We start from the raw sequence: 144,179 nt of genomic DNA on the forward strand, positions 1-144,179 counted from the left end.
TGCTAAGCTTCTCCCACAACTGAATCACAGTGGCACAAAAAATAAAATACTATAAAAGAGGTACTAGGAAACAATCACAAGGAACAGCTGCCTAGATTCACAGACTGGATTAAAGCAACATAGCTGAAGTTGGAACCTCTGGAGCTATGACTCAAAGGAGAAACAGACTGTGAGACTGTGGCTATTCAGGCTACTTCTCAGGCTTTGCCTGAAGTGTTACACACCAATACCCTGCCATCCTACTGCTCCAAACAATCATCTGCTGACTGTTGCATGTCCAGAAGTCCTTGAGAAGTGCCAAAGGCACATGTGCAAATCTGTTACACATACACAGTCTAATCCAGGGGACACGGAAAACTAAGCATCTCCAAGTTCTGAAAACTTTCTATCAAAAGTTCATTCCTGTTCAAAGAACAGGCAAAAAGTGAGCTTAAAACAATCCTACCAGAAATGTTAACACTCATCTGCTGGAGATATAAACATTTTCATTCATATGAGTGAAGAAAGCTGCAGAAGTTACGCATTAACTTTCTGCATACTCAAATCACCAATTTGTTACAATATTTGGTGGTGTTCTCAACCTTTGTTATCAATTATGGAGTCTGGTGTCTCCAGCTTACTTAATGACAAAGCAATCATTGCTACATCACCTCCATGCAGACAGCTTCCCTACCTCTATTTTATTCTGCCTCAAAGCCAAAGTAGTAATGATAATTTAAGTACTGGGACCTGAGAGACTTGGGCAGTTCAGAGCTACCCAGATAATCTGAGGTAGTGCATACAGAAAAAGGCCTGCAGAAAGACTGTCGAACAGGATTTTCAGTAGCAGGGTAAGCCACAATTTTTAAATGCTTCACTAAGAATACAAAACCTTTTCATTTGCTAAAACTTTTCCTTGAACAAAAAAAAAAAAAAAAAAACTGGAAAAAAAATAGAAGAACACAGGTAATGAAGTGGAAAGCCTGGAAGGGACAGAAATAGGGAACGATGCATTGTTCTGTAAATCCGTAATGTTTCTCTTGCCACAGGAGACCAATAGAAAATTAGGCCCCAGTTTTAAACCTATTTAATTTTTATTAATTATTAGCCTCTAACTATTATTCTAAAGGTGCAAATATATGCTGTCATCCACATTAACATTAAGATGTTCTTATAAATTTATAACTGCTGTATAAGTTTAAAACTGATTTAATTTCTCCACTTAATGTAGCTGAGTTTTGGCAGCAGATTATTTTAGATGTGCAACTGTGAACAAGGTGGAAGATGAAAACCACCAAGAAAAACCTTTTTTTCTAAGCATAATCCATAGTTTTTATATAAAGTTCTTCATCTCAACTACACCTGCTTCACTCTTCAGGTTTTCAGATTTCTTGAGGTAGTCTTGGTGATATGGGAGCAGTAGAATTACAAGTACAGAACAACAGCTCAGTTTCTTCTCTGTAAATCTGTGGTGAGCATGAAGATCCCCTCTGTCCAAATGAAAATTTTCAGATTGACTTCCTTGGTTGCTTGCTTCCAGCTGCTACAAAAAGATGTGGCTAGTCAATAGAAAGAAGACTAGTTTACAGTTTTCTCTTAACTTTTAAATTAATGACCCATTTCATTCAAAAAATGCTTTATTATGATCACCCCATGGCTGTTTTCCCCAGCTTTTCGCATCAAGTTTCTTTGTTGTAAATAATTCATAGAAATACAGAAAAATACGGCCTTCAGCCAAAATAATTTCCCACTCAAAAACGAGAACACTAAAGGTCAGTGAGAAGGTCATACAGTGACTCAGCAGGAAACATGTAGGACATAGACACAGAGTTTATTGACTGCTGTGCATCTCCCTGGGAGGGAGATGTCAAACAACAGGCTCTGAAACATCTAGCTCTCAAAACAGAAAATCTAAAATGAACAACAACCCTTCATTCATATGGCAATCTTGTGGATTTGAAAAGTGTTTTAGCATGTAAAATTCTCAAAAAATAAGGACAATATTAGAACTTAAGAACATAAGAACTGCCTTTCCAGCTACAAAAAGAGGTTAATTTGACACTTGATTAAAGGAAAAGAGAAGAAAAATATAAGTATGGAGAGATATTATTTTAATATATTTTCTTCATTTTCCACAATTTACAATCCAGTGACCACCATTACTGAGTTATGCAGAACACCTTTCACCCCTTTGACTTACCAAAAATACTCTTTTTTTCTGTATTCGTATAATGAGAGGTTGTATAAAGTCATTCTCTTACTCAACCTCTCAACCAAAACATAGTCAGAAAGTATGAAAATTAATTTCTGGAAATGCCTTTTCCCCTTTATATCACTAAATACAAATGAGTAAGTAAAGTTCAGAAGCTTCTCCCATATGTGGACATATTTTTCTTTCTTTTCTGCCGGTTTTTTTTTGGGGTTTTTTTTTTTTTTCTGTTTTATTTTTTTTCAATGAAGAGGCAATAAACTTACAATAAGAGGGGAAAAAATAAAAAAATATAGAACAAATCTTAAATGTTACTCTAATATATTCTAAGAGGAAAAGAAACAAGGAAAGAGTAGTTGTGAAAAAAAGACCCAAACCATTTAGTCCAACTCTTGCTGGGTTTGCAAAAAGACTCCAGCTGGAAACCTTAGCTAGACTATATTCCAAGCTGTGTGGTTTTAACATTTATCTGTCCAAAGGATATCTACAATATCTGCTATGAAAGCCACATGTTATTTGCACCATGCTAGGGGCATGGTGTGGCTGCAGAAAAGGAAAATCCATCAGTGACAAATCAGACATATAATGAGGGAATGACATAATCTGTTTTTTACTGATACATCTCACATCCTTTCATGCAATTCTGAGGTTTCTATTTGAGCGCTTGGGTAACTTTACAGAGGTTGCTCTTTTTCTCAAAGTGGGACTGATTGAAGAGTGGGATTTTTTCTAAAATCATAATAGGAAATATGAAACAATTATGTCTCACTGGATGCATTTGCAGCTGTTTTTTCTTTGGACAATTAGAAAAACTCTGAAGCAATATAATTAAGTGGTGAAGCTTACTAGTCAATTTACTTATGTATTTTATGGTTACACAAGAGAAACCTGGTGCTTAAGTGATGCTGGCCTGCTGATATCTGGAGAGAAGACTTCTGTCTTCTGTGAGAAGCTGCCCCCACAATGGACTGGGCCAGTTTCCACCCAGCTTCATGATGAATGCACCATTGGTCAAAGCTGAGCCCGTCAGACACACAGGTAATGTCTCTGTGATAACATATTTTTAAAAGGGTGAAAAATGCTACACAGCAGCATCTGTGAGAGAGGAGTGAGAAAATATGAGAGAAACAAGTCTACAGACACCAAGGACCCTGGAGAAGCTGAGGGAGGAGGCGGTCCAGGCACCAGAGCAAAGATTCCCCTGCAGCCTGTGACGCAGACCACGGTGAGCCAGGTTGTTCTGCTGAAGCCTTGAGGATCACAGTGGATCAGATATCCACCTGCAGCCCATGGTGGGCCCCATGCTGGAGCAGATGGATGTGCCCCAAACAAAGCTGCAGCCCATGGATATCCCACACAGCTCCTGGCAGGAGCTGCAGGAGGAGACCACACTGATGCAAGTCTTTCTGGGGGGATTTGGGAGCCCGTGAGGAACCCACACTGAAGCAGTTCATTCCTAAGGGACTCTTCTACCCTGTGGAAGGAGGAGCAAGTTTGTGAAGAAGCCCACGAGAAGGACTCTCATTGGAGAAGGTCATGAAGGACTGTAGCCTATGTTTAAGGATCCCACACTGGAACATGAGAACCAGGGAATAAGGAGTGGCAGAGACAATGTGATGAACTGATTCCCCATTCCTCAACCCCCTGTGCTGATGAGGGTAGGAGGAGATGGAGAAGTTGGTAGTGAAGCTGAGCCCAGGAAGAAGGGGGGGGTGGGAGGAAGGTATTTTAAGATTAATTCTTATTTCTCATTATTGTCAAATAATAAACTAAATTAAATTAATTTTGCCAAGTTGAGTCTGTTTTACCCATGATGGCAATTGAAAAGTGATCCTTCTCTCCTTACCCCACTTGCAAGCTTTTCATTGCATTTTCTTCCCTGTCCTTTTGATAAAGAGAGAGAGTGATAGAAAAGCTTGCTGAGCACCTTATGGCCCAGCAGGGCAGGAAGGCACTGGAAGGTGAGGGGTGTGCAGCATGTAAATTCTCACAGCTAGTGAATAAACCTAGTGAATGACCACTCTGTAATTCTCTGAAGTTCAGAGATACCCTAATACCTGGAAAAACTCTATTTGAGGCATTTCTATTTATTCCTTACTATGAATTCTTACTCATTTATTGTCATGAAACGTTATCTACTTTTTGATATATGGTAGAGTAAATGGTGCATTTGAAAGAGGTAGCTGTCTGAAATGATATACAAGGTAGTTATTGTAGAAGGCATTAGTTTCAGACAAAAATAGCAAAAAGCAATGCCAGAGACTTCTCCAGCTTACAGCTGGATCAACTTCAAAATCTGTTTTTTTGTCTCGCCATTCAGAATAGAAGAGTAAGGTTTTTTAATTAAGCCTGTTCATAGCATCTGCAGAACTGGAGAGTTGCTGTCTACATCAGAATAATGCTTGAGCTGCTTAAAAGACAAAGTTATGAAGTCAAGAGAAAGAACATCCAGTATTTATAACCCACATCATTAAATTTGTGGTAAAACTCATAATGAAAGAAAATAACAATTAACCAACTATATAAATTCTGAAGGATCCCAAAATTGCAATTAAGAATTACTTCCCAAATAACTGAAATACAGCAATACTTGAAAAATTACATTATACTGTTCAGAAGGCCTTTCGTAAAGACAAAAGAGCTACACAATTTTGATTCAAATTTCTAATTAAAAAATGTATCAGTATTTTTTTAATTGTCTGAGTAATACTGTGAGCTTAAAACCAGGATTGGCTTACTTATATGATGTAAGGTTTATAACATAAATGTAGAACCAGTGTCCAACACTTAGGCATGAAACAAAAATCTAAAGTAGATCAACAGAGACATGATTAGCAGAACAGTAAAGGAAAAAGGCTTGAATCAGTGTCAGACTTTGAAGATAAAATTTTGATGTCACCAGAGCTAGAGTGGAATTCAGTGACCTTAGAGATTTCCAGCATCATGGACAATCCAGAACACCTGGACAGAGCTGACAGCGATGTCAGAGGGTTCACAGGGAAAAATGTGGAGCCAAATTCCAGGAATGTACCTCTACCACTATATAGAGCATTAAGTTCACATGCATGGGAAACAAAATCATCTTCCCACCTATATCATCAATTGATCCAGTTTATCCTAAAAGAGACACTTACAGATGATCAGCTGAATAATCTTTTAAAAGTGTTGAGCTAAATTAATGCAACTGAATCCCACTGTGTTCCCCATACTGATGTCTTTATTATATCGGCATCTGAGGCACCTCACGTGAATGTGGAAACTTCTTTTGAGATGCAGAAGCTTAGGTGACTGTAGTCTGGGCATGACTCCCACCTTGGCTTCTTGAAGATACACATACTTGAATGATACCTCCATATATATATATATCAGAATTTAAACCAGAAATAGCATAGCCTGTCTGGAGTTCTTTAGTGATTACAAATGTATAGAAACAAATAGAAACAGATAGGATACCCTCAAGTATAAGTCCACTTTTCCACAGCTGTAGAATGACATATCCAAAGTAAGACACATCCTTTCCTTGCCTTCACCAGAAGCCATGATACACTTTATTTCCCATACCAAATGTGGTATTATTAATACAAAAAAACCAGTAGCACCAAAAAATAGCCCTTGGCACAGCAAGAGTTTAGACAATAACTAAAAGCAGCATTGATTTGAGAATGTGCAAATATGTGTGACCTGCAAAGTCAAAAAGTGTGTTGTTTCCAAGGCAGCAGTTTGTCCTGGGCATAGTATTAACACTTTCAGCAAAACAAACAAAACAAAAAAGACCTCAGATTGTGGAGGGACCTGGGTTAGTGAAAATGCACTATGCTTCTTTGAAAGCCATAGGTTTTAGGTTGGTCAGTCCCTTCTGTAGGCCTACCTTCCTACACCTTCTTCCAAGATTGAAATGAAATCCACAGACAAAAATTCCTTAAAATCATAAGGAGTAGCTGTTAGTTTTGATAAGACATTTATTTTTAGCACATAAACAGAATTTACAAGCCAGCTTTTAGGTAACATACGGAATAAATTGGCTGTGCTCATGTAAGAAAAGCCTAAAGACTTAAGATTTCAGCATCAGTTCAAAGTTTTGGATTTATTTGTCATTTACAGCATATATAAACACATAATAATACATGAAAGAAAGAAAATTAAAAGCCAAAACAAAAAGAAAGCAAATTCTCATGCAACAGTTTTCTGGATTCTCTAAACAAAAAGGAGATACAGTGATTCTGTCTGGAAAGCAACTAAAGGAAAATGGCTTAACAGACACTCTTAAAGGTCATAAAGATGAAAAGCAGAGGCTGCCAACAGCTGGAAATAAACATATATTCTCAAACAAAATTATGACCTGACATATAAGACAAAGTTACATCATAAGGATACTTGGCCTTCTCACCATGTGATTTTTTTCCATGCTCTGTCAGTTGAGCAATATTTAATCTGATTTTTTTTCAGAACTACTTATTCATAAGAAAGACTATTATTTATGATGAACACTACTTAAAATTGACTTAAAACAGAGGCATACTGAAAAATTTTAAATTTTCAGACACATAAAGATAATTGCAACACAATAGCATTCTTTCTAGGCTTGAGGGAAAAAAATGAAGGGCCCTGGTTCAGCTATTGCATTTATCAGTTATTAATTTTACTACAGTTAAAACTAGTATTAAATAGCTTAATCCAGACTTCCTGTAAAAGTCTCCCCTCAGAGGAGTTCCAACTGCCATTTCAGGCATTAACTGGAAGTATAGCTCAGGACGATCACCATTTGGTATCTGTTCAGTCTGTAGGGAAGCTCTGCAGCTGGCTGTTTCTGATACCAGAGCTCACCTGACATCTAGAATGCTGCTCCTGGGGCTTGTCAGAAGAAATGTGCTGCTGATAGCTCGGAAAACTCAATTTCATTGCACCTTTTCCACGCATAATAAAGCAAGTAAAATGTTCCTCCAGGCCCAGGCCTGTCACCTTAACAGCTCAATTCTTGAGATATGTCCAGAGTACATGAAGTGTACCAATCTCTCCACAAGGGGGATTGAAGTGTCCCTCTTTCCATCACTGCACAATGATTAGAGTGATTAGCAAAGATTTGTATGATTGCCATTTAAGTCCACTCTTTTCTTGGGGGATTAAAGATACTGTTGCTGCTGTCCCAGGGAATCCCATCCCCACAGCTCTAGGATATTCAGAAAAACGTATGTTTCTAGCAAAAGACAGCATGAGGGGAGAATGGAGAAAATGGGAGTTGTTTTCATTAGCTCCATTCAAACTGGGCCAATTTTCATTATTAAGAAAAGGTTCTTTGTCACCCTGTTTTTTAAAGTTCTTCTAAGCCTTCTGATGCTTACATTCTTGTAATGAACTTTCTCACAGACTTTATGTAAATAATTGGTTTGCATTCTTTTATGGAGGAGAAGAAATTTGATGGACTGTTAATTTGTCCAGTGTCATTGGAGAGGTGACACTGTCATCCTCCAATCCACTGTCACTTTTAGAAATCTATAAATGTTGAAGTTAGAAATTAAACTACCCTCCTTTTTACCTTGGAGATTCTAGTGTCCGTGTCATTTTATTTCATGTCCTAAAGCAACAGTTCTACAAACTAGATAGGGAGAAAGAACAAGAAAGACAGTGAGCAAAAACCCCAGAGAAAGGACTGATAAATGTGAGTCTAATCTTTGATAATCTTTTGAGAGCAAGGACTGATGTTGCCTTAATTTTGTTACTATGGCTTTATCTTCAAAGGAAAGCTGAGAAATGTTATGATTAACAACACTGCTGTTTACAACAATTTCAACACTGCAGTGTCTATGATTTCCCAATCAGCATGTTGGCACTCATGAAACATCCATAGGTACTTAGCTCTGCCTAACAAAATCACATTATGTTTCCACTACAAAAATGAGCATGCCAAAGCACTTACTTGCTCTGCCCCTTCAGCAAGCTGATATGGCATGGTGTTCATGCAGGCTGGTAAACTCACCACCTTCCAAAACAGTGATCTTGGGCCAGATGCCAGTTAGATGGCAGAAACTGGTGCATGGGATCCATCTCCCAGAGTTTTGAAGCGGCCCACACACCCCGCTGCATGTCCGATAGGACACACGCACTGAATAACATCAGACCCACAGATGCTCTCACGTGGGCAGTTGCTAAACCTTCTGTGTACATGCTGCCTCTGGATGCTCATACTCACAAAGCTCCAATTGCTTTGATTTTTTTTATTACTTTTATTCATATCAGACAGCTTTGCATGCTTTCTTAGGCTTGCCTTCTTGGCTGGAGACAAAATTATTGATCAGCAAAGGATCCATGACACACATAACCTACGCCTTGTCTTGGGACTCAAAGGAACAAAGAAAAGTGCCATCGAGGCCCACAGTTCCTTGCCAAGGCCAATTGCAATAAGGAGGGTCCAAGTCTGCTATGCATTACCTCTTAAGAGAGGAAAGGCCTCAAAAACTAAAACCCTTGACAAGACTACTACTATGCTATGAGTAGGATGACTAACAATGGACGAAGAATTTCCCCATACAGAGGGCCACCTTTGGAGTTCTCTGTGGAGAATTGGCCCTGGATATCCAACCTGAATCCATCATAAGCCACCAGCCCATCTCAGTGGAGAAAAAGATTGACATTTGTTACTCTTCACTTCATTACCCCAACTTTTGCCAAATACTGGATAACCAAATAAGTTTCAGAAAGCTTTTGACGTGCAGGAAGGTGTATGAGATTGCTGAGGCTATCAACTACACCATCTACACATGACTAGTACTTAGCAGCAATGCTTGATTATTATTTTTGGCATAAGTAGTAGGGCAGAGATGCAAGTAACTCTTCTTAAACTGAGTGTCCTATAAGACAGTATCATGGGAAAAGGAAAATGTGAGAGTCAAAAGGCTTAAACAACTGGGGCTTCAACACCACAGTTTGTTCATGCTGCGACATTGGGTGCCTCAGCCAGGCCTGGCAAAAAAAAAAAAACAAATTTAATTATCCTGGATTGTCAATGTGCTACAGCAAAAGTTTAATAAAGCTTACAGTAACAAATAATCACAACATATATCACCCTTCCTGCTGACAGAGATAGGTAAGTTTGTTCTGCACCATCTTACAATATTGTGAAAAATTTAGAAGAGTCCACATTGGTTTTCCTAATTTTGGTTCACTAAGTTGAAAACAAATCCCAGCACACAGCCAAAAGTACTTTCTTTGCTAGGGAGTATTAATAACCGTCCAAACCCATCACATGGCATTCTCCTGCAGATACTGATAGCAGACCTGCTCAGAAATATAACAACTTCCATTGTTCAAATTCAATCAAATTTTTTAAGTATGAGATCTCAAAAGAATAATTAAGCCAATTTTCATGGAAAGAATCTTAGTTCTTCTCAATAAAATCATAATTGCATGTGTGAAATTTTAAATTATTGACTTCTTCAAAAATTTAGGGAAGGAGGAGGTCTCACCCTTGAAAATAATAAAATAAAATGATAAAAATAAACGCTATCAGACCTTTCAAACATCTTGCTCTCAGTTTAATGTTCAGTCTTCTGGCTCTCCCACAGTCCCTACCATCTGTGGTTTTGCAGCTTCACTACTCCAGAGCCACACCTGGCAGATGTCACATGTCAACCTGATCTGGGATTTGTTGACTACTGGTCAGGCAACATGGCTACTGGGCTGGCAGAGTGCCAGCAGAGCCAGGAGCACAATCCCACTGTTTGTGGCCCTGTTGCAGCCACAGCCCTTCCCTGCAGCACCCCCAGCACTGGCCTGGAGCACACCTTCTCCACAGGCAGGCACACATCCCTCCTGCAAAGCCACGGGCACATCAAGGAGCTGGCCTTGCTGTTCTCACCCCCACCTGCAGGCACCCATCCATAGTGCAGGTAGACATGAAAATGAGAAATGCGTGCTGTGCGTTTAAACACACACTGGTCACTTGAGAGAGATGTCTCAGATATTTTAGATGCTGACCTCATAACAAACAATGGCAAAGAAATGAGCATCACTGCCATTCATCTGGATGAATATTAATTTGTCATCTCTTCAGGTTGCCTGTTCTTGTCACAAGATGGACTTGGTCTTGTCAGGCATACAGTCAACAGGTGAAAAAATAATGTTTTCTTTCTTACACCAGAACCAGTATGAAGCTCCTCATCTGCCTTCCCTTGGCTCTGTCATACACTGAAGTAGTAGGAGTTTTAAGCCTTTTTATAGGTTTTCCATGAGCCTTGTGGCTCTCCCTGCTTTAGCATGCATGGATTTTACAAAAGGAACACTACAAAAGAGCAGAATAAAGGATGAACAAAGTACAGATCATGTGCTGCATTTTAGTTACTCATAACAAGATTAAATCAGTTCCTATTATCAGCAAGTAAAGCACAGAAGTCCCAGAACTGTGTGTGAAATGTGATGTTGAAGACCTTGCCCCTGCTTTGGATTACTAACCATTAATATTGCAACCTCTTCCTTTAAAATGTTGCTGAGAAAGTTATGTGACTTGAATTACACTTGTTCTACAGAAATAAGAAAAATTCCTTATACCTGTCTCTGCTCCTCTTCAAGTAGATACTTAGATAACCAGTGTATAAGATGCAATCACAAAGCTGAAACTAAAACTGCAGTAGCAATTTAATAGAAATTTAGAGATATAATAATTAAAAAAACAGATTAGATATTTTTCTCACTGTTCTATAATTTTATAACTGTGGATCTGCCAAAGTAACCTACTTCAGCAGTAGTAAATACAATGGATTAATTAATATTAGCTGCATTATGTAACATATTCTAAATTTCCATAATTTAGAAGTCTCGCACATAACTCTCACTTCTGGCAACCTCTTAAGAGATTTCTCCCTCGGTGATTTTTAACCACTTACCTTAGCAGTACAGCCCTGACCTCTAGTGGATTCAGTGAAACAATATTGCAGGCAGGATAACATGCTAAGTTGGTTTCATAAACAATATCATTTAAACCTGGAAAATGTAGAAAGCAAAGCCATGCAATCAGCCAAGGAATAGCTGTTTTATTAAACAGATGAAAATTAATTGCAGGCTAACAGCAGTACTGGTTTTGCCTTAAGCCAAAATCCATCTGATTGATGAGGTGTTTTGATTCTCAGCAGATGACTGCTCATTCCCATTGGGAGCTCTGTATTCTGTAACTCTTAGTTATCTGCAAAGTTTGCTTGACTTATCTTTTTTTTTGCTAACTTACATCCAGACCAAAAGAAAGATACCTATGACTGGATTCAGAAAAACAAGAAAGGTTAGGGATAAGTACATTCCTATTTTTCTTTAATCTAAGAATTAGATTAAGACCTGATTGCTGCAAAGGTTTATGAACCTCTATTACATTCAATAAAAATTTAACACTTGCATGATACACTCCAGTTACCCAAAGACTGAGGATCTTAGGTTTCCTGTTATTTGTATCCCACTGTGAAAATTAAATCCAGAGCTCTGACAAGATTACTGAAATAATTTTCCAATTAAGTATGGGAGGCTTCCACATAAAGACAGCAGAAAATATGCAAGAGACAACATTAAAACATAAAAACAATTAAACTCAGCTGCCTTCATCTAGAAGGCCAACGAAAGACACAAAGCGATGGGAATGTGGTCTGCCTCTTTCAAATTCCTGACACAGGATAAATGATGCATGGACAGCCTTAACAGGATAGCCACAGATACTCTGCCATACTCCTTCCTACATGCCCTACAGTCTCCAGCACAGAAGTTTCGTGAAAGCACTTGTGAAAGCTGATTCTCTTTATGTCACATTATATACCTGCATTAATGAATATAATGTTGTTCTGGTTTGCTGTAAACTAAGCAATATATATATATAATAATAATAATAGGCGTTATTGTTATTGCTATTAAAAAAAAAAAAGATACCTCTTTCAAAGAGTGACAAATGCACTGCACTTTAACATCATCTGTAAAAGTTTAAAATGCAAATATGCAGATATGTTATCCAGATTCTGAGTTCTGCAAGAGAAGGTCAACAAATCTGTTACTTATGAAGTTTGGACTACTCAGTCAGAGCAGCCCATCCAAAAATTAATTATGTAGAAATAGTACATTTCTTTGCTTATTCATTAGAGAAAATGCTCAATAAAAGATGTGATTTTTAATCCTTTAAGGAGAAGAAAACATCCTATTTCTATCCTTATTACAGATTTATTAATTAAATATCTACATTAATTTTGTTCATAATCCAAACACATATATTAGACTTTGACAAATAAGAATAATTTGACAAAAATTTCTAGGGATCCTGAGGCTGCCCTTAACTTTGCTATGCTGCGATTGCACTCAGACATCATTGCCTTAATTAGAGGGCCTCGTCTTATTGTTCCACTATGGTTTGCCATGGCAACCTCACTGTTTAGTTCACTGCTTTGATTGGTCATATTGGATCAACTGGTGCTGGACAAAATTATCTTCCCAGAAATACTCTAAATATAATGGTTGCTTTATAAGCCTCCCTTTATGTGCTAGCAGGCTAGGTACGTTTGGCATCATAGACTCGAATTTTTTGGCTATGTCTGTATTGCCCTAAGTTCTCCTTGAAATGCCTTCAGTGCCAAACTCCTCCAACCACAGGTTCCTTGGCTCTTGGAAAGAATATGACACCTATACCAAATCCAAATACCAGACTGAGCTAGCATCATGAGACATTAATTACTATAAGCATGTTTTGGCATTCTCATAAGGGTTTCTATGTCAGCCCATGTCAAGAAAAGGACCAGCCAGAGCAGCCTTCCTATCTAAAGTACAGCCTGGACTGCATAACCTCCTCAGGCCCAAGCTAATGTTGCCTTGCCTGCCTCCAGACCATCAGGAAGCCAGTCTATTCTGACCACTGTACATGTCCTCAGTTTTTACTTTCTTCTCCCTGCCTTTCTCAAGAAAACAGAAAAAACTGTATCCAAAAATCAGTCCTAGTAACCTCAGCCTCTGGCTTACTCCCTGTGGCTCACAACGTTTCAGACTTACCACCTCTATTAAATCTCCTTGCTTTATTTGCTATCCTGAAAAGGATTGTTAGCTCCTGAATTAATTCTCTGATAGCCACATTTCTGTGTACAGAAATGCAAGCAAGCCTTTACCCACTTTATCTCCTACTGAACAGTTTTTGCTGTGCCTAATAGGAACTGTCAAGTTCAAACTGTCAAGTGGGGAGCAATAGGGAAAGAATGGAATTAGACATGCCTATGTCACAAAGTGTAAGTCAGAAAATTCAGAAAATCAAGGCTGTTTTTAAGGTGTCTCTACAAAGCATCTCAGAGCTGAGGTATGAACTTGCAGAAAGGCTCAGTTTGAGATGGAGACAGATAATTCTAGGTGTCTCTATGTGTTACTGCTCCCACAGTCGGAGGAAATCTTCAAGGCAGCCAAATCCCAAGGGAGTGACTTGTTTGACCAGCAGGAGGCTGACTAAGACAGGGGTAATGTCCCCAGCTGAAGAATACAGATCTCTCAAGCTTTGTGCCACACTTGCCAGACCTCTAAAATTCTATTTAAACAGTCATGTTAGAAATATCTGCCTACAAAAGAATGGATGGCTATACCTGACAAAGTGTATCTGACTTTAAAAGTAAATGGAAGCTGTGGGGTTTCTTCACGTCTGCAAATCATTTAAGTCCTGAATACAGATGTACATAATCAGGATAGGAAATGTTACCACGGGGATTTATAACTGCCCACACAGAAAGCCAGTGACATAACTGATTTAGAATTCAGGAGTTCATGGCTGTTTGCCCTAAGTTTCATCCCCATGCCTACAGTCTGTCTGACTTGAATGAAGCAATTTCTACTTACAGCATGCTGTCATTTCTTTTTAATGTTTATACTCAAGTAAGAGCGACCCTACTTGAATCACTGTCTCAGCCTCAGCATATAAATCTGATTCAGATTCATAGGCCTGTAATCCATTTAATTTTGAAAGAGCACAGTAAAATGAAGAACAGCTTTGCAATTTTGTACTGGGACGGGTCCATGAGTATGGCTGCAGAACTCTGGTACTCCCAGGCATACAGCACATAAATTCAGAAAAAATTAGGTGAAAGGATGGCACAACTGCGTCCTCAAAAGAGATTCAAAATTGGATGAAATGCAGTTGCTGAACTGTTGCACCATACGTCTATTTAGTATCTAGATGAGTCAAGGAAGAACTGCCACCTGTTCCTGCTCCAGGATAGGATTCCGGCCATCTTTTCTCTGTTGCTCAGGAACAACATGGGCTCCTAAAAAAATCAATAAACTAGCCTTCCTGTTGCTGAAAATATGTGTCCAACTAATTTATGCTCACAGCTGAAGTACAGTGATCTCATCAGATGTTTTTATTCTATGCACTGAGAACCTCTGAGATACTCTAGACACAGCCAGTAATTGATTCCCAACATTTTGGCTATGCTGTGAGACACAGAAGGGCTCCTAAGAATCCAGTTCTGAAAGCAAAAGTGTCAGCATCAAGACAGAGTACCTGGGTAGTCCTACAAGAAGCACTTCACTCTATCCAGAGCTACCTAGGGCTCCCAGTGTCTACATTTTCTTGAGTTTTCAAGTCCTCCCTAGCTAGGACATGTCAGCACGGCAAGGTTAATTTAACAAAGGCATTGAGGGGTGGTGTTAGGTGTGGTTTTTCCTATAGGACTGGCTGCTGGATCACAGGGTAGCACGTTCACTCATTGCTGTGAAAAAATAAATTATGGCTCAGCCAGAAGTGCTAGAAAGGTCTGGGAAAAACGTGCTACAAGTCATAAACGTGCTGTGCTCAGGGACATATGTACAATGTGTGGTGTAGATGTGCCTGGCAGAGCTTGAGTGTGGATGTTCCTGGGCTCCATCGGCCCATGAGCTCCGCAGGGAAGGGACTGAAGCACCAAGCTTGAGAAGTGTTTGGACACTGCTCTCACGCACACGGTGTGACTCTTGGGGACGGGCAGGGCCAAGAGATGGACACACCAAATATCCTTACAGCATCCCTGAGACACACAGCAGCCCATCCTGATCTTCACAACGGCATTAAAGCTGTGACTCGCAGTGCAGTCCAGGCTCTTTACTACCACTAAACCCCTCGAACTCCTCGGCGCCCATCCGGGACCCTCACCTACCCACACCCCCACCTCCATCGCGGCCCCGGCGGCGCTCCCCGCCCTCGCCCGCCCCTCGCGGTCTCCACGGCGACCCGCCCGCCCCTTCCGGCCGCGGCTCGGAAGCGGCGGGGCGGAAGCGGCCGGGGCGCCGCGGCGGGGGCGGATGCGCGGGCGGGCGGCGGGGCCGCTGTGCCGGGGGCTCCGCGGGAGAGGCCGCCAGGTACCGGCGGGCACGGGGCACCCACAGCCGGGGAGGGGGCGGCGGGCCGGGCCGGGCCGGGCGGGAAGGGAAGGGAAGCGGGGCCCGGCCTGCGCCCTTGGCTTGCGCCGGCCCGGCCCTTCCCGGCCGGCTGCTGCCGTCGGGGGCTGCGCCGCTCGATCTCCGCCCCGGCGGTGGCAGCAAATTTTTTTTGTTTCTTGATTGACAGCTTGCTGTGAGTCAGTTTTAAACCAAACAATGCTAGAAGACACCGCTAGTGGATGTGTTGGCTATGGTGTTGGCTAATAACACCTTCTTAAAAGCAAAACAAAAGAGCTGATCCGGTGTGCTAAACTCTCTGCTTTTCATTAAGTGTTTTAGCCTCCTGTGCATCTGAGGTTGTGACACCTAGCAAACTAGGTGGACTGCTATGATAGAGAAAAGTGTATGTACATTTACGTGCTTGTCGCTTTACTGTTGAATAAAACTAATGTAAAATGATTGTGAAAAGTAGTAGTAGTCACTGGAGTGAGAGCCTCTGCACTAGCAGCGGGTGGAACACTTGTTTCTACTCTTGGAAGAAACTCTGCTAATGAAATTAAAGTAGAATTAAGCACCAGAAGTGTTGTATTTAAATGAAATACCCATTTCGTTTCTCAATGGTTTTTTTTTTCTCCTTGAATTTTTTGTTTTTAGTACCCCAAGTCTGACCATCAAATATGATTCTTTGCCTGCTACACGAAACTCCTTAAGTACTCCTTTTGCCATTTGACCACATGGCTTCAACTACAATGGTAAGTTAGGATTTTGATCATATATTTTCAGATCTTTTTGCTCTAGTCTGCTAACTGTCTGGCTGATGAGGAGAATGCCACTAATATTTGACATTTTCTTTTTAAAAAATTGTTTTGCTTGTTACTGCTAAATTCTGATATTTCCCTTTTTAGGAGTGTCTTCATAGCTTTTGGATACTTCTAAACACTTACAGGCCAGTGCAGCGTAGGAATTGCCGTATCAAGCTAGTGGTGTTTTCAGTCAGGAGTGGTAGCGAGAAATTTGGTGTATATAAATCCTACTTCTACATAGTAGTCTTTTATTCACAGATGCTAATATTGACATGGATTTTTTCCTAATGTCAACAGTCAGTGAATTGAATATTTGAAATCATACCTGGACATAGGTATTGTTGAAGTATTTACTAGATAGATTCTCTTATATAGAAAGATCAGTATTTGACATTTTCATAAAAACACCTAGGCACTTGAAAATCATAATGTTCTGTCATGGCAGGTTCTACCACACAGTAGCATGGTAAGTAGGTGGGGGGGATTTTCATGAACAGGTAAGAAATTTTGTTTTAGCTATGAGTGTTTTTGTTGTATATTTCTTTGTTGTTCTTTTGTTGTTGTGTAGTATGGTTTTCTTCACTGGATTCTATTCTAATAAAATATTATCTATGTAATCACTGGTGCTGCCTTGGATTGGACATGCTTGTGTGTCTTCTGTTCCTTGAGGCTCAAGTAGAGGTGTTTGCTTTTAGGAGCAGCTGATAAGGGATGGTTTAAACTGAGGGAATAGGACAAATGCATGTTTGGGAAGAGGTACCCATTGCAAATGTTCCTAAGCTTCACTGAATATTAGAGCTTGTCAGGAGTACATTGCTAAGGACATTTTCCAGCTGCCACTGAAGTGAATGCATTGCTTCTCTGGACTTACCTGGAGACGAATCAAGCTCCTGGCATTCTCCTACAATGCTTTGGTTCTTAATAGTGTCCTCTTTTTTCCTCCCTGCCCCTAGTCACTTTTGTTGTCTGGTTCATTTAGCAGCTGCACATTATTCCTTCACAAAGGATGTCAGAGCTTAAGTGAGTGCCAGAGAAAGAACATTAGAAACCAAGGAAGACTTTCTTGGTTTTTTTTTGGTTTTTTTTTACACTCGTGTTTTTTTTTATTCTGGTTTGAAATACTTGTCAAATTTTAGTCCAAGAACTCATAATTCTGATCTATGAAGTTGCGGGCTCTTTTTTAAATAAAACTATATCAGGTACAGATGTTCTGAAGTAAAGAACATTCCAAAAGAGCTAAATTCATTAAAATAAATGATATTGAGTATACTGTGCTATGGGATATTGAGAGGCTTTTTGTTGTGTTTCATGGGGTTGAGCAGACTTTTAGCCAACCTTGGTAAAAGTCTAGTGGAAGTTGGTTTTGTTTCCTAGCCACCTAACAGTATATAATAAGGAGCACTCCATAAATTGTGTTATATGCAGAAGTAAAGTTCTGAGCACAAGATCTTTGTTTCCACTGTGTGAAGAATAACTGTGCTGATACTTGGGCACTGGTATCTAAAAGATAAATGTTTTCTTCCTGGACATCTGTTCGGGGATATTTTGGCCTGTCCTTTCTGTTGAGTTGGTGACCAGCTTAACAAAGGAGATCTGGTTTTCTAGTTGCCATCTCTAATTGTTTTGGGTAGTATTTGTTAATGTTTTTATTAGGTGTGATTTCCATTCCTGCTTTGGATTCTAATTGCCTTTCATTGTTCCAAGGCTTCATAATTTAGCCAAGCCTTGTGATGCAGTTACATGAAGTTTTAGCTAAGTTTAGTATGTGCCAAAGAATTTTTGAGTCCATCTTCTAATAATAAATCAGTTATAGTAGAGTTGTTGGGGTGGTTTTAATGTATGAGGATGTTAAAAAAAGGTCATATAATTTCTAAAAACTCCTTTGTCATTCTTGCAGCAACAAGCTTTAGAACTGGCATTGGATCGTGCTGAGGTAAGAAGCTAAGTTGCTTGTTTGTACATAATTTATTGGTCTTAGAGTTATAAAAATACAACAGCTATTTTTTTATTTCTCCTGAAGAGTACAAAACCATGTTATGTAAATATATACGTGTGTAATCACCTATACATGCAACACTGAGATTGCAGAATTCTAACTGAAATTGCTGTCATGTATTTGTCTCTTACCCATTGTACTGAGAGCATCATCAAGTGCAATGGTGATAGACTGTGCAAGACTTGAGCTTTCCCCTTCTAAACCAGCAAATCTGTGTGCTGTGAAATAAGCAGGCAGAAATATGTGGTAAAATCCTGTTTGTGTTTTTAAGGATAGCCTAGTGAGAATGAAGAGGCAAGTGTCTTCACATTCATGTTCCTTAATGCTGTCATCTGATATAACAGTTACCTTGAGCCCTGTTGCAGGAAATACATGTTCCTGTGAGAGAACATAAATTCTGAAAAAAGCTGTTAATTTAAGTACTTCAAACAACAGAGATTTGGAAAAACCTTGTTAGAATATAAATCACATTTCTGGAGGATGCTATCTCTTTTATTCTTTTTTTAATTCAAATGTTTAATGTACATGAATTGTATTTACAAGGCATAGCTCTATAGAGAAAAATAATTAAATGCAAAAGGCAAAGGATGAACTTCCTGAAATTATCATGTTGAAGATTATTTGCTTTGTAAATGTTGTCAAGCCAGTATGCATAACCTTGGTTGTACCTTAGCGTGTTAACCACATGAACTTCAGTAGTGGTAGCTAAGTACAGTAGTGTTGTAGTGTTAGTTACTACTGTAATTAAAAGATGTGAGTGTAGGATCAAGACCTTGCATGGAACTGATGCCATGGGCATGAAATGCTGTCTTTGACAGCTAAATTGAGTCGTGTTCTTGTTGATGACTGTAACATAACATTGTATTTACTGCACTTTTGGAACAGTCTTGTATTATAATTGTTAATTACTTTCTGTATATGTGGAACACAGTCTGGTAAGGATCTCTAGTTGTGTGGTAGCTAGAATTAAATTTCTTTGTAATGCATGCTGGTTTCTTGTTTACTTTTCTCTTTTAGTATATCATTGAAAGTGCCCGTCAGAGACCTCCCAAAAGAAAATATTTATCCAGTGGAAGGTACCAAGAGTTTCAGTATTTAGTTTTTTAATAGCATTTCTTTGATTTAATTTTGGTTACATGTTGAGTCTTTTTAATTTCAGAAAATCTGTATTTCAAAAACTTTATGATTTATATATTGAAGAATGTGAAAAAGAGCCTGAGATAAAGGTAAGTGGAAATTGCTGAAAAGCTTTTCATTTCTGTCTAAACAGGCAGGTTGAGAAAATACTTTGGTTTTAATTCCACTTAATTTCTTTGTTAAATCAAGTATAAACCCTTCTTACTGTGGTAGTCACTTAAAGATAAGACTATATAATGTAAATAGTAAGGCCTAGATTGCTTTAGTGAGCTGTTCATTCTGTCTTAATCCTGTGTCACTGAAGGTCACTTGACAAGTTCATGGCCAGTGTCAGTGCCATGTGTATTGTTGTTTCACAGTCAATTGCTTAGCATGACTGCCATGGAAAAATGTGGAACGTTTTCAGACCCTGTAATTTTGTTGTAAATTCTGATTAATTTCTCCAGTTGTTGGCAAGCTAAGAAGTTTTGTGGAAAATTTTCACAATGTTAGCAAAGACACTCAAAGAGGCTTATCTTTGCTAAACTCGGAATGTCAAATTGAAGAAGATAAAGCTGTGGAACCTGCTGTATTGCTGCTTTCGAGGAAGTAAAACTAATGAAAAGACAAATGAGCACTCAGGTTAAGTCCCAGCTGATGATTGTACCCAGAACTCGTATTCAGAGATGAAATATGGTCCCCAGCCAGAGGCTGTAAAATTATCTGAGGTTCAGACTTCATTGTCTTAAGTTCTAAGGGGATTTCAAATGTTTACATTTGTAGAATATTTATGTGCTCTCTGAAACACATCAAATAATTATAAAAATCTGTTATACATTGAAAAGATAGTTTTACAGTTCAATACGGGAATAGTGTCTGTGTCTGCTGGATCAAATTTCAGCAAATAAAGACAAGAAAACGCAATTAAGAAAGCTACCAAATGCACATTATTTTAACCCTGGAGAGAAATGCTGCCTTCTATTAGGAATATCTGAAAGTACTAAATATTTTGTTGTTATCAAGCAAGTTGTACTGGATTCATGATGTTTGTAGAATGATACAAATAATGGTGCACTGTAGATCTAAAACATTTTAGCATAATGTTATTCTTATTAACTCTGTATGTGAACTTCCAATTCTAGGGTTTGTAATTTTAAATGAGTGGGATTTTTTACAAAAGTCTCTGTCTATAAACATGCATGGTGATACATAATACGCTTACTCTGCTGACTACAGTACAGTTAAATTTAACTGGGCTTGTTTAGATGTGTAATTTGTCATTAATCTAAGCAACAGTCTAATAAAAACAATTGCTTTTGTTTTTATTTCTGCTAATTATTTCATAGTATTATGTTCATGAGCAATGTTTACTTTTAAAGCAGAAGCTGAGACGAAATGTGAACTTACTTGAGAAGCTGGTTATGCAGGAGACGTTGTCATGTCTGGTAGTAAACCTCTATCCAGGAAATGAGGGTTATTCGCTGATGCTCAGGGGGAAAAATGGTTCAGGTAATATTCTTCTCTTGAATTTTAAAAAATACTCAGAATGCTATATAAATTTTTAGAATGTGTTGTTGTTTACATTTATCTGTTACATAATTGCAGCATAATTGCAGTGGGAGGTGGGAGAAGAACCAACTGTACTTGAGCTAAAAATTTACATACAGCTCTGAGCTGTTTATCTACAGACAAAATCTGTAGATAGGAGTCTTTTTGATAGCTTTCCAGTCTCTTATTTTCCCTTAGTTTCTGCAGCTGCATATGCAAGTTTCATTCACTTCAGGTTCCTCCTGTCAAACTCTTTCTTTCACTGCTTCCCATGTCCAGATCTGCCCAGAGGCATTTGTGTTCCACTTTGGTGTCATTTTCATGCCATTTGTACTGCCATGGGAGATAAGAGCATACATTAGGTCACCTGGGAGCAAAAGCTAGCACAGTATGAGTAAACTAAAACTCTAAGTACAGAAATGGATGTAAAAAATAATAGTATCCGAAAAAATGGTATGTGCGGATAGGTTTCTGCCAGCCTTGCTTTTTCCTGTGGCAACTTTGTTTTAGATTTCTTAATGTGTTTTTTTGAAACACAAAGGTAATATGTTTTGTTTAAATTCAGACTCTGAGACCATTCGTCTGCCTTATGAAGAAGGAGAACTGCTTGAATATTTGGATGCAGAGGAACTACCACCTATTCTGGTTGATCTTTTAGAAAAATCTCAGGTTTGAAATTTCTGTTTTCACAAAGAACTTACATATTGCACCCAGATAAACCTTCATTTTTTTGAGTGCTTCGCATAGATGATTACAAGCACAAGACACTTGTGCATATGAAATTGTAGTATTTAATGCCCCAACTAAATATTTTATTGATATATTGAAAAAAACCAGTACTTACTACTGAGGAGAAGGAGATAAGAGAGATTGCTATGATTACAGCTGTGAAACATCTTCAGCTCTAGCAAAATTTCCTTTGTTCCTTGTCATTATGGAATGTTTGGCATGGGAATTTCTTACAGCTGCATTGCTGGCATATGAAAACACTGTGTTTGAAGCTTGTACTTCAGGTGTGTCTAGGACAAACACGTCTGTGTACATAGAAAAGACTGCTGGTCTGAAAAAGGTAGTCATGAGTTTTATTCCTAGTTTCACTGAATTTTATATGTTATATAGCAAACTTCTTTATAGAGGCAGGGGAAGATTGGTAAATATTCGTTTATTCAAAAGCTGGTGTTTTTCTTCCAACTAGGTTAATATTTTCCATTGTGGATGTGTCATAGCAGAAATACGGGACTACAGGCAGTCTGGTAACATGAAATCTCCAACCTACCAAAGCAAGCACATTCTTTTGCGACCTACAATGCAGGTAAAGAAGAGCCTTAAGTAATTTGTCAGTGTTACGGTAGTTCAAATAATGAATCTGCACAGTTACTGAACATATATTATCAAATCCTATTATTCATAATTACCTTTATGTCTTTTTCCTCAGACTTTAATTTGTGATGTGCATTCTATAACAAGTGACAACCACAAATGGACACAGGTAGGTTAGAGGTCATTTAAAAACTTTACAGTGATGTTATAAATATGCAACAAACCAAAAATTCATTAACAGTTTTTATTTGTTTAATAATTTTTTTCGTTTTTTTTTTCTAAGATAGTGTCTACATGCATAGGTATATAGGAACTTGACTACTGTAAAAATTTTTATATTTATTAATAGCTGTGTATATTACAGGAGGACAAACTCCTACTTGAGAGCCAACTTATTTTGGCTACAGCAGAGCCTTTGTGTCTTGATCCTTCAATAGCAGTGACCTGTACTACAAACAGACTCCTGTACAACAAGCAGAAGATGAACACTCGCCCCATGAAACGGTAGTTTTCAGTAGGAAATATGTTTTCAAAGAAAATATAAGTAATGCTCTATGTAAAAATTTAGCTCCTCCTATGTAATACCTACTTAAATAGGAATATGTGAGAAACAGTCAAGAAATTATATTTTTAAGTGTTCAATACTGTATTTTATTTTGGTTACTAGTAGATACTGTAGTGGGCTCATTTTTGTATATCAAAGGAAAGTGTAAACATGTTAACATAATCAGTTTTGTTGCCGTTTGGATTTGAGGTTTTCTTTGCATAGGTTTTGTGTACGCAGAGTCTGATGGCAGCTCAGTAATGTAAAATATATAAACAGATATGTTGTATACTGATCTCTAATTTGTTAAAAGTTACACATAAGTTTCATCCTGAATGAGTAAATGAAAAGAATTATTTGTGTGTTTGACATTCAGGTTAAACAGAAGTGTAAGTGTATAAGAATATTGGAAAAATTGAAAATAATGTGATATGCACTGTCTACAAAATATTGAAATTATTTCACTTTTGTGCATGGTTGGGCCCTTTTTTATTTCCACAGAAGCTTGAAACCTTTGTTCAACATGTTTGTTCTATCACAAGAGTTGCATTCACTCTGTAAATACGAAATGCATTAATGGTCTGTCACAATTACTGAAATATTTTGAAATTAATTTGCATGGAAATACTATGCTAATACCAAATCAGCAGTAATTTCTGAAAAAAATATAAATAATGAATTTGATCAAGCTGTCCTTGAAATTAAAGCTTGATGGTCAACAAATATTCCACTAGAAAAATAGGAAAAGAGATTATTTGTATGTCCAGAACGGCATTACTGAGTCTATGAATTTGAGTCATGAAACAAAGATTAGAGAGTAGTTACTGTCATTATAACTTTATAGTTACATAAGTAGGACAAGAATCATTTCATGGAACTCAAATTAGGATAATACATAAATATTTTCAGCTTGGCAGCTTTTTAATTACTCATTTTGATGATGTACTTAAATTAGGCATTTAAAAATAGCCACATTCTTAGTGCTGAAACAGATGAACAGAATACTGGTATATTTTATAAATACAAAATCATAATTTAAAGTTGTACAGTGTAATCCAATTACAATCCAGAAGCAATTTTAAATTAGTATTTACAAACCTATTAGTCTCCATGTAAGTAGCAGTTCCGTGCATATTTTTGGTTTTGTACAAGGGCAGTGGAGAAGTTAATGTTGATGGTTTTACAAGCTTAGGTGTCATTTTGCCATAGGTGCTTCAAAAGGTACTCAAGGTCCTCTCTGAACAGACAGCAAGAAGTAGCTCACTACTCAACTCCTCCTCAGCTCAGACTACTTGACTACTTACAGAAAAGGAAGGAGCGGAAAGCAGCCCAGCAGTATGACCTCAAAATTTCAAAAGCTGGAAATGTGAGTGTTCTGAAAAGTAATGTAATGTGCTTCTAACTATTTAATTAAAGGATTTAATATATTAATCCTGTTTTTCATTTTCCAGTGCGTAGATATGTGGAAACAGAACCCTTGCTACTTGACTGCTCCTTCTGAAGTAGATGTAAGACCACCAATTGTTATGTATAATTAGCAATTATTAGAAATTGTATTATATGAAGAAGTGTCTAAGAAGCAACCTGTATCAAATAATGACCTTTAAAAAATGGAAGTGACTTTAACATTTACAGTTACTTTTTTGTACCGTAAGGTATAAACACAAGTTAAGCCACACTGTAATACATTGCAGTTGTATCAGAATAGTTTGGATAAAGTAATCAGTACAGACAAATTGTTAGCATTTTTCTTCTGTGGGCTCAATGAGCACATATTTATTTGAAGTTCTTTGATAGTATGAAAACCCAAAAAGCAAATGAGGTTTGTAGGTTGTTTAAATATTAATCACTTTTCATCTTGGCAGAAATTCCTGCCTTTTGATATGTTATACCATGGGACATTAATATTTTGAAAAGTTTTAGATTTTATGCGGAGAATTCTAATTGAGAGTTGTTTTTTTCACTCTGTGTGCATTTTTCTCTTGGGGGAATTCATATTCTTAGTTTCTGGCACTACCAGAACACATACTATTAGTGTACAGAAGGGACACATAGAAAATCCTGAGTTGGAAGGGACCTACAGGGATCATCAGATCCAACTCCTAGTCCTACAGGACAGGACAAGCCCCAAAATCATATAATGTGTCTTGTCCAAATGCTTCTTGAACTCTGTCAGGCTTGATGGTGTGACCACTACCCTGGTGAGCCTGTTCCAATGCCCAGCCACCCTCTGGGTGAAGAGCCTTTTCCTAATATCCAACCTAAACCTCCCCTGACACAATGTCAGGTACCTCCCTGGGGTCCTGTCACTGGCCACTGAGAGTTTAGATCAGTGCCTGCCCCTCCTCTTCCCCTTACAAGGAAGTTATTACTGCTATGAGCTCTGTCCTCAGTCTCCTCCCTGCTGAACAGATCAAGTGAGCTCAGCCACTCCTCATGCAGCTTTCCCTCAAGGGCCTTCACCATCCTTGTGGCTTTCCTTTGAGTTCTCTCTAGTAGCTTTATATCCTTCTTACACTGTGGCACCCAAAACTGCGCCCTGCACTCGAGGTGAGGCAGCCCCAGCTCAGAGCAGAGCGGGACAATCCCCTCCCTTGACCAGCTGGTGATGCTGTGCCTGATGCTGTGCCAGGATGCCAGGGCACTGCTGACTCATATTTTACTTGCCACCAACCAGGATGTCCAGGTCCCTTTCCACAAGTTTTCTCTACTATGCTGAGATTTTCTAAGATACTGTAGACTAGACAAGACTGTAGCTCTGGACGTTATAGGGCTGCCAAGAGTGCAAATGACAGTGGAATGACAGTGTAAGTTTCTACAAAACAAACCTCTCTTTTCACTTCAACTGTGTTGTACCTGACTTAATCAGAGGCTTTAGGAATTACTGTTATGGTGAAATTACTTAACCGTTCCACATTGCAGGCAATGATTTCAGTCTGTAGTCTGAAACCATGTTTCACTCTTCTGTAAAGTTTAACATAGGAAATGTGCTATAACCCTATAAATGTATAGTTCTGAGGATTCCTCAATTAAGTTTCCTTGAAGAAACGTAGGAGGTAACATAGGGGATTCTTTCTTTTCTGATCTCTCTGTTTTGTTTAAGGTGGAAAAATATGCCAAAGTGGAAAAGTCTATCAAGTCTGATGACTCACAACCAACTGTCTGGCCAGCACACGTGAGTTATTTAGACCTTTGGCCAAACTTCACTGTCTCTAGTTAAAATGCCTCTTATTTCAACAAAATCAATGTAATGTGGAATAATCTTCCATCCCCCAATTTAATTAATCTTCCATGTGTTACAGAGACATGGGAAGATTACCAGAGATACTTGTAATTTTATACAGTAAAGCAAGCATGTGATCAGTCTGATTTCCTCAGATTTTCCAGAAATAAGAAGCTTGTACTAAAGAAATTATCATTATTTACAGAGACCTCTGCACAACAAATTGCTTTCTTTACTCAGACATTCAAAGGCTGATTAAAAAGAACTTTATTGAAATCAAAATGTAACATTTTGAGGTAGAGTAATATTAAATGCCTCTTACAAAAACTCCTGGAATGTTTAAGTTGAACCTTAAGATTTTTGGCACAAACGATGTGACTTGATCAGAAGTAGTAATTTAATATAATCATTGATTAGTTCACATTAATAATAATTAATTCACTGATTAGTTATGTGATTAAATCACATAATTGATTACTTTTTATCATTTCAGAGGCAAGGTACTAGCTTTACTAACAGCATGTGTCACGATATCTTTGTAGTTGCCTGTTGGAAAAAAGTAATACTTCCCCATAGAATTTAATGTTCAGCTCCAGCATTTTATTCTCAACATTTTTGCATTGTCATAATTCATATAAAACTGTTTCTATATATGTTTACCCAGTCTACATTTCTATGTCTAGCATGATCGTTTGGGGTTTGCAATAACTTCATATTTTTAAGAGGTATAAATCCTTTTCCTCTTGTCCTGTTAATGTAACTTCTGGAATCACTTTGATTTTAGATAATGCAGCCCTTCCTATAGAGTGTTATTTAAAGTTACTTATAGAATGTTTCTTACTCTGTATTGTATATAGAGGTGGTCTGCTTTACTTGCTGTTTCAGCTAAGGCTTGTTCAAGACTTACTAGATCATTCTGTCTTTTTAGGAAATGAAGGATGATTATGTGTTTGAATGTGAAGTTGGTAATCAGGTTCAAAAAACAAAACTGACCATTTTTCAGTCTCTTGGCAATCCCTTGTACTATGGTAAAATTCAGACGCTCAAAGGTGATGAGGAAAATGACAACCTATTAACTCCATCACAGTAAGTTACATGTTCTTTTTTTAAACTATACTGTGATAAATAAGTGGAGGAAAACAAGCATTACTTGTCATTTTCAGGCACAAAAATACTCCAGAGCTAGAAGTCTGACTTAAGAGTTTTTTAACCAAAAAAACAACCCAAACCAAAACATGTACATGCCACCATCATATTTCAAATGTACTTTTATTTTAAATTAGTACATTTTTTTACATTAAAGATACATTGGGGGAGAAATAAGCCCACCAGCAAATCCAGTCATGAAAATTGTGGAGACACTGTGAGATGTTGTTGCACTCCTTTTTGGTGATACTCAGAATCTTGATTGTTCTCAAAATTGGCTTGACGCCATGAAAGTGAAAGATGTGACTATATTCTGTTTACTCTTAGATCCAGTTGAACTAAATAAATGAAGAAAAACATGAGCTTCTGAGAAGCTTCATAATTCTGAATTGTTTGGAATATGCTGGTTTTGGCTGGGGTTCTACAAAGATTCTGTGCTCTCGGCTGGTTTTGTTGTGTATACCAGATAATTTGTGTGGAGGAACCCATGCAGCAGAGTAGAGCCTATAAATTTCACTAAGGCAAGGAGCAGTGAGACTGAGCAAACCTTTTAGTTCTGCTAATGAAAGTTATTTTTATCTTCTAGTATGTAATCATTCTTTTAGTTTTTTATGAAAATCTTAAAACATCCTGAGTTTTAAGAGTATTTTATCCCTAGACTTGAGCTATTCACTGTTTGTTTCCATACTGTTGTGGTTTAACCCCAGCTGGCAACTAAGCAACATGCAAGCACTCACTCTCTCCTCCCCTGACCTCCCTGGTGGAATGAGGTCAAAAAATAACAAGGGTAAAAGTGAGCAACCATGTGGCTTGAGATAAGAACAGTTTAATAGGTCAAGGAAAACCTACACATGCAAGCAAAGCAAAACAAGGAATTCATTCACCACTTCCTATGGGCAGGCACATGTTTGCCTGTCTCCAGGAGGGCAGGGCCCCATCATACCTGATGGTTACTGGGAAAGACAAATGCCTTCTCTTTAAATGCTTCCCCTACCCCTCTCTTCCTTTTTGCCCTGGCATTATTTGCCACATGGTATGTATGGAATATCCCTTCCTTTGGTCACTTGGTGTCAGCTGTCCTTGCAGGGTTACTTCCCTCTTCTTGAACACCCCTAGCCCTTTTGCTTGTGAGAGACCTTTGTCAGTACTGCTTAAGAATAGCTAAAACACCCTTGTATTACCAACACTTTAGCACAAATCCAAAACAGCCCTGTGTCAGCTCTTATGGAGAAAATTAACTCTACCCTAGCCAAAATCAGCACACATACTTAGTGCTGATCTTTTTGGAACAATAGTGCTAGCTTAGAGTTGTGTAATAAGGCTGGGAATTAAATTAATATAGAGGTATTAAATGCCTGGAGGGTTTTGGAAATCATTGCTAAGACACTAACAATTAAAGTTCATTAAAACTTAGATAACTCATCCTTGGCAAACTGACATATGGAATGAAAGGTGAAGTAAACATTTTTGTTGTTCAGTAAAATAAAATGCTTGTATAATTTTTTCTTTTTGGAGCTGGAGAAACTTCTCTAAAGTTAAAGAAACATAGTAATAAGTTTTCGAGCTGTAAGTGTTATGCAAAAGAGAGATACTTATTTAGGAGGTGTGGAAAATCATAGGGAATTGGAATTGGCATAAGTTAAATCAAACAATGGAAACAAAATGTTTGTTAAAATATTATGCATAGGACTGTTTTTGACCTCCCCTCACCACACTTGTATTTCAGTCTGAGTGTACTGGTATGGTGTTGATTTATACATATCTTTTCCCTTGTACTTTTTACATAAGTAATTCTGTAGCAGTTACATTTTTTTTTTTAAATATAAAATCCAAAACTTCTATATTCTGCCTTTTACTTTGTAGGTAATTTGCTGTTAAAGGAGACCATATTAGATCATGTGTGTATATTGTACATATAGTTAGGAAGTCAAGTGTGTATTTCAAATACTGAATGATACTCAGTCCATTGAATGGATACATTATCATTTGTATTTCAAGCAGGTATGAGAAAAACACAGCACTGCCATTTGTTTGAAGCCTTGTGATTATAAAAATATGTTCTTTTAGTCCAATTCATGACTGAAAATATACTTTATATTTTAGGTTCCTTATTGGTTCGAAGACTGATGCTGAAAGGTAAATTAATATAGTTTGTACAGCTATTTGGCTTGATGACAAATAATAAATTTTGTTCCTTTTTGGCAGTTATGACTGCCAGTGCTATGGTTATGGAAGCAGATGCAGAGCAAGTGAAAAAAAATAAGAGGAATTAGTCATCATATCAAGAAGTAGAATAGTGTGTAGCTTCTCTATTTAACAAGCAAGGAAGAATAGAGGACATCAAATACGTGAGTACACCTGAACTCTGAGACCACTTAGTAGTAATTTCATCCTAACATTTGGCATGGTAAATTAGCAATCATGGAAATGGTTGATTTAAACTTGTTATTTGAAGTGTAATCTAGGATTTAAGATTTATACACCTTCATTTGTTTTATTGTGCATGCCTTGATTCAGCTTTCCTAGAGAAGCAAGTCATAAACCAGTTTTTCAGGATATTTTAGTTGTAGAATGAGTAGGAGTAGCTAATTCAGGGATAACTGAAGCAGCAAAATAAGTGGTTTTTAACTGTTTGTCAGAGTACATCGCATTAGATTGCCAGTGCATATAAGCACAGAACCTTTAAAAAGCAACCTCTGTCAGGTCCAGTTGTGGTTTTAAGCCTCCACAGGACACTGCTGGCTATGTACATGCCATAGCTCTTATCTTCACACATGTGCCTGACAGGGAAATGGGTCTTTGATTTGATCAAAAATCAATCATAATATTCTTTTTTTAAATAGATAATTTTGATCAAGAAACTCTTTGCTTATATTCTCTCCTGCCTCCTTTGTGCTGATACTTTTGCTGTTTGTTCTGTAAGCTGAACTGGGGAGATTGGCTGGATGAAAAATAAAACAACAATATTACAAGAGCCTAGTTTTTACTGGGATTGATTTCCTGATCATATCACTGAGTTGCACAAGTCCTTTCATCAGAATAAGCAACAGGGTTTCAGGGACAAGGACAAGAAGAAACAATAGAGGAGTATATTTCAAGGTAGTTTTGTATATTCCACTCATGTTTGTGAAACAGTGTTCCCTCAGCTTGGTTGTCTTAGATGAGTAGAGATGTAGTATCTGATTCAATTTGATAAAACAATATTTTAAACTTGTATCCCTAATGCTTTAGCAAATGTCTGTCATAATGCTCACAGGGGAGTGATTGTTCAGCCCTTGCATTTAGACTCCTCATCTGACATGGACCTCCAGCTGAAGGAGGGTTGACTGTTTCACAGGCAGCATAACCAGAAGAGACACTTTTATAAAATATTCTGGACCTCTGTAATAAAGGGAGAATGGGATCCCTGTTGACTGACATCCCAAAGATCTGCAGTTGCTTTTGGGAATGGAACTGTTCTGTTGTGTTCTGTATTCCTCCAGTAGAGTGTTTCTCACACTGTATTTTGTATTAGAAAAAAAAAAAGGAGATTAAAAGTTAAAATTTAATAAATCTGAGAGCCCAGAAATATAATGTAGAAAGATACAAAGAGGTATAAGTATGTTTTATATATGTGCATCTCTATGTTATATAGAGATATGCTTACACAATATATAAAATATATGACTATAACATATACAATTATGTGTTTATCTATACGTATACTCTGGAAGTTCAAACTTGTCAATCTTTTTATGTCGTTATTGTTTGTTTCAGGGTGGTGAACCAGTACCAGGAGTTAGTGCAAAATGAAGCTAAATGTACTGTGAAAATGTTTCATAATTCAAGTGGATCAGTCAGTCATCTTTCTCCAGGGAAGGAAATGGAAGTGAGTTTATCAAGCTACAAATTTCTTTTATTTGCACTTAATTATTGAAATATTAGAATAAATTTTGCTATCCACATTTAACAGTAAAATAACCTAAAAATGTTATCCTGAATGAATTTTTAAATGCATTATGGTCATGATCATTCAATGTGAGTATATTGGAAAAGTTAGTGGAAAACATTAATGTTTTCAGTGTTCAAATGTTGTCTTTTAGCTGTTTTAAGGGGTGGGAGGTTGGCTCTGTATCGTGTAGTTAGCTCCAAAGTTTTGTTTTAGCATTTTCCCCTGTTCAGGTGAAACTTTCATAGAGCAGTATAGTAAAATGCAGCTGTGTGTCTTGTTTTGCAGGTCAGTAAACACAGAAGCAGATGGAGTAGCTGAACTACTTTTACCTTTAGAAATTAAAATTACTTTCTCTTCAATTTGAAGAGGAAAACTTACAAAAACATCCAAACAAAAACCAATAGAAACAAAAAGCCAAAGGCAAAAAAAGCTCAAACATATAAAAAAAGCTCAAACATATAAAAAAACCTCCAAAACACAAACCCCAACAACTTTAAAGTGTGTATGTTTACATGCACACGCATTTCTACATTTCCAGTATAAACTCTTGCATTCCTAAATTTCCCTGCCTGTTGGCATTGCCTTGTGTTTTACTTGCTGCTTCTGGCTTTGTTTGGTCAGAGTCAGTACTTCAGCAGTGAGCTGTGTGTTATACTCCAGCTAGTAAATGAGATTGGTATCCCCTGGGGTGTTTCCTTGACATCTTTCCCCTAAACATCTACTTTAAAACTTCAACAATGTTTTTCTGAAGGAGGTAGTTCCTGGTGTCAGGCAGACCAGCAGCATTCCAAGGCCAGCAGTTGCAGAAAGGAATATGGATGTTTCTGTGTATGTGTGCAGGCATACAGACACGTACAACATGCATGTGTGTATATATACATTAAAATCATATAATAAATGGGTGGAAGGGTGCTTGCCAATGTCAGCTTGTCTGCCTGTCCAAGCCCCTGCCAAAAGCTGGACTAGAGTTACTCAGGTTACTGTATTATCTAGTTACCATTGGAATGGAGCATTGGTCTTTATTTTCAAAATCAAGAAAGCAGATTTCAATACAAGAACAGAAAGGTAGACCTCAGAATTTTCCTCAGGATTCTTTTTTATAAGCAAGCAATTAGAAACATATAGAGGGACTGTCTTTTATCACTGAGAATCATTGGAAGTTAAGCTCACCAAAAAGGGTGATTCTGCACAATGCTCTGATTTCTTAGCTCATGCGCATTTAATTGAGGCTCCAGTATTGACATAATATGTTCACTGAATTGCCAGGCTCATTTCCCAGTTTCAGCAGTTTGCACACTGTGTTTGTTTAAACAGTACTGTCATTTATGGACATCTGCTATAAGGTAAAACCACATAGAATATAACTGAACGCATTTCACTGTTGAGTCTTTAGACAGTGTCAGCTATTGGAATTATGGATGTAGGGTCTGTTGTGAGTGACTGAGAACTACAGACTCAAATAGGTGAAGCAGATACATGTTCAGATAACCTGATGATGAGGATACAAAAGCAAACAAAAAGGCTGGATGTTCCCTCTAAGAGTATGAAGTTCTGGTCCCACTGAAACCAGTGGGGAAATATGTCTTGATTTCTCTGCATTCAAGTTTTTCCTAAATTTATTTGAAATCCTGCTTCCAGAACAAAAAATTCTGATTCTGTTCTTTAAGGCTGTCCTGGTTGAAAATGGCAGGTATATAGAGAATGAGTGAATTAAATTATGTCATTTTTGAAGTAAAACCTAAATGTTTTATTATTTCAAGTGTATTCATCACTTTCGTGTTTGTGAAAATTACTACGAGAAATTCCAGAATTATGGAGAAAAGTGAAGCTTTAATTATATAACTTTTTTTTTTTGCTCAGTTTAAATTTTTACTAGCACTTTCGTGCTACTTCTTGATGGTAAAGAATTCATGTAAAGAGAGTTCATCCTAGGTTATTTTTTAAAAATAAATGCATAAGCATCTGAAATGGCTGAAAGGAATATTATCATAGTTCTTAGAAGCCTTCATATAAATCAGTTGATTTCATACAATCAATTGTCTTTTCTGTCAGCTGTGTGAAAACTTTTGTCATTGCTTTGGTAGTGTTAATTGCTCTTTCCTCCCAGCAGCCGGAAAGTGTATCAGGCTCTGTTCAGTCTTCAGTACTGGGGAAAGGTGTAAAACACCGACCTCCTCCTATCAAATTACCTTCAAGTTCAGGAAGTAGCTCTTCAGGTAATTATTTTTTGACTCAAACATCTAATTTTAACATGGTCTGCCTGTTGTAAAATGAAAGTATATCCCTTTAGTTAAGATTTAATTTAAAAATACCAGAATCTTATCTGTGAGAAGAGCATGGGGGTTTTTGTTGTTGTTTGTTTGTTTGTCTGTTTGGGGGTTTTTTTGTTTTGTTTTGTTGGTTTTTTTTAAATTTCTGATTATATAGTTCACAAAATTCTATCTTAACATTCAAGGTAACATGTACTTACAGAATAGTAATGTATTTTAATTACACTTTTTCAGGTAATATTTTTAGTTCACAACAGTCAAGTGGCCATCTAAAATCCCCAACTCCGCCTCCTCCTTCTAAGCCTCCTGGTCTTTCTCGGAAACAATCTATGGATCTTAATCAAGTTAGCATGCTCTCTCCAGCTGCCATGTCTCCTGCGAGCTCTTCACAAAGTGAGTCACGACCTAAATTCTCCATTAAATCTTAGGCTTTTGCATAAATGCTTCCTGAGATAAACTTCTTAACCTGTGGAATGATGAAACTTAAGTGTACAGTGTACCCTAAATTGTATAAGTTGTGCAGCTTTAGGCAGGTCTCTTGTTCACTGTATGTATTTTATGTTTATTGTAACTGTGTTCGTTTTCTGTATATATATATGTATGCACCCTCTGTGTATACGTTTTAATACATTTTCTGCAATTAGCATGATCTCCTCATATATGAAAGGCTGGTAGATGATGTGATGAGATAAATTCCAAAGTGTAGATTTTTTTCCTCCAGTGTAAAAACAGTATGTTAGATCAATTTGCCTTTACATTATTTAAGCATCTGGTTTTTTAAATGTTATAGGAGCTGGTGCAGTTGTGTATCTGTGTATGTATATAATCTGATCAGTCCCGAGGTGATGATACAATAAACGATAAGATGATTTTTTAAAAACACTCCTACACTGTTTTACAAATCATTGCTGATTGCAAGTGTGGTGGTGATGCTGCTGATGATAGCACCATATTCTCAGGTGTAAAAATGCAAATTTCAATCAGAAGCGACATCCTAGTTAAAGTATTTTCATTAACACTGACAGGATCATTGTAATCTTAGCTGTAGATCATAAATGTTTTCTAAAACATGTATGTGTCTTGAGCCATTTCATGAACAGATCTGTACAAAGAGGAAACCATAGCTGCAGCTTCTCAAAATTTTTAATGAATACTTGTATACTGCACATTCCAGTATCCTGCATGGTATTATAATGTGCTTTTTGCATTAAATAATTTAAAATCTGGGTAGCTCAAAAGGTGTAACTTTTCTGCCTTCTTGTTTTGCACAAGATAAAAAAGAAAACTTAAGTTTTCTTCCAAAATACTGAGTCTGGATTTATGTTAGTGTTATGAATTGTGTAAATCTGCTGCACACAGTTACTTTAAGGCTCTGGTCACCATTCATATTTATTTCCTTTCTTTCTGCAGGACATAAAAGCTTAAAAAAAAAAAAGAAAAACAAAAAAAAACAGCTCAAGCTTTTTGGGGGTTTGGTTTTGTTTTGTTTTTCTATTGATAGGCTTTGCCTACTGCATCCACAGCAAATACAGCTGTGTGTGTTACATTTAAGTAGAGAGAATTACACAGTAGCTTTTAAAGATGCAGTATTATCTTCTTCTGTGGTTCTTAAATATTAGATAGTTGCTTTTTATTTGATCATTACTTGGAAAATTGCAGTTTGACTATGATTAAATTTAGATCAGCCCCATGATCATTGAAATTGTACATGATCTTGCTGACTCTTGTTTTCCATATAAGTTTTTAACACAACCTATTGTGCAGGCAGTACATGGATACTATTTGTTTAGGACAAACATTAATTAGATTAAAATGGTCACTAAGAAATTATTTTAAGTATTCTTGAATAGAATTATGACTTGATGTATGATAGATTATGGAAGCCTTAAAGGAAAATAGAAATTGGTGTATGCTACAAGGAATGAAGCATGGAGATTGGATTTTCTTTGTGATTATACTGCATCCTTAACAACGAGTGTGTGCTGCTACACTTGTCATGTAGAAATTAACACTTGCAATCTAAAAAATGGAAGAAATTGTCAATGCTAAGATTCCATTAACCTTATACAAAAAGGACTGGCCTTTTATAACAAACTAGCACTTTTTATTTTTCTCAATGAGCAGGGTCTGGAACTCCTAAACCATCTACTCCTACTCCAACCAACACCCCTTCATCGACCCCACACCCTCCTGATGCTCAGAGCTCAACTCCTATTACCCTTTCTGCCACCCCTACTCCCCAAGATTCAGGCTTCACCCCTCAGCCCACTTTGTTAACCCCGTTTGCTCAGCAGCAAATGTCTCTGAGCCAGGCACTGCCTGTAATGACCATTCCTCTTTCCACCATGGTAACATCCATTACTACAGGAACAACCTCCACCCAGGTCATGGCAAACCCTGCAGGACTTAACTTCATCAATGTAGTGGGCTCTGTGTGGTAAGTCTTTTGTTATGATGGTTTCTTAATTTGCCATGGGGGTTGGTTGGTGGGAGGGGATGTGATCCAGGACTGTCCACCATCCATTAGGGTCAATATTTTTCAGGATGATCTATTTAAAAAAGGCCTTTATTGCTTTCATCTTTGTGGAGTCATATAGGTTCATTTCTGAAGGCTTTATCTCAGTTTAAGTGATTTCTGAGGTTTTGCTCTGTAAGTTTGAAAACTTTTTATTAGAGGGGAAGTAGATATATGCAGACCAATCTAAACGAAAAATGGGAACAGATTTGTTTCTATCAATTTGAAAAAGCATTGAGGTGAAATACTCTTTGATCCTTAAAACTCATTTTGTGGTTTGAAGAAAATAAATGCTGTCAAGAATAGATGGTACAGTATAACATGAACTGCTTCTTAGACTACAGAAAATTCTGCAATTATGATGGTCAGTGTAAGACACATAGTGTGCTTCAATGCAGGTATCAGACATTCAAATTACCCAGCTAAGGTGTTCAGCAGTTGGTCACTGTTGATAAATTAGACTTTTTTTAATAGGGAAAAAAGAAAAAGCAAACCTGTTCCTTTTACGATAGTACAACCATTTTGCAGACTGTTGGCCTTTTAGTATTTCTAGAATGAAAGGACCACTTGTGGCTTATTTTTAACAGTTCATATCAAAGAAGGAAAAAAACCAGTATGTGCTCATAATATCAAATATATCTTATGCTCTAGGCAAAATGATTTTTTTTTAAGCTGCATTGATGCTTTATCCATAGTTCCATAATTTACAGCAAGCTACTGATTGACTTGCCATGAGACAGAGGGCAACAATTTAGTTATTCAGACTTACTTGTGCCAATTGGGTTTCATGTGTTGTCTTTCCTCTTCTACAGTGGAGCACAGTCACTGATGAGTGGTTCAAACCCTATGTTGGGGTGCAACACTGGTGCCATAGCCCCTGCAGGTATAAATCTGAGTGGCATTTTACCCCCAGGAGGTCTGGTACCAAGTGCGCTGCCCGCTGCAATGCAATCTGCCTCCCAAGCAGGTCAGTGTGACTGAGTGGAAAAGCCACCCTTCAGACAGGGACAGTGTGAAAACATTCTGTGAGAAAAGTGCACTGAAGTGGCCTTTGTGTGAAGAGGTTGTGTATTTGATGACTGGAGCTCAGGAACAACATACATCTTTTTGTATTCAGTGCGTAGGCTGTGTTGGAGATTGTTTTAAGCTGGTTTTTGGTGAGCTGGGCTGGGGGTACACAGTCAAAACCTGGATTGTTTGGTGCACTCAGTAAGAAGTTCAGAAGAAACTCCAAATTTAAATGAAATTTTGATAATGATGACTGCCAGAAAAAAGGCATGATTGAAATTAGAAAGAGGCCTCACTTTCTAAATGTGTGGGGTGTTTTATTCTAGCCCTGGTACTACTTTATTCTTGTACAACAATTACGTAGTTCCTTATTGCCTTCAAATGCAACTATATAAATCTTAAAAGCACAATTTAAATTATCAGTTTATTTTTTCTGAACATATAATAAAAAAGAGTCTAATGTATGGTTATGGAATGAGAACAGTAGAAGACTTCAAGATATCCATCCCTTATACTAAGAGTTAAATCTGTCTAAACCATACTGAGCCAATGTTTATATAAACTGTATTTAAATATCTTCACTGAGGAAGATTCCAGTCTTCCTCAGTAGCTGTTTGGAGTGGCTCACTATCCATGCAAAATATTTCCTTCTAATTACAATGCATCTCCTGAATTGCAATTTTTTTTCCTCCTATAGCCTTCAGATGTGAAAAATAGTTGTTCACTCTTTCTCTTTACCTTCTAAGTATCAAACATGCTGTCATGTCCCACATTTGTCTTTTTCTGATAGGTCGTATTTTTCAAACCTTTCATAATCCTGTCACTCTTTTCTAGACTGTCCAATTTGCTTACATCCTTCTTAAAATGTGATAACCAAAACGGGACACAAGCCTGAGCTTGGCTGATTTACCACTGTGGAGCACAGCAGAATAAATGCATCTCATCTCTTTCACAACATTCCTGTTAACATTTCCCCAAATGAGGTCTGCCTATTTTTTATCTGTATTTTTTGCAACAGCATTACCTTGACATAAGAATGGCTTTACTGGTTTAGGCCAAAAATCCATCCAGTTTATATTCTGTCTCTAACAGTTGCCATTAGAGGATACTGAGGAGAGTGTTTGAGATGAGACAAAAATGTGAAATGAAACATTCCTTGTCTACAACTGTACCTCTTCTGGCAATCTACAGCTTTGAGACTTTCTCAGCTGAAGAATATCCACATGGATCTTTGTGCTTAATATCCTGTGCTAGATTTCTAGTCTGTGGATTTATCTAATTGGTTTTTGAACCCATGTATATTTTCGGAATCTCTACAGCATCTTGTGACAGTGATTTTTATAAATGTAAAGTGTGTGGAGAGGTTCTTTTCTTTTGTGTGCTCTGTAGTTTGTATTTGGATGATTTGGATATGTTTGTGACCTCCTGTAACTTCACATGTCCTTTCTTGCTGTATAGACGCGAAGATAGTTACAATTTTGTACTTGGTCATTTGTCTTTTTTTAAATCAGTGTTACCGAGTTTTGGACCATTTCTTCAGTTCATGAGGATTGCTTTTAGTCTACTTCTGTCCTTTCAAGCACTATCAGCTTCTACCAGTTAGGTGTCACATTTTTGTACATGCTGTGCTGTCACCCACACACAACAGATGCAGGTAATGAGCTGAGTGAGCTAGGTCTGTGCAAGACCTCCAGGGCTTCTGTTTGAGAGCTGCTGTCTTACTGGAGTGTCGCTCAGATTTGGGGTGGGATTATTTTCTGTTAAAGATTGGTAAGAGTGTATTACTTCATTGAGCCCTTGGACTTTTTTAGATTTACTGTACAAACAGTAAAGCTTTTTAAAGGCAGAAGAAGGATCACTGAAAAATAACTGCTGTGGTGTTCTCCACAATCACCTTTGTGTAAATGCACCAACAGGTTATAGGTCACAGGGTATAATGTTAATGTAGAGATACAGGTTTCTTTCCATTTAGTCAGCTCTTGTGCACTTTGAGTCTGAATAACTATGAGCTGCATTATGGAAAATGCAGCATTGTGTTAAGTTTACACCTTATTTACACTTGCCAGTATTACATTTTTTATTATACCTGTATTATTATACACTGAGTATTAAGTTTACACTCAATTTACACTTGCCAGTTTTTCAACTTCCAGATGTTTAGAAATAGTCCCAGTGGAAAGGTGTACTGCAAAACACAAATAGAACTGAGTAAAGACTCACTACTAATAAAAAGATGTTTTCTTTAACAGGCAGCCCATTTGGTTTGAAAAATACATCAAATCTTCGGCCCTTAAATCTTCTACAGGTAATTTATATACTTGGACACAATAATAATGATAATTTCTTATCTTTCTGTAGAGACCTGCTTAGTGCTGCTTACTGCACTGCCCCACACAGATCTTTGGAGCCAGTTGGTCAGACCATTTACTGCAAATCTTAATTGCTTATTTTAAAAGGCTTAGAATAAGAGAAAAAAAACATCTCCATAGACATACAAGGTGGAAGTTATATTCCCAGCTCAGAAAAAAGCAGATAATTCTCAGTAACAATATAAAGATGCTGACATCTGAATTCAAAAGATTAACCCTAAAATACAATCTTTCAGGATTTGCCTAAGGTTTCATTGCAGATCACAGACTAAAGTTACAATTATATTGTACAAAACAGTGTAGTAGAATCACTCAGAGGTTACACATAGAATGCCTAAAAGCCAAGCTCAGCATGCACAGGTAGGTGCAGTAATAGGTTTCAAGAGGTTTTAGAAATGCAAGTTCATGTAAGATAGGGAGTTTGGAAGGTCTGTAAATGCTTTATTTGCACTAAGCATACATACAAATACAAACATGAGCAGATACTTGTTATATCAGAGTTGAATTTAAAAGCAGAGCAGGGGTTGTTTGTGGAACTGGGCGGAGTTCCCAGACCTTGCAGTCAGCTGCCAGATGCAGGTGCAGAATTGCAGCTTCAGTGTTCCATATGCATTGCACCACGCTTCAAAAAATGACTACCAGCTTTGCTACTTCCTCTTCCCACTCCTGTACACTCCAGAAAGATGGAAAAGGGCAGGCACAGGAGGCAGTTATGTCAGAGTGGAGCTCTTCTATAGAATTAAATGCTTGTATTTGAATGATTCCATGAAGGACATTCTTTCAAGCTAGCTCTGCCACTCATATAAACCAAGAACAATTCAGCTGAAATAAGTGCAATTAAAGCTGGGGTAAGGGAGAGGAATCAAGGCCATTTCACTATCTATTAAAATTCAGTGGAATATTCTGAAAGTGGAAATTATATACAGTGCTGTTGAAGACTGGCATTTATTTTTCCAGTATCAGTACAGTATCTGCCATTTCAATTAAAATAATTAAAATATATTTTCCTATGGAAATACCTTTCTGTCAGTTCATTCAAGTTTGTTTTCAGAGCATGAGCCTTTTCCAGAAACAGCAACAATTGTAAATTGATTGACTTTAAAGGCATTACAAAACAAAAAATCAAGCCTCTGGGAAGTACACCACTGTCAATACAATCTTCATCCTAGAACAGTAGGAAACTCAGCAGTTTGATTGAATTATGCCTTTTGTTTTTAATCTTCAACAGCTTCCAGGTGGTTCATTTATTTTTAACCCACTCCAGCAGCAGCTGTCACAGTTTTCTCCAAAGCAGCAATCTCAGCAGCCTACAACCTGTAGTCCTCAGCAGCAGGGAGAACAGGTGTGTGCTAACAGCCCTCAGTCTGGGGTGCATGGATGAAACAGTTCCGCCTATTCTCCCCATCTCCACAAGTAAATGAGCCATAACCCCATGGATCTGAAGCAGAGGGGAAGGAAACTCTTCCTCCTAAACTTTCTCAAACAGCAAAGAGTGCAGTGGCTCTGTTGCTATGGCTGGAGCTGGGTTATACTTCTTTATTTGTATCCTGTATAGAAAAGCTATAACAACTGCTGAGCATTGTCTAACTCTGTCATGAAGAGAGCCAGCCCCATTGTATGAGTGGTGTAAAATCAGCTTAGTGCTTTGTTTATCATAACTAACAGATAGATGAACAGAGAAAGAATGCAGTCAGCATTATAACAGAGAAACAAACGCTTGTTACTGACACTGCTGTGAGCTGGCTTACAAACCTCACTGCTGTAGTTCAGCAGAATTTTCTTTGCACCAAAGGAAATACAAGTTGTCTTTAAAGCTGTAGTCTTAAGAGATTTGCTCTGCTGCTGCCTGTAATAAGTGTTAAAGGCTTTAATCACTGAGGAAATCTGAAGTCTTGATAGACACCAATCCATCTTGAAATGACAAATTTTGAGTGGTCAGTTGCACCTTAAAAATCCTAAGGTACAAGTACCAGGTTAGTACTTAAAAATCCTAACCAACATTGATGCAGCAGCATGAGAAAACTAGCTGCTCTGCTTTTGAGTTCTCAGACACACAAGCCTTCTGCTTAACCAAATACTCTCTACTGGGTACTCAAGTTTGTCATAATTTTACTTGTGATACTGTAGACTGTTCATAAATAAGATGCCTCTCTGATTTTTTTTATGGTATATAGTCTCCTGAGCCACAGGCCTTGTTCTGGATTGTGGGAAGGTTTAATGGGAAACTTCGCAATTTGTTCACAGCATCCGAATCTCTGAATGTCAGCTAGTCGTTGAACTACTAAAAAAAAAAAAGTAATGTGACCTTGTACTGTTGGGTTTTATTTTCTAGATATTGAACATCAAGGGCATTTATAAAAAGGCTGATGTAAGCATAGTTCTTGTGGCAGGAAGTTCGGGAGAAAATCAATCTCTGCATCGGTTAAACTGCTCTAAGGAACTTCTCTCATACCTTGCATTATAGAGGAGGGGGTTGTTGGCTAAAATGAGATACTATGAACGCTAGATTCCTTAGCTTTGGTACGGATAGGAATGTTATGTGCTCACAGTGCTTAGTGAAAAAACTTAGGCCCAAAAACAACAACAATTTTCTGTGCTACTAATATAATATAAACATGCATTTTCTGTCATACTTAGGGATTCTCCCCACATGGTGTTTCTATGACTCCTAGTCATCATGGAGGTGATGATGTCTCAACATGCAATCTTTTGGTCTGGTTTTCCTAGATCTTAGTAGCATTATAATGTAATGCCAAAGAAGCATTGCAACTCCTGGACTGAACCATCTTTTTTCTGACTCATAAGCCATGCATATAATGAATTGTGCATATAATACTTTATTTTCCTTTGTTATAAGTCATTGCGTAATTTAAGTTCTAAAAGAGGTCATAATTCAGCACCCTTTGACTTCAGGAGACATTGGTCAGACTCCATTAATTTGGCTTAAGTGATTACTGTGAAAACTACTGTGTTCTGATAATGTGATTTTAAAAGCAGGGTCTGTATTTTTATGAAATTAAGATGTGTAGCACAATATGAACATGGGAATGCATCAGCCTTTGCACACTTTGATGGATTAGGACCTTTACACATGGGTATTTCAGGGGCCCCTGAAGACTTTGGGGCTGGGAGTGGGACAGGAAATTGTAAGATTACTACCATGAAGTGTAGTCTCTGCTAGACTGCAGAGAAATTGAAAACTATGTGGACTTCTGCTGAGTAACAGGAGCACTACCATTTCTGCCAAAACAAAGCTGTTCTGGGGTGTTCAGTATCTGTTTGTTCTGCTATTACTGACTACACTAGCCTGCATCTGGCACACACTGGATGAAGTAGCATTAAATGTTTTTAAATGGCACTTCAGAAGTTTGCCTTCACACTGGCTTTATTTGCTTATTCATTGATATGAAAGTTTGGTAATAAGGATCAAGCTTTTCATTTTTGCTAGGGGTCTGACCAAGGTCCATCCAATCAAGATCAGGCATTATCTGCCCAACAAGCTGCTGTAATTAACCTGACTGGAGTAGGGAATTTTATGCAACCTCAAGCCACAGGTATGTGCTTGCTGAGCCTCCTTTTCTAGCGAAGTGTTTATGTTGATAAATTCACACTGAAATGAAGTTTGGTCTTAAGGAAGTCTTACGTTAGATCACAGTGATTTACTGTTTGTTATCAGGACATGAATTCTATGAGAAATACTCAACTTCTAAAGCATGCACTTCTCTGCTTTGTTTGGCAGTTAAGTGCCATCAATTGATAGTATCACATGAAAGCAAGTTACACTTAAGACAAAATGAAAATGCAGCGAACTTCATGCCAGACTTCATTAAGGAATGTTTCTTTAACTCTGTGCTTAACATCCAGTGTGAGAAACCTTTGTGTCTCCACAAGCACTTCATAATCTAATTAACTAACAGAGTATGTATATCATGTATACTTTATTCTGCACTGTTCCAAATCTGACTCTGAAACTAATTCAATTGATCCCCCTTTCCTGTTACACTGTATTCCTATGTCTTCCTCCCCTGACCAACTCAATCTGACCTCTTTGACCTGCCTGCTTTCCCCTTCTCCTTTCTCAGTGTTGTCTCAGCTTGGCTCTGCTGTGAACAGACCTGGGCAAAGCCTTCCTCAGCAGAGACTCCAGCTCTCTTCTGCCTTGCAACAGCAACAACAACAAGCCTTGCAGCAGCAGCAGCAACAGATACAAGTAATCCAGCAACTTCACTCTGACTGTGTTAAAAAAAAAATCAAATTAAAAATACAATTCTTGGCTCCAAAATCCAAAATATTACCCTCTTGGGCTCTCTTTTTAATTAATGCAGTTATGGTCTCGCAAATTTAAAGAAAAACAAACAACAAAAACCAACATGTATTTGGCAAGCTATCATGCAAGACCTGAAATCTGTGGTTCTCTCAACTTGGAGCACTGAATTTATTTTTATTCGTTTAAGCCCTCCACCTTCCTGATTTGCAAACATTCAAGGGGTGCTTGTGGCACATATCTAAATACTATACCAGGTGCCAATAGATTTCAAAATGGCATGGATGTAAGCACCTGGAAGTTCAAATGTAGCCCTGCTACAGTCAGTACATGAAAGCAAGAGCTTTGCAAAGCTCCTTTACCATTCAGATGCTTCATGAAAACATTTTAGCATTTTTTAGCACACAGTCGCATGTTTGTAATATATACAGAAAATTCATACAATGCATACACTGAGAAGCTATCACATTAAAAAGGTACTGTGTAACCCAAACACTCAGTGAAGTTGCTGAGTTACTGCAGTTACTGCAATGAAGAGCAAGGGCAAAGAAACAAAGCTGTGCACATTCACATGTAAAATGTTAGCTTGTGCCCTCAGCAGGCTTCTGTGCCACTGGTGCTGCTTGACTGTACCCAACTGCCCCAGTACATGGTGTGTTCCTTTTGTCAACCTGGTGCTTCTTTATTTTTTCTTTCTCTCTCCCTCTTCATTCTTCCTGATGTGAAAGCTTTATAGTCAACACTAACAAGCTTTTTCTCCCTTCTCCTCCATGGCAGCAGTTGCGATTCTTGCAGCATCAAATGGCTATGGCAGCGGCAGCAGCACAAGCAGCTCACCTGCATCATCAACATTCAGGCAGCCACTCAAAAAGTAAAAGGAAAAGAGGCACATCAGCCCCTCCAAAATCATGAGACTTGCCTCCCCCCACAAAAAAATTGATTGGAAGGGGATTTTTTTTTTCAGATTGTTAAGGAAAAGGCTTAAAATAAAATTAGTGTTTTATATTACTGGTGGGAAAATGAACTTTTGACATTACACTAAAAGAAACGAACTGATTTTGGAAGCCAACCCTACAGAACTTAGAAATTTAATCTATAAAGTGGCTAGGATCTGGTTTCCTCTAGTCACTTAATTTTTTAACAGAATGTTTTACCTTGTATTTTTTACCAGTCAACAACATTGTACATAAAATGAGGGTGAAAAACATTTTAGAAAAGATGAACTTTGTAAATGTAGTATTGATATTTGTTTATTTAGTATAAAAGGTTTGTGAACACTGTAACAAATACAATTTTTACAAATCCATTTTTGAAAAGAGCTCTCTTTTTGTTCACTTGGGTGTTATACTTTTTATTACTTTGTCTATGAGCTTCTTTACTTCTTTGTGTCTTGTAATTGCTCTGGTGATACAGTCCTGAAGCTTGGCTCCTGTAAGAGGACTTCCACCTAAACATTGAAGGGAACAATTTGATTTTCTATTTAAACTTCAGTTATGTGTATCTAACTGTGCTTTCCAAATGCAAGTATTAATACATTAATTACCATTACCAGCACCTTTCACTGAGGAGCATACAGCTTTCTCAGCCCTAGCTTCAGGCAAAGATAATGAAAACAAACAAGAGGTGTAACAGGAGACATGCCCACAATTAGTCCTCTCCTGTGACTGCTTCTTGAACTTTAGTCATGCCACCCACCATCTTAAAACTCTTTTCAAGAGCAGGTAATTTAATGACTATTCAGGCAGACACTGTTACCATAAAGCACCTGCATCTCACAAAGCCAAGCAGGTACAGAATCTTTTCTTGACCTAACATCATCGTCTCTCATAGGCTTCTTTGTAGTAAATTTAGAAGTACCTGGTTTATGGACAGAACACAGTCTGCCTTCTTCATCAGTTACAATGGTTACTGTTCCAGTTGCTAAATCTTCTTCTTCAGCAGTTGGATCAACAATGAGTAATGTGCTTGTGAAAGAAATGCATGCACATATGTTGGTATACATTGCTCCATTAATGTTATAGCAAAATACCATTTTTACTGTATTCTTACCACATACTTGTAGATGGATTTAGTGCTCAAGCTTATCTGTTTTCCTACCAAAATGCACCAATTTTAAAAGAAAGAAAAAAACAAAAAGCCAAAAAATGTGGGAGAGTCCACATAATCATATGTTTGTGACTGTGGAAAATAGGCATATAAGCGGTTTCATAAACCTGTGACATTGCAGGAAAATGCCACTGAATTGCTATTTTCAGTATGTAATATGAAAGACTGCAGTTGTTATTTTGTAGTTATGCTGAAGACTGGCATTGGTTTTGGGTGTAGGCTGCACTAATTTCTACCAGACACCTTAAAGCAAAACTGATTTCCACTGGCAAGTTCACCAAAGTGGTTCTCAATTTGTTGTCAGTGAACTGTTAACATCACTCAGACTGGGAATAGTTCAAAACCAGATTCATTGGGTTACTTAAGACAGTTTATTTTGGCTTTCATGCTGTCACATGAGCAGTTCAGTGCATGGCTGTTGTTGATGTACAGGTTGCTGCCACAGGAGCAGCCCTCCAGCAGTGCTCCTCAGCCATGGCCACACTAACCAGCAACCTACCACTTCCATTACCATTCAGTTTATTCAAGGAGGCCTTTTATGCAGAAGAAAACTGCCTCTGGAAGCCAGAGTATGTAAAGCATTTTATTGAAAGAGCTATTAACCAGAATTAAAAAAAAATAAATAAAACCAACACAAACCACACAACACAGACAGACACCCCTTCAGTACTTAGTTTTAGAAGCTAAAAGGAGACTTCAGTAACTTGTTTGATGCAACAGTTGGTTTCAGGGAAGTAGACAAAGCCCAACAGACACTCACAGAAAGCCTTCTTCCCCAGGCAGCTTTTTGGTCTGTGTGTAAATAATACCTTACTGACAGCTGTCTGCCTAGTATGTTACTTAGTGTACATCCAACTTCAGACCCAGCAGAAATGGTACTAAAGCAATTAACAGAGGCATTCTAAAGAACCAGTAATGTCCTGCTCTGATGCATTGGTAATCACTTGGTCAACAATTGACATTAATGCTCTCCCTACATCATTTGTTATTTGGATGAAAGGCCCCTACTAATAATTTCTGTAAATACACATTAATGTGCCATAACCCCCCATGATCTCCAAACAGACCTAAATCTTGAATAGCAGAGTGATCACTATCCTGTCACTTTCTAATTTGCAAATGGATGTCACCAGAAATGACTGCATTTCTTATACATAGCAGCAGGGCACATTCTTAACATTCTTGACATAAGGAAGACCCAGTAGACAATTTCAGATGAGGAGTCAAGTTACCAGATGTGATTACTTTGAATTCTCATAATCAGATTCTCTTCCTACATGAACAATGACTTAAGCATGCTGGCTACACTTCACCTTGAGTAATTATATTTTCAGTTATCCAGGGGTTCTATTGTTTTAACTGGACTGTTAATTCCTCCCTCCTTTGTTGACTACATCCTTGGAATAAGCTGTTCAAACACTGCCATCTTTTCTATCAGTTACTTACACAGGCTTCTGAAACATTAATTGCACTGGTAACGTTTTCATCTTTAAAAACCTCAAACAGTACCCATCCATGTACTTTTACGCTTATTTTTACTGCACTTTGTCTTGTGAACTCCTTACATCACAGAACTAGAGGCCCCTTCAATGAGAGAGGCTGTGGATTTAAGACAGGTGGAGCAGCATTGCCTGAGGCTCCACTCTGGTCCCTGGCAGAAGTGCACAAACATCATCGGTGGCATCTTCCATCTTTCATTTGTTTTACAAACACTGTTGTTTCCATAAAGTACAAAACAGTTTGGAACTTACTCATCAAATACAGCAAATGATGTGGCAACCGGATGCTTTCTGATAATCAAAGGATTCTTCTGTTTTAAATTAACTTCTGATAAACCAGTTTCTTCGTTTATCGTAACCAATGGCAATTGCACTGAAGAGATGAAAAAATTACAATGGTCTAATATTAAACAGGCCTAGAAATGTTAACAACTACTGAAATATTTAAGCTGTTCTCTTAACCCGCTGCGAATCAATCAGAATAGGTTTTCCTACATTAATTATACTCTCTACAAAAAAAATCATTCTTCAATTCAAGGACAGTATTTAGCTTAGAATGACCTTTTCAAGGAAGTGTTTGATTTTTGTATTGAGGGTAACAGAACCTTTTCTCCTTACACAGAAATATTTTCTACTTCCAAAATACCACACAATTAAAATACTTTAGACTCTAGTACTTTAGATTCTAATACTGTAGAATATTTAACCAAAAGTGTTTTTTCCCCCAAGTTTACTGGGCATATAAAAAGTAGTAATGTAGTCTCATGTCGTGAATTATAATTATCTGTAGAAACAGTGCAACCTGACCTTCAGCTAACTCTTGCCTCTTGCTGTGACAACCCATACATTGCTAGTGACAAGGACAAGAGCCAAGTAGCTAGGGGAATTCCAAGGCTGGCAATTCACAGTTAGAAAGGGAGGCCTTGCCATAAGCTTCCCTTTAAACTGCTCCTTCATGCATTTATAAGCCACACACCTGCAAACAGTCAGGCCACACATTTTTTTACAAACTATAATTCATTAAGCTAGGAAAGGAATATTCTGTTGTGACAAAGTACTTCTGTAAGCAAAGCCTCCAACAGCTCTTCCTGCCTACGCAAAATACATTATCAAAGTAATACCCTGATGCAGATGTTAAATTCATTCATGGTCACTGCTGAAAGACTCATGTATCTGACACCAGAGAACACATGGCAGAACAGCAGTTAGTCCTTTAAGAAAGCAATAATAAGTGTACAAAAAAGATCCTATTTTTCAGGTGTTACACAGCTATGGCATCCCACCATCACTTCCACCTTGTATTTGCATTCAAATGACAGGAAACAAACAGTCCCATGAACTGGTTACCCACTTAGCAGGGTCCAAAACGAATGCATTTCTCCAAGCAACACTTACCAGAATGTCTCTCTTGTTCTAAATAAGACTTACCATTTTTTAATGCTGCCAACAAAGCAAAGACACTGGCATCCAGAAGGTTTCCATCATAGTCCAGACATATGATATCACAGTATAACACCCACGCAAGCTATCAAAAAAGGTTTGCAGATGTGAGATACTCCATCAGCTAAGTAAGTGGTCTAATATGTAAGAAAATTCTGGCCACACTACATACATAGGTACTTATTTCTATCATTTGATTTTTGCACTTAGGAAGTAAACTAAGCTATGAAGACTGAAAAGCAAAACCAACACTAAAAACCCCTATAACCTCAAATACCTTCTGTATTTGTACTTGTGTACAGGTCCTGTGATCTTGTTACTATCTAACTCTTCATTCTGAGACAGAACTTACCTTGCCATTGGCAATACACAGATCTTCTTTCACCATCATCTGTGAACTAAAATAAAATGAGAGTAAGCAAGGCAATGAAAGGGCACCAAGACAGATTTGGTTGTATTTTAACAGCACTAAGATGGTTCTTACTTTTCAATCACATCTGCGATGAACTGACTTGCTGCTTGAGCCTCTTCACCAGGTGGTCCAGAGCGAAACCTCTCTGCACAGAGGGATGGCAGCTCCACATTTGGAACTAGGTGGCAAGAATCATTAGTCATAAACCAAAGAAAACAGGCAATGGGTAATCAAAAATAAAAAAATAAATAACAAATGCTATTAATACTATTTTATGTACTTCAAATGAAAGGCAAGACCAAGATTTTTCAATCAGGCCTTCCTAATTCTCCCCTCAAAAATAAAGTTATGCATGAGTTTGTATTAAAGAACTTGTAGAACTTGTACTCTCTGTACTCAGGAACTATATATTCCATGGAAAAGCACATACTCCTAGCTATCACTGTCTGTTTATAATCCTTCTCTACCATGACCCACACAAACACTTCTTTAAGTATTAAGCACTTTTCAGCAGATCAAGAAACAGCAGCATTTCCATTCCACTGCCTGACTTTGCTGGTATGCTGTCTGCTTTCCATCAACTATTAAAACCCGAGGCTTTGGACTTGAAGCAAAAACATGCATAAACATTCATGAAAAAACCTAAGGATAGTCAAGCTTACTGAAAACAACATACTTGGGAGATGCCTTAGAAAAAGGGGACTTTGTCTCTCAATTCCACAGAATTATTTTATTTCCAAAGAAACTCCAAACAGGAGTGAGGAGGTACCACTGGGACTTACAGTTCTCTGAGAAATAAACAGTTTTTATTTCACAGTTTTTAACAGTTACATTTTTTGCCTACTGGGACTTTGAAACAGAAGTTAACATGCCTTTGCACAACCATGCATGCCACTGTCTTTTATAGAGTACCTTCTCCCTCTTAATATACACAATGATGCAGGTTTCCTTCCATGCCCAGCCTGGAAACTGCAACAAAAAGGTAGCTGTATACAGAAAACTCACAAGCAAAACAAAGGGAATTCTAGATGCCTAGATGTCAATTTGGAAATTAATTTGGAGAGTTGTAATAAAATTTGATCCAAATGAATTCTTTTAAGAAATCTACAGAACACAATTTCCACAACCTTTTAGCCAAAGTAATACAAAACCTCAGATCCATACTGAAACACTTACCAATATATCCCTTATTAGCAGAATCCACTGCAGGTGCAGCAAGTTCCTGTAGAAATACAAACGAGAAAAATGAAGAATTTTGTACAAAATATTTTTCAGTTGTTCTATATACAAATGTTTCTTTTCTTCCCAGTTATTATTACAATGAGATTTACAAAAGTCATTTTTAATCATTCCTTGTCTGTAAATTTCCTATGGAAGAACTCAGTACAGGGATGAACAGTCATTTGTCTTGTAGGTCATGGCAGGCCAGCAGTAGAGATGAGGCTACAAGGCATTCAATAGTCTAGCCAGCTCATTCCCAGTACACTTACTGATCCATGTTCAGGAACTTTTTTCAATTACAGAGCTTTTATCTAGAAATAACAAGGACTTTAGTTTTGTACATGATGGGCATCACAAAAATACATGTTCTCAGACTATACAGGTAGGATTATACAATTACATTATATATTAACTTTCAGGTCTGGAAGTAACTCAGGTGAAAGACTGTAATTGCATCTGACTGGCACATTATTGTAACTCCAAGGGCGATCAATTCTAAACACAAATGCACGAAATCAGCGAACAGATAAATAAAGATAAAAACCAACCATACCGCTTTTACTCCGCAAATCACTGTGGTATTTCCTAACTTCACCAGGGCAGAACCATCTGCAGTTGTAATTGAACCTGAAGAGAAAAGGTACTGTTCAATAAAATCTATTTTCCCTTCAAAGCGCGCTAAATAACATCCAACCTTCATGGAGTATTTACCTTCCATCCTTTTGTACTAAACACAGCCTAAGCAAAGTCTTGAATCCAGAGTGGGACAGAATCTCTGTATTAAACAGTCAATCATACAGAATGGTTGAGGTTCTCCAGCCTGCTGAGCCCCCTCTGCATGGCAGCAGAACCCTCTGGCATATCAGATAACACTCCCAGTTCAGTGTCATCTGCAAACTTGTGAGGGCACCTAAACTGTGCTGCACATACAGGAGCGGAACTGACTAATCACACTGAGCACATTAGCCCAGGAACAGGACTGAAAACAATGTTTGAGGATACCACTGTACCCCACATTCTCTTTCATGCTTGTTGAAACTGTAAAGAAAAATCCTTCCTCTTCCTGGTTTCCAAATACAAGAACCAAGAAAACCAATTAGCAAGTCATTCAGGTCACTGCTATAACCTGATATCAATAATACCTCCCCCATTATTATTATTCCACATAAGCACTTGCCTATGTTGACAGTGGTTGTCCGAAATTCACCTAACTCTCTTCCATCAGGCCGACAGTTCTCCTTCTAAAGAAAAATTACAAACTTCAAATTAGAAAACATACTTTATCAAATAGCACGGTAATATTTTTGCTACAGAGTTGCATAAAAAATATTAGTTCTCCCTAGCAAAAATGCTAGGGAAAACTCAGTCAGACTATAGCTGGCTTTTCATCAACTGATATGTAGTTTGTGGTTGTAGGCCTACAAAAGAAAACTCCTGATTTTTTAAAATTAATTTAAATTTATTTAGACACTATAACAATAGACTGATGTCTCAAGGGTAGGTACTACAGGAGACTAGATTCAGAACATCATCCAAGAATGAACACGCACTGGTAAACTTAAAATGAGAGTTTCTAACTGCCTGCATTGCTTAGTGGAGCTCTTAAAATTAGAGTGAACTAAAGAAAACAAAAGAAAAACCCTGCACCAAAAGAAAATGCAGCATTCAAATACCATCAGTACAACACATAACACTTATTTTAGAAACTGAAACAATATTCCATCATTTTAGATTACTCACCGCAGTTTCAAGCTTTTCAAAAGTAAACTCTTTTGGTTCAATTATGAGAACCAAAATTTGCAATAATACTGGATCCATTTCTAAGTCAATACAACTTCAGTAACAGCTGAACTAATTTAAGGTTCAGCTGTTCAGTGTTCTTCCCCCGCAGTTACAGTGTGCATGGTTAGCATCAGTAGTCGCTATTACTAATTTTTGTACCATCTAAAAGCCTGGTTTGACACCATTTTGTACTAGGCAAAAACCTGCATGACCATCTTGGTCAAATTTAACCTGAACTGCTTTCAAGACCAACAGAAGCATTCACCCATCAAGATGAACAGTATCAACACCATGGAAAGATGGAAAGAAAAGCATGTTCTGAAGAGCACAAAAGTTTTTCACCTGCTCAGACAGGTTTTTGGGTTGGGTTTTTTTTCAGTTTCTATTTCCATAGTTTCAGATTTCCATACAGACAAGTTAAAAGAGCAGAAGCAAGAAAGAAAAAATTCACTGCAAGGAACTTATACGGCATCTTATGTTTCACTTACCAAAAACCTCCTGTAATATTCCAATGGTTCCACAGTTCTAGAATAAATAGAAAGAGAAGTTCAAATGCAAGTTCCTGAGTAGGCAAGACACAGGGAAAAAAAATCTGGGAATCAAGATGCCTGACAAAACTGTTTTGCAATACAGTTACAGAACAATGAGGAAATTTTAAACTAATCTAAAAAAAAAAGATGTTTTCACAATGAACCTGCCTGCGCATACACTGAACAAAAACTGCTAGCTTTCATCTTTCAAGGAATGCAAAAAGGAAAATTTTACTACACTGTGTGAAATATCTGTTAGCTCAAGGACTGCAAACAAATGCAAAAATCTGTATAAAAATTTTTAATTATTCAGTTTTTCTTAGAATCGTTGAGAAAATGTACAACTACAAAATATGCTTCATGCAGTGCTTCAGATGAGAAATAATTGATGCTTATTATTAATCATACACTAGTAACAGTACCTGTGTATTAGTATTTTAAGCAGGGATCATTAAGGTAAAAAAAACGTTTTATAAAAACTGTTGCCAATATTTAAACAAAGCAGTCACAGTTTTGTTAAAATTGTGCTTCTGGGGCAGGGGTGGAAAAAAGATAAATGGAATACGCAAGTTTTCCAAATGCAAACTAACACACAGAGGTATCACCAACATAATGGCCAGCATGAATTGGCTCCTGCTGGCTCCACATGTGTTGGTCGGGTACCAATGGATTAGAAACCCAACACAAGGTCTGTTGTTTTACAGTTCATGTAACAGCACTTGCTAAACCTTGTTTGAAGCTTTTAAGCCACACAATAGAATCAAGGATGCTGGGACAGCCTACCCAGAGAAGCTGTGGATGCCCCATGCCTGAAAGTGTTCACAGCCAGGCTGGATGGGGCTCTGAGCAACCTGGTCTAGCAAAAGGTGTCCCTGCCCACGGCACAGGGATTGGGACTGGATCATCTGGGAAAATCCCCTCCGACCCAAACCATTTTCCTGTTCTAAAACGAGTAGTTATAAATGGGAAGTCATTGAATTCCCTACAATTTTAACTTCCTTATAATTCGGTCAGCTGTGTAAGGGGAGGTTTAGGTCAGAGAGCAGGAAAACGTTTGTCACCTAGAGGATTATTGGGCACTGGGGCTGGAACTTCCCCAGGGCAGAGGTCACAGCATCAAAACTGCCCGAGTCCAAGAAGTGCCTGGATAACGCCCTCAGGCACATGGTGACTCCTGGGGGTATCCTGCACAGGGCCAGGAACTGGACTCGCTGATCTCTAAGGATCCACCTCGGTATACTCTGCAATTCTGATACCAGGTAGCTCCGGGCCTCACTGAGCTCGGCTTTTTGCCGGGCGTTTTCCCGGCTGGCCAAACCCCGCTCGCTCAGTCTTTCCCGCACGCGTCGGGGGCTCCACAGCCCCGCAGCACCGACCCCATCCCTCCCAGACGCGCCGAGCCCGCCCCCGGCGTGCGGCCGGGGCAGTGACCGGATAAAGCCCTTAAGGGTCCCCGCCCGGCGGGAGGGGTGACCGGATCGAGCCCTCGAGGGTCCCCGCGCGGCCGGAGGGGCGCTGGGAGGCGCGGGCGGGACCCGCGGCGCAGCTCCGGCGGGACGGCGGCCCCCTGGCCCAGCACTTACTTGAACGCCGCCGCCATGGCGGTGCCGTCTCCGCCCCGGATGTGGCGCCCCCTGGCGGCCCGCCCTCCCGGCAGCCTCCGCGGGCGGACCGGCGGCAGCGGCGGCCACGGGGGTGGCGGCGCTGCCGGGTCCTGACCGCTGGGGGGCGCCGGCGGCTCCCAGCGGCCCCCGGCGGGCGGCGCGGCCGCTTCCGCGTCGCTGTCGCGGCGCGCTGGGGCCCCGCGGCTGCCGCGGGCGATGGCGCTGCCGCCGCTCCCGTCCCTGCCCCTGTCCCTGCCCGCAGCCGCGCTGGCGCTGGCGGCCCTCGCCGCCTTCCTCCTCGTCCTGGTGAGAGCCGCGCATGGCGGGCCCGGGGGGCTCCGTGGCGGGGGCGGTGGGCGAGGCCGCCCGATGCCCGCCCCCCGGCGCGGGGCAGGGGCGCTGCCCGGGGTCCCGGCCCTGTCCGGGGGTTCCGCTGTCCCGCAGGCGGCAGGGCCGGCCCGGGCCGGGCGGCAGAAGCCGGCAGGGCTGCGCTTGTGCGGGGGGTTGTGCGGGCAGCGTGTTTCGGCAAGGCGTGGGGTGCCGTGCCTGGCAAAGGGCACCAAGACAGAGCATTTCAGCCTTAGAGTACGTGTTGGGAAATGTCCTGGTAACGCCTTCGCGGCAACCATTTGGGAAGTGGCTGTGTGTCTGCCTATCTGAAACGCCCTGCGAGATTAAGAAGATCGACCCCCTGGAAAGCGAAATTCTGCTGCCTGTCCGCAGTGCCACGTATGCTTCCTGCCCAGGCAGGTGGCGGAGGCACTGTCCTGGAGGTGTTTAAGGAAAGACTGGACGTGGCACTCAGTGCCGTGGTCTAATTGATACGGTGGTGTTGGGGCGTCGGTGATCTCAGAGTTCTTTTTCAACCTAAGTGATTCTCTGTGTGATGCCACCAAGTAAAAGTGCTCCAGAACCCTAGTTCTACCGCTTTTTTTAGCCGTGCATAAAGCAATCAGAGCCTTAGTTTTGCAAGCACAAATGGCTGGCCTGTCGTGAGCCTTACCATTGATTTCAGTGCCTTGGTGGGGATCAGAGGTGGCACCTGCTTTTGTGCTCAAGGAGGGGGAAGGAGCTTGGACCACGACTTTGGAGGCACCTGCGTGCTTTGCAGTTAAAAACAGCAGCAAGCCAATCATGCTGACAGTGATCACAGTGGGAGTAACCAAACAGCATGAGAGGGTTTTGGTCCTATGTGAAATTCCACAACAGTGACCCATCTCGTTACTGAAATATACTTGGTTGCCCCTGGTAGCGCATTTAACAGATAGGTAAGCTTCTAACAGAATGCCTGACAACTTTTTTCATTTCTTCTTCATCACAGATTTGTGTAATCGCTCATGTGACTGCCAAAACAATGCCCCACGAAGATGCTGAGTGCAGGAAAGGATCTGCACCAAATTTACATGATCCTGCTACAAGAGAACTCTCTGTCGTTGTGCCTTCATACAATGAGGAAAACCGGTGTAAGATTTTTCTAGTTTTGAGGAAAAGAAGAAAATCTGTCAGTTGTTACTGTAATAATGCAGAGGTCAGTTGGGTTAGCAGTAGATTCTGGCAGGCCAGATTATGTATCAGATTTTGGGCACAGTTTCCAGAAAACAGTCCAAGTACTTTGGATTTCAAAATTAAGGCATAGTGTAACTTGATTTCTACTGCTAAAAATAGCATAGGGCACTTGTAAGAATCCTCTTAATTTTAATGAACCCCAGAAGAATGGCTGTTCATTGCCCCTTCAAATGCTGCAAGGCAAGAAGTAGTAAAATACTTTTTTCATTTATTTGAGAGCTTCCCACTCTTTAAAATGACAACAGCAGCTTCAGACAAGCAGAAAAAGTGATGATCTCACTGGTTTGTGTTTGGTTTGGCCATAGATAGGAGTACCTGATACTGAGTGAAGGCATTTAGATGTGATAGAAATAATCAAACTCCAAAGTGATGTGGCAGTGCACAAGCTGACAGCTTGCTTAAATAGATAAAACCAGTGCTGTTTTACAGGCTCAGTCGTAAAGAATGTTTTTATCCTTTAATGTTGTGTAGAGAATTGCATACTTCAAAAAGAAAAGTTGGTTCCTCAGAAAAAATATTTTTGTCCTGTCTTTTTATCATGTGTGTGATTTTCTTCAGTGTTCTTTCTGCATTCAGAAAGGGCAGCACTTAGAGTTGCAGCTGCTAAGCCTGGTCACTGAAAGTAGTGTTGTATGAAAGAGTTGATTTGCTCAGCCTTGCTTTGTGGCTGTTTTCAGCTTGCTTGTGCAGGTGCTTTTGGTGTTATAAGCTGCTAACCTGACTTCCTCCACCTTTTCTCTAGTACCACTTATGATGGATGAAGCTTTGGATTATCTAGAAAAAAGACAGGTATTTTCTTTTTGCATTCAAAATTCATTGGTTTTTTGTGTATTATGCATAACAAGTCAGTGATCTAGTCACTTTGTTATGTTAGTGTACATTAAAACAGTAGCACTTGGCCACTTAGAAATAATGCTTCTGTATCTTAGCAGTTATTTTTAGATTGAGTGCCAGAAAGGATTTTTAAATTAAGTAAAAATTTAATGTGCTACTGTAGGATGAAATAATCTTGATATGCATGAAATCTGCCCAAGACAGAGCTAAGGATTAACCATGCATTTAACTTTCTAAGCTAAGTCCTGGTTTGTTCCAACAAGTTTCATAAGCATCTGTTCTTCATTAGGATTTGTTCTCTGGGTAGGAAGCTCATTGTGAAAGTTTGTGGATTTTGTTTTGTTTGGGCTTTCTTAAAAGTGATGTTTTTCTAAGCTTCCATCTTCCACAGCTAAATTGATTTTTCAGTTCTAGATGGTAGCATGACAAGCCAGTGTAATGGTATCTGCATCAAAAATGGCAAAATTCTGTAATTATGTCTTCTTAACAAATTTAGTGCATCATATTAGTATCTGTTTGCACCTATGAATGACTTCTAGGGAGAAAAGAATAATGACATTTGAAAGGCCTACTGCCTACTGAACAAATTGCATGAAATTGAAACAAAATGCATTATTTCTGCTTTTATTTTCAAGAAACAAGATCCTTCATTCACTTATGAAGTGATAGTGGTTAATGATGGTAGTAAAGATCAAACTGCAAAGGTAAGAAAAAGTAATGTCTTCCCAAGCAATCAGAGGCATGAATTTTGTTTGGATTTTTGTATATTTGTGGAATATACCAGTGGTTTATATTTATATTTTGGTTGTCAGTTGAAGTTCACATTTCTGAATTGCCTCTGTTGTTGCATCGTGGATGGTGCATCTGCAGATGAATACACATATTATTGTTTTGCAGATTCTAGTTTTCTTCATTGGCAACTGTGACAGCCATTTTCCTGCAGCTGAGTTTCTAAGAATTCTAATCCTAACTTCAAGAAATTTCACTTGAAGTACTCTACATGTGCATAGTGATGATGTGAATATAAATTTGAGGAAGCTAAAAAGTCTTTTAAAATATCTCATTCATACTGTGATTGACAGAACAGGTGACACAGTTCTTTCCCGCACCCTTTGTGTGATTGTTAATTTAAAAATCCATGTGCCAGTAGTAGTATTTTCAAAATAGTTCTGTTTTCTTCTGCTTTTGATGTATGTCACTGACAAGGAAGGCTAGCCAGCTTGTGGCTTGTGGGGGTTTTTTTCTGCTGCTTGGAAGATGTTTGAGGTAGACACTAAAGTGCATATTGCTTTAAGGATTGCTGGTATATGTTTTTGACTGCTGTGCATTTTTTCTACCATCTCTCTGAACTGAACATACAATGTCTGCAGGCCTCTGGACTTAAAAGGACTCAAGACAACCTTTAGAAAAAATTAGAAGAAAACTCAAGCTTTCTCTTCCCCACCCACATGTACCAAAATGTTCAGATCCTTGCAGTGTGAATGGGGTTTTAGATCAATATGAATTTTTCTTCAAAACCTCAAATGGCAGCAAGACAAGTGAGAAATAGGTGGCTGTCATAGAAAATTGTATTTCTTTTATGAACTATTTGTGTTAATTGAAAAGGTCTGTAGTAGTATGATATAAATTAAATTAGGATTGAGTTTTTTAGACGTGGGAGGATGGGAGTTGAGATTGCTTAGGGAAATATCCTGTTCTTATTGAACATTACTTCATTTCTTCAGTCCTCTTGTTTTAACTGTGAACTGTTTTTTATTTCCCCAAACAGACTCCAGTGAACACCGGCAATCTATTTGTGCCGACTGAAGTGGTTATAGCTCTGTGCTATTAATTTATTTTCTTTTGAAGGGTGAGCAAATGTACACTTCTCCTTTGCTTCCTGGTTTTGTTTTATGCTGGCTTTTTGTGTATCTGTCAGGTTGCAAAGGAGTACTGCAAGAAATATGGAAGTGACAAAGTGCGAGTGATATCTTTGGAAAAAAATCGAGGGAAAGGGGGAGCAGTCAGGACGGTAATTAATACTTTCATCTCCTTCTCTGTTTGAACTACCTGTGCCCAAGTATGCAGAAGATAGAGCTGTGCTGATTGACATTTTGAATTCAGTGCATTAACAAAATGATTAGGAGAAAACTGAGTACATATTCTGTAAATTAAAGCAAAAATATTTTTCAAAATAAGACTGTTTTAGATCTTGGTAGCAGTGTTGTCTTTCCAGAAAGATCAATAACAGACTTTTTTATAATACAATAGTTCAAAGTGGAAAAAACTGCTGGAATCTCATATTCATGTTAGTTCTACTTAGAAATATACTTGCATTTATAAAAGCCAACAAAAAAAAAAAAAAAAAACCAAAACTGTTACAGATTAAAGTTAAGCTTTTGTAGACAAAATAGAGTCAAATTGGCAAACTTCACTGTCCAGGTCATGGCTGTGGTTTTTAACATGGCTGATAAACAAGAACTCATCCAGCACAGTTTGTTTACTGAAGCCCACTGCTATCACCCACATTCGATACTCAAAACAGCACAATTCATGCTTTCACATAGATATTATCATAAAATGAGCATGTTCTAAATATGAAATAGCTGTTACACATTTAGAAGGAGCATTGTATTCCTACGATGTATGACACCTTGCTTTTCTGAAAAAGGGTGGTATCATCTATGGATTGTCAGTGATGTGTCTTTATCTGTATTTTCAGCTCTGTCTTTAGTATGTCAATTTATTTTTTATGAAAAATTAGTAACTGTCAGAAATTGAGAGAACATAATATTGGGACATATGGAACTGTTGTAAGAGATATAAATTTGAAGTTATTCCAAGAGAAGGAGAACAGTTTTCTGTGTGATATACTTTTACAATGCATGATGTAGAGTGGATGTGTGTACAGCTACTTCCTTGACAGGCTTTTCCAGATGCACACATGCTTGGTTGCAACAGTACTTCTGTTGCATGCACTGCTAATTGTTTTCCTGTCTGGACCCCTTCGAAAATTATGAAATATTTCTGACCAAGCATATAGCAAATTAAGCTGTGAAACCTGTGCATCATAAGTGTTTTGCAGTGATACTATGACTTGAGACTTAGTCTTAAATTAGTTTTGAGAAATAGCTCTTGAATTTTCATGAAACGGTGTTAGGAAAAACTCGCACTGCATCCTCCTTTCTGCAGTGCACCAAGAAAAGCCATCCTCTGCAGTGGCAACTGCTAATCACTGCTTCTTCATGCTCCCCTCTAGAGCTGACTGTAGCAACTTGTTGCCTTTTAGATTTAGGTTTTCCTGAGAAGGACTGTTAGCCTTTCATGTTCATGCCTTGTCTGTCCCTCAGAGTGTGAATTCTCTAGATGTTACTACCATATAAATAGGTAAATTACTGTTAGTAGCAGAATATTAAGACTCACCTGCCGTGTGGAATCTGAGAGATATCACTGTCTCGTTACTACATAGGTTTTTGGAGTGTCGTGCACCTAGCTTATGACAAATACTTGATTACAAAGCCGTTGATTTTTGTATTGACTATTTTCATTGCAGGGTGTCTTTAGTTCTCGGGGGAAAACAATTCTTATGGCTGACGCAGATGGAGCTACAAAATTTGCAGATATTGAAAAAGTAGAAGAAGGTCTGAAGAATCTCCAGCCATGGCCTGTGGGTATAAATTCTCATGCTTTTTCTGCAATACACATGCATACTTTAATACACAAGATAGACTTTTATAGCTCTCTTCAAACTTTTTGAGATCTATTTGAAGATCTAGGTGTAAGTCTGAAGGTCTAAGTGTAAGGTTAGAAGCCTCAAGAATGGGCTGTCAGAAGGAGCTTTCACTGAGTTCTTACCTCCTTTGCATCCATTGTGCCTAGTCCAAGGCAGTACAGAATGTTCTATTTGCTGTTTATCCTTCCTGCAAATTGTTTGAAGTTGTTCTGTTCTGTATAAATACCATGTGATGCCTACTTAGTCCTCTTTGTGAGCTGTTTTGTTTTTTCATTTTATCTGATGTCATCCTGTATACCTTTAAGGGTGCATCTTAATTCTACCATCTTTTATATAGGTTTTCTTTTCTCAGGGTCCTTAGTTTAATGACAGTATTTGGAAGAACTTTTATTGTAAACAAAAATTCAAGAACCTGTGGAACAAGAACACCTCCCTGCACAGTCATTCTCTTTTGGGAGCTTGACTTGAAAGAATTGAGGTTTATTTTCTGCTTAAATGCAGATGGGTGAGGTACTTGTAGCTGTTTTCCCAGAGTGTTAGAAGAAATGTGCAGCCTTACAGACAGAGCTGTGGGGGATGTACCTGTGGCAGGGGTCACAGCCTGTCAGTGCAGGAGCCACAAGTGCAGGACCCAGCGGGCAGCATGTGACCCTGATGCTCTTCCCTACCAGGGCTGCAGCAGCTGCTGATTCTCCAGCACTGACCTCAAATAGAGTAGATTTGAGAGATTTTATGTGAGAAGTAGTGTGAGAATTTGTTTTGATCATGTTGATTTAATTTGAGATTATATTTTTTGTTGACATAGTGGCATTTTATTTGTTTGAAGATACATCAGTGCAACAAGTGCTTCATTCTGTTATTGCTTCCATCATGCAATATTTAAGGAAAATGTACATTGTAACACTTTGTTCCTAGGAATGCTGCATACTTATCTGTGCTGCTAACATTTGCCATGTGCATAAAGGAAACAATTTAAAGCTAAACAAGACCTGAATAAATGGAGGCAATTTGCATGCACCTTATGCAAATTGTAATAAACTTTAGATTGTCTCTTAATTGTAGAAGACTGATTTAGCATCAAAACCTAGCAGTAGAAGAAGTGCACCTACAGGAAGCTGAAAAGTGTACTGCTTTGAAGTTGTTATTTTTTTTAATTTTATGGTTCTCAACACAAGATTCCACCAATTCAAATAATAACTATTTAAGAAACATTAATTTATATTCCTGTACAGGAAGGGATGGCTATTTCCTGTGGTTCTAGAGCTCATCTGGAGAAGGACTCAATAGCAAAGGTTTGTTTCCATTTCCTGCTGTGTACTAATAACCAAATATTTCCATTATTTGTTTCTGCTCTACAGGTTTTGCAAGTAGATAATCAATATTTTTTAAAGAATGGAAGCTAAAAATAAGGAGAAGCTTGTCATACATGCAGGATATCCTCCATCACATAGAAAGGATGTGTTCTAGATTTTAAGCACTTTGAAATTATTTCAGTTAGTGTTCCAATTTATGGATTTAATTTTTATAGCTGAGAGTATTTCACAAGCAGAGCTTCTAAACCCTGACAGAATTGGTAGCCAGTAACCAGTAGTGGGGCTCGAAGGGAAGGCAGCTGATGAGTTCATTATTATTGATTTCCTTCCAGTGCCAGAACTTGGCCTGCAGATCTTGAAACCTGTTGAAAATGAGTTAGGGATAATTAGCAGCCAGCTGTTTGAAGAGTACCTCTATTCATGGGAAAGTGGTTTTAAGTCTTCTCTATTACTCATAGTAAAATTTTTGAGTTTTGAACACACAGACAGTACTGTTCTACGTGTGACTCTTGTGTAATAAACAGTGATGCAGAGGCACATGGCTTTATCTTGCATCTGATTTTCTGATGTCTTGGCAGACAGTAATTGACAAAGCACAGGCATGGAACTTGTATTGCAACAGACACATTGCTGGGCTCATTTTTTAGCGTCATTGGACATGCTCTTCATGGTGAATGTTCTCAAGAGTAAGCTTTGTTTATACCGATGTTTAGTACTTGAAATTATTCTAAAATATATACACGACTACTGAAATAGTTACAGAAGTTCAAAAGAAGTTACACTGGCAATGTTCAGCCTCTTGTAGATCTGTACTTTTTTCTTCTGGTTTATCAGATAGTATTGGAGTGGTTCACTCTTCCTGAGTTCTTGTAAATATTGCTGTGCGTATATTTGCATCCTCAATGGATCCTCAAAGCATCCTCATCCTCAAAAAGAAAAAGAAACCAAAACAAAAAAAACCAACTCAACAAGAAAATAGCCTTCATCATTTCAGAAACTAGGAACTGCTATGGGGAGATTATGTAGCTGATAAAGTGGAGCCCAGAAAAAGTGTTTCATTGTATGGTCAAGTACTGGATATGGACAGACTTTTCTCAGTGTATTCATTTTTCTTTAAGGTCTTGCTACATTAGGGAGAGGAATTGGAACAGGACTTCCATCTTTTAATACAAAAGTATAGTTGTTAGGACATGTCCATCCTTTGCTTCCTGCTTCTTCCCATATTTCTGAATTTTAATAGAGGAATAACAAACTGGTGAGGTAGTACTGATTTGCTTGAAATGTGTAGTCCATTTCATTTCATCACCCAGTTGTCCCTAGACTGGAATAGAAAGACTACCTTTACTATAGTGAGACAAGACTATAGTCTTTTATGCCTATTGTATAGTGCAATAGGTATAAAAAAGTTGCAGAGCAGTCTTTTAGATGTTGGAGTTTCTCTCTGGACTTATTGGCGTCTAAAACAGTAGAATGAAGCTGTGATAAGCAGCTGTGTTGAATTTATTAAAACCAGAATTTCACCCTTATGTTCAGTCTCAATACATCAAGAATTCTGGTCTGCCTCCAGAATTGTTCATGTCCTTTAATGAATATATACTATGACTTGCATAAATAGTCTTAGGAGTGATAAGTATAACCCAAGACCTCCTCTTTGTGAAGTAAATGCACAGTTTCACTGTGTGACACTCATGCAGCCTCCTAGCACTTCCCTTCTGGCCCTGGTGGGAGCCTGGTGTTCTTGGTCACAGAGCCCAAAGTGCCAAAGAAGCCACACCAGATCCACCATTAACCTGGGGCAGGAGCACTTTTCATAAGACACAAGCTATGAATTTGGTTTTTCTTAAGCCAAAGGCTATTACATAACAAGCCAAGCATCTTCTCTATTTTTCAAGTGAGATTCTAAATTGTTGGCTTTGGAGGTATCTCTTATCACCCAGTGACACTTAACACTTGAATCATTGGCTCCTAATGATTTTACATGGTATATGGCTTGCAGTCATAGATACAATCACTTAAATTTCGCTTGAGAACAGCAGTGAGCTCAGAAGCAATTTTTAGATCACAGTTCTAGTTGTTTAGGAACTGTCTTGAATAAAAGACTAAGAGGGACCTCTGCAAATCCAGACTCCAGCCTCTGGAGTTCATGGCCAAACTTATCTGTATGATTATTATGTCAGGAGCACAAGTGTAACCAATTAATAGGCTGGGTACAAATATCAGGAATATAAAATATATCTGTGAAAACAAAAGAACAAAAGAGATGACTGTAACATTGCTGGAAATATAAAAGAAAGTATCTTGCACAGCAGTCTTTACTTTAGACCTGGTTTTCACTTAGTCCATTATATACTTCCAAAGAATCATTCAGAAGATACTATGGCTGTTCCACTAATTATTTGAAATTCAGGTGCAGGTTCCTCCTTTACTTAATAAGGCATAATCCAGAGTGAAAAACTGCTCTGAACTGGGGAGAGGAGAAAAAGGAATTTGGATTTCTCCTATCCTAGACTATACACATGACTGGCAAGTCTTTCCCTAGATCAAAATATTTCTCTTTCAGCCAATATTTTGTTTGTACTGTAACAATTTTTAAGTTCTGTTTTCATTCCAGTGCAAAATACAACCAGTTTACAAACTTTGAAAGCTATAATGAAACAGGATTACTGTCCTGTAAGACAGCTCTCTTCAAGCAATTCACTCATCACTCAAATAAAGCCAGATAACTTCTTGCCTTTTGTCCACAGCGTTCTTACTTTCGAACTCTCCTGATGTATGGGTTCCACTTCCTGGTGTGGTTTCTCTGTGTCAAAGAGATCCGGGACACACAGTGTGGATTTAAACTTCTTACCAGACAAGCTGCCTTGCAGACTTTCTCAAATCTTCACATAGAACGCTGGTAAATTGTTCCTTTTTTGCTGGTGGTCTTTTTTTATAATTGAACATGGGTTTGAAAAAGTAATTTTAGTGTTGCAGCTACAATGAAGCATGTGATGTCTGTGTAATGCATCGCAGCCAATTATAGTATTGCCTGCATGGCAGCTTTGATTTCGTGTTATGTTAAAGTATCCTGGTAATTGCTAGAAATTCTATGTTCTTATTAAGATACGTTGTAGCAAACTAGTTGGGTATTTAATTTTATTCTTTATTTAATTTCTCTTTTCTCAGAAGATGTTTGTAACCCTAGGTAGGATAAAAACTTTGGGTTTGCCTTGTCATAGGAAATGGTAATTGGTTAGGAAAGAGGAGAAGGGAAGAAGAGGCAAAAACGCCTCAAACAACTGAAAATCCCAATAACTCTTCTTTCTCCAGAAGAAATTTCAAACAGTTTTTCATGGTGCTGTAATTCACTCCCAATTTCTGAGAGTCCTCTCTCCTTTTACAGATATAAGCCATGCAAGCAGAGTAAGAAATAGACAGTAGCTGTTATTATGATTAGGAAAGTTAAGAGTTATTAATCATATTCAAATCTCCTATCAGTGTTATTTTTTATACATTAGAATTCAGCAATGCCTATCCAAAGCATTTTATGTAAAATCAATATCTGATGTGTTTGTAATTGCTCAGGGCTGTAAAGTGAAAGCAAATGCTTATTCTTTACTATTTTCTTGCTAAAGTATTAAATGTGAGGAACATTGACAGATATCTTTAATTTCAGAAAACTGAAAATTATGTGTGTTTTTTTAATTACTTTAGAGCTTCTTTAGTTATAATTTAGCTACAACAGTTCCCATATGTGAGTTATACAGCCATGACAGCTATTATGGGACTGAAGCACTATTTTCACACAAATACCATAATTTCTGTAGATTTTCTATGCCACAAGCCTTGCTAAGAAGGATAGTTTAATTAGGTGTAATCAAACTTCTTCAAACTATTGTCTTCATTCAAGAAAATCTCTCATGGGCTTCTGTTTGCTTGACAGGGAGCAGAACTGCTGAACAGTGTTGCTGAACACAAACAGGACTGTGTGCAATCCTACAGTCCTAGCCAATTCCAATGTGTATAGTTTCAGGCTGAGCTCTGACAGCTGTACTGCCCCTCCAGACTGCAGTTGCAAAGGTGGTGTTTGGGCACACAGATCTCGTGTGGAACAGAGAGCTATTGTTGCATTGAACTGAGCAGTCAACAGTCAGAAAATCCCTTTCCCACCTGAGTGGGTTGTTTATTGCACTAAAGGAGACTGTGCCTGAGCCAGAAGTAGGATTTGTGCTGCTACCTCCAAACCCAGTCTTGATCTATAAAGCTCTGTAAATTTCACATACAGGATTTTTCTAAGTACTAGTAATAAATGGTTAAACTCATATGCGAGGCCCAGAAGTGCACATCTCAAAATTGTCTCATTTAACTTCATTTTATAAATTAAACATTTCAAGAAGAAAACTGAAAGAAATAAATGAGGATAATCAGTTTCAGCTGTAAAAATTCAATCTTAAATTTTATTCATTTTTAAAATTAAGGATTTTTTTGTAATACTATTTATTGGTTATATGAAGTGTTTTCTAGGTAAAAACAAGCTTTCTTCTGCCACTTCAACTATCTAGCACCAAAAGAATGAAAGAGTAAAAAAAATTGTGCTGTACTCTGTTATCCAGGAATAGAAGCAATGAAAAAGGAATATTGCTAACATTTTATAGTAATTAGGTCGTTGGTGTGGAACATACAGGCAGATATCTTCATGTCTTAGTTCATTGAGCCTTGTGTGTGCCACTAGAAGATGAGCCTTCTATTCTTGCTCTTTTATCTACAGTAATCCATAAACTAATCCCTTGTATGTTTTATTATTTATCTGAAATGTGCTAGTTAGTGATGAAGAATGCTTGTTTTGTGTGTCAAGAAAAGAGCAACTCAAGTTCTTCCAAGAAATAAGCTCTTCAGATAATTATAAGTCAGAAATTGCCTAAAACAGCTATAGATTTTTTTGGATCTTTTAAAATTTGGTTTACTTCTGTACAAACTGGCAATGTATTTTCTGGTTTCATGCTCATCTCTCAATCAACACTCTTTGTGTTTACCTGCCTTCTTTTTTATATTTATTGGCTAATTTAAACCAAATCTGACAGAACAGTAGAGATTTCAAGATCAAAAGCTTTGGCAAGGTGTGTGGAAAATTAAACCCTCTTAGAGGAGCGAAACTCAGATTATTGCCACCGCTGAAGAAAAAAACCTCAAAGGTCTCAAAAGTTACTTTTCTGCTCCACAGCTAGTCATTTAGCCTCTGTAACTGGAAGATAGCATGTCAGTGCACAAATCAAGTATTGTTCCTTTCCCAGTTAATATTAAAAATATCTGGAAATAAACTGGGAGATGGGGAGGTATAAGTATGTGGGGAGAGTGCATATATTCAGGGAAATGATAGTCCTAAGTGAAATGTCAATGTTGTACAAACAGTTAGGATAATTGCTATGGAAATTATATAGGGACATCAGACATTCATCCCACAGCAGTAGATTTCTTTGTATGTAATTGTGTAAGAATCTGACATAGCTCAATGCTGGAAACTTCTTTTTAGCAAATCTGATGTCTTTCTATTGCATAACATGTGTAAAAAGGAAAATACAAACTGATTAGACATTGTGCCATAGAGGTTCTGTACATATCATGAATATGGAGACAGAAGAATAAGAAATAGTAGTTGGAATTGTACTTCTGCTGACCTGGAACAATGTGGCTCCAGTTGGCTCACAAAGCAACTTGTTCATACAGAAACCGTCAGCAAGGGGTAGCAGAGGAACCACTCTCTTGGTACTGGATAACAGACTCTGAAATCTGGATTTATTTCTGCTTCTATGTCACTTCACTGGGGCTACTTGACATCCAAGGAATTGGACATTTGATTCTCATTGACTCTTAAAATCCCACAAGTGGGGTGCAGGTCTGTTAGGTACTTGAAGGGGTGTTCAGTTCTGTGTGGTCAGTGCTCAGATGTTCAGGGAATAATGGAGGAGGATGTTGGATTTAAAAGGATAAAAGCCATCTGAGTTAAGCACCCTGGTCCCTGAGCCTGCCAAGGGCTCCCCAGCTGCTGTGCTGGAACGTGAGGTGAGGTGCTGAAGGGAATGAACACCAGGCTTCTGCACAAACCAAATGGTCTATGCTGTCTGCTCAAGCTTAGTCAGGCTTGGATTTGTGGGGGTACTACAGTGCTAGGTGAAATGCTTATAAAAAACACTTAGAGTAAAATTGATGCATAACATGTTCAGTCATCAAGTTAATACAAAAGTACTATAAAATCAGCTATCTAATAATTCCCGCCTGCTTAGACCCTCACTTCTTAATACTTTTCCCATGCTTTTTCCATTCCAGTGCACATTGATGTGAATATCACCTCTTTAATATTAAAAATACTAGAAAACAGACCAGAATTTTTCTTCTTGCTGCACTGAATATGATTTATAGATGCTTACATTTAAGAAATCTTGAAACCGAAGCATACAAGGAAAAATGCGGTTTTATTATTATGGCAATAAGGATCATGTAACGCTTCTTAAAGAGAGACCAAGATATTTCCTAGAATATTTTTTAATCTAACCCTAAATTTTAGAAGGCATTTGAAAATTAATAGATACTACAAGCTGTTTATACATTCAATAGTTACATCCTAAACTGGCTTTTTTTTGGTGAGTGTTCTCATTGTCTTTTTTGTTTAACTATCCTTTGGCTGTGTATATATGAATATAAACGAAGCATTCTTGAAATTTACTTTCTAAATAGCAAAGTTTTGACATTAGTTTGAAATGAAAGCAACCTTTTGAACAGAGAGCATATGCTTTCTGTTTTAGATTCTGAATTTGATTACACAGCTAATCTGTTTTTCAGAAATGGATGGAGCAGATTTTTTAATTTAAAACTTAAAAGAAAATTAAAAGAGATATTATAAAAACATAACAGAGACAGTTGAAATTAGTCACTTCAGGCTATAAAAGAAGATCTAGTTCTGCATCTGTGGTCTTGTCCTAAAGGATGTAACTGTTCATGTTAAATTTTAATGCACAGGAGAAATACTGGAAAATTAAATGGTCTCGCTGGCTGAGTTTTCCTATCCTAAATTTGGTCATTGATTTCTTCTGACGACAAAAAAAAAAAGATGCATTTTCTTCCAGCCAGAAAATGTCTATCCTTGGGAGAACTAGACATAGCAATTGCAGTCCTACCTTTATGATAAAAGGAGGGGAAATTCAAAATGTAGTTCTAATCCTGGTTTGGTGGACGTATTTTTGTGAAGTGGCAATTTATGATGGCATTGTACAAGTCAGCAGATCAATGAAGAGATCAAATTGTTGCTATTACTTTTGTCTATAAAATTGCCTTGTGCACTGAACTTGTGCCTTGTGCACTTGTTTCACATTTAAAACTGGGAAAGAAACTGGTAAAAAAAATGGTTCTCCAGTTTGTCACTAATCTCTAAATATGAGTTGCTATATAAAAGTTACAGAAAAATAAGCATTCATATTGCTGCAGTGATTTTTTTCCCGCTTTTGTGCCATTGTAGACCAACACAAGCAGTGGAATTAATTGGTTTTTTCCTGGTTTTGTGCATGGCAAGTAGAATTGTTTCTGAGTGTCTAGTCAACGCAAAAATATTTTTGCTGTTTTACCTCTGTCTGTTTTGTCTTTTAAAAAGTCCTGCTCTTGGCGGAGGTGTGGACTTTCAAAAGCCCAAGTTCAGCTAGGGCAGTTCTGGCAGTCTAGCCCACTTGGCATCTTGTTTCATGGTTAGACCTCTTTGACCATTTGTTGTTTTCTCTGCCTTTAAGAGTTTCTTGGAAAAAACATATCTTGGATGTACAAAACTCGTAAATTCCAGTTAGAACATTATAGCTGAAGGTCTGATTTTGTTTTTTGAAACACATAAAACTGGACCAGAAAAAGAAAGAGTCCTAGTGCAATTTAAAATACAGAATAATTTTTAAGGATAGATATTTTATAAGCTCTAGCGTCTTAAGGATTCGGTTTTAAAAGATTGAATTCAATTAAACACCTACCAGCTTGGTTTTCAGATGAATTTTAGCCAGCATTGTCTTAAATTGTAACACAATTAACCCAAACACAACCACATAGAGAATTTTTTCTTTACAATACCTGTATCTGGTAATTAGCAAGTCATGGAGCTACTGTTAGAAATAGATGGGGAAATGGTTCACACCACAGATTTTTGGCTAACTCTGTATACTTATATTGGAATCTGTGTGTCCCCCTCCCAAGAGGCAGCAGAATGAAGTACATGGTGTGAATAATATCTTGCTGTTTCTGGGAGCGGTTCTGTCACGGGTTAACTGCTCACAAATGGCCCATGAATTGCACTCACAGCTCATCCACGGGTGTGGCTCTGATCTCTTCTAGTGTAGGCTCTATTTAACACACCCAAGTTTAATGCTGGCTGTGGAAGCTTCTGTATGGTTCTCCTGTAGCATGTGGATCTGGTGGTCTGCAGTGTGCCTGTACTGCTGTCAGTGCATTGAGCATGCTGCACTCTGTATTCCCTGACTAACCATTCGGGCATACTGAAAGGTGGCGGGGAAAAGGGATGAAAAACGATAACCCAGTGGTATTCTACTGAAGTCATTCTTCTTTCAGCTTTGAATAGGTTGTGTTTTTGTTAATTTCAGGATATGTTCACTGTGACCCAAATGGCAACAACATGTAACAATGTTAGTGTTCAACTTGATTAATTCCTGTGCTTTTAATCTCTGACTTTGAGCCCTGTAGTTCACAGAACTATTTAATGTTGTTGTTCTGTGATGTATGTGCTGACATTCCAGTAATCAGTTGTCCACAGGAATTACTGCTAATAACTATTAGTTCACTAGGCTAATAGTTTATGTAATACTTTTAGAGCAGCTCATGCAGTCTAATTCATCAGACAATTATTCTGCGTCTCTTAAGATTTTTAGTCATTTAAGTAAGTATTACAAAATTAGATTTAGTCTTAATACACATGATTCATAAACATTCAAAGGTGAATACATTGGGTTTTTGGCTTACAAATGTAAAATGTCAGCAAAAAATTAAATACTACCTCTTCAGTAGAAGAGACGATGGAGTGATTAATAAAATAATATTCAACCCTCATGTAAAGACAGCAGTGAAATGACAGGGCGGCTTGGAGGAGATTTAGTTCACTGCGGTAAAAAAATAATTTATTCTTCTAACTTTTTTGGTGACAGTGAGAAGGCCTGTGTCCTAATCAAAATCAGATTTGCAAAGGAGCTCTAAATTCCCTATACACAATAGCTGTAGCCTCTGTAGACAACATCTGTCTGTGCTGCCTTTGCTTGATTTAGTGCTGTCCCATGTGGAATCAGTGGCTCTCCTGTCCTGTACACAGAGAGCATGAGTCCAGGTCTGTGCCTGTGATTCCACCAGCAAGGCAGCCTGCTGTGGTCTGCACTTCAGGGGGAACCTACCTGTGTGTGTCAGACCTACGTGCACATTTCAGAGTGGACTGCTGCTGTTGTTGCATTTATTAATAGTTTTACAGAAATGCACCTCTTAAAAGGAGAAGGTGGCTTGGAGTAGAAGGAAGTAACATCTGAACTTGGCAAACAACCTGCTAAAGTGTGTCTTCTGCCTGCTCTTGATCACTTTGTCCCTTTCCATCTTTTCTCTAGTGTTAAATGGAATTACCAAAGATGTGAATTCAAGCAACTCTTTAAGCACGAATGAATAATTTTGGGGGTTTTTTATTGCATACATTTCCTCCAGTGGCAAAATATTTTCTTTCACTTTGAAAGAAAACTGTCTTTGATTCAGGAACGAGACTTTAAGGCAAATTATCAAAATCTTCTTCATTGTGATTTGTGTTCTACCCTGTCAGTAGTAGCTACTGGCAGTTTCATATGCTGATTTCTAAACAGGCATTAAAAGCTGCCAAATTACTTGTTGCTTATCAAAAGTCTGGTGTTTCAGAGCCAGAAGGCCTACTTGAGACTGCATTTACAGGAATGAAACACAGACAATTCTCTGTGCAGAGGATTGAGGTGACTGAGAGGATTAAGGTGCATTCTGGACAAAGTGAATAGGAAGGAGCACCTGACACAGCAGGATCACTGCCCCCATTAATTTTGCCATACAACCTGCAAAAAATTGAGCCAAAAAAACCCACGTCTCTCTCAAGAGGGTTTTTGTATTGTGCATTAAGTGGTCACTAAACTGTTGTTTGAATTCGGTTGTGCATGGTAACATAAATAATTTCTCACTTCTGTGCTGCTGCCTTGAGTTCCTTGACTGAGAAAATAAAAGGAGCACCCATCAGATCAGCATAAAGCCACAGCAGGTAGATGTCCTCTTTGATGAAACTACTAGAGATGTGGAGTGACACTGTGCATTTGACTGCTTGGTCTTCATGGTCTTCAAAAATGTTTAAATTTTGATTGTGACAGAAGGAAAAGCAAGAAGTGGGCTGAACACAGATTGATCTGTACCTTCAAATACAGAACACAGTGAAGTATTGTTATTGTTGTCTGTATTTTGGCTATGTTGTGAGATGTTTAGTCAAGAAAATTAATTTCCCATCCATGTGTATCTGACCCATGGAGCATTGGTATCAACTGCATAACTGAACAGTCATTTAATTAACATTTCCACTGTCTTTCATCTGGGAGTATGTGTGATTATATTTGGTATTTCCTGTTCTTCTTCAGGGCATTTGATGTGGAACTTCTTTATATAGCCCAGCGCTTGAAAATACCTATAGCAGAAGTGGCTGTCAACTGGACTGAAATAGAAGGTGGGGAGATAGTTCATGTTCTTACAAGATTCCTGACGTGTCAATCCAGAATAATAGATCCAAGGTTATTGCCCTATTTACCTGATTTTGATAGCACACAGTCTTCTTTCCATACTGAATTTCGTGTCCTTGCCAGCCTATTGCTATGGCTTGGTACAGAAAGTGTATGTGAAGGGGTAACATGGCAGAGAAACTGCAGTCCCACTGGAGACAAAAGTAAGAAATTACAATTCTAGGACAAAACACTGTTTTGGCATGTCTTCTTGCTGTAATGTGTCAATAAATCAGTGCAATTTTAAAACACTGTGCAGGGAGTCTGACCATCATCGCTTACTGATTAAATTCCATTTCACTGTATCTTGCTTTCCAAAATTCTCAGCTACTAAGGCTTCCTCTAGACTACCATGTCTTCTTAAGATGTGATATTGTTTCAGACCTGTAGGGAGGTCTCTGCCACTAAGTTACTGGGAAATATAGCTCTATGCATATTTCTTCAGTGCAGAACCAGCTTAAGAGGTTCTACTTGCTTTGGCTCACTTCCCCCCCATCAAATGTGGTTCCTCTATTTTTTTGCCCTTTTCAGGTTTTTATCTTTTTTTAGATCTCTTCAGCACAACCCCTGGACAACAGAAATTATAATGAACTATAGTCATGATGAATGGTGCAAGTAGAGAATGTCCTGAGCCAACTTCACTAGGAATGTTTCCTTTCAGTGCAGTTCCATGTGTACATTGCACCCAACACAAATATTAACAGAGATGGTGGAAGGCTTGGTTTTGTAGTGTGGGTTCCTTGCCTTGCCTCAAGATAGTTACCTTCATATTATTGTTGTAAGACGAGCTGGTGATCCTCTTCTCCAAAGTTGCTAGATAAATTACTTGCTTAGCTATTGGTGCTCAGGTTCCTATTTACTTGAACAAAGCCTTGTCATGGGGAGCAGTGCACATCTTGTCACATACATGGAATTACTGTGCTGCTTGCAAACTAGAGTGTCTCACCTATGGCATAATGTAATACTATAAAGCAATTGCTTTCAAAATACATATTTTTTATTAATGTTAAGATCTAGGTTGTGGGGCTGAGTATGCTTAGAATGCAGGGGTTTGTGACTGCTTAAATGTGAGTCTTGCCAGTGCTCATTTTTTTCCTAACAATGTCATTCTGATTTTCTTCTTCATTAATCACAGGTTCTAAGTTAGTTCCCTTTTGGAGCTGGCTGCAGATGGGCAGGGATCTTCTTTTTATACGACTGCGATATATGACTGGTGCCTGGAAGCTTGAAGCAAAAAAATGTAATTAGGTTATTTACATTTTCCAAATATATTATTATGCTTAATGGAACACAAGAACAGTTTCAATCAAGTGAAGTGGTGGTGAAAGCTGAGGTAATTCTTCATTGCTCCTCTGTATGTTTCATTTTTGCAGCATGTATGTGTTTTATAAGATTGTCAGTGGAGAATTTCTACATTTTGAGAAAAGAAAGCATTTCCAAAATAATTTTCTTACTTAGTAATCAGGTTTTTATTTTATTAAATAGCAGCTTTAACATTGCTTATAAATTCGTTCAAATAAATATATCTGTTTTTGTCTCATCATCCATCTGGAATCTCCTTATAAAAAGAGGCACTCTGTTCGACATTGTGCAATGTTCTGTTGTGAATGACCACAGCCATTTGTTTCTATTATATCTGGAATTGTTAGGACATATTGCAACTTGGAATTATCATTCATGGTTCATGCTGATGCATGTTTAGATTCAATGTTATGGGAAACATTAATGGATTTTACTGAGTTCTAGCAGTAATGTTCATAAAGTTGTTCTCAGGACTTCCATTAATCCCTTGACATTCCAAATGTTTTTGTCTGAAGCTGAAATAGTTTTCCTGAGATCCAACTGCAGATCTTTTCCAGACTGTAGAAGGTCCAAGAGAAAGCACATTTAATTTAAAAACGTCTTTTATAAATGTGTTTTGCTCATACATACATAGTGGTGCATGCTCAAGGCTAGGAGTCCTTGACATCTACAGATCTGTAGTGAAAAGGGTATGGGAAGCTCAGAGCATGCAGAAGTGAGACCCAGTGTACACTGGGGACCTGTGTATTAGTAATGCCAGTCTGATGTTGTCATGCTTCAAATGAGATCAGAGGCAGAGGGAGGGTCTTGACTCTTTCATACTAATGTCACGCTGCATTACAGTACAGTAACAGTTTCATTTGTGCTTTCAAAGTAGCTGTGAATTGCCAACAATCTAAGCCAATCTGTCTTCCTGAAACTTGTACAAATTTGAAGAATTTAAAAAAATGAATAGTATGGTTGTACTTTCACATATAAATTCACTGGTGATTTTTCTTATTCTTTCTGTAATACTGACTTGAGTTTTGCCTTTGTTAGGGTTACCTCAGTTTTCTATAAAGTGCTGGAATAAATTCTCAAAAAATATATTCAGTTTGACTTCACAGGCTTTGTTCTCTTACCTTGTCCAGATACGTGTCTGTCACCGCTGCAGAATCAATCACCACTCCTCATTGTCATTACTAGAATAAAGTACCAGCTCCTCAGGACACCTGCTACAGTGTGGATTCACAGAATCAGAGAATATTTTGAGTTGGAAGGGACCTATAATGGTTGCTTCTATAGGTGCAGCCTGATGCATTCCCTTGCAGTGGGGATAAGAGCTGAACTGGAATAAAAGAAGGAGCCAACTGGGATGGAAGGAGAATGGGAAGAAAGAAAAGGTGCAGGGCTGAGGTTGAAAGCTAGAGTGAAATGGAAGATTTACTTTAGCTGAGAAAGATGGTTGGCTTGGCCTTCTGTCACTCGTGTAGCAGTCAGAAGTCTTCTGGGTAGCATACTCATCTCCCAGGCAGTTATTTGCAGATTAGGAAATACAAGACACACAGGCAGTACCAGTAGACCAGGAGTCACCGCACACATGCTCTAAAAAAGCATGGTTGAGACTCACACTTGCATTTAGAGTTTTGTTCTGCTCTCCTGCGTGTTCCTTCAGGCCCAGCACACCTCAGTTGTTGCACAGAGATCCCAGAATCAGGGAAAGATTCTCCTGGGTTCCATTTCAGAAGCAGATGTACTGGTTTAATGGCACAGAGGCATAAAGAGGAGTATTCCTGCTCTCTCTCTACACCTGTTCTGAGGCTGCTTAGAGTCTCCCTGGAGCCAGTTCAGCTCACTAGAATGGCAGGATGCCATCTTCTACGTGTCTGCTTTTTTTTTCCTTTCTTCTGAGATAGTTTTCTACCATTTCAGTAATCTAAAATGGCTCCCTGCATGGTCTATCAGGCAGAGGGTGCAGCAGCAAAAGGAGAGCTGCCCCCTTTCGTGGCTGTGAACTTACCACAAGTTTGTAGACTGACTTGTCACCTGGAGGCTAGTTCACTGTTCAAGGGCAGGATAAGTAAATTAAAATTCCTCCTTTTTTAAACCTATACAAGACCTGAGGTCTTGTTGCCCTCTCAAAATGAGACCTTGAATTACTCTGTTCCATCAAGAAAGATTTGACTCTGCCTCTTGACGTGTTCCAGAGACACCACTTGGTTTTACTAAGTGGTACAACTTGAAATGGGAAGTTTGAGTAGAATGTTTCAGTCATTCCTAGTAGGAGAAGAGTTGATTGATTCACACTTGATGCTGGCCTTCTCTGTGTAGAGAACTAAGTGCCTCAGACATAAACAAAGAACCTCCCTGATCACCAAGGCTGTCATTCAGACCAGTGCTCTGCCTAACTTGTCCTCATTATTCTCTTTGTAGAGTTTCAGGGATAGATTTATTTGTATTCCAGTGGAGTCCTAATTTTACTATTTCTTCCTAGCCTTGCATTTGCAGGGGTGACCTGCAGGAGGTGAAAGTCTTCTACATTACTCACTGTCCTGACCCAGCTCTCCAAAGATCCAAAGTATTCTCACAGACTGTGAAAAGAAAATAAAACAAATGGAGAAAATCTACATGGTAATTCTGCAACATTCTTACCAACATCGATGTCTGCGTAGGCAGCACTTTTATAAATATAAATTTCAATTTAAAAAAAAAATTACATATCTGCATAAAAACCTTAGTTTTCTGCACCACTTTACTAACAAGTGATTTTTTCAAAAGGCAGCAATTTAAAGTCCTCTTTGAAAAACACATTAAAAAAAAAAGTTACTAGAAAATGTTCAGTATTTAACATGAGTTTTCTTTACTGTTACTGTTTTTTTATCACAACCCAAAGCAATAGCCATGCAATATCCTTTGGTACACACTTAGCTTTTATCCTTACAAGCTATTTTTTTGAACTCACGTTTTAAATATCAATTGGAAAAACAGTAAAAATCTTTCGTTTTACTCTTAGGCATGTCTGTGGATATGCAATATGTTTTCTGTGACAGCTCAAAGTCCACTGCTGAGAAGTATAAGCAGATAAACATAGAAGATGGCACCAGTTTGTTCTGCAGAATTGTGTTCAGTAATACATCAACTTGAAATTCTTGAAGCTTCTGTGCAGACCCTTCCACCACCACCAATGTCCAGGTCATGGGAAATAAAATTATAGCAATGTGTATAAGTACAGTTTGTATTTCCAAGCCACAGAATAGTACCAGCCAGTATTTAACTTGAATTCTTTGCTAATGTTTAAGGCTCTGGAGACCTATCCATAATTATTTATGTACCTATTGTCCAAGTGTTCCTTGAGTTCACAGTCATAATGCTGACTGCAAACTAAAAATAGTCAAAACGAAGAGACAGACAAAGACAGAAGGCTGCAATGAAATCTCTGTATCTTAGTGTTTATTACTTAAAATAACATCTAACCTTATTTATGATCTGTGTGTGTTTCTTAGGGATGCAGTGGCATGTCTGTAATAGCTCAAGGGGCATGAATTAAAGTAGTATTCCCACACTGCTGGAGGCTGCACCCTGCCAGCTGGACCATAAGTTGTCTACCTCTTTGGGATAGAGATTCAGAGGTTAATGGGATGATACCAAGGAATGGGATGATACCAAGTCATACCTATTGCTTTATCCAACAGCACATAAGGGAGTCTTGAGCACACAAGCCCAAGGGGTCATTGAGGCTCAGGGGAGAAGCTACCGGCAAACCTTTGTTTCTTACTAGGAAAGAAATTATATTTCCATATGAGCAAGCATTAGTAATAGTTGTGAGATCATAGCTGAGAGGGGTGTGCTAGAATATGATTTCATTTAAGAGATCCATCAGAAAAGAGAGGGCTAACTAGCCTCCATTTCCCTCAGTGTTTTTTAATCTACTTAACTTTCCGTTCATGGATCTGTTCAACTGCCCTGGCTGTATTATTAGATATTTCTCTGGTGTAAAAAAGAAACAAATAAAACCTTTCCAGGCCTGCTTGCTGGGCTTAGTCTTCCAAGTACCAGAACACTCTTTGGTGCTCAAGAAACAGCTGTAAATGAAACAAAAATCCTTCCAAAATGGCTTAGCCACAGGTGATTCTTCTTACCTACATGACCTTAACTTCCCCCTCAGGTACATCCCTTCACACCAGTCAGGCTCTGCTTTCCTTGGTTCTTCATGCTCTGCTGTCAAGGTCACTTTCCTCCATTGTATTTTCATCAGTCCATTGTTTTAGCAGAACGAACTTCAATATCTAGACTGAATCCAAGCCTTTGTTGCTGGCACATTCTATGCAATATTCTTGAAGAATGAGGTGACATGAATTCTGGCAGTTCCGTCTGGTTTTTGCCATGTTTTGGTGTTTCATCTGGGGTTATTCTGGAGCTGCATAAAGATCCCATTGCAAAACAAAGAGAAATATTGAGTGTCAGCTTTTGGACTGGAGATCAGAAGAGGTACTTGAACCTACAGGATGATGAAAAATCATGGAGTTCTGCAAACAGTTTTGGCAAATTCACTTTTCCTCATCTCTGGAAAGCAGCCTTCCACATGTGGCACTAATCCTTATCTTCCTATCTTTGTAGAGTAGAGAAAGGTTTAGCTAATTGTGTCAAGGACAGGCTTCACCCTTTAGCCGCACTACAGCCTTAGTTGCACAGCATAGGCTGTCATAAACGACCCACTGCATATTCTGAGTCATCTGTTGTCAAACTAGAAAAAAAGTCAAAACCACAAGGAATTTGTAACTCTTTTGGCTGACTTGGTCTGCCATTTAAGGTCTCAACAACAGAACTGCTGATAACTTCCATATCTTGCTGCCAAAAAACCAAAACCATATCCATGGCCATCTTCCAGTTTTTAAGCCAAGTCATACATTTTGGAAGTGGTAATCAACTGTGTCAGCTCTCCCCTTGGTTGTTTTACAAGTCTGGCTAGGTTCTGCCCTGGTAGAAGGTTTTGTGATAATGAAAGATGAAACACAGATGAGATTAGAACAACCTTTACTGGTTTTCAATCAAAGAGTAAAATCTGATCTCACAAAAATGTTTTCTGATGTTATGTTTAATTTTACTATTCTTGACAATTTATTTTCTCAATAAAATGCTTCATAAGAACAGGAACAGAATGAAAAATAGCCCATTTTCTGCAGGAGTACTGCAAGGGGACTAGAGAAAGGACAAACACAAAAATTATTCTCATAAAGGAGACAGCAAGCAATTTCATTTGAGTATTTGCTAGAAAAAGAGAATGGTTGATTACACAAGAATATATTCGATTTAAGCAACTTCGGCATGCATTACTCATGTTTTCATGTATTGCCTCAATTTCCATGACACCTCTAAAATTCTTGCACCCACACTCATATCTGCATATAGTAATCCCATGGCAGAATAAATCTGGACCTTTTCAGTTCACTTATCAAACAAATTAATTACTGGAAAAGTCTGTTTACCAAAATGAATAAATAGAGCTAGACAACTTAATAGAGCCATTCATCTTTAAGTATTAAACAAAGAATAAGGAATGCTGTGATTTGTCAGATCCTACAGAAATACTGCAGAGTGGAGATGTTACTCACCATCTTGTCTACATGTGTCATGTTTGTCTTTCACATACTTGCCAGTGCCTTCCTAAGGTTCATGAGAACCAGGGTAAAGCTAACTTCATATACTGGACATTCCCCTTTCCACAAAGTAGAAGAGGATCATGATAAAGCAGGGTCACTGCTCAGGTACCCCTGAACAGCCATTCAGAGGCAAGAGAATGGGGTTTTATCTTACATTGAGAAGACTGAAGGTAGGAAAATTCAGTGTAAGGCCCACTCCATTCCCTGAGACCATGAATGCTCTGCCTCCAATATTGAAAGGTTTTGGAGAAAGTAGTGAGGGAAGAGTGATCTTGCTGTGTGCACCCTTGCCCGTCACAAAGGAATTTCAGGAGTGCCTTGAACAGACCTGCATGGTTACAAGAATCTAATTTCACATGTAATGATTTCTCTGGGTTGTAAAATAATGAAGCATTCTTTCTATTCCTGGCTTCTCCTTATTTACTCAAGATTATACAGTAAATCAGTCTACCCCTAATCTAGAAGATGGGCATGATAATTTAATTACCCTCAAAAAACCTCTGCTGAATTTTTCAATGGTAAGACAAAAGATTTTAATATGTCGGAAGAGAAGCTACTCACTGTGAACAGCAAGCATTCACAGGGAATATGAAGTCATTTTGTCAACTACGTGGGATTCCAATTATCCTGCCTGCAGGTTGCATGAAAAATTTTGGGGTTTTAGCTCCTCTCCTTCTGAGATGTTCTCTATCAATGCAAGCATTAGGCTTATAGTTCTGTAGGAGTGCAGGCAATTACACTCCCCACTTTAAAGAAGCTTTATTATGCACTGTGATTACTTTAGGGAGAATACTGTCTTTGCTACTAAGTGCAAATCTAATGGATAATATCACTGCACAAGTTCAAGCAATGTACAAGAGCTTTTATTTCCATAAAGCAAGATGTTTGATGTTTAGGGAAAAAAATTGCAGAATGGTCATTCATAAAGGCACTGCTGCACTCAGTCAGATATTTAAGAGTTAGGAAAATTCAGCAGGAATGTAGACTGATGTTCTCAGCTGTGCCTAGATAATAATTTACAAGGACCTTAAAAGTTTCTTAGGAAATTCCTAGCTCTACAAAAGGTTTGTTTTTTCCATGTTGCTGCTGCAGACTTGACAGTGTTTTTCCCCCAATTTAATCTGCATTTACATTCACTCAGGGTTGAATCCCAAACTAAATGGGACTGTGTCCTGTAGAGATTAATTCTTGATTCTCAGAGAAGAGGACAGATAAAGTATGCAATGTTCCTAAGATGGCTGTTGTCTTTGTAGTTAGTACCACCGTAAAGAACTTCAAAATAAATTGACTCAGGTTTCACGGGTCTTTGCTTAACACAGTAAAAAAACTTACAGGAAAGATTCACTGGATGTCAAGTTAGTGGCAAACATTATCTTTAATATCTGAAAGGTAATGTAATTAAAACAACCAAAAAAAAGATGTGGTTGTTATTTTGCTAGGATGCAAACCTGACATCAAAATGCTCTGTGGCCAACACACCATTTGGTGTTTGATAGCACCACCAAGCCTGAGGTAACAGACCTTCAAGAAAAAGAAGGGTTTGCAGCATGGAAGTAGTTTCACTCAAGAAAACTCCCCAAACTGCTGCTGTGGAGCCACAACACGGCAGTGCTACCAGTATTTTGCTTTCCATTGTGAGGCATTGTACATGCACACTGTATTTCAAATATAGCTGTCACTTAGTAGATTGATTACATTAGTGCAAGGCTTCTCAAGTTTTATGATGCCATGGCTTTCTCAACAGCAGGGAACAGTCACTCTTACAGATCTACTACATTTTTGCCAGAAAATAAAAGGCTAATGACTTGAAATATGAATGCCACAGTAAGGCCCATGATTAATGGCCACTGAGTAATAAAATCATTGCTGACAAAATATGTCGAATGACAAGTTTAAATCTTTTCCAATGAAAAGTTTAAATAACCCCTTGGGAAAGAAGTCCTCTGTCTTGTTTCCAGTGCTAGAGAGGCATTTTTTATTCAATTGCTTCTTGGGCAAGTGTTGTGAAGCAGTTTCCAGCACATGGACAAGAACCAAGACTTCCCATTCTCAAACACATTTTTCTGTTAAAAGGGAGAGTGTGTACCTCTCCACTTTGTCTGTGTCCTCAGGAGTCCTGCACTCTTTGCTGAACAGTGGCCCAAAGGATTTCAATGGCCTCATGCTGGACCTTTCCATAGCTGTTTCAGAAAGGAGGTATCACAGATTAAATTCCTTTAAGCTAAGTAGGATCCAAAACCTGTCTGCTCCATTTTGTTGAAGACATTATATTGCTGTGGTGACACAGCCCCTACTTCCTACCTTCTTCAGATGGTGGTCTGGTTCTCCCTCTCCAACAAGTACCAAGCCCACCTCTTATGCCCAACAGCTTTCAGCTGAGGGGCTGAGGCAGGTAAGGAGAACTGTTCTAATTCCTCAAAGCTCTAAAAAATAAAAGGGATTATACACCCAGGTTGTGGAAATGAGATCTGTGCCTCAACTCTTCACTAAGAGGGAAAATTCATTGAGAAACTGATGTTTTGTAGCATAAAACTAAATCCCACAGAATAGTTGGTTACTGCTGCTAGAGAAAACTAGATTGGGAGTATCATGGGAAAATACCAAACAAGAAGATTTTTCTAAAACATGCTCATTTCTTCATCTCCTGAATTATGTGGTAGTTGTTTATAGTGGTTAGTCCTAAGTCTTGTCTTCAAATGATACACAGTACAATAGCCCAGTAAACAGCACCAATCCACTGGAAATACCAAATTACATTAAAGAAATGTGTAGGGAGATGTTGCTTCAGCCAAGAGGAATGTGGGCCAGGTGACAGGCTCCAGCTTTTGGTGGGGCTACCCCCACCAGAGGAGTCCTAATACAATCCATCACATAGTCAGGCAGAACACAGCCCCCTAAGCCAAGGAAAAGATCTGACCTCACATACAGAGACCAGAGGGCAACACCACCATGCCCTGGCCCCTACCCTTACTCTCTTCACATTATCATCCTTGACCTAAAACCATGCCAGCTGTAGGCCCAGCTGGGCTATAAAAGGAAAATAGCAACCACCTTTTCTTCTAAAACTTTTCATCATTCAACTTACATTGCTTGTCTCCAGGGCATGATACAAGAGGGTACAATAAGCGCTAAGTGCCTGCCCCTCATTTTCCCTGTCAATGTTTCTTGCCAGCAAAGCCCCACAAGGCTGCACCCACAGTCCAGTCTGTCCCAGTGCAAGCAGTCCACAACAGTCCACACTACTGCTGACTCCTCCTTGCTTTTCAGGACACCCCTGCCATGACCGTCACTTTTATTACAGGCCCAAAGCCCACAGCTGCAGCTCTTTCCATCATGGGGATTGCTGAGTCCTTATTTCCCTAAACTGCTGCCTCTCCACCTGCATTTTCCATCACCTGGAGGCTGTCAGGCCAGAGAGCAAATACCTCACATATGGTGATGAAGCCTTCTTCAGTGCTGTCTAAAGCCACAGAGGAAAAGAGCAGCCCTGTCCAAATGCCAACAGCAGGCCCTTGCCCATTCACATCGCAAGTGCCATTCTTCTAGGCAGACCTCTGCTTCCCAGGACTTCCCCACAGAACCTTCAAAAAGCAACCAAAACAACCTTTAAAAATATGCCAGCTAGGATACTAATTCCTGCTGACTCCTTAAGACCTGCAACCTAGTTTTCCAGCACTGCTGGGCTGCTGGTGGGCTCACAGGCAGGCTCATGTCAATACAGGCTAAGGTACCAACTGAATTAGACACACAGCCCTTCATACAGCACAGGGTAACAGAGCAGTGGTGCTGCTGCAGTATGTATTGAAAATCAGGCATCTTTGCCTGGGACCTGGTATTTTACACAGTATTATGATTTGTTATGCACAGCAAGGCAGAGATGCCCAGACCACATAATATTTTCTCTCTCATAAGAGCTTAAGAACTCTGCTTCCCTAAATGTAAATTGAGAATTTGAGGAAACACAAGCCTTTGATGTGTGTGGGGAGATGTAATGCATTTAGGCAGAATATTTTAATTATGTGAATTACAACAGGACAGCCTGCTCTTTTTCTTTTTAGCATGCTGAGTCATTTCCACTTGGACTCTGCAAACATGGACCCTTGCACTGAGTGTTTAAGTATTTGGAATAAACAATTAATGTTGTGCCCAGCTTTCGCAAGCCTCGTGCAGAATAAAGACATTACTCCTTTTCTTCTCTCTTTTCCTTGTGCTTGTTAGTGCCTCTTTTGGAGGAGACTGCAGCTAGTTGGACACCCCATTTTGAGATACAGAGTGCCAAGGGCCAGTTTGCTGAAACTATCTCACCCGGTTCCCAGGGATTGACTTCTGAGCCTTCTCTGAGGCTTTCAGTTGCCATCCAGTCTCATTTGTGTACAAAATATGGAGAGATGAGTCAGAGTAATTTCTCGCCCTTTATGAAGAAAACCTGATACCTCGTGCATAGTTGTGGTATTTCTACACACAGTTTACATACTAGCCACCAACCCAGTTTTATTTTTCTTTTGAATCTTTTGATTTTTTTCATACAGTAATTGTTCTGCTGAACTCTATAGCTAAATGAGGTGTTTATTCAGCATCTGTGCCTTCTAAATATTTACTAATGAAGATCTTTTTAAAAAAACTTTTTCCCTCAGCTTATTGACTAGCGTAACTTTTTCCATTTCTTTGATCCTGAAGCCCCCTTTATTTTAATTATCCTCCCTTTTGGCAGCCAAAAGAAAATGTGGCAATATATTCCGAGCCCTTCCTCACCCCTCCAGTTAACAGAAATACCGGTTGTAGATCAAAGAACCCATCAGAACAAACTGCTTCCTATGCAATAAGCCCTCTGTCTCTGGAATAAGCAAGTTTATCTTCATTGTGCATTCCGATAAGATGTTATTATAGCAGTGACTTTAATTACATTTCTCATTATTACATTAGTGTGCAGCAACATAGAGTTTCACTGAATCTAAATGTGTTACACTGTAAAATATGGTGCCTTTAAGTCTTGTGATGGAAGCCACAAAACAACAACAAAAAAGGAGTTGGTTTTACAGTTGGACAGATGTTTCTGTGAAAGGAATGATGAAATTTTTCTGGAAAAAAGTCTTGAGCATGGAAAAGGATGAAGAGACATCATGAAATGGCAACAGCCTTGTGTACTGTACATCATCTCTGTAATTCAAATGTGGTAAGACTCTAGAAAATAAATAGCTGCTTTATGATTTAAGCTGATTTATCATTTTCCTGTCTGAAGTTCATACAGTGATATACCTACAGGTATGCTTTAGCAGCAAATCTTTAAATGTTGATTTGCTTTCCTCCATTAGAAATAGCTTCTTCTCTCCTTATTTCTCATTTGGTTTGCTTGGGAGTTTTTTTATGGTAAGACTAGAAAATGTAAGACTAATGAACTATCTCAAAGTATTTAATCCTAGGCATTGAGTCAGTTAAAAATATTTGTAGCTATAAAAACATTCTTCAGGACCTGTACATTTCAGATGTCCAATAGTCCCTGAACAGATGCTGAGTAAAACAGATCTTTATGTATCTCAGCTTCTCTGATAACTTGATTAAATATGAGGTCTGGTATTTGGTGCCAGGTGTTTCCCAGGGGAGTGAATTTATCACATGCTTAGTCTTGCAATCCTTATTTAATAACTACTTGATCTATAACTTAATGTTAGTTCCTATGAACTGCAGTCAACTTTTAAATCAGGGCATAAATTACCAAATGCATCTCCCTGTGAAAAGCACAGATCTCCAAACAAACTGTTCCTACTTGTGCTATGGAGTGGCAATAACTTCATGATCTCCAAGACAACAACATGTTTGCAAGGAGTGGATTAGAGTGCAGTGGTCCCCTTCTTGGAACTCCTAAGCAAAATATTCAGTCAGTACCCAACTTGTTTCAAAGAAGGCACAGGGTAAAATGATGCACTGCATGACCCCTATTGCTGAAAGCAACTGTAAATTTGTGAGGTTCTTTTTCTGCCAGATAATAAAATACAGATAATCTGATCCATATAAATCAAGTTTTTAATTAAAATACTTTGAGTTTTCTAGAACAGATGGCATTTTCCCTTCTAATTGCTGCATCCTGCTTTAATGCCAACACTGAACAAATAAGATATGTTTATCAGTACAATGTTATAGTCATGTATCACTGAGGGTTTTTTCTTTTTTATATTTTGAGTTTTACATAGTCTAGTTTATAGAGATGTCTTTTTTTCTCCCTTGGCAGGCACATATACTGTCTTTCTTTAAACTGTGGGAGTGTTTTAAAATAAAATATTATTAAGGAGATGTTTACAGTCAACATTAATTTTTAACATCTTTACGTTTTCATCTGGAGAGGGAAGGCTGAGGACACCATTTAGTGATAAGAGTTTCAAATGACCTTCCAAGATGGGCTTTCTCCAAAAGTGAAACACATCTTTGCAGTCTCTGTTTTGAGAAATTTGTTAAAGAGCTTTTAACTCCATAAAAAAGAAAAAGGATGGAGGAGGGGGGAATTACTGGCTTGTTGTTGTTGTGAGCATTCTTTTCCCTTCCTAGAGCAAGAATATGAAGAAACCATATAAGCTCGTGAAAATCTAAGCAACCATACCTTCTAAGTAAACAGAACACACAAGGACATTTTAGGGATAACTGCTACACTAGATAAGACAAAGTTTCCAGTTAGATTGGAAAAGACCTCCAAGACCACCAAATTCAACCTCCATCTGAACAGCACCACGTCCACTAGGTCATATCACAGTGTGCCACGTTTTCTTGGGTTTTGAACACTTCCAGGGATGCTGACTCCAGCATTGCCTGGGGAGCCCGTTCCAATGTGTAACCACTCTATCATTAGTTTTGCCTGGGAGAAGAGGCCAACCCCCACCTTGCTACAGCCTCCTTTCAGGCACTTGTAAAGAGTGACGGAATTGTTCAAGCTGAGTTTCAAACAGAAGGAGGCACATCAGAACTGAAATTAACACATCAAGATGACCCCACTCAATATTTCCACAATCTTCTTCATACCTCTTCTTCATTGACAATGTGGCCAAGAGAAAAAAATTATCTCTATGGACTCACTTTAAATCTGCTTCCAGAAAAGGTCAGGAATGATACCCTGTCAGGTCAATAGTTTCTTCTGAAAAGTTCTGTTCATCAGGGATGGCTTCACTGGCCTCAAAAATTTAGTATCTAACATGGAAATAATATGTGTTGGACAAAGTCTTGACTGGTACAGAAGCCTATCACTGAAATAGAGAGATTGCTTTACAAAGATTGCTTAATTGCAAGGTATTGCAATTGCACTTGTGATGTGTGATCAGGAGATAGTTCGGACAGCTCTACGTGTTCTTGGAAATAAATTAAAAAAAAAAAAAACACACACAAAACCACAAACCAAAACCAGAAATTCAGTCTTATGAAGCTGAAAGCATTTTGAAGCTAAATCAGCTGAAAAGAAAGAAAATAAATAGAAAGGAAATAATAATTAGGAACTGCTTAAAACATTCTAGGAGATACTTTCAAAGCCACAATCCAACTGAGAATGGAGGCTATTCTGGTTAACAGAGAACAGACAGACCCCAAATGAGTATGAATGCAAATATGTTCTATAAAATATATAAGACAAAAAAGAAATAGAGATTTTAGAAAAAAAAATCATAATGGAGAAAAAAGGAAGATAAATCCATGGATGGCAAAAGTAGCAGTAAGAAAGGGGTTAAGTATTCCAGATAAATTAAAGTAATTCAAACAATTATTTGTTCAGTACTAGGTAAAAATTATAGAACTGAGAATAAAATTAAAGATTTCCAAAACTATCTGGGAAAAAAAGGAGTTAAATTACTTATACTGCAAGGTAATAACATTTTCTATTTTAACAATAACTGAAGATGATGTTAAAAAGCAAACCCTGACTTAAGACATTTTGAAATCATCAGCTCAATAGCTTCTTGTGAAAAGTTGTGCTTACTGGATTCCCTGGTCTTAAAGATTCAGCATCTAACACCTTGTTCTCAAGGATTTTAAATGTGAGCACTAATGAGCTCCATGGCCAACACACGCTACTTCAACAGATTTGGAAAGGTTAGGAACAGTAAAGCAGAAGACAGCTAATATTATGTTAGCATATGAGATATATGGAATATGTGGGGTGATTAGAGATCTCTCAGATTTAAAAACAGTTCCAGGTAAAACTATGAAACAGTTAAAACAGGTCATGGTTGCTAAAGGATTAAGGGAGGACAACAGGAGGATGGCATATGTACCACCACTCAATAAATGCATCTGATGAAATTAAAACTGAATTAAAAGATTAACTGGTAAAGGAAATGAGTTTGATATTACAGACTTTTCAGAGGTATTCAGCTTCACGCTACCTGACATTTTAATTAAGAAATTAATGTAAGCTGTATTGAATTTGTATTATTTTAAATTGATTAAAAACTGACTAGTTCCTAGGTCTGAAAACATCACCATAAATGGGGAAAATTTTATCAGCTTGATGGATTTTTAATGAGGGCACAAAGAGATAATTTCTTGACCTAACAGGATTTAACTATCTTTTTAATAATGACATAGAAGAATCTATGAAGTTGTTACTGAGAACTTTGCCAATGACACAAATTATGGCATTGTTGAAAAAGGAGGACAAAAAAAATTGAAGAGAATCTGTAATTAGACTGTCAGTAGTGCAGGTGAGGACCTCAAAGTCATTCTATCCCTCCCCATTTCCATGAAAGAACCAGCTGTTCTGACAGATTTTTTGCCTAATCTGCTCTTCAGAGGCAGAATTTCTCTCTCAGCAATGGGGAAGTTATTCCAGTACTTGCTTGTAAGCCTGGCTCAAGAAAACAGCATGTTTCTGCACACTCTGTTCCTGTCTGTAAGGTGGCATGCTGGAGTCAAGAATGTTTGCAGGTCAAGGTGTGAGAGGATGGGGAGTCTAACCTAGAACCTAAATAAATCTTGGTCTTCATCTCAGCAAGAGACAAAATTATTAAATATTGGTGTGATCTCCATAAGTGGAAATAGAGACTTACAAGGTCAACTGTTCTCTGTGTATGTCCCCTGATTTCTAGCAGAGCTGGAGAAGCCTGGGTTCTTATGTCCACCATTCAAAAAATGTTGAAAATTTGGAATGGAATCAAAGGGGAGTCCAGCAACCCTTAAGATTATTTAATCACCTGATATTTAAGGGCCATTGCCAAGTGTATGAAGGAAAAGGTAGAGCATAAGCACAGGCTGTAAAGGAATATGCAGAAATAATGAACTTTTAGTCCCATGTGTAAAGAAAGACACAAGATGAAACTGCTAGTAGCTGAAGTTAGAAAAATTCAGAACAGAGAAAGCCTTTTTTTTTTACAGCCTGTGCTTATGCTACCATGTAAGCCGAGGACAAGCCTGACCACGGAACAACTTAGCAAGACTTGTAATGGATTTTCCATCACTAATGATTTCAAAATCTCTTTTTCCAGAAGATTTGCTCTAGCTCAACCATAGCTGTTGGCTCTGATGCCAAAGTTCAGGGAAATCCTGGGACCTCTGTATATATGTGAAGCCAAAGAACAGTGGCTTATTCTTACTACTAATGAATCTTTACATATTGTTTCTCTTCCATACTCTTTCTTTTCATCCAAGCAAGTCCTCAGCAACAAGAAAACTGCTAACATTAGAAAGATAAAGAATGGGCTTAGATGAAATGGCTGAGAGTTCATCTGGTTCTTCTCAACACTAGGTGTGAAGTTCAGAAGGTGAAGTGAAGGCAGGGGATTACAGCAGTTCTTGAATCAATGCCAGCTGAGCCAGAGGCACATAAATATTTCATCCAGGTCAAGCAAACATCAGGGAGGTGATTTATCACAGGTTTCAGCCAGTGATGGCTGAAAAGGGTGGAAAGAATCCTTGCAGACTTCGCCTACTATGGTTTACTAAGTCATCAATGCTGCTGTGCTAAAGGAACAAGTAGGTTGTCTCTGTCCTCTTCCTCCACACGGTCTCACAGTTTTGAGGACAAAGTAGCAGACTGTCAACTGGAAGATCATCTTCTTCCAACTAATCTCAGCTAGTCTGGCATCAGTCCACATATCTTGGAATAAAAAGACATCTCAAGAATCATATTGTTCTGAGCATCTCAAGTCTTATTCTCTGCAGCAGAGAACAAACTCAGCACCAATAACAAGACAGGTAGCTGGATCTCATTGCGCTAAAAGCTTTGGAGAATTAAAGTCAAGTCATTGTATGTGGATCAAAGAAAAGGAAAAAAATCAAGGGACCCTATGGAGATTTAGTATAATAAGATGAAGACAAATTTCCCTGGAATTCCTTAGAATTTATGGCTGTTTAACTCAGAGCAGAAATTGTCCCCAAAATCTTTAATAACAAATATGATTTCATTCTTTTAGCTGGTACTTACATACACACACTAACAAAAATCTTGTTATGGTACTGGATTATCCTTTCCACTTACAAAAACTGTAGTAACCTGGCCAGTCCAAATATTTTGCAGAGTCTTTTTCAACTGGTAATTGAAACGTACAGAGAATAAATTCATTTGTTCATGCCACAGTATGCTCATTCACTTCTTGACACCTCTTCCAACGCTGGATTAAAAGTGCAATGAAACTAAATGACAAATTGCAGATCTCACTGGTCATCTGACCCAAAAGGGAGAGAATCCCCATCCTGGTGGCAGTACCTGAAGCCACTCAGCCTGCTCACCTCTGTGTCTCCCAATATTTCTGAACTATTGTTTTTCAGTTTTCTCAGGTGGTCTTTGTTATTCCATCTACTCCACTGGTGATTCCCTTTATTCCTTCTCTCCCTTTAGGCATACACCTCCAAACTTGCCTGCTTCTGCCTCTCTGGATTTATAGCTTCACTTGCAGAATCTGAAGCGAAGAGCAGTGAGATGAGCAATTGCAATTCCTTTTCTGTGACAGTACAGACCACCCAGCCGCCCAGCACAGTCTCTGCAGTGCTGCATTCACCAACACATTGCACAAGATTGCAGCTGCTTTTTCCACCTGTTTTTCTTCTGAGAATTAGCATCTTAAACCATAAACATGCAGGAAATTGATGCGAGTAGCACAAAACATGTTTGTAAAAGCAAATGTTTCATCCTGTTTGCGCTGGAAAAGATGTGTGAAGGAAGACTCCCTGATGGTTCAAGTGCTTATTTGTAAACCTGATATAGATGTGTCCCAACTGTTGGGACCTTAATTCGATACTGAGATACCCAAACTGCCTGTGAATAAGAAGCAGGATACCCTCCAAGCTTCCAGACAGCACAAGAATATCAGAGTCAAACCCAAGGGTAAGGAGTTGGGGCTGGTCCAGCCCTATCCTGGGAAGGGGAGTAAAAGGTGTGGAGCTAGGCATCCTGGCAGGGTTTGGGCTTGTAGTTCAGGCACCCACAGAGAGAGTGAGATGGTGACTGCTGCTGCTTGAATAATCAGCTTCATCTTGGCAATGCTGCTCCACATGTCTGACTCCACCCTGCAATACTGGAACAGCCCTCCCTTTCCAGGGCTCTGGCACAGGCAAAGCGGGCAACAGAACCACAACTATGTTGCTGTTCCCAAAAATCTGCTGCCAGAGGCAAGTGCCTGCTGTGTCTTTGCCTGGAGAGAGCCCTTGAGGAAAATGTAACTCATGCAGTTAGTCCAAGATACCGTGGCTAGGAGTCTTGTAGTGCCTGCAGCAGCACACTTGGAGCTGTTTGAGGGATCTCCATCACCCGGCACACGACACTGCTGGTGTAACAGCTGCTCCTTGTCCAGTGCTGGACACTGCCAGTACTCCACTGGAGCCCTGGAGCAGTACCTGCAGAGTCAGTGTATTTACAGCTCTCAGGAACTTGCAGCTCCGTCCAAGTGGAAAATTCATGTTATTCTATATTTTACACGGTATCAGCGCTAAAAGGCATTAGTACCTTTTCATCCATTTTACAGCTACATCCAGTCTTTACTATTTTCTACATAACCTTTTATTGGTGCTTTTCTTTACATACTTATCCAGTACAAAAATACAAAATACAGACCAAAATAAGAATACTCCAATAAGGTTTTGTTTTATGAGTAAAGAGGGTTGGTCCATGTTTTGTGGGAGGGGATTTGAGAAAGTTACATTGTGTGTAGGCTAAGGGAGGGCTTTTGCAAAGGGCAGGATGGGAAATGAGGCACTGGAGAGAGATAATGGCAAATGAGAAATGGAATTAGCATAGCCCAGGTGGTGCAGAGGAGTATCAGGTGATGAATCACCCTGGCAGGAGGAGCAGAGCCTTACAAAGAGGACACTGGCTTTGAAAGCTGTGCAGAAGAAGATTTGGGCTCAGGGATTTGAGCTCCGAAAGTGTGTGTGGAGAGAGTGGAAAGGACAGGCGGGATATGTGAGCACTGCTCCTGAGGAGATCCCTCATTCCAAAGGTTGTTCCAAGCAGATCACAGGTAACACCAGCATATATTCAGCTCTTGAAATAAAACATGTATGTGTGCTTGCCACGTGATCAGAAATACAACTGCATACAAAAAAAATTGTTGCCTGCTAGATAATCTATAATGTATCAAACTCTAGTGTTATATATGTACACACACACACACATATATATATATGTATAAACACACACATATGACTTCTGTTAGCTAGAGTTTTTTCTGATATGGGACAGTTAAAACCGCCACCACACAAATAGGAACGCAATTAAATCATTTCGCAAATAATTTATGCCTATTTAACTGGAAGCTTCAATCAAAGTAAAGTTTTGGGAACTGACTGCTCAATCTAGGCAGCAGCTCTGCTGGTCGGGATCACTCCAGTAGTGGTACTGGTATTTTAATGTACCCTGCCAATGAAGACAGACTGGAGATAGCACAGCAGGCTGTGCGCCAGAGTGGCAGGAGTAAAGACCCGCCTTGTCCTGCCACCCCTTTTTTGGTAGCAGAAACTCTGAGCAGAGGCATGAAAAACCAGAAGTTTCAACACCTGAAAGAGATGCAGTGAGACCCAGCAGAATTTGGTTGTCCTTCAGTAAGTTACATACCACACCTCTGCCGACCCACCCCCACTACCCCCCAAAATTACCCATGTATACATCTGCAGTGTGATGTCTTCAGTTAAAAATAAACAGCATTGTGGACAAAAAATCTGAAAGCACGCCCAGTTAGAATGTGTGATTGGCACTTTATTAATATTTACAGTGATTTTTAATTAACAGCATCTCTTCAGCCACTCATCTGTCGAGAAGTCTCCTGTAGAAGAAGCCCGACAAGCAGTGGGGAAGCCACCAGTATTTGAAGAAGATTTAGTCAAAGCAGGAAACAGAGATATTTTGGGGCATTACATTGTATCTCCCTATTGCACCACAGCCCTCACGCACGCATGCTTGGACAAAACTGCGCTGCGGAGCCGTAATTGCATTGTGGCTTTTTGATGTCTACTCAAACAACATTAGCTTTGCTGTCATGTTTTACAATGTAAAAAATTTTGGTGAAAATGTCAGCAGGATGGTATCTTTAATCATATTTATTGATTGACCTCAAAAGGCACGGTGCAATTTAACTGGAGCCCCTCGATGCAGCCAGGGTCAGGTTCAGACCTACCTGTTCCTAGCACTGCCTGGAGCCCCAATTTCATGAGTAGCTTTTATGTCTGGTGTCCTTGAAGCCACTTGATTTCCCTTCTTTCAGCCCTTCCTTATTACGGCTAATGCAATACACTACATAGCTAGAGATGCTTACTTTTAGGGAATATGAGGGTTTAATAGGTAATCTCTGGAGCAGGAGATGCATTTGCTCATCAGTGCCAGCTGCAGTTTGGTGTTCTCTGACCAGTCCGAGAAATGATGGGACCTCCGCGCAGCCTGGCGCGGGAAGGCGCAGTCTGATCCCCAAACCCGTTGCAGCTGTGCTGTCCAGCCGTCCCAGAGGGACGACGTTGATTCCGAGTCTTTGCCCGCAGCCGGCATTTGTCTCCTGTGCACAAAAGCCGGGTCAGCAGCGCTGGTAGCAGCGCAGGACGGGGCTGAAGTTGCCCACGCCGCGCTTGGCCCCGGTGTCCATCCTCGGGCACCGGCGAGAGGAACCCCGGGGAAGGACCGGCTGCGGGGGCACTTTCGGGAAGGACCTGTCCCGGGGCGGCCCGGCTGTCACACACAGACGCCTCGGGGCCCCGCACGGCCCCGGGCAGGGCAGCGATCGGGGCACCCCCTGGGCGGGCAGCCCGGGCCGGCGGGATGGCGGCCCCCGAGGGGCTGGGGGCGAGCGGCAGCGGGGGTGTGAGAAGGGCGGGTTGGGCGGGGGTGGTTCGTGTGTGTCTGTGCCTGCGGGTGAGCTCTGTCACGGGGAGCCCGTGTGCCGGAGGGGCAGAACTCGGCGGGTGCGGAGCGGTGAGCCCTGCGAGGGGCGGCGTGCGGCGGGTGCGGGGAGGTGCATGATGAAAGTGTGTGTGTGTAACTCACATGGGCGTGTGCTCGTCCGTGTGTGCTTGAGCGCGTGTGTGTGTCTGTATCTGTGTGGATGCGCGTGTGTGTGAGCGGTGCCAAGTGTGCGAGCGTGTGGATGTGCGCTTGTGTGTGTGCGACCGTGTGTGTGTGTGTGTGTGAGCGCGGCCGGGGGGGCGGGGGGCCGAGGGGCGGGCCAGCGGCCGCGGCGCTGCTGGCCGCGCTCCAGCCCGGCGCACTAATACAGCCTGGCGGCTCCCGCCTGACTGACGCCGGCCGGGGCTGCTGCTGCCGCTGCCGCTGCGTCCTGGCCCCGCCGCCGCCGCCGCCGCCGCGCAGTTGCAGCCCCGCTCCCGCCCGCGGCGCGCCGAGACCCCAGCCCGCGCCCGTGGCAGGTAAGAGCCGGGGCTCCCGGCAGCGTCCCGGCAAGGGCGAGGGGGGAAGCAGAGGGGACGGGGGACAGCGCCGTCGCTCCAAACTTCGCGCCGGGGCTGTCCCGCATCCTCCCCGAGCGGTGCCGGGCGGCGGGGCGGCGGCGGCGGCCGCAGCATCCATCCCCGAGCGCCCGGCGGAGCAGCCGCGGCGGCGCCCCGGTCCGGGTCCCCCCGGGTGGCGGCCCCGGCCCCGCTGCGCTGGGGCGGTGTGCGGGCGGGGGCTGGGGCCGCAGAGCAGCGAGATGAGACAGACCGACGCCAGGACGGCGAGCGAAAGGAGGAGCGCGGGGAAAAACATTTTTATGGATGGCTAAACGGTGACAAGTCTTCCCGCTGTCAGGATTTCTTTCTTTCTCGCTTAAGTAGGAGAGGGGAGGTTAAAAAAAAAGAAAAAAAAAAAGAAAAGAAAAGAAACAACAGAGCCCCACATGACACGTTTGGAAATACTTTTCCTTTCAGAGGTTATTTTCTGTTCAAGAAATCCCGCTCCTGGACACGCTCCCGGGAAAAACGGAGCAGAATTGCTGGGATTCGGGGTTTTTATTCCAGCTACGAACGGTGTCTCTGATTGGCTTCTTGTCTTTTGGCTCCGAAGTTAAAACGTTACACGTTTGTTGGTTAGCAAATAACCAACATTTCCAAAAACAATAGTCCTCGATATGGCAAATTAGAAATGACTGCAATTTTATCTCCGTGCCCAGGCAGCTCTAAGTGGGGGGAAATTCGGAGTTCAGCTTATTGGTAACAATTCAGATATTGTTTGGTAACTTTGTGTTTGATTTTATGGGTCAATTTATTTCGTGCTAGCCAGGTCTGCTTTAAAAGAGGCATTAGTGGAATAAAAATAAAAGACACACACATGGACATGTGGAGATGCACAGACATGCACGCCCACTGTTAATTACTTGCATCTTATAAATTAGTGAAATAAATATTTCAGCCCAGAATGGTCAACTATTTAGTGAAGGAGCTCTCCCTTGGCAGAAGTAGGAAATTGTGTCCACAGCTTGGGAATGAATTCAAGTTTGCAGTGGTTTGGGAAGGGCACTGCAGATAACGCAAGTTTCAGTACTCTTCAGCATCTCCGATGTGTGGAAATGTGCCCCTCTATATGTGCAAGTATTGGTGTGGTAGGACTAATCTTCCCATCTTCAGGAGCATGAGATGAAGAAAGTGCTGCAAAATTCTTCTCCTCAGCAACGGTAGGACAAATGTCATCACTCAAACAAACCTCATCTCTTTTAATCCAGCCAGACAACTCCCTTCTTTCAGATTTGATAAGTACCAGTGTCTGGCTGGTTCATCTTTGCTTCCTGTTAGATTTTAAAGCAGACGCTGGGGATGTTTGTGGTTTGTTTTTTGGTTTTTTAAATATTGAGTTAATTTGACTTAGTAGCTAAAATAAACATGCCCAAAAATACATTTTTAGTCAGTTGTGTCAGGAAGGATATCTTGTATTTACTGGGTTTAGCAGTAGTTCCTATTTCCCTCTGCCCTTTGTGATGGAATTAGAAACATTTTCTTCTTCACTTTATTAGCTTGCACATAAGCTGATAAACAGGAATTCTGCAAAAGTGCCTTGAATAAGGGTCAAGTGTATTTTATAACAAATCCTTATCATATCCAAATTATGTATGCAAACCAAGAGATTTCCTGATGGATGCATCAAATCCGTGTCAGTATTTGTAAACTGATACAAGGTGGAGAGAGCTTTTATTTACGTGCAGCAACCGAAACGAACACGCACAAAGCTGTCAACTGCCCAACTTTGTGAAGAAGTTGAGAATTAGTATTTCACTAAAGAGTCATGCACACACATGCCAAGTATCTGCAGAAGGTGGGGATGTGGTGTAGAGGAATTCCGTAGCACCTCGGGTTTGAAAGCTACTCTCACAAAAATGGGCAGCAGTGTTCCATCTTTGCTTCAGTGGGTACAACATGAGGCCCAGCTCACTGAAAGAGGAGTGTGGAAGTGTCAATACAAAGTATCACGTAACATCTGCACAGTTAATTCTCCTTTCTCTCCTTTTATTCTTTTACAGGCTTTCTCCGTCTCATGTTTGAATTCTTAGCTATCTGCTGTTATCAGACAGGGAGATAGTGTGTCATGCAATCCTCTCTCCTGAGTGCTAAAGTGCTGTAATTTTGATGGCCAGGCTAATCTGTCGCTATAAAGTTTTATTTTTCCATTGTTAAATTCAAAGGACAATGACTACTAATTACAAGTGACCTTTAACCAAAACACTAGCTGGAGTTTATCACCAGTGCTGATACTGACTAACAGTAATTCCAGCACCAGCAGTACTGGGCACCCTGTTTCAAAGAAACTTAAAAGAATAAGGGGAGACAAATATATATATATATATGCTCTATAATTTGTCTGCTGCAAAAAATACAGTGATAGTCTAGAGAGATTCCATTTTCTGTGCAATATATACACTTTACAAATAATAATTACAGGGACGGGGAAGACAAAAAAACCCCAAATAATGCATCAGAAATATTTTAACTGAAAACAATACAGCAGAAATATACGTAGTAAAGGTTGTTCTGTCTGACTGCCTGGTTTCCTGATACAGGTGGGTGTAAAGAACCATTAGTGTTACTGTGCATGAGCAGCAAGGGATGGTAATAACAACAACTATTTGGGATAATCATTGCAGTCCTATTACTGTCTTTGAGAACAGTTGTGAGAAGCACTAGACTTTGAACACAGTGCAACAAAATTAATTTTTCAAAAATATCCCTAATTATTTCCCATCTGATAGTTTGCCTGCAGTGTTTGAATGGTTAGTACTGTGGGAATTTTACAGGTGGAAAGGTGACTTAAAGAGATTTGGGCCCTGTGTATTTATTATAGCAGCTAAAAATTTGGCTGTGCTTTTGCAGATGAGTGGATTTAATAGATTGCAGGACCAGAGCCCAGACAGAGATCCTGACCAATACATGTTTGCATTTTAATTAAAGCAGGTGAAACATCAGGTGGATTGTTCTACAGGACCATTTTCAGATTTCTGCACCTTAGACAGATGTAAGGTTGAGTAGCTCTCTTTGAGCTTCGGTTCCTCTAAACAGGGGCACAGCAAGGACATGGTGGAGGGGGACATGGAGTGAAGGACACTTCCCAATTTATGCAGCCACCCCTACTTTAAAAACCAAGAAAAAAAACAGAAGAAGAAAGTCTGATAATTGATCTCTGTTTTTCTGAGACATCATTAAGATCGAAGTGTGTTTCTGACTGGGAGAAGCAGAGCCGTATCTTTCACATCACATCCAGAACTTGTTTCCTTCCCACTCTTTTTTCCTTGTCAGTGGCATCACCATCCTCCCTCTGCCAAGCTTAGCATCATCTTTGCCTCTTCTGTTTCCTCACAGGTTTTGATACTTCCAGATATCTCTTGACAGTTTTTCTTTGTGTTACTTCTTACATTCCTCCTTCCTTTTATTTGCAGCTGCCAAAGCATTAGTCCACACTGTGGCAACCTTCCAGCTTGATACTGCAACCTCCCATTTCCCAACAAGATCTCTTCTCCCACCTACGTTCTGCTCCCAGATGCAAAATCCTACATCTTTTGCTTTTCTTCCTGAAACATCTCCCATTCTGGAGTCTCTCTATATGCCTGGCCTTTGTATAGGTTTTGAAAATATTCCCCACATCCTGAGTTCCCTACCACTGTTGGCCTCAAACTCAGTGTCCATTAAAAGAGAGAAATGAGAGGGAAAGAAAATTAGCAGACCTGTGGGTCATTAGAGCTTGTTCTGCTGCAGGCTTCCTTTCACCCTCATTACCTGGCTACAATGGGAGCCAGACTGGCCACTTCTTGATAGCGGTGGTTCTGTGTTTGCTCGGCCTGCTGGTGAGCTGGGTCACGCAGCCGTGCTGGGCAGAGCAGCAGGCAGGAGCTGGCCATGGGGGTGCCCTTTCCAGCAGGCCTTGTCTGCCAGCAGCAAAGCTCCACCTAATGAAGAATCCTTTATAGTGTGAATAACCCTGCAGCTGAGGTCAATACATTTCAACAATGCCTAATCTTTTTTTTATGTGTGTTTTCTTGCTTGCCTTCCCTTAACAAAAAAAAAAACCAAAAAACACCAAAACCAAAAACACACACGAAAACCAAAAACAAAACCCCACTTTTTTTTTTCTTTTAAGCATTTCTTTGCTGCATTACTCATCAGATCATGCTTTACAAAGCCATTTCTGTCAGGGCACCTGTGGGACAGATGCACCTGAGGGAAGGCTGTTTACCCTGAGGCCTGTGGCAGGAAGGGATCCCACACGCTGCCCGGTGGGCACAAAACTGACCCAAGGCACAAGCAGTTCATGTGGCTTTTCAAAACTCTCCTTTGGTTGCTTGCTGGTCTTGCCTATCCAAACCTACTTGTCTCTGTCAAATTATTCTGGCCCAGCTGCCAAGGTGCAGCTTCTCACCCTGCAGCGTACGTGAGGTAGCAGATTTATCTCTCTCATCAACAGATCTTGGATTACTTCACACAGGGCATGGCACCTTCACAGAGACATCTAGAGGAGAGAAACCAAAATCCATTCCCATGGGAGGCTGCAGCTCCCATGCCTGTCCTGCTGCATGGTCCTACAGGACCACTCAGGCTTCTTGGTGGTGCCCTCCTTGGGAGCCTTGGGGTGTAGGGGCTGCCTGGGCCAGAGCTGAGTGGCCCAGGCACTCAGGAGGGGAGAGGAAGGGTAGCAACAGCCATGAAGAGATGGAATGTTCCTAGGAATCCTGAGATGGATTTGAAGAAGAGTAAAATATTTCTTCTAAGGACTCAGGGCCTGATTTGTGCCTTCTGAGACAGCTGGTAGATAACATGACATGTCATCTTACATGCTAAAGAGAATCCAGTCTTTGTTTTTTTATTCCCAGGCTCAAATGTGGGCATATGAAACCTGTTTAATCTCCTAAGATGTTCTGGTTTACAGAGAATCTGAGCACCCACATCTTCAGCTGAAGTCGCTGGGAATGGCCAGCTGTCTCCTTCATTCCCCCACAGGAGGGAACTAGATAGGCAAGTTCTCGCTCCTTTTGTTCTTAGTCCTGTTGTTGGGAAATAACTTCCACAGACAGTCCAAGCATATCCGGATATTTTTCAAAGAAAATGTGTCCTGGTCCCTTGACCAAGGCAATCCTTGCCATTGGACCAGATCTTTAAATGTGTTTACCTTTACTTTCTTTACTAGTGTTTACCTTTTCTCCACACAGTTATTTGCTGCAGCTCTCCAAGATGCAGGCTGTGTGGATGCTCCACCCTTCCTCCCCTCTGCAGGATTTCACAAGCCACTGAGGGCTCAATTAGCACAGATTACTGCGGATGTTCATGCAGGAGAACCTATATGTCAATCTTATTGCATTAGCAATTTCCCACAGTGATGCACAATGGAGGCCTTTTAGGAAAAACAGATTCGAGTGTGATATGGTTTGAACACAATGAAATGCTAATGTGATTCCATGGACAAATGCTTGCTAGTGTGATGTGTACAGAAAGTGTCTTGTGTGTGAAATCTATTCCCCCGGTGCAGTTAGCCAGGCTGTCTCACCTGCAGAGAAAGAGACGTGGCCAGCAGTACTGTTGCTTCCTCCCCAGGCCTGCTGCCACTCAGAGGGGAAGTGCTTCTGGAAGTTCTTCCTTTTGCGTTTTTTATTGATCTGTATTTCACTTTCCAAGCTGTGAGATGCTAAATCATCTGCAAAAGATGTCTCCTATTTTAACACTAGAACTGAGTAATGCTTCAGACAGACCTCCCTGAGGTGGGATGTGCTACCATACAATGTGAGGAGAACATTTGCTTTGTCCTTTTTCCCTGTGTGCACTGTAAAGGCACAACCAGGTATGCAAAAGCATATTCTCTTCTGACAGTTTAAGACACTAAATTTCCAGAATAGGTTCTTATCACACTATGTGCCACATCATTGGTGAAGTAATTGTTCTTTACAAGTATCCTTATTCACAACATTCTTAACATCTGAATCTAAGCAAATCCTTTTCCTAAAATGAGTATTTGGGAATGACTCCAAGAATGCCAGTGATTGATAACAAGGATTACGGAATCTGATTATTGTGGCTGTAAACTTTAGACTAGCGTGGAAGCTGAAGTTCTTTTCAAGTTCCCTTCTACCTTTGTGAAGTGTTTGTTCTGGAGGCACTTGGCTTCATGCTTTGTATCAGAGACGAATCAGCTTTTGTTTTAAAAGCGGGAATTCTATTTTTTGCGTATTTCTAACCCTTCCATTTTTAGAAACACCAATGGGCTTTGCTGCAGTTTCTCTGGGAATGGTGGGTATGTGAGGAATGCAGGACCGACTGGCTGTAAAATGGGGATAGCCAGAGCCATGAGAAGACATTTTGGCTTCCTAAGGCAGGTTGATGTACCTCCTCATCACCCCAATGCCTCCTGCCTTCTCCCACAGATGCACCCTCAGAGCTCCTCCATGGCATGAGTGCTCCTTAGCCTGCAGCTCTGCTGGAGGAAAGCAGCTGAGAGAGGGGCTCTTCCTTGGAGGTGCCGGACTGAGTGTAAGCAAGGCAGCCTCAGGAAGGGGTAAGGCAGGGACTGGGTGGATGGGTCTTCTTCCTGCCTGCAGGGAGCAGGGTGTGAAGCAGAGAAGAGGATGTGTCCCTGTGGGATTGCATCTTAGAAACTTTGGTGTGGCCCAGACAGGGAATACTGTGTGGTTCACTCCTTATAAACATCACAGTCACTGGTTTCCTTTAAAAATTAATACCGAGGAAGGAAGTGCAGTCGGAGAGAGATCATAGTGATAAATTGGTCCAGTTTAATATTTTTACATAGACTTTGGTTGTGGTAGTTTTGTGGGGTACCTTCAGATATTGTGGGAGATTTTCAAAGGCAAAAATTGGTGGGAACATCAACCCTCTGGTTTGGGTAGCCATCCTCAGCAGCTGGATGAAAGTAGCCCAGGGGTCAAAGCCAGTGTAGCCATGCTAGCCCAGCGCTACACCAGAACAGAGAAACCCTTTTACTTGGTTGTAGTAGGGGACGTAGGGTCATAAGGGCTCATCTCAAGGGGTTTTCCAGTCTCTTCTTCCTCCCCAGGGCCATCACAGTTATTCTTGAAGCAAGCTGTGCAAAATGCCCTCGCAGACAGCAGCAACTGTCCCAACACGTATCCATCCTACTCGTATGTACTCCCTGGTTTTTTAAGTGGACATGAAAGATGGATTGCCCCTATCCTGTCTGCAGCAGACTTTGCACATGGGGGTACTGTTACCATGCCCAAGCACCTCTGCTCTCCCCATCTTATGTCACACCAACAAAGCTTTGTTGAAACATCTGCCAATGTGCTCATCCACAGTCCCACAGCAGTCCTACGGCAGGAATTGCTTACTAGTCAGGCATCATGGGCATACCAGACATGACCTGAGTACTTAATTTTCTTTTGTGAGAGAATTTATGCTCCTGAAACACATCTGCAGGTGTTTGTTTGTTTGTGTGGAAGTGCACATAGCTGTGTGTTAAGGTGTGCAGCTTATATACTTAAATCTTTCCTCCTCTGTATCAAGTAAGAATGTGTTATTCCTGTCACAAGAAGCTAAAAGATGCTGAGTAGATGAGGTAATACTTGAGTGGTTACATGAGCTCAGAACACTTATGTGGATACCTGAAATTTTTAGTCACTAGCATCAAATTTTGTTCTTACTTTATTTGGGAGGCAGTGAGTTCAGGTGAAGGCTCCACAGGGTGAATAAGTGCCTGGAGAAGCATGAGGCACTGTGAGATTTGCTTTGTGATATTGATGCCTGCACATAAAGTTCACTGTTTTAGAAGTTCACTATTTAGAGGAGTTTTCTAAACAAACTTGAAAAATACTCAAGAAAATTAGTTTCAGAAGCTTATTCATTTAAGCTTATATGAATAAACAAGATGCTGCCAGGGTTGTGCAAAACACGGATACATTTGAGCTTCAAACACTCTACCTCCTATCATTGGATGTGTTTTTAGTTGGAGCAGTCCAGGGTCAAACTGGGAAGAAATTTAATTTCTTAATTAAAAAAACCCCAACCTTCTTTTCATCCCATTAAATTAAAACCCTAGGTGTTAGGTTCTGTGTTTGTGGAAGAAGTTGGGAACACTGTAATGAATAATTCATTCACTGTATTTTCTTGTGTGTGTGAAAGACAGTGGTTTCAGATGGGTTCATAATAGCACCCTGTCCCAAGGGTGGGTCCCAAGGACAACAAGAAGCCTCGGGGGATCCCAACTGATGCTGAGGGTGCCATGAGTGGAGCAAGTGATTTACATGCTTCAAAAATAACATGTAGCCACTGTTGCTCAGCCATGAGCCGATTATTGGACTGTGCTGCTCAGGTTGTTCTTTCACACTGCTCTCCTGGAATGAGTGTACATGTGAAATCTCTGCTGCCCAGCTCCAAGTTGCTATTTGGGCAAAAATATAAAAAAGTTGGTGCATGAGGCCCAAGGCAAGATTGGTGATGTTCGCCACTCATTTGAGACCCACATATTTGCACACACTTTTGTTTGTTTGTTTGTTTTGAAATCCCTTTTCCCTTTTCCTGATGTGAAGAAGATCCCCAGAGCGAGTAGCAGTGATGATTTGACTCGGGAGGTTCTTGCAAAGCCCTGGGTATGTGCAGGCTGCTGCCAGCTGGGCACATTTGAAAACATACCAAGAATCATTTAATTTAAGAAAACTCACATGCTTCTCTCTTTCATAGTAGGTAGAAGTAACTGAATCAGCACTAGGCAAAAATAACTAACCAAGAGCATGTTCACTGCATTCTTCTTCACACTGATCGACTGAAACAATTTTCTCCCTTCCAGTTCTGTTGTGATTTAGTTGCTGAGTGTCAGACTTCCAGCTATAATTGTCTCACTGCTCTGTTTTCCAGCTGCATGCATCTCCAAAAACTGCACAGCTTATGTCTAGACGACCCTCTGAGAAATCTCCCTCTGTGGTCTTACTTAGCTGTTGCAGTGACACTGAGACTGATGATGTCAGGCATTCTCAAGACAGATAGCCGTGCCTCTCACCAGGCAAGTGCTGGAGTGGAGGCAGCACCTTGAAGTTTTATGCTGAGATCATGAGTACATACACATCTGCCCACACTTTTGCTTGTATGCACATACACAGATACACTTTTGAAGGATGTTGGACACTTTGTTTTTACACAGTGGTGTCATAAGTCTGTTGTCATTAGCATCCATGAAAGTTTTCCTTTTTGACTTCTGCAGAAAGCTTAGAGTGAAATTTAACAAGGACTGGTACAATTTCCCTGCTGTGCCTATGGGAGTGAAATTCCCCCAGCCTGAGGGAATGGCATGAAGCTGTGTCAGAGGAGGTTTAGGTTGGATATCAGGAAAAGTTTCCTCACCCCGAGGGTGATTTGGCACTGGAACAGGCTCCTCAGAGAAGTGGTCACAGCACCAAGCCTGACAGAGTTCAAGAAGTGTTTGGACAATGCTCTGAGGCACATGGTGTGACTCCTGGGCTGGCCTGTGCAGGGCCAGGAGTTGGCTTTGATGACCCTAGTGTGTCCCTTTTAGCTCAGGATATTCTATGATTCTGTGATTCTATGACAATTGAATTAGAGGAAACTTAATCAGCATGTTGGACTGCACAGGCATTCTGCTAGGGTGTGATGTGAATCTTCCCTGACACAGTGGATCCTTCTTACATTAGGTAAAATCTAAACTTACCAAATCTTTCCATTGTGGAGATGTCAGCATGTTTGCACTCGAAAGAGAAGAGGGCATGTTTAATATCCATAAGCTCTGGAACCCCTCTTATTGGTTTCATCAGGACTTGTCTCCAGTTAGGAAATTGTAAGCCCACAGTTATGGTGGGCTTTCCTCTGCTGCTGGTGTGTCAGGCTCTTTAGTACCACAGTAGAAGTTACTGAAGTGAAACTCCTGGAGCAACACATTTCTCCTGTTGACCTGAGGACTTACAGGCTATTTCTACACCGGAAGGTAAAAAATGGGCATAGAAGGAGAAGAAAATATCCTAGTCCCTTCTACTTTATGTCCATTTTGCTGGCCATTAGCAGCAGTCTTTCAGACTTGAGGTGTCTCATCCCACACATTAGCTGTAAGCAGTGCCTGATTTTGCTTTTTTTTTTTCCTAGATATTTACCTTTATGTAAAATGCTCCATGCAATGTACACACATATTCTTCTCAAATACAGATTTAGGGACTTGGAGATGAGTAGGTCAGATGGGTGATAAAAATTTGGACATGTTTATGTGGCCAAGTAAATTCTATTGAAAGACTGCTTCTATACTAATAAATTAAACATGCCTTATACTGTCCCTGGCCTTGAGGCTTACTTCTGTGCAATGGTTGTCTCACCCTCCAAAACATGGTGGCTCTATGCAGACATTATAAGGAGTGACCCCTGTTCCCTCCTAACTCTTGAACTCTGCACAAAAGTGGTTTGGGGGAGTGCTGCTGGCACAGACCAAAGCCATTCCAGATGCTGTGGTAATAACATGCTACAGGTAATAAATAATATCCCGTGCCCAGAGATATTTCCCACCACTGTTATGCCACAGCAATAGTAATCAACCCTATGTTTAGGGAGAATGGAGCCAGTGAACTGGGCTGACATGTTTCCAGTCCCACCTTCTCCTGCAGGCTGCAGGAAAAAAAAAGGGTGGGTCCATGCTCACATCTCATATGTCTTATACCTCTTCCCTAAATCAAGCTTCAGATCTTAGGCTATACTCAGTGATGGAATAAAGATTTACAGCATGGAAGACTGACCGTGTTTGATGTTGACCCTTCACTTAGCTGACAGATAGACAAAGCCTTCCTTGTAGTCCCAGGGGAGGGAATTGTGTAAGGAATGTATCCTGAACGATGCCTAACTCATCCTCATGGTAGAACATCATGTTGTCACTGGGGGAGATAGAGGTGACCAACCAGAACTTCCATCCTTGTATAATGGATGTGTGCTGAGAATATAGATCAAAACTCTAACACTTCCCTTCCCACTGCCACTCTAAACTGCATCGATCATCGAGAAACACAATAGATCACCAGCACAGAAAATACATCAAGTGTGGGTTTGAAACATTCCAGTTGGGCAGTCAAGTTGCTTGTTACCAAAGGTATATGGCTTAAGCAACTGCTATACTGAAAGACTGTTAAAATTAAATTGTGAATTGACATCTCTGTCGTTGCAGCCCTGGAGCAGAGTGGCTGCCTCGCTGTTTCGCAACAGAGAATCTAAGCGTATCAACACAGGGCTTAGTCTGCTGAATAGTGTGCAGTATTATGTAATTTAATAACATTAAACTAGGATGTTCTGATAATATTATTTGAAAGCTGTTTAGTTTATTTAATACCATTTATATTTTATATGTCAGTTGAATTTGGGGAAAAAGGATTTTAGAAGAAACTGGGGGGAGTGTGGTAGGAAATTGTGCAATGTACTTATCTGAGACTACATCACATGGTCTGCAAAGCACGGCTTTTGCTTTTATACACATAGTCTTGGCGACTCTCCCACCAGCAACAATAGTGCTCAGACTCATACTGATGTCACTGTTGAGTTATTTAATTTGACTGAACGAGATTAATGTGTTTATTTAAAACCTTGGTCAAAATGGAAAAGAAAATCTCGGGACAATACTTTTATGTGAACATGTATGTTTTCACATCTGATGATTGTAATGTTGCATTAACTTATCAGGAGTAGTTGTTTACACATGCCAATGCCCAGGAGACCCCTCAGATAAGAAGTGTGAGCCTTTTCCGTCTCAGCATAGAGCAGAGACTTCTACACTGCTACTGGTCTGGTGGGCTTTCATCCCAGGCTTTCCTTGCTTCCTGTTGCTGCTTTCGGGGTTGATCCACAGTGATCCCAGCATTGTTTTATTTTCTCGTGTGAAGATGAGTTTTGGTGCCACCAGGCAATGCCAGCAATGTGATGGTGGATCCTCCACAGGTTCTCACCAGGGCAGTGAGGGACAGACACCTCCACTGCACAGGATGTCTGGATGGGGCTGATGCTGGGCTCTGTAGCCTGAGCCTGCTCCTGCAAGGACTGGAGCCTGCCTGTTTAAATTTTATCCACATTATGTTTTACAAACAGATTGAGGGTGTTTTTTCCTGTGATAAATCACTCTGATTTTCCTTCATTTTCACATGTACCCCTTAAGTGTTTGGAATAGACTTTGGTTTTGTCTAGAGGCATTAGTAACTATCCAGTTAAATATTCCAGGTCACTGGACTTCTACTAATATAGAGCAGGGAAAAAAATCTGGAATCTGAATGTTCTTTTTGTATGGTGGGACAGGTTTCCACAGTCCTGTGGAATTGATCTTTGACTGATGAAGGGCATGAGGGAGGGGGTTTCTGCCGTGCTGTGTCAAGAGCCCCTCTTGACAGTCGGGGACAAATGGACACACACATAAGTTGATAATGTAGAAATTGCATAAGCCAGAGCTCAGTGCTCTGGTGGGTGCCTGAAGCAAGGTGTGCCTGTTCTGTTTTCCTGTTTTGTCCTTCCTTTGTGCATGTTTTTATGGTGTTTGGCATATGAAAATCTCGGGGAAGAGCAGCTGCTGCCAAAGAGTTGCTTTCATGATTTCTGCTCTGTGGGGCCAAGTGCTTCCATCCTCCTAGTGCAGTGGAAGGCTTTTGGGACCTTGAGCTCCTTCCCCCACCACTGCTGCTGTTGTGGAGGAAGGGAAAAAGCTTGTAATGTTTCCATGTATCTGCATTTCTCAGTGATGGGCATCTCTCAAAGGGAAATGCAGTGGGGCATAGGGATGGGTAGGAGAACAAAACAGAAGAGCTGGGAGAAAAACAGCTCTAGGCAGTCCTTGGTCCTCAGTAAACATCACAGCCTGTCCAAGAGGCTGTGCTGCCCTGGGCCATGTGTGCTCACACTGCAGCATGCTCCAGAGCTGCATGGCGCCGAGGGTATCCAAGTATGCCAAAGAACCAGTCCTTGGGATTGGCCTCCTGTCTCACTGTGTTGTACCTGTGCCTGCACACAATGTCTCCGGGTGCCCTCTGAACTCTTACAAGACCTGTATATTCAAGGAAATTGCACAAAATATGGTTTATGAAACTCTGCCGCTCCCTGTGCTGGGCAATATCTGTCTTCCCAGTGGCTGCATCTAAGTGGTGCTGAGGACTGGGAGCAGGCCTTTGTTGGTGGGGCAAAAAGGTCCACAAGGGTGGGCTAGGGCAGTAATGGAGCTGCTATTCTAGAGGCATCCATTTGGAAGCTGGCCCCATCGCTTGTTTCAAGTGCCCTCTGTGTAGTTCAGACTTTTGGACTTGCTTTGCACAGGGGGTCCATGAAATATATTTAAAACAGTAAATAGCTTGACATACAAGGAAATTTTTTCCTCAGAGTTCCAGTCAGTGGAAATGTGTAATTTTCAGCTAAAATTAGAGTGGCTCCAGCTATACGAAAAAAAAAAAAAGGAAAAGCCCTTAAGAGCTAAACTCTTTCTGTTGGACTTTGTCAGATGTAGCAACTCCTAGCAAAAATAACTCAGGATCCATCCACTCAGGATCCATCCAGCACAAACTGTGTCCAAAAGTCTGTGATTTGGATCCAGAAAGCTGTGAACTGTTGATGAGAGAGAAACAGACTGTATAGGCAAAAAGGACTTTTCTCTTCCATGTAAGAAAATATAAATAAGTTTAGAGAATAATAATAAATCTTTCAAAAGCCTTAAATGAAATCCAGGAGAATTTTAAATTAATTTTGCAGTTAATATTTTTACAACTCTTGACAGTACAGTGAGATTGGAGTGGCAGACAGCGAGTTGAAATCAGATCAGTGTTCTACTCATTGCTTCCATAGAATTTGGTATCACAGATTTATTTTCATAGAAGATGATTGAGCTGAACCTACAGCTACCAGCATATAAAAAAGAGGGTAAATTTTATTTTGTACTAATAATAATCTTAGTCCTGCAACCATTTGCCTGGTGCATTAAACTCTAAACACAAGTTGAAGTGACTGGATACTTTACAATTTCCATGAAATCCCCAGCTCTAAAATGAGTGGGATGGATAGTGTGGAAGAGAGGCTTGGGCCCAAAATAAACATTAAAAACCAAACAGAAAACCACTGAAAATTAACTACACATTTTGAATGATTTCTCTTTCAAAACATTTTATTGAAGGAACAATGGAAATAGTGTGTGAAGCCTAACCATGTATTGTGTTGCTGTTCCAGGCTTCATCAGCAGTTTCTTGATGTTTGGAAAGTTCTGAGACCCACCCTGTTGGACTACTTGTGCCTAAGACTACAAAAACGTACATGTGAAAGAACCTCCTCTCTTCCTTCTTCCACTGAAGGAAGTGTCCATCACAGCACTGTGGAAACGCCGTGCAGGCCTTGCAAGGCAGGAGAACAGTTTGTGCTTCCCTTGACGCTTGTGCGCAATCTCTGCTTCTTATGCACTCCAGCACCCCTATCAGCTCCTTGTTCTCCTTCACCAGCCCCGCAGTGAAAAGGCTGCTGGGCTGGAAACAAGGAGATGAAGAAGAAAAGTGGGCAGAAAAAGCTGTTGATTCCTTGGTGAAGAAGTTAAAGAAGAAAAAAGGAGCCATGGAAGAACTGGAGAGGGCTCTGAGCTGCCCGGGTCAGCCCAGTAAATGCGTCACGATCCCACGTTCCTTGGACGGGCGGCTGCAGGTGTCTCACCGCAAGGGGCTTCCCCACGTCATATACTGCAGAGTGTGGCGCTGGCCTGACTTACAGTCTCACCATGAGCTGAAACCACTGGAATGTTGTGAGTTCCCTTTTGGCTCGAAACAGAAAGAAGTGTGCATCAACCCCTACCATTACCGGCGGGTGGAAACCCCAGGTAATTATGTCATCTGCCGATGATTCGCATCTCTGTGTTAGCTCTTGCTCTGGCCAGTCTAGTCTTGGTGCATCCTACAGCCGTGCTCTGAAATGTGAAAAGGCAGGTTCCATCTGATGGAAGGATTTTGTGTCTTACCCTGCCTGCTGCTATCATAGCTCTGGCAGCCAGGACTAGGGAGGGAGTCAGAGGTCCCTCTCCCGTTGGGGTCTGAGTCCCGTCGGACCCCTGAGGGTGCCCGGATCTTGTCCAAGGTGCTGAAAGCAGCTTCCTCTCCCTGGACGTGGGTGCTGAATCCTCCCCGTCTGAACTGGTTTGCATGAAGTCCGGGCACCAGCCTGGCCTCACCACCGTGGTGAGATTTATATCTCACTGAAAACCAACAGTTGACTCATTAAGCCCCAGGAAACACTAGCTCTCTCTTTAAAGATAAGAGTTGCAGTAAAATGGCATATTTTGCAGTGAATACGAAACCTGGTCAGTTGATTCTTCCTAAAATATCTGGTGGACTGCCTTAAGTGGGATTTACTTACCTAAATGGAGAGTTTATGTGAAATAAATCCATCAGGTTCCCATAAAACTTTGACATTTTCTACTGATAACCCTCTTTGGACTGCACTAAAAACTTATGACCTCACTGAAAGGTTTAATAGGGCTTTATGTCAATGAAACAGCTGTTAAAAAATTGTAGTGTTCAGTGTTGACTTCTATAGGGATCTTGGAAAACAGGGCTGGCAAAGGTCTTTAGCAGTCATCCTGTTTTCCTCTGCCCAGACTCCTGAACCAAACGAAATTACCAGGTACGTTCCTGACAGATATTTTCCTAATAAGCTCTAAAAATCCCATGTGATTAAGGCTCTACAACCTCCCCAGGCAAGTGAAGCTATTGCTTTTCTATCCTTACAGTTCAAAATGATTTCTAATGTCTAACCTGGCTCTCCCTTACTGCCAAAAATCACGGTAATTTAATTTACTAATGGATACGGTTGGTAAGTGTATACTTTTTATTCTGAGATTACTCCTTGTCTGGCATGAATTTTACTCTGAGGTGACATTCTGATCAGATAAGTGAACCGTGGGATGTTTCTTTTCACACAGATGAAATAAGGGAAGGACATTTGTTAACATTTGTTAAACACTAGGGGCTGCTTCCTCTTCTGATAATCCTTCCAGTGCAGCAGAGCTGTCATTGTGAAGGTGTATCCAATCTCCTGTAAACATTGTCAAAATTTTTATATTTTATAGCTACACTGAGTGGCGCTTGTTGTCAACAGTTTTCAGTGGACAAAACTGATCTCATGCCTTGTTAAAGTAAACTCTTCAATAATTTAAGAAAAGATGCTCATAAAATATCTCATTTTTTTGTTTATTGCACTTCTTTATTTGCAGGCTTCAGTCTTTAGAGTCTTATTTCTTCTGGTGTAACTTTGGTGCAGTTAATGGAGTCTCCTCAAAGCTGACAGCACTGAACAGTGCTGATTTCAACCCTGGTTTTCTCATCTTCTCAGTGCCAGCTAACAAACACTGCTAATGGAATAGTCCAGCAGCTGCTAAATGGCTGCCAAAGCTTGTTGTTCTGATCCTGAAACTCAGAAGCTTTCAGCTGTGAACATGTCCCTATTGTCTGTCTGTGCAGCAGACTGGCAGTATCTGTGCTAGTAAAGCAGAAGGGGACAAGGTGCAGGTCTGGGTACTGCTGAATTGGTAACATGATCCCAGGAACAGCTTTCACCCATGTGGACTCGTGTGGACTAGCAGCTCTCAGAGTGCAGAGTTAGCCCACAGGAGGGACTTACTTTGGGCACTTTGGACTCGGCCACCTTGTTCTGGAGGTGAAAGTGAGTGCAACTGTGAGGATACAAGCTGTGCTGTGCCAGTTCTCCACAGGACCCAGGAATTGCTCTCAGGCTGTTGTATTCACTCCTACAACTCTGCTTACAGGCACAACTCAGAAGCCTTGGCTCACAGCCATAGTATATATTTGTACAGTATAGCAGAGTGCAACCCACTCGGGTGCGCTGGGGCAGCAGCAGCAGAGAGAACTTGCACCACTGCAAGTGGTGCAAGGCAGCTCCAGTTAGAAAGCAGTGCTGCAAGGAGGGGTTGGCAAGGCAAGAGAACACATGAGCTTCATGAGAAAGTGGCAGCAGTGAGATCATCGCAGAAAAGGCTGGGAGTGGTTGATTTAGGTGCCAGTCTGTTTAAACAACAGTCCTCTTTTAACTGCAGGAAATCTGCATCTTGGCTGTTGGTGATTTTAGGCTTAAATGAGATTCTCTGAGTTTCATCCTCTGGAGCTAAAGAATCCTTCACTGAATAAGTCAACACTGTATTTTTTATAATCTGCATACCAGCATTATTTTCATATGAATGTCCACCCTTTTGGGGATCATTTTCCATCACTGCAGTCTTTCTTGCTGAGTCAACCACTCCATGACCAGATCCATTAACTTCAATCCAGAATGAATGAGCTGTGTCCAAGATGGGAGGGCCTCATCCTTTCTTTGACAGCCTGGCAAATCCTCTGTTACTAGAGTACAGCTTTGAAATCTGGTCAGAGATTCAGGGATTTCATTACCTCTGCTGTGTCCTCAGGCTGCCCAGTCCCATTTTAGGCTCTGCTACTGAAACTGCACAGATTACACATGGCTTTTATTGCTGCTGCAACTATTCCTGGCAGATTTCTTCTCAGGTCTGCTGAATAGCAGGTGCCACTTAGGAAAAAAAAAGCAGAAAATATTCCCTATATGTGTGCAACATCCCACTGCAGAGAGGAGTTAGCCACCTAATCTGAAGGAGGTAGGTATGTTGGTTATGCTCTGCTTCTCCCTTCATTGTTGCCTTCAAAGAGCTTCTCAGAAGTCTGGTTTGTTGTCCGCAGAAGCTGCCTAAACATGTAACCTATTGTTTTATAAGATATCATTCATATGTAAGTATTGTAAATTTGAGGGTGTATACCATTGCTCTGGACAGGAGAATTTTTGACTTAGACTAACTGACTGCTTTCATGAAGCCTGAGTGGGACTAAGATATGATAGCCTGCAAGGTGGAAGACCACCTGATGGCTTCACTGTTGGCTGTGTATTTGGGAGTAGCCATGGGCACAGGGAAGAGATGGATCTCACTGGAGAGTGGTCTCCAAAAGTAGTAAACTATGTGGAGATGGATTGATGTGTGAGAAATCGCAGTGTGGATGTTGTACCTGAAACTAAAATGAGGCAAAGTTTGCTTGCTAGCATCTGAAGTCACAGGCACAGCCAGGTTCCCAGCAAGAACTATTTAAGCCTAAAGGGAATGGGAGAAAGGTATGAAAAGCAGTGGCAGGACTTAGGACATGACCATATTTGTCTCCAGTTGGACAAAGATCATCAACACTTCAGCATGCATAGAAGGAAGGATTCCACCTCTGGCCCCTGGTGGACAGTAGCACGTAGAAGAAAAGGACCCCAGTGAGTGGAGAAAGTGTGGGTAATTTATGAGGACAGACAGATTCCAACACATTCAGTTACTCAGTTTTATGCCTCTGGTCACACTTCCTTCAGAGTGGTTGAGCCCTGGAGAGTGACATGTTACCAAAAGAACAAGGAGAACGAGGCCCTGGGGGATACTCTTAGCCACAAACAAGAACATCTCGGAACGCTTCCCCACCACAGAGGCTTTAGCCCTCCAGGCAGTCACAGAACAGTCAGTGGAAAGAGTGAGTGAGGTGGCAAACAAACTGTTCAGCAGAGCAGAAATTAAGAGTGCCATGGTCAGAGCTGGGAAGGAGTTCAAGGCTTGAAAATTCTTCCTGCTGACTCACTCAAGGCAAATCAAAGGCTTTCCCTGGCAAGCGCTGTTCACACATCCAGATTCTCAGCTTTCATTTAGAGAAGGAGTTGAGTTCTCACAGGGCTGAAGGAAGCAGCTCCCTCAGCTGTGGTGCCCACAGTGAGGTGTCAGCCTCTCAACACTGCAGGACATTGCTGCACACAGCTGCCCCTTGCTCAACACCTCTGCTGGGTGCAGAGGGAACTCCAGCTCCTCATTTTTGGAGGCTGCTGGTTGGAGCTGGCTGATCAGCAGCAGACCTGACAAGCATCAGACCAGTTTCATGGAGCTGCTGAGGAAAACTCCAGAAGCAGCAAAGGAAAACTCCAGAAGCAGCAATAGTTCACAGCCTGGAGCTGTTCACAGGAGCATGGGATGGGAGGAATACAGCTCACCAAAACTGTATCTGCAGTGCTGGTATTGGTCTTGTCTCAGTATATAGCAGTTAAAGAGTTTATTCCTCTCCACTGGCTGTGAAGAGATCCACAGGGGACTGGGCAGTGCATGCCAGATGTGAACACTTGTATTGCCTGTATCAGTCCTACCTGGATGTTTAAAGCTAAAAGAACAGTAAAGAAGCAGAAATACCTTTCTTTACCAAACAAGAAAGTGACAGCAGACTCTTCATGCCACAAACAGGGGCATATGAGAGGCAGAAGGAAAGAAAATAGTCTCCAGAGCACCAATCCTTGTCCTGGCCAGAGGCTAATTAGCAATGCATTGGGCCAGAGAACCACGCATGTGTGGTGTCCTAACAGGTATGCCGGTGCCTCTGTTTCTGCGCAGAGGAGAAGATAAGTTCTGCAGTGAACTCCCTGCCATCAGTCCAATCTTTTGCAGGGTTAGGGCTCAGTTCTTCAGGTCACGGGTGATTAGCAAACTCCCAGTGGTATATTCCAGTGGGTGGGCAGACAAGTTGTTTAACCCTGCCTCTACTACAGCATTGAGCAAGAAGCTGTGAACCCATTGTTGGTACCAGGCACTGTAAATGCCCCAGCTCTCTGAGCAGCTGATGTGCATTCCAAGCACATCAGATGGATGTGCATTCCAAGCAGAGTTCCTGCAGCCTCTTCTCATGCACATGTTTTGCATTATCTATACATTATTTGCTTTATTCAATAGCAATTATGCCACTCTTTCATTAAGCTGGATAAATGAGAGTTTGCTGTAATTAAAAGTTGTTAGCTAGCCTACCTAAAAATAATTTGCCTTACCTAGACAGCTCTTTGGCTCAAGCAATATGTTAAAACATGTTCAAACTGTATATTCCCATCAACATTTAAAAACAAGAGTGTACATTGCTATTTGTTTCCGTAAACCAGTAAGGATAGGCTGGAAGATGATGTGCTGCTGAATTTTAGGCCAGAGGAACTCTGGATACTAAGTCAGTCAATACAAGCCTGCTGAATTGTCCCTGATGCTGGGACAATTCATCCTTCTCACAATAACTCAAATTGCCTCCTTATCTTCTTTGGTGGCTTTTAGATCTAAACGATACCAACTGGGAATTCATTCTCCCTACCTGTGCTGAAAGCCTTAACTAAGATAATTTGGCATTATGTGAGCTAGTAGCTAATAGAGAAATCTTGGAGTACAGGAATCACCCATTGTAGAGGCTGCTCTCCCCACCAAGGATTATGGAAGACATGGTTAAAGCCTCAGGTTGAAGTCTCATATTGTAAACTTATCGGCAAGCCTCCTTGTGTTCCAGCCTAGGGACTGCATCTTCATAGGTATCTCACTAGTCAGGATTTTCAAAGTGTTTTGAGTCTTAATTCTACTATGTCAGAATCCAAAGTAATTTGGATCAGCTTTGGGTTTCTCAAAGGGGCAATGCTGTTAACAGCATTGACAGTGTGAGATAAAAAGGAAGAGAGTTTGTGGATAGGCAGTATCTTCTTCTAGGCTAATTTTTAAATGGGTTAATTTGGATTTCAGTTTTCTGGCCTGCATTTTTCATGTCTTAAATACCAACCACTGACATATGCCTTATTATGCTAGATCTTTTATAACTATATTGCAAGACCCAAATTGATATTGCTGCAATGTTTGAATTGCCATTTACATTTCCTTTCAAAGATCCCACTGTCTGTCTGGCAGCATTTTCAAGTACCTGATAACATTTTAGATCTGGCTTCAGGTCTGTACTTCTTTTTGCCCATCTGTAACACGCTGATAGTAAAATATGCAGTGCATTGTAGAGCACTATTAATTGTTATTAAACTTGGCTGTAAATTTGGCACATCCTGGTGATAATATTTAGAAAACTTCTGATGTGTTCAGTTTTTGAAGAAGGGAGGATTAGGTAATTTTGGAAGGGAGAGATGTACCTCCTGAATTTCTGCATGCCATACTTGTGGTACCTTGCTCAAGTCAAGATTCCTTATTTTTCATGTGAAACTGCTGTAACTGGCTGCAGATCTGGAGAAAAATTTCCAAGAATTCAGCTTTTGATTCTTGGGTTTGGACAGATTTATTACTCTTCAATGACTTGTATGTAGACAGCAATATTTGAGCAGCATGGAATATGCTTCTTTTTAACTCACAAGATACACTTTCAAGAACACAGCTTTAACCATTTTTTCTGTTGTTTTTGTTTTCAGTCCTACCTCCTGTACTTGTTCCAAGACACAGTGAATTTAACCCTCACCTCAGCCTCCTTGCCAAGTTTCGAAACACTTCTCTGCACAGCGAGCCACTGATGCCGCACAACGCCACTTACCCGGATTCCTTCCAGCACCCTCCGTGCACCCCTTTCCCTTCATCCCCCAGCCACATGTTCTCCCAGTCACCCAACAGCATCAGCTACCCCAACTCACCAGAAAGCTCTTCTGGACCAGGAAGCCCCTATCAGCTCACAGGTAAGAATGAGCTTTGGGACACCCTCACTGAGGCATTTGAGGGTTGTGACAGGGCCTGGGGTCAGGTGACAATTCTGTGCTCCCCCCAGGCTGTGGCTGCAGATTGAACTGTTGGATAGAGTGGATTTGGAATGTGATTTCTCATGACTGTCTCCTGTATATTGTCTCTCAGTCCTTCTGACAGATGCTCAAGAGATTGAGAACTGTAGTTGTCCTGCTCCTAGAAGTGCCTGGGTGCGATGACATGATTATTCTGGGGAAAAAACTGAGGAGAGAAGCCGGTCCAGCAGAAACGAGCACTTGCAAGACCTAAGTTAGGGACCTAGGGTGGTCAGGGTAGGAACCTTTAGAAACTCCATCAAGGAGACAGGATAAAATGGGGAAACTGGTGTGCAGAAAGTTTTTAAAGTTTATGGCAATCCTACTGACTGTATAAATTTCAGAAAGTTAAGATGTTTAACAATCTGGCCCAAAACTTGGAGAAGTCACCAGGCAAGTTCCTGTGACGTTGGAACATGTTCCACAGTTCTGAGATTAACAGGTTTATATCACTCAGATTGTTTGTGCTGTGAACTCCTGACTTAGTACAGCTCTAATTACCTGAAAATTTAACTGTGCTTTTACTGCTAATGCAACACAGCTAAGAGCTAGTTTTAATATCAAAAAATGGCTCAGATTCGCTTCAGCACTTTAACTTTCAAGCAGTTTCAGTTATGTCAGCTTTTTCACAAAGATGAATTCATGTCAGAATCTTGTAATTTAAGATTTTAGCGTCTTAACTATGAAGCATTTAAATTCAGGTCCTTAATGATATGCCTATTTCATTTTAAGAAAGAAGTTTATTTTACAAGGTTTTTGTAGCTTTTGAACTTCCTTTTAAATTGAATACTTTCAACACAGTATGATGTTTTTCCTTCCCTCTTCATTCATTGAATGTGCCTTCATTCATTTATTCTCTAGATCTCTATTTCTGATTATATCATATTTAGCAACACTGAAACATTTCATCAAGTAGCAAGACTTGTTTGTCTTGCCAATATTTTTCTTTCTCCTGTGTGTAACTAAGTTGGATTTAGTGGAGCTGGTCCTGACAGGTAAATCAGGCCCATTCCAGCTGTGTAATGACTCTGACTCGTGCATTTAACTGAACTTGGGACCTCGCAAAGCTACTTAATAATGGAAGTGGCTCAACTTGAGCTTCAGTATATCACAGCACATGGCTAACTGATAAGCATAATTTGCCTATGTAACAATTAGGGATGGAAGGCTATCTAAAGCAAACTGGAGTTGCATCAAGAACCTTGAGAGGGATTGCTGTGACCAAATATAAATGTCAGCAATGCAGGTTTCTGCATCTCATGGAATTGTCTACACTCTCCCTGTAACCAGAGCAGGAAAACAGACACTCCCAGAAAAAGATTCATTGCATCTTCTTGTGTATGTCCAATACACTGTGTCTGCAGGTTCCTATTTTTCTTTAGTGGATATAAGGAGACCTAAATGTGACTAGTTTAGGAGCAGACATCAAAAATATCCATATAACCACATGATTCTGTGATTATATTCCTTTCTGTAACTTATTTTCTCTTCCACTATTTCTTGTCTCTGTTTTACTGTTTTTTGTTGGAGGGTTATGTCATCTAAGTGTCAGAAATATCATATAGTGTATGAAATTCCTAGGTCCTGAGCAGTGCTAGAATAGAATAGAATAGAATAGAATAGAATAGAATAGAATAGAATAGAATAGAATAGAATAGAATAGAATAGAATAGAATAGAATAATGTGGCTTACTTGGAAGATTCAGTGGCTGTCTAATGATACAGTTCACAGTTATCCACTCTGGGTCAAGTTGCTTCATTTTGAGGGCCAGACAACAGACCCCAAACACAAGAGGGAATTTCAGTCTGGAACCAAGTTAAACCCTTCTTAGAGAGGCCCTTGGTCCTGCAAGCTTGTATATGGCTATAATTTTCATATTATCCCATTGAGTTGCTGTTCAAATGAGGCAAAACTACACACTTTTAGTGCTTATGCACTGAATGTTGTCATTTTATAATATGAAAATGAAATTCTTTTTAATTTGGCTTTCTAAAGCCTCCAGCCTTTCTGGATAATCCCCACTGTAGAGTCACCTTCTGTTTTCTAGCTCATGTTGCTGTAAATGAAACAAATCAGGAGCTGAGCAGTTGTGACTTGATACTTTCCTCCCAATGTTTTCATGACATCTATTGCTCTTTGATGGGAGACGGAACAAACCAGGAGAGGGACACACTTCCCCTGTAGGACAGGGGTAAAAAGACAAGTCTGGAGGGTGTTTTGTCAAGTCTGATTTCTACAGCTTTCCATAAGCTTTTTTTACATATTATGAAGAAAGAGAGCTTTCTCCCAGAGGATGAAATAAAGTCAGTTTCTGTTTGTGTTGTGAACTCCTGACTTAGTACAGCCCTAATTACCTGAAAAATTAAATTGTCCTCCACAAGTTTTGAATTAAAGACAGAAATCTGGAAATAACAGATGAAACTGCATTACTTTCTTAGGGTAACAAGCAGTGTTAACAGAGAACTTGATTTTACATGGGTCTAGGCCTGAGGCACTGTTGTGACCACCCCTCTCTCTTTCAAGCACTGCATGTCCAACATGACAGCTTTTCCTTCCCATCTTTGCTGAACATGCAATGGTCTTAATATGGAGACTGAAGGGAAGTCAGATTCAGATTTGTGCTTTTTCCAGTCTTCTCAAGCCAAACAGTACTGAAGTGGTAAAATACTCACCAGGAAAAAAAACAGGAGGAATTTACCAACATACTGACTTAGGTGTCTTTCTTCCTCTCTTTCTCCTTTCTTTTTTCTTTCTTTCTGTAGTGGAAACTCCACCTCCGCCCTACCATGCAAGAGAACCTCCAGGAATCCACAATGGACGGTCAATGGATGCAATAGCTGAAAGTCAGCTAGTGCTGTCTTTGCCCAATGGAGGTAAATCTGCCGATGGAGAAGCTGAAAGTAAATACCATTTGTATTATTCTTTAAATAAAAACTTTTAAGAAAAAAAAATTATTTTAAAAAATTGTTATTTGCACATGAAGGGTTAGTGATCTGTAATAATAATTTTCAGTCAGTTTTGCAGTAAGGCTGTGTGCTAGACCCATCCATTAGCTAGCAGGAGAGGTTGAAGTAATATTTCCATGAATTATGTGCAAAGTTACAGAGTTTAGACCTTATTTGCATCCATTGACTATTACAGTTAAAAAGCTGTTAATGCAAGCAAACACTGTTATCTACATTGTAAAGATAAACATATCAAATCAGGGATGGTGGGGCAATATAACACACAAAAGAGTTATCCATATCAGAACTCATTTCTTTATCACCTTCAGCTCTAGGTTTCAAGTACTTTAAAGCCTTATGGTAGGGACCTTTTTACTGCCATCTTTGTATAAATGTTATGGAACTGGCTGGCTGGAAAAGGAAAAGACATGTTCTAGTGGAGTACAAAGATATTTTGACAGAACTCCAAAGTCTTTGTCGTCTTATAAGAATTATTTAGTGAGAGGCATTAATGGTCAAAGAAGGGTCTGGGGTCCTGTTTGAACCCCTCAAACAACTTGATGACCTCTCCTCTTGATGGCCTTTCCTACCTTTGGGCTAGTGCTAATGCCCCCACCATTCAGAGCCCGTGCTGCAGAGTAGGAAGGGGAAATGGAATTCCTCTGCTGGCTTTTGCTTTGGCTTCCTGCTACTGCAATGAAAAATCACTGATGTTCTTTTAGTCCATCATATTGTTTTCCTAAAGAAGTGTCATTTCTAGAATGAGGACTGACATTAAAAAAAAATATTGCCAGCCTTCTGAAACAGTGAGGAGTGTGTATTTAGCATGGAACTGGAGCAGAAGGAATGTGAGGGGACAGTGCTAATTATGGATGGGGACACAGAATGGCTGGATAATAACAGGTTATCAGACACCAATACTTATAAATAAATTGTCAAGCTGGTTTAATCTCTTTATCACAGCTTACCATCCCTGATCACTATCCTAGTGAATATTAGTTGGAAGTTTATTAGAGGTTATGCACAGAGGTGCTCTGGGGGCAGGCGGGCTCACATGCCTGTGGTGAGCAGGCAGGATAAAGTTTCCTACTAATTCCTGTAGGACAAATGAAGCTCAGAGATTCTGTTACATTTTTGAGTCTTTCTCTGTCTCTGACTTAGAAAACCTGAGCAGGGGTAGATCCAAAAGAAATGACCTTGCTGACATTTCTGCTTACAGTCCCACATGGGAGCGGAAAGCCTGAAAGCGTGCAAAAATTGGAGTGATTTATTACTTCTGAACTCCAGAGTTTGGTATTAGGCTGAAGGCCTAATACCAAAAACTTGGCTCAGTTTTGACTTGCTTTGAGCCCATCTGTCATCTCTATCTCCTGCTGGTGTGCAGAGCAGATGTATCCCTTTCTATTTTCAGTGTATAGTTTGGGCCCCAGTTCAGCAAGGAATGTCAGTGTGGTTGATTTAATGCAGTGGAGTTTCCACTTTTAAGAAGAAGTGGGGCTCTTCGAGGCTTAGAGTTAAGCTGATGCATCAACCTTTTGCATGTTTGGTACTTCAGTCATAAAATCAAGAAGTAATGGAAGCTTCTGTGGGGATAAAGTATGACATAAGTGACTGTTTAGATAAAGAGATGGGGGTCTGAGAGTGGGAGGGAATGAAAGAAAACAGAGCAAGATTGTTTAAAAAATATTGCTGAAACCTGAGCAGCTGCTTAACTTTATTTCCTACAGACTTTCGGCCTGTTTGTTATGAGGAACCCCAACATTGGTGCTCAGTTGCCTACTATGAACTCAACAACCGAGTAGGGGAGACTTTCCAGGCCTCCTCTCGAAGTATCCTTATAGATGGATTTACAGATCCTTCAAATAACAAAAACAGGTTCTGCCTGGGTCTGCTCTCAAATGTAAACCGCAATTCTACTATAGAAAACACCAGGAGACACATAGGAAAAGGTAAGAGGAAATCCCCTCTCCTCAGGAATAATATTCAGAGCTCAGAAGATCCGTGCATTGCAAGAACTAACCTATCTGATTCATCAGATGTGCTTGCCTTAAAATCAGACCTCTGACATTACTGTGAAATAGAAGAAAAGCAGAGGATTCTTTTCTGACTGGATAACAATCAACAGAGTAACTCCTTACAAAGGCTATTTACTTGGCCAGCAAAGAGAAAAATGTTGTTTATAGTTGTGTGTTCTAATTTAGCAGTATGTATTTTCATTTTATTTATTAGAGCTTCTGGCAACTGGGAATATTGCCATTGAAATGCCACTAAAAGGATAATTGCTGGTGCCTCAGGGCTGCTTCTCCTCCCACCAAGTAACAAAGGGAGATGGATGAAACACTTAGTAGTTGAGTTACTTAGCTGAAGAACTCTGGTGGAGTTGTGTTTGTAGCTTTCCCCCCCATCCTCCTCCTGCCAGTCTGATTCCCTGCTTTGTCAGCTTTTCACTGGTAAAACTAAGGTTTGTGTCCTCCCACCAGTGGCTGCTGGTGCAGCTCTGTGTGCTCCAGCGCTGGTGTACAGATACCCTCAGCATGCAGTGCTGGGACCAAGCACCAGGAGTCCACACCTGGACACACATGGCCACACACACTCTGTCCCAGCTCCCCAGGGTTGTGTAGGGTTTGATATTCTCCCAGAACTTACTGTTGTTTGTGGTGGTGAGTCAGAAGCCCTGTGCCAGCCACTTCTCCATGCAGATGAAGCTTTGCCTGTTCTGGTACATCCAGTCTAGACTCATTATCTTGCCAACCCAGCCTCTCACCAGTAGCTGCCTGGGAATGCATTTCCCACTGGGCTAATTAACTCTAATTGTTCCACCTCTATTATCTTGTCAACCTCACCTCATTTCCCAGGCCTAGAGCAATATTTTAATTGGCTCTTGATAGTCTAGTGTTGAATGACTGAATATGAGGAAGCTCTGAGACAAATGTGATACATTTTTTGCAAACAGCAGCGAACCTGAAGGCTGGAGCAGGCAATGTTGTGCTAAGCTCTTGCACTTTTCCCCAGAATGAAAAACACTTATGTTGCAGATGCTACATGTGCTATACTGGTTCGTTGTGTGGAGTGCAAATGTGTTGTACATCTAGTCCTAACTTACTTAGAAAATAAAGCAAAGCTTTATATCCTATCAGTGTAAGCTGTCAGAGGGATGTGGATCAAAGCTGAGCATGGCCCTAAAAGAAGAATGACAAAAGATCCCAGCTGTCATTTGGCAATGTTACAGTCTGTGACTTTCTGCCCCAAAAGATGAGGAGACAGAAGAGAAATAAAGTTGGGTCAATGCTAATGGTCTTCATCCATTTAAATGTGAAGATCTGTCTTAATTGATTGGAAGTCCTTGAAAGTCCTACACTAGGAATGTGCCCAAGGGAAGGGAGCAGATTGCCCAGAGAGGAGCTTAATATATCAGAGATCCTCAATTTTACTGCTCTTCCCTGTTTATGCAAATCCTAAAAAAACATATACAAGTGGAATAGAAGTGGCACCAGTGCAGGCCTGCAGAAGAGCACAGAGCAGCTCCAGAAGCGTATAGTTCAAAGGCATGGTGGACAGATGAAAGCTGCTGAAATGGATACAATTGTCACATGTTAACACTGGAGAAAAAAAGAGTGAGTAAACAAGATTAGCTCAGTAGGATAAGGATATGTGATTGAATTGTCATCTAGAGTATCAGCGTGAAACCATTTCCTGGAAATACCACATCAAAGCTAAAAACAATCCAGAACACAATGCAACATCTACGAGCAATTGGACCTGTTTCAGCAGTCAGACTTCAAGGACAAAAAAGTAACTTTTGATCAATGTCAAAAAGATGTGGATGCTTGGAGACTGCTGAATTTTCAGTTTCTGCAGAGGCAATGAAATTCCACTAAAACATATGGACCTTTGATTTGGTGTTCTACAAATATGTATTTAGCTGCTTGGTTTCCTTTAGGGTGCTTTCCTCTGGTGAATGAGTACTAGAATAATAGGAATACACACTGATTAGTGTTGTATTTACTGCTTTTAAAAAGTTCACAAGAAGAAAACAATTTGTAACCTCTGCTTTCAGAAGTGGCATTGATGTTTTTGTTATTGTAGCACAATGTTTGGGCAATGCCTTTGAGAGCACTCATTTTTTTCAGAAAATGGGTAACTTAATATACTTTGAAAACTCAGCCTTTAAAAAAATTCACCTTAGCATCTTCTGTGTGACCCTAAGTCTATAGCTTCTCCTGAAGATTTGAAATGTGGTGCACATTTACGTCCTAATTCTTCTCTCCCTACCCTCTGTTCTCACTTCATCTGATTATCTCAGACAGCTATATGGACTCCATCAAGTTCCTTTCTGTCCTTCCCTTTTGCCCATTTCCATGGGAAGGAAGATCAAGTGGTAACAGTCACAGTGGTGTGCAGCACCCCACAGTGCCTGGTGCAGTTGGAGCTGATGCTTTCCTGTCACTGCTGTTCCCAGTGCAGCACCAGAGTGTGCTCCGAGCCACAGCCCTGCCACTCACAGCTCATTTCAGACCTTGTGGCTGCTCAGAAGTCAAGTGATGGCTTGAAGACAGACTTTAGGGTTCCCATCTGAGTTACCCTGGAAGACTATGGGAGAGTGTATTTTTTCCCAGATTCTTTTCCCACTCAATCTGCTTTCCCCCATGCCATTCCCATTTCTGTTTAGAGGCTGGTTTTGACCTAAGGATGTGCTGCTGCCCCTTGTTGATATGACTGCAGAATGATAAACAGACTGGGAATATGTAACCAGTCTGTTTGTATGAAAGATAGCAGGAATAAAACTAATTACAGCTGCATTATTAAAGCACATTTACCAGTAGCTTTGCAGGCAGTGTGCTGAGGCTCTGTGAACATTTGTATGTGTTTGAAGAGCATACCTAGTATTAGAGAGGAGGATTTCATTTTTATTTAGTAGTGGTTTGTACAGGACCAAAGAATTGAGTTTTTCCACCTCTCTTGGCCTTGGGAAGGATTCATTTCCCCTAATCTAGCCATGGGAAGGGTGACTGGGCATTTTCACGGATGACTTGTCCCCTTTCAAGTTGTGGCTTCATGCTCACTTTTCAAGCAGTCAGGGTCCCCATTGCCACACTTGTACTGATGAAGATCTCACAAGATCTCACTGAAAATAAATTTTGTTTTGTTTGTTTTCAAGTTTATTAGCTGGTTCAGTTCCTCAGCCTGGACAGCAGCCCAATCCTCAGCTGTTGCTGCCAGCTTGAAAGCAGGTGTGTCAGCAGGGGCAGGGAATGGGAGAGCCTTTTCAGCACCTGCACAGGCTTCCATGGCATTAAGCTGGCTCTGAGCCTGCACTCTGTAGCAGATGGAGTGAATCATCTGGTCACAGTGTCTCTCTCTAGCTATCAGCTAGAGAAGGCATCTACACAGTTATCATCTTACAGATGATCCCCAAATTCAAGGTTGCTGAATTAGGCTAAGATAAATTCTCCCACCAATTCAGGTATGTTTTCATGCAAGCACATATTCTTGGTGGATCAGAGTACTTGAAGGGATAGAAGTGCTTCCACCCTAATTTCCCCAAGTCACAGTCAAAATTTGAGTTAGTATTGGTAAGTCACTTGGGCACTGAAAAGTTCTGAAGAAAAGCAGTCATTTTCATGCTAAAGGTCCCTTGGAACAGGATCGGATGAGTAAGTCACATCATGTAAATGCAAATACATGGTTCTGATGTGGGAGATAAAGCAAAATACAGAAAAGTATTTTAAGTACATGCCATGCTGTGTTTTAAATGTTTGACAGTAGGACCCTGTAGTAAAACAACAGCGTGCAGTGAAGTGGGTCTTGGCCAGTGCACATTTGCTTAACAGCGAAAAAACACATTTAGCTGTGTAATGCAATACGCAGCTAAATTTTTCCATTCTTGCTTAGTTTTGATTGATGTTTAGGATATTGTTGACATGTGCTTGATGTTTATGTATGTGTATTTTGTCATAAAGTTACTACTTTATGACAACTATGCTGGTGGGTAAAAGTAAAGGAACCAGCACTGAGAAACAAAGATCCTGGAAGGATCCTGGTCTTGTGTCCCCAAACCAGTAAAATAATTAATTACTGGCATAAAGTGTGTTGCGAAAAATGGAGACATAATACATGTTACTTTTTTATTTTTCAAGGTGTTCATCTTTACTACGTTGGTGGAGAGGTTTATGCTGAATGTGTCAGTGACAGCAGTATTTTTGTGCAAAGCCGCAACTGTAACTACCAGCATGGTTTCCATCCTGCCACGGTCTGCAAGATCCCCAGTGGCTGCAGCCTCAAGATCTTCAACAACCAGCTCTTTGCCCAGCTTCTTGCCCAGTCAGTCAATCATGGTTTTGAAGTGGTGTATGAGCTGACCAAGATGTGTACGATTCGAATGAGCTTTGTTAAAGTAAGGATTCTTTGCTTTCTCTTACATCCTTGCTTTTGCTTTCTCTTGCATCCTTTGGTGCAAAACTAGATCACATCAAATCCGTTCCAAGGGAAGATGTAGATAGCCAACTTTTGAATAGCAATTCATACTGCTTGATTTCCAGTATTGCCTTAAACTTTTGGGTGCTCAAAATCAATAGCTTTTGTGGTCAACCTGAAAATGTCTGAGATTACAAATTCAGGTGCTCCATAGACTCTCTGTGGAAAATAGGCAGAGAAATCATGGTGGTGGTCCCCCGCTGACTGTTCAAAAAGCTCAACTCAGAAAGGCTTAGCAATATATAAATGTTGTAGCACATATCTTAGGCAGTTGTGATCTCTCCCAATGTTACTGGTTTGCAATAGAGCTTGATGGAGCCATTAACTTGAAAAGAATGTTCTTATGTATTTAGGCTAATTTACAGTCTCACCAGTACCACAGACTGGTATATATTGTCTTAATCAAGAAACACTGGGTCCTTCTTCATCCCTCACTGAGCTTACAGAGAATTGTTGTTTGCCATGTGCCCAATCCCTCACAAATACTGTTTTACTTTCTGATGATATTCACTCTGGCCAGCCACACAACCAGAAGGGCTTCTTGCAAGCAGAACAGAAAACTAAAAAGAATATTTTACCTTCCCCCTGTTATTTGGAAGAGACAAGGGGCTACCAAATCCATTACTGTTCTGTTACTGTCCTTCATATATGATTTTCACAGCCTGACTGCTCTGTGGGAAGACTGCTCTATCAGTCTTTGTGGGACTTTCTCAAACCTTCTGAATGGCCTTCTCACCAGAACAAGATCTCTCAACTCCTTTTAGCACTTAGGATTTATTTGCATGCCTGTTGTAGCATCTAACCCCCAAAGAATGGCACGTGTTTCGAGATAGTTTCCAGATGATGCTAGACCAGCTTGCTATAGTGCTGTTGGGGAGAGCTGGCAGCAATGTTCAGCCTGCAAAGTAGAGCACTTGCACCATTAGAAGTTCTTGGTCCCGCTAGGTACCATAAAAATGGCTTGATTATGTTCCTTTATCTTGCAGATTTGTTTTTATACAAATGACTGAATTGAGGTGATTGAATTCTCTTCTAAGATACCAAAAAGTGCTTGAGGCTCAAGTCCAGTTTCCTTAAGTTCTACAGAGCTGATGAGTTGAGTCCTACATATCTTTCTGGTCTAACTTTTTCTAGCCATCCTTGGGGACCCATCTTCTTAAGTCTTCAAGAGAATCAGGAGTGCCCTGTAATCTCTCCCAGGAGTCCAAGCCAAAATCTCGATGCCCATGCTGTTGCTTTGTTCTTGAGAGTGAACTGATATCTTATTCACATACAAGCATTAGGGCAAAAAAAAAAAAAAAAAAAAGAAAGCAAGAAACCCAACAAACAGCATTTTCTTTAATGGAAGACATGAATGGGCATGTTGTTTGTAAAGGCAGTATAGCCAGTTACACAATATTTTCATTATCTCAGCGATTCAGGGGCAAGCTCTTTGATGTGTTATCTGCCTCCATGCCCAGCATGGCAGCAGAAATGGTGGTGTTGATGCACTATATAATGCTGCTGCCATATTATCACCTTGCTTTGTTGAAATAATAACAGCTATTATTGTGCTTCAGTCACCATAAGACCAGTGCAAGGAGTTATTTTGAACTCTTTCCCATGACGTCTGGAAAATTGCTATGCAAATCTCATCTAGGCTCTTTCTTCCTGGCCTGCAAATACACTTTCCTTTATTCAGTCTTCCTAAAATATTTGCCTCCCAAGGAGTGAGCCCTCCTGTGTTCAGTCTGGGGTCATCCAGGAGTGATCCTGGATGTTGGGGATGCAGTGCCAAAGGGCATGCTGTCTGTCAGAGCCATAGTCCAAGAGAGCCCTCATGTGCAGGGCAGTGCTGTGGCTTCTCTGCTGACTCGTGTCCAGACATTGCTGGTCACCTACAGCCCAAAGGGCTGGAGATCCTGCTCTGAGCCCACCAATGCTTGAGCTACCAGCTGGGAGGCAGGGATAGGTAGGGATTGAGATATGAGAAACTTGACAGGGCTGTGCCCTCTTCTGATGTAGGGCATGGGACAGAGGGAGGTGAAGGTCTTGTCCCATCTGATGCCCTTTTTGTGCCCACTGAGCAGCTGAGAGGAGCTCAAATACGGGTGCATCATCAGTGAAAGCAGCTTCCATCCACTGAGCACTGCTGAAAACCAAAGCAGGTTGGCTCTTGCCACCTCTCCACAGCTGAGGCAGCTGAAGCACTAAGGGAAGAGATGGAGAGTTTCTCCAAGCCGAGGTCTGAACCCAGCTCAATCCCTCCCACACCTCTCCAGGTCTTGGGGCTAAGGGGAACACCTAGCAGACTTGAAAGCTCAGCACTCTGGGACATGGAGACTAGGCTGGAGTGAGCTGTTGCCCACAGGAGGAGGGAAGTGTTGGCAGGAGCAGCAGGACCCATGAGAGTACCAGTGTCCTCTTCCCACCATCTGTGGAAAACACCACTGCAGCTTTGAAAGTTGTACTCACTTCATTCCCTCGTTAAGAGAACTCCAGCTCTGGGCTCTTCTCAGTCCCGGGGTGAAGGAGGCTACCTGCAACCCAAGAGTGATATACAGGGAGCATCAGAGTCCTTGCCCTCCTGGCATTTCCCCTGGGGGTGCTCCAGCCAGAGACAGCATCGCTGGGAGTGTTTGGGAGTTGCCAGCAGAGGGAGATGGCCAGGCTCCCCCAAACCTGGTACATTGTGCTTGAATCCTGTAATTGCTGTTCCTCTAGCAAAATTTTCTGTCCTGCCTGTCAGCAAGGTGTGCCAGCTCCTCTGACACTTGCTCTCTTGGCTGAGTATCTTCACTGCAGTTGAGTACTTGTGACTTCACCACCTCGGAAGTCTGACTGTGCTGGCATTTTATGCAAACGTTTACAGAACATCAGTCTGAGGTTCTGTGAATGCAGGCTCTTTCTAGTCTGATAAATGCTCTGCAGTTCAGAAAAACGCCGTCTGTTTGGAAGTACTCTTTGGGCTTTGGCGGGTCCATATCTTACTCTTCTGCTTTCTTTCCCCTTTTCTTCATTAAGTAGCATGGATTTTATCCAGACCACTTATGGTGACATCTCATTTTAGTGTTGATCCTAATTTTCCAGCTATCATCTAAAGAAGTAGCTGCACTGGCAGCCACAGCTGTCTGAGCTGCTCAGCACTCTCAAATTTTGGTGACTTTGGCAGCCATCAGTCTTAATATACCTCATATCCTTTTTTGACAAGAATACCAACCTGCCTGCTTATCATAATGACAGGTATGACTCAGTGTCTGATCAGCATCCCACAAATGAAGATCCTCTTCCTGTAGTGGGACCATGTTTTGCACATTGCCCTATGGAAATCTGAGATCAGTTCTGCCAGTGAGACATCTGGTGAGCTGCAAGACTCTGGGCTGTGACTCGCATGCCTTGTGTTGCTGTGACGTCAGGCTGCCTGCTTTGCACTGCTTAGACACTGTGCCTGCCTGAATCAGAGAATATGCTGAGTTGAAAGGGATTCATCAGGATCATCAAGTCCAGCTCCTAGCCCTGCACAGCACTATCCTCAAGAATCACACCCTCAAGCTTCTTGAACAGGCTGGTGCTGTGACCACTTCCCTGGGATGCCTGTTCCAGCGCCCAACCATCCTCTGAGAGAAAAGTCTTTTCCTAACTTAAACCTGCTCCTTGAAGCATGGGTACTTCAGGTTTTCTCTTCTCCCTGCCAGCACCCCATCCCTACCTTCTCTCAGATGCCTCATATCCCTTATCTTCCCCAAGAGAGTTGGAGAAATTACTGCAGGACTTCCCACAGCAGACAGCTGGACATGTTCAAGAGGACATGTTCAAGGATAGAAAACCCATGGGCAATATTTATACATAGGCTAAGTATGGTACATAGGAACTGCTGGAAGTTTCCAGAGGTTAGGCAAATACTTAGAAATTCTAAATTCTTAGAATCAAAGGATGAATCTCTACCAATACACGAAGCAGTGCCCAGGACCATCCCTAGTTCCTGTTAATGAAAAAGGCTGGCCTGCTTTTTGTCAGTGCCAGACAGCAGTCTGCCAGACTTCCCTGGGCATGTCCCTGGGGTGCAAACAACAGGGACCATTCCCCACGGGCTGTTTGCAGGCAGCCAGGCTTGGAAACAGGCCTTTCCATGCTAGTTGTTCTCTGCACCTGGAAGTGTAGCTGAGATTTTTAATTTAATAGCATTGAGTCCCTGGTAATTATGCTAACAATGACCTTAAAAAGGAGCTAAGTTTTTAGAGAAAATTATCCCTAGGATAAAGTAGCAAATCTTGGGAACTTGGATGGTGGACTGTTTGTAGTTGTGTTAGACTATCAGCACTGGAGTTATGATTTAATGTTTTGAGTGTTTTTTAAAAAAAAAAAACACCTCACTTTTTGGTCCTTTTATAGGGCTGGGGAGCAGAGTATCATCGCCAAGATGTTACAAGCACACCCTGCTGGATTGAGATCCATCTGCATGGACCATTGCAATGGCTGGATAAGGTGCTGACACAGATGGGCTCACCTCACAACCCCATCTCCTCAGTCTCTTAAGAATCATCTCTAGAATTCCCTTAGGATGGATGCTATTGCAGGCAGTGGCTTATAGAATTCCCATGAACAGAAGCTTCTATATGTAGATGTATGTAGATGTAAATATATCTATACATAGTCTACTCTCTTTTTTAATTTTTTTTTCATTTTGTGGTTTCTAGTTACTCTGATGCCAGTACAATAAGTTTAGAAAGTCAGGTATAGCATATCTGTTCTCTAGTACAAAATAAGCCAAATTCCTGCAAAAGTGTCAAACATTTCCTGTGAGCATCTTCATTCCCCAGCCAAGCCAGTAAATGGTGCAAATTCCCAGCACTTTCACGTGGGTTCAGAAACCTGTCTGTCACTGCTCCTAGTAGGTGAAATTCATCCTTCTGCAGGCAACCAAAATCAGATCTCTGTGCCATTTAAATTCATCTTACATCCTGATTTCAAGTCCAGAAGAGGACCTGAGGTGGTGCACAGGACTTATGCATAGAGGTGACTTTTATCTAGGGAACTGAAGGACTAAACTGCCATTCCAGTCTGTCTCCCTACTGCAAAGCAAGATGGGACAACAAATCCTCTGAAGTGCTGGATGCACACTGTCTCTCCTGGGATTTGGCAGGAGAAGGGAGCATGTTCAGCACACGAACCTTATCTCAGAGCATTCTGGACAATCTGAGTAGTCTGATACTGCTAACATAGTAGGGTATGGTACTGCTGCACTGAAAAGCAACAAGCTCCTAAGAAAAAAATAATAATTTAAATATATGCCCATGAGTTAAAAAAATTAATTAACTTCCAGTGCTTTTTTGCAAAGTAGATACATACTTGCATATGTGTCGGGTGTGTAAACTAAATCCTGTTCATTCTACAGCATTGATGTAGCTTGTTTTAAGATTAGGACTGTCTGTATTTAGACTGCTGTGCTGATATCAAGGTACTCCTAAAAGGGATTTGAACTGTGATTCAGAAAAGGGACATTAATTGTGCATTGAAGAAGCAAATCATTACTTTATCATTCATCTTGGGAACAGAAAGCCCCACACTCAAAGGATGCAATGAGAAGGAGATGGGAGCCACGTCCATCCCCTGTATTGGGCCAGTCCTCGGGATCTGACAGCATTGCTCAGGTCTGACTGAGAGGGCTTCCCTGCCAGTCACTCCATACATCCCTCTGGATGGTTTCTCATCTTAGGTACACGCTTCTTCATTTGCTGAGCTTTTGCCTTGCCTGCAGAGGATGGTGAGGAATGGTGGAGCCATGAACAAGTAAAGAGTGAATCTATGTGAACAACCATGTCTGTGTTCTTTCTGTAAACAGGGAAACCTAATCATACCCTAATAATCATACCCATTGCCCATACCCTAATCCCATCCTTGCAAAATGCTGTTCACTTGGAAACCTTTCCTGAGAAGACATTTTGATAATCTTTCCTTTTGCTGAAAGAGTTGAGATTATTTCTTTCCAGGCGTAACAATCCACGGAAAATCGTTTTTATTCAAGGGTCAGAAAGACTGAAAATATCTGCAACATCATTCCTCCATAGAACAAGTAGAAATATTAGTGGAAAAAAAATGTTTTTCAGAATATTTCTTTTCTTCTCAAACAATATCTGGTGCTGGACATTTTCCTGAATAATTAGAAGAAGACTCCTGAAATCTTCAGCTGTATCACAAATGCAAAAGGAAATAATATCCACCAGAAAGACAGTGAGTAAACTAACAGTGTTATTTCATTTGAATGCATCTTCAGCTGCCTGCAGCTTTAGCAGGGCACAGAAGGATAAATTGTTGTTAAGTTTGAGCAGTAATAGCAAGTTGTATAGGAAATTTGTAAGTGCAAAGAACCCTATTCTGTCACCATTTGACGTCAGCAGTGTCACTGTGAAATAGGAAAAACTTTACAGTCTCTTGCAGCAATGAAATCTAATAACAATAATAATCATATACAGAAATTCCAGGCCATTTACTATTTAGTAGACTTTAGAGACATCAGTTTGGAAAAATGCATTTTCCTCAGCTCTCTCTGTTACAGTATCTGTTAAGTGATCAGATCCTGGTAATGTTTTTCAGCATGTTTGTTGCTCCTCTTCTCCAGCTGCACCCTTGCTCCAAAGGATGAGCACCTTTTGATTTTGCTTTTTTTTTTTTTTTTTTTTTTTTTTTGTTTTGTTTTGTTTTGTTTTGTTTTGTTTTGTTTTAGCAGCTAAGGACAGAGGATATTACCTTTACTGTCCAGGATCTAGCTCTGTCCCTTATCCTAGATTCTTCCTTGTCTTTTAGGCTGAAGCCTCCTTCCCTTTTAATATAGAGAGAAGCCTAGGAGTTCCTTTTAGACATTCCCAGCATTGTCATCTTCCTCACAGGAAGCAAAGAGAAATGTTCTGAGGTGCATCTGCTCTTGGGCAGTTCCAGAACTCAGTTTTCTGTCAATACTGCAGAAAAAAATTGGAAAAATGGCCAGTGAAAAGAAGCAGCTTCTTTTGGGGCATTATTTGTTTCATCACAAGGTATTTCAGGCAGGTGAAATACACTCCTGTCTGAGCATGCTTGTGTCTTCCCACTGAGTATAAGGAGAACTCAGGGTCATTAGCTCAAATGTAGACTGCTACATTGGATGTATTCAAAAATAGATGAAGGGAACCCTAATGACAGTGTTTTGACTTTTCCAGCCTAGTAATGATGCTTTTTCTGCAAGTGTTTGTTTGGAACAACAGACCGACTTTTAAATGGAAGTCGATCAATTTAGAGCAGTTTTTCCTTTCCTTTATGTCTACCTTTAATCATTTTACAAATAGGATTTGGCTTCCATGTAGTCCATACATGCATCTCATTTAAGGTAGTCACTTTAATAACTGCCTTACTAATAAGAAAAGAGGCATTTCTGGAGCATGATTCTTCTGACCTATTTAAAACACCTGTATTAGCATGAGATGAATTTCAGCAAATTTAACTATTTGCTGAAAACTGGATCAAAGCACTTGATTCTGGGCAATTCTGGCAACAGCCATCTGTTTTTAGCCTTTGGGAAGGCTGATACCACTGTGTCAGTTGTTTCCTATTGTGATGGTTTCTGGGGGCTTAGCCCACTGGGCTGTGCAAACACACAGAAGCTGACAGCTCCTCCCCAAAGCCCACAGTACGTGGAAGGAGCGGTAACAGTGGATGAGACAAAAAAGCAAATAAGATTACACTTGCCCAGATAAAAAGTAAGGCTAATAAAACATTTATTTCCCTTTATTTTTAACAAGGTTCCTTTTACAGGCTTTTCTAATATATATGAATTGCAATTGGTTAAAATTCAGGTTTCTTACAATTTACAGCAATAGAACTTTGCATCTCTAATGTCTTCCCCACTTTGGAAGGAGATGATTTCTGCTCAAAGGTCTTCATGAACCTTTAAACCTGTAGTCAGTTTAAGGTCTTTATAAATGTTCTACTCATTAATGCTCAGCCTTTGGAGACAGTCCTCCTGAGAGATTTAAAACCACTTACAGCAAGACTACTTAGTTGAAAGCAGATTTTTAAAATGGTTTTTTTTGAGTCATCAACAGTTCATAGCCTCTTAAAAGATTCTGTGGAGCAGTACCGTGCATCAGCAGGCAGCGGCGGGAGCCTAATGAGGCAGAGTCATAAAGCACATTCAGCATGGTATGTAGACCACTTGTTTTCCTATTAAACAGTCGAGAGAAGATGACTTCAGTTGCTGCCAGTTCTTTGGCACCACCAGTATTAATGTGCTGTTTGCATCCGGAGGTGGCAGGAGCAAATCTTGCAGCCTGACTGCCTGGAGCCATTCCGTGGCACTGCTGCTTGGGTGGCTCAGTCCCATCCCCTTGCCTAGGAAAAGCTGCCCAGGTACGGCACAGCAGTGGCTGTAGCATTGCAAGGTGCAGCACGTGCTTGCCCTCCCCATCAGCTGCTATTCCACCAACGTGTTTACTCCTCATCAGAATGCTTCGGCAAGCTCAGTCTGAAAGGTAACTGTGGCCCAAAGTAGCATCAGCTGGACTTGAGGAAATCCCTTCCATATCTCCAGCAGGTACTGTGTCAAGACTTTCACTACCCTGAGCAACCTTGTTCAAGCAGTCCCTGTCAGGAACAGGGTGTCAGACTTGATGCCATGGTGAGATCCCTTCCAATATACTTCATCCTCTGGGTTTCTGTGGAGATTCAGTCATAACTGGTTGCCACAGGAAGGAGCTCTCTGCTAGCAGCACTTTCAGGATGAAACATTTTTCTCCTTAGCTATTTCATATTAGTGTTCCCTCAGCATAAAATCAGCACTCCAAACATCTCTCACTGTAAATGTATATTCACCACACCCCTCTTAAAATGCAGAAAACAAGGCAATTGTGACTGTAACCTTATCTAATCTGCTCTTGTTCTTCCTGACTTACAACACCCATCTTTGTCTATCAGCTCTACAAATGAATCTCACCAGTGACTAAGGAGTTGCACAAACAGCTGGATTTACAGAGACAGCTCAGGCAGAGACTTGGCTTCTTGACGGCATGGAAACAATTAATAAAAAAGCCTGATCAATTTAGGAACTTTAAAGGGGTATCAAGTATAAGATTAATGTTCTTGGATCAAGACTGCTCTGGTACAACTACAAAGTATTTTAGGAATACTTTAGCACTACCTGGTACTCAGCAAAGGAAAGAAACATTACATCCTCTCTACTATTCACCTCTTCCCCTAGCTCCACATAACCTAACTTAGTACAAGCAAAATCAAACACAACAAAAAAAGAACAATGAGTCATAAAGTAGAGTAATTAAATACCATTTTTCAAAGCTGAGAAGTGCTGCCTAAAATGTAGATTTATATCACGAGAAGGCCATGTAGTTATAGGACAAGTGAGTAATGGCTTTACTGAAAGAGGGTAGTTTTAGTTAAGATATTAGGCAGAAATTCTTTATTCTGAGGGTGGGGAGACACTGGCACAGGAAAAGCTGTCCCAGAGAAGTACAAAGCCAGGTTGCATGGGGCTTTGAGTAACCTGGTCTACAGGAGAGTCCCTGCCCACAGCAGGAGGTTGGGACTTGATCATCTTTAAAGGTCACTTCCAACCCAAACTATTTGATGACAACGATGTCCCAGATGCCCACCAAGCCAGGAACAAGACTTCCTTGCTCTGGAGAAACCTGGAGACCCAGCTGTTACTTGAACATCTGAACCCAAGCCCTTCTGAGTGAGTGGAGACCTCACTGAAGGGGCTGAGAAAATTTTTATAAAGGATTTACAGTTCATGGGTGTTCCAGTAGCCAGAAGTGCACTGAGATGATGAAGATACTGAGGAGGAGGAGGGAGCATACAACCAGATAAGCCCAGTGGTCATCACTGGAGGTATAAGGCAGTACCTGCCCAGGCAGCCACTCAAGGCCTGTTTTAGGAGCAGCTTGAATTACCACAATCCTTGCTTGGGCTTTTGCTATACACCTGGCCTGGGAGAATGTGCCAGCTTCCCGATTAAGCCATCTGATATCGTGGGGCAAATGGTGTCCCATGTGCTCCAGAGAGTAAGCTCTGGTTGCATTTGGGAACCAAACTTGGAAGATTATCCTCTGCCTCACCACAAGACTAATGAGGAGCTCAGCTTCAGGGCATTGTCCAAGGACACTACAAACACATCCAGCATATACTCCTCAAAGAAAGATGGAGTCTGAACAGAAACTGCACTACTGAAAGCTGTGGACTATATATGGAGAGAGCATCGAACCTGGGAATTGCAACAAACCAGCTCATTACAAGATAAGGTGGGAAATTGCAGTGCCCAAAGAAAAAGAGTCAGCAGGAACCTTCATGAGGACTCCTGACTATGAAATCAGATTTTTAACAGTACATAAGTGTGCTTCCCTAAGAGCAACTAAGAGGTCAAGTTACCATGAAAAAAGACAGTCTTATCTTGCAGCAGGGAGAGAGATTCTGTGAGACTTGAGATCTATGAGGCTGATCAACCTGGAGATCAACCTGGAGGCTTCATTGCAGCCACTGAAACAGGGCTTGTTCCTCATGGCAGCTCCAGGAGTACCCTTCTGCAAGATACAAGAAGTCTGAGTGGGCATTTAGTCTTTGTTCATTTGAGAGAAATCTCTTTGTGTGTCTAGGACAGACAGACACTTCCGCATGTTGGGGACCAGCACAGAACACAGCCTTTGGTTTGTACCCATCATCTACCCACAGGAAGTTCCAGAACAGTCAGGAACAGCCAGAATCCTGTTACATGTTCACCCCAGGGCTGTCCAGACACCCTGCCCAGGCGTGCCTTACATTACGTTGCCATACTGATGCCACATTTCTCTGCCAGGGAGGTGAGACACATGAGAATCCTAGCAAGAGGACACCTCCACTTGCACCTGGGCCATGCTTGCAAACTTGGTGCCTGTATAGATAACAAATCTAATTTGCAGGCCATGTCTCTCACGCAAGGTAGACATAACCACTATGTCCTCCAGAATCAGCTACTCTTCCATTATGGTCAATGTGAACATTTGCAGCTAATTGTGAACACATTTTAATCTTCAGTCATAGTGTTTTTATTATCCATGGATGCTGCTATTTTATATTCTGTGTTAGTATTCAAATAATATTGCATATGAATAGCATAGGGTGAAATAGACCAACCAGTTAATAATTTTAAATACAGACCTCATCAGCAAAGAAAAGCTAGAGAAATCTTGGTAAAATCTGACCCCTTGCACTTTCACAGTAGTGAGCAAGCACGTCATATTCAAAGTGGTTTATTTGATGCTAAAGTGTGTGTTGTCTTATTATTTCACAGTTATGTCCATAAGAAGCTTTGCAAACAAGGGCAAGGGAACAAACATAATGATGAGCAGACATAATGTGCATTCAGATAATTTTTTTTCACTTACTCAAGCAATTGGAGTTTTTAATTATTTATAATACTGTTAAAGTACAAGTTAAATGTACCACAGCCTGCTTTCTGCAGATAAGTCAGTGTTAGCAATTTAAACCTTCATTTCATATCACCTCTGTGATATTAATGGGGTTGAGAAGTGAGACAAGAAGTGAAGAAACAGGCCTTTTTGTGTGGATCAACGAAGCCATTTAGTTGCAAAGCTCTATGAATTGGTGGATTTGAGCAAGGAGTGTTAACTATGGGGTTGTGTTAACTGTGACCTATCAGTCTGGTGAGAAAAGCACTGTGAGTCATCCACAGATTAACAAGAGTCACTCATGTCTATGAATAATTCTGCCCTCTGTTTTCCATCAGAAGCAAAGCAAAACATCTGCACTATCCACAAGTATTACTCACGGTTTGTGACATTCTGTCAGCCAGCGTAGGTCGCTGTATAAAGAACAATACTTGGGCTCTTGCTTCTGGAGAATGAAAAATTCAGGAGTGCGAGAGACCCTGGCAGCTCGGAGTCCTCCAACCAGCCCCAGAGTACTCTATTCCATTCCATGTCATACCAACAAAAATGGAATGACTGCTAACCAAGGGGACACTTTCTCAAGCATTCCTCCTGCTGCATTTGATTTGAGGCCTTCTGAAGACAACACATCTAGTCTGAACAATACACTTTTTAATGCACTCCACTTTCTTTGGCCAGAATTATTCTATTGTAAAAGGGATTATTCATGTCTTGTGTTTTACTGTTAATAAAGACATTTCTGTTTTAAGAGCTCCTTCTCTTGTTGTCTCCCATTCTTCTCTTTCAAAGAGATTGGCTGTAGGTCCCAGTATGACCACAAGTGACTTTGGGAACTGGAGCATTTAGAAAGTCTTTATCATACAAATCAGTCTTAGGCAAAAGGAACCATCCCATTACTCACTTAGTGCATCTCATTGCAGTAAATGAGTAATGGGATGCTTGACACAAGAAAAGGTATTGAAAATTAATTCAGCATAAAATCTCCATGTATATGAATCCCTCACTGTCCTGTGATAGATTTGATGATTCAAGAGGATGGTTCAGTTTTCTTTGGATGGTGACAGCTCTGATCTGACAGGCAATCAATGAACAATGATGCTGCCCTGTGACACCTTCCCTCTGGACCAGATTGACATAAGTGGAAAGACAGACTTGCAGCTGCACAGTTCTTCAACTGCTCAAGGACAATGAGAGCTATAATAAGAATGTACTCTTAGATAAGTACTGTGTTTCCATCTTCCTAAAATTCAGATTTTGTTCTGCAATAACAGAAAGGAGTAGACAACATAATGGGCCTCAGAAATCTTCTGCCCAAACAAGAGAGCACTGCTACCAGCACATCTCCCAGTGTCTGCACCGGCCTGATGGTGCTGCTATCACAGACCATCAAAAATACAGGATAGGTGAGATGCACTCTACTGTACTTCTCTATACTTCTCTATACTCTATACTATACTATACACCTCTATACAGGTGCTTCAGCACCTGACATTTTTTGACATAGATAACTTGTTTGGCACTGTCTTAACAACACTCCCTGTGCCAATTTTCTGCCCTGAGGGATTTGGTTTCAAAAAAGGTTAATCAGATCTGTCCACGTAAATGATCTGTTCACCTTTTAAAAATTGACCATTTAAAACAAAATCAAGTACATTATTCTACAATTTTTGCCAATTATGTTTTCACTATATTCTTATTCACTGAAAAGTAACCTATTTTTGCTTAATTTAAATTAATTTTCTATAACAAAACCTTGAAACACAAAATTTCCTTCTAGTCAGAGCTGGCTGTTTTAGCACAGGAAGAAAAACCCATACAAATTTAACAAAAGAAAAAAGAACAGAATTTTTTTTTAAAGAAAAACCAAAGATTTTACTCACTTATTGGTCCAGAACTGTTTATACAGTTTTTCAAGTTCTTTTTCAAAGAACAATTTGCACAATGCTAAACACAATAAATCCCCACAGAACAAGTTGTATAAATACAAAAAGCAGAACATGTAAAAATCCACAGGACTAACAAATACTGCTGAAGAGATATTATTTAGTGGATCAAACTGCTGCAATATAAAAGTAGTACTTGATAATAAGCACCTAACCCATTTGGATAACCTCTATTCAGAAATGTGGCTTAATACAAAATGATTTTTATAAATAAAACACGGGATTTAACATTTACATAATATAGTGTTTGGATTCTTAACCCAATAAATTGCAAGTTCATTTTAATTGGTTGAAAACCTGTGAAGTCTAGCACTGCAGCTGATTAGAGATCTGTTGTCTTAATAAAAGACTTTATTAACTATACCTTTTTGAGAAGAAAGAGACTAATTTTGAATTATTTACTACTATGAGTTAAAAACTTTATAATTTAATTTAGTCACTTAAAAATTAGTGGTATTCTGAACTGTAATTAAGTTATATTTCACATATAAGAAGTTAGTAATTTCAAATAACTCCATGTAACAAGGTCCAACTCTCAGTTTCATACTTTTCACCTGATACTTTTTAAAGTTTTTTTCCATTTATCGCTTTAGGAACTTTTAAGTGCAAATTCTTTTATATGCTATGCACAATGTAGCATTTCAAACCTACTTAATTTGCAGGTAATAGAGATCACCTACTTGTACTTTTCTGAACTGCTAGATTGACTTCTTGATGGCATATTGTCTTTGCCTTTAGTGAAAGATTCTACAGGACATAAATCTCTCATATCCCTGAGCAATTGCTGTTAGCTAATGCCACTGGACTGACTCAGCTTCAGAACTCTGTTTCGCAATGCCCACAGAAAGTAACTGACTTCCATCAATGATTGTCATCAAAGACTGACTTAACTGTAAATGTTTATATAGAAAAATGTTAGTTTATTATAATTTTGGTAGAAAACGGTGTACAGCTAAACACTGCTACCATAAACAAGTTTTTATTAACAAATTAAATATTAAAAATTAAATATTAAAATTAAGGTTTGAGAATAATTGGAAAAGACTTCTCCAGATGTCAAAGGAAACATCCTCATAACAGATCACGCAGCCAGTGCTACATGGAGTAAGAGGGTTGCACTGATTACATGAGCTCAACTGGGAATTCTGGAAAAAATCATGGACTGGCCAGAAGGCAAAGATTGCCGAGCATTGCCGAGAAGACTTGTGCACAAGAAGAACCCACACACAACCAGTTAACCAGAAGGTGAAAGAGGCTATGCCCTATTTAGTGATGGATCCTGTTGTGTGGCAGGAAACCATCAGAGGTGAACAAGTCATTGAGGCTGCTGAAAGAGAAGGCAAGTCAAGGCAGTTTGCAGAGATCAAAACCATCTGAACTAGCCAGAGAGATTGCTGAATGAGAAAAGTGACTTGCCTCTATCTCTATCCTGACTCCTGGATGGTGGCTAATGACCTATGGAGGGGGCTGCAAAAATGGAAGAGGACCAATTGGCAATGCAAAGATAAACCCATCTGGGCTGGACTGCACCTGCACTGGGGCAGGACATCAGTGCACAGGTCGAAAACTTGACTGGAAATGTGTATCAGGGAGATGTTCACATGCCCAAAACCCATTCCACTGAAGTACAGGTAGATAAGGCTGCCAAAACTGAATTAACTTAGGTACACTTGGACTGGGAGTGGAAGGGTGAGCCATTTATAACCTGATGGGGCCATGAAACATCAGCTGCAACAAACAGATGTGCTCATCAATGAGGGACTGACCTGACCATGGAGGCCATTGCACAGATCATTCATGAATGAGAAGCATGTGCTGCAATCAACCAAGCCACTGAAGTAAACTTTCCCTGGAATACAGAGCAGCAGCTGGGTTTCCCGTATGGTGAGGCCTGGCAAACTGGACCATTGCCATGAACACACCAAACATATGGTACATACTCACCATGGTAACAACTGGATGGCTGGCAACATACCCTGTAAACCACTGCCACTGCTCAAGACACCATCTCAGATCTTGAGACATATTTTGTGGCAACGTGGTAGCCAGAGAGAATTGAATCAGACAATGGGACTACTTTTCAAAACAACCTAATAAACTCTTGGGCAAAAAAACATGGCATTGAGTGGACATCACATCCCTTATCACCTGTAAGATAAGGGGTTGTGTGGTATAACACAATCACACAGCCTGCTAAAGACTGTGTTAAGTGTTAGGTAATGGGGCATGGAAGGATTGGGATGTAAATTTAACAGAAGCCATTTGGCTGGTTAACACCAGATCTGCAAACCTCCCTGGTACTGAACAAACAAAACCCCTACATACTGGGGGAGGAGATAAGGTCTCCATACTATACATGGGAAGTGACTAGGAAAACCGGGGTGGATTTCTCTCCCTATAGGAAAAGGCAAACCCATTTATGTGATTGTCTTTGCTCAAATACCTGGGTGTACTTGGTGAGTAATGTAGAAGGATGGGGAGAACCGTGTGTGCTCCATGGAGATTTGACCCTGGGGGGAAAACAATTTGTGTTGTAAGTTGTTGGACATCTGAAGGGGTGGAGGATGCTCTTGAGATAGGAAAATAACTATCTGTGAAAGGACAGGGGATGGCACTAATGAAAATTTATAAATCTGTATGTCCAGCCAAAGTCAACCCATCACAGCCCCTCTGCTCTGGTGAAAATGCCATCTGGTGGACTGCATCCAGTTCTGGAACCCACAACACAGGAAGGACATCCACCTGTTACAGCAAATCTAGAGATGGGTCACAAGCTGATTAGAGGGATGGAAGACCTCTCCTATGAAGAAAGGCTGAGAGAATTGGGATTGTCCAGCCTAGAAAAGCAGTGGCTTCATGGTGACCTAATTGCAGCCTTCCAATACTTGAAGTGAGCCTACAGGAAAGATGGGAGAGAGACTTTTTAGAAGGACATGTAGGGACAGAGTAAGGGAATAAGGGTTCACACTAAGAGTAGATTTAGATTAGATATTAGGAAGAAATTCTTTACTGTGAGGGTCATCAGGCACTGGAACAGATTGCTCAGAGAATCTGGGTATGTATACCCCCTCCCTGGGAAGTGTTCAAGGCCAGGCTGGACAGAGCTCTGAGTAAGCTGGTCTTATGAAAGGTATCCCTGTCCAGAGCAGGGGAGTTGGATGACCTTTCAAGGTCCCTTCCAACTGTTGAGGAACACATCTGGTGCAGGTAGTTGATTTATAAGCTGCAGTTATAGATGCAGATTGAGATGCAAATTGAGCTCTGGGTGGGAGCAATGACAGGAGGCAGTGAACTGCCAACTCTTTGTATAACAAAAGGCATGAAGGTGAGTGGCCAGCCAGGTGAATGGACACCGGGATGTGGCAGGAATGGAAGACTCAGAAGGGAAGATTCAGGAGGAAGAGCCTTACACTGTGATGGTATAAAAGCCCAGGAGCTCCTTCGTCTGAGATCCCTCCTTGGAGGCATCAGCCCAGGCTGTTTCTGTGTTATTGCACTGTTAATAAATTGCTTTATGGAACAAGGTTCTCAAGACCTGGGGTCAAACCAGTAAGGAAACCTGGTCTGACTGTAAGCCAGGTGTGCAGGGAGTCGGGGGGGGCACCTGTCAGATCACTGGAGCTACCCACAGTGAAGGAGCTTTGGTCCCAGAAGTTGAAGTCTCTGGCACTGGGAGAGTGACTGTCAGAGAGTCCTGTGAATGGTCAGACTGGGAAGTTTCCATAACACCACCTCATCTGCTCACAAGTCTGCAGACACCCAAGCAGCTCAAAACCTCCAAAAAGTGCAAACAGGAAACAAATACATAACAACAGCAACTTCCATTTTTGTTTAAACACTGAGATTCTTTGTATTTATACAAAATACAGATCCTGTCCCTCCTTCAGCACCAGACTCATCTGCAGATCATTGATCTTTCCTCATTACCCAGGTGCACCTTGAAACTGTTGCTGCCTTTGTTCCAAAGCTTGTTGACTTAACAGTTGCTGTTGTTTCTGTAGAAACTGCACTACTTCTGGGCTTCTGAGTAGGGACTGAAAGAGAGAGAAAGTGAACTTTATTTTACAAAACTCACATACGTTAAATAGCTACCACAGTAATATTTTTCCATTACACTAATTCCCACATTACCCACTGCTGTTGCTTAATATCATAAAAACCCTGTAAGTACAGCAAACAGGAGTAATTTATTGACATACTAGAACCAAAACATCTTTCAGTTGTGCTTCAGTTCTACAGCTGTGCTTCAATTGAGCTAATTTCTACATTTCTCACTGCAGATCACTCAAAACCAGTTTAACAAATGAATAAAATATTGTAATCCTGAAGCAAAGCTCATGTGCCTGTCAGAGTTCAAGCATCAGGACTATGCCCATTGCACACATTTTAGTTTCAGGCAGTCCTGTGAGGAGCAGGGAGTTAGACTCAATGATCCTTGTGGGTCCCTTCCAACTCAAGATACTCTATGGTTTTCACTGATTGTCCAGAATTTCCCAACATTTCAAAACAGAAGCCCATCCATAGGGAATGACTTAAAAAACTCCTCTGCATTCAATCAAAAGACTAAGTATCTAAAAGTATTTGCATTTGGCTCCTGGCTTGAATAGCTGCAGTCTGTAATCCAACTCTAGTTGTTCACTCTCATTCCTGCATGGTGGCAGCACAAGTGATTGTAAGGTAAAATGGCAAATCAGGTTGGGAATTGATTCCTTCCAAAAATTAATACAGGAAAAGGGTTATTTTTCAGCTGAATGAATTCCCTAGATGCTTGCTCATTATGCATGGTTACTTCAGTGATATAACCAAAGAGGTACTGCAACTGCAAGTCAGAGGAGAAAGAGAGAAGCAAGAACCAGATCAAGGAGAATCTGAATTTCAGGAATACTGGAAGGAATCCTGAGTTCTTAAGGAGCCTTGACATAATTAGTGCAAAAGCTCTGAAAATCTATTAGAAGACCTTCTGGTTGCTGTACGTCTATAAAAAAATAATGTTTAATTCATAAGATACCTTTCAAATTTAATTAAAAGCCATGTTCATGGAAACAGCCAGGAAAGGGGACAGCAAGAGGGCATGAAGAACAAGAGAATATATGAAAATTACTCCATAGTTCATTACTCGTTTTTGTCATGAAAACTGAAGAGCTATGAATACTCCTCTGAGTTTTAGACACAATCACTAAAAAGGTGCTATTACTGAGAAAGAATTATCAAGAAATACCTCTAGGTAGTTGTATACCTAAGACTGACATGATGTTTCTTTTAAAGCTTTCCAAATTTCTGAACAAGCACTACAGCACTATAATGAGGATTGTTAAATTGCATTAATTGCACAAGTAACAGAGGAAAATAAACAGTCCCATAGCTTTTGAAGAATAGAGACTGCAAAAACATGCAGCAAAGAAAGTTGTAGTGAAGAAGTTGAACAAACTGTAGGTACTGAATGATTTCCCTGCACTTGGCTTAACTTGTTAAAGGAGAAACCAGCGTTTAAAAAACTTTACAAGACTCGCCATTCATGCAGTCTGCAAATATAATAAATCACACTGTTTGCTTAGAGTTTGCTTTATCAACACACATATACACAACTTTAAGTTTGATATGATACATCTACAATTTCTAAAACACACCACAGTAA

The 144,179-nt window shown here is 40.3% G+C and overlaps 5 protein-coding genes across 15 annotated transcripts in view; 3 read left to right on the forward strand and 2 right to left on the reverse strand.

The window, feature by feature from the left end:
• Positions 1–15,431: 15,431 nt before the first annotated feature.
• SUPT20H (SPT20 homolog, SAGA complex component) lies at positions 15,432–44,891 on the forward strand. Of its 11 annotated transcripts, none has more exons than XM_058018952.1 (24): positions 15,432–15,511; positions 16,187–16,284; positions 18,233–18,268; positions 19,349–19,407; positions 19,491–19,557; positions 20,827–20,956; positions 21,561–21,664; positions 22,191–22,307; positions 22,431–22,484; positions 22,680–22,819; positions 24,069–24,225; positions 24,311–24,367; positions 25,963–26,034; positions 27,011–27,168; positions 29,332–29,364; positions 30,985–31,096; positions 33,267–33,375; positions 33,664–33,822; positions 35,554–35,866; positions 36,757–36,911; positions 39,202–39,257; positions 42,770–42,875; positions 43,404–43,531; positions 44,363–44,891. In XM_058018952.1, exons 2-24 carry the CDS (start codon positions 16,267–16,269, stop codon positions 44,495–44,497), a joined length of 2,475 nt encoding a protein of 824 aa, XP_057874935.1. In that variant the 5' UTR covers positions 15,432–15,511; positions 16,187–16,266; the 3' UTR covers positions 44,498–44,891. The 11 variants fall into 11 exon arrangements, 10 of the variants coding, with proteins under 10 accessions (XP_057874935.1, XP_057874944.1, XP_057874939.1 ...); XM_058018961.1 differs by lacking the exon at positions 43,404–43,531 and adding an exon at positions 40,550–40,663 and having other exon boundaries at positions 20,830–20,956; XM_058018956.1 differs by lacking the exon at positions 43,404–43,531.
• EXOSC8 (exosome component 8) lies at positions 44,820–54,216 on the reverse strand. Its single transcript, XM_058018962.1, has 11 exons — positions 54,159–54,216; positions 52,534–52,570; positions 51,441–51,504; positions 50,817–50,890; positions 50,219–50,264; positions 49,115–49,220; positions 48,983–49,028; positions 48,619–48,715; positions 47,443–47,563; positions 45,443–45,549; positions 44,820–45,032 (listed from the first exon to the last, which is right to left on the reverse strand). The coding sequence occupies exons 1-11, from the start codon at positions 54,173–54,175 to the stop codon at positions 44,917–44,919; spliced, it is 831 nt and encodes a 276-aa protein (XP_057874945.1). The 5' UTR covers positions 54,176–54,216; the 3' UTR covers positions 44,820–44,916.
• Positions 54,217–54,382: 166 nt separating this feature from the next.
• ALG5 (ALG5 dolichyl-phosphate beta-glucosyltransferase) lies at positions 54,383–74,770 on the forward strand. The gene is made up of 10 exons (XM_058045751.1): positions 54,383–54,485; positions 55,501–55,642; positions 56,488–56,534; positions 57,215–57,283; positions 58,498–58,590; positions 60,112–60,225; positions 61,524–61,583; positions 64,349–64,500; positions 72,245–72,330; positions 73,518–74,770. The coding sequence occupies exons 1-10, from the start codon at positions 54,396–54,398 to the stop codon at positions 73,628–73,630; spliced, it is 966 nt and encodes a 321-aa protein (XP_057901734.1). The 5' UTR covers positions 54,383–54,395; the 3' UTR covers positions 73,631–74,770.
• A 19,322-nt stretch (positions 74,771–94,092) lies between these two features.
• Positions 94,093–129,757, forward strand: SMAD9 (SMAD family member 9). The gene is made up of 7 exons (XM_058045675.1): positions 94,093–94,134; positions 108,373–109,006; positions 115,420–115,677; positions 118,540–118,677; positions 120,450–120,671; positions 124,860–125,116; positions 129,568–129,757. The coding sequence occupies exons 2-7, from the start codon at positions 108,595–108,597 to the stop codon at positions 129,709–129,711; spliced, it is 1,431 nt and encodes a 476-aa protein (XP_057901658.1). The 5' UTR covers positions 94,093–94,134; positions 108,373–108,594; the 3' UTR covers positions 129,712–129,757.
• Positions 129,758–142,363: 12,606 nt separating this feature from the next.
• The window catches only part of RFXAP (regulatory factor X associated protein), an 8,186-nt gene continuing 6,370 nt past the window's right edge, over positions 142,364–144,179 (reverse strand). Inside the window, exon 5 of the mRNA XM_058045510.1 lies at positions 142,364–142,578. Within this exon, the coding sequence (XP_057901493.1) occupies positions 142,468–142,578 (111 nt within the window). The 3' untranslated portion in view covers positions 142,364–142,467. The remainder of the gene's footprint in view (positions 142,579–144,179) is intronic.

The sequence above is a fragment of the Melospiza georgiana genome, chromosome 2 (genome assembly GCF_028018845.1).
Source record: "Melospiza georgiana isolate bMelGeo1 chromosome 2, bMelGeo1.pri, whole genome shotgun sequence".
NCBI classification, from domain to species: domain Eukaryota; kingdom Metazoa; phylum Chordata; class Aves; order Passeriformes; family Passerellidae; genus Melospiza; species Melospiza georgiana.

Bases quoted from the DNA above. Each gene is read 5' to 3' on its own strand.
- SUPT20H (XM_058018952.1), top strand. The intron at 19,408-19,490 runs GTACCAAGAGTT...TTTTAATTTCAG, and splicing joins AAATATTTATCCAGTGGAAG to AAAATCTGTATTTCAAAAAC. The intron at 27,169-29,331 runs GTAAGTTACATG...TTTATATTTTAG, and splicing joins AACCTATTAACTCCATCACA to GTTCCTTATTGGTTCGAAGA.
- EXOSC8 (XM_058018962.1), bottom strand. The intron at 49,221-50,218 runs GTAAGTGTTTCA...CTTGCCACCTAG, and splicing joins TGCTAATAAGGGATATATTG to TTCCAAATGTGGAGCTGCCA. The intron at 47,564-48,618 runs GTAAGTCTTATT...TCATCTCTTCAG, and splicing joins GTTGGCAGCATTAAAAAATG to TGCAATTGCCATTGGTTACG.
- ALG5 (XM_058045751.1), top strand. From the start codon at position 54,396: ATGGCGCTGCCGCCGCTCCCGTCCCTGCCCCTGTCCCTGCCCGCAGCC. The intron at 56,535-57,214 runs GTATTTTCTTTT...TTTATTTTCAAG, and splicing joins ATTATCTAGAAAAAAGACAG to AAACAAGATCCTTCATTCAC. The intron at 64,501-72,244 runs GTAAATTGTTCC...GTTCTTCTTCAG, and splicing joins AATCTTCACATAGAACGCTG to GGCATTTGATGTGGAACTTC.
- SMAD9 (XM_058045675.1), top strand. From the start codon at position 108,595: ATGCACTCCAGCACCCCTATCAGCTCCTTGTTCTCCTTCACCAGCCCC. The intron at 115,678-118,539 runs GTAAGAATGAGC...TTCTTTCTGTAG, and splicing joins AAGCCCCTATCAGCTCACAG to TGGAAACTCCACCTCCGCCC. The intron at 120,672-124,859 runs GTAAGAGGAAAT...TTATTTTTCAAG, and splicing joins CAGGAGACACATAGGAAAAG to GTGTTCATCTTTACTACGTT.